At 48.7% G+C, this 141,922-nt stretch overlaps 3 protein-coding genes across 5 annotated transcripts; all 3 read left to right on the forward strand.

The window, feature by feature from the left end:
- Positions 1-5,151: 5,151 nt before the first annotated feature.
- On the forward strand, positions 5,152-14,076 carry LEPROTL1 (leptin receptor overlapping transcript like 1). Its single transcript, XM_030565561.1, has 4 exons — positions 5,152-5,259; positions 8,960-9,038; positions 10,598-10,784; positions 11,772-14,076. The coding sequence occupies exons 1-4, from the start codon at positions 5,244-5,246 to the stop codon at positions 11,886-11,888; spliced, it is 399 nt and encodes a 132-aa protein (XP_030421421.1). The 5' UTR covers positions 5,152-5,243; the 3' UTR covers positions 11,889-14,076.
- Positions 14,077-22,871: 8,795 nt separating this feature from the next.
- On the forward strand, positions 22,872-66,538 carry SRP72 (signal recognition particle 72). 2 transcript variants are annotated; one of them, XR_004000768.1, is made up of 20 exons: positions 22,872-22,997; positions 27,893-28,013; positions 33,830-33,953; positions 34,826-34,969; positions 35,425-35,536; positions 43,721-43,752; positions 44,404-44,528; positions 44,621-44,678; positions 50,351-50,482; positions 52,238-52,366; positions 53,303-53,375; positions 54,827-54,891; positions 55,480-55,575; positions 56,753-56,856; positions 57,735-57,812; positions 58,596-58,733; positions 59,377-59,414; positions 60,265-60,424; positions 64,429-64,682; positions 66,490-66,538. XR_004000768.1 is itself a non-coding variant. In XM_030565563.1 (19 exons), the coding sequence occupies exons 1-19, from the start codon at positions 22,889-22,891 to the stop codon at positions 64,607-64,609; spliced, it is 2,019 nt and encodes a 672-aa protein (XP_030421423.1). In that variant the 5' UTR covers positions 22,872-22,888; the 3' UTR covers positions 64,610-64,705. The 2 variants fall into 2 exon arrangements, 1 of the variants encoding a protein (XP_030421423.1); XM_030565563.1 differs by lacking the exon at positions 66,490-66,538 and having other exon boundaries at positions 64,429-64,705.
- A 7,686-nt stretch (positions 66,539-74,224) lies between these two features.
- Positions 74,225-111,988, forward strand: ARL9 (ADP ribosylation factor like GTPase 9). 2 transcript variants are annotated; one of them, XM_030565565.1, is made up of 4 exons: positions 74,225-74,264; positions 100,514-100,682; positions 109,306-109,481; positions 110,548-111,988. In XM_030565565.1, the coding sequence occupies exons 2-4, from the start codon at positions 100,667-100,669 to the stop codon at positions 110,725-110,727; spliced, it is 372 nt and encodes a 123-aa protein (XP_030421425.1). In that variant the 5' UTR covers positions 74,225-74,264; positions 100,514-100,666; the 3' UTR covers positions 110,728-111,988. The 2 variants fall into 2 exon arrangements, with proteins under 2 accessions (XP_030421425.1, XP_030421424.1); XM_030565564.1 differs by lacking the exon at positions 74,225-74,264 and having other exon boundaries at positions 100,493-100,682.
- The last annotated feature ends 29,934 nt before the right edge of the window (positions 111,989-141,922 follow it).

A 141,922-nucleotide genomic window follows, 5' to 3' on the forward strand; every position in this document is an offset into this window, starting at 1 on the left:
AAAAGTCATGGACAGGTCACAGCAATAGCCAAAAAGTCAGGGCCCCGACCTGCCCATGACGTGTCCTATATACCCCTGGCTAAAACTGAGGTGCTGACGGAGGCTGGGGCAGGACTCCAGCAGACGCTGCTGCTTTGGGGGGATGATCCAGGGCCTGCAGATGTTACTGCGGGAAGTGGCATGGGGCCCCGGCACTGCTGCTCTGGGCAGCCCAGGGCATCATCACTGCTGTTCCTGGACCGCTGCTCCGGGGTACCGCAAGTAGAGGCTGGTGCAGCTGGCCCCTCGTGCCCTGGGGTCAACCACACCAGCTGTTGCAAAAGTCCCAGCAGTCCGAGAAAGTCATGGAATCCATGACTTCTGTGACCTCTGTGAAAGACTCATAGCTGTAGCAATGTCTAATAGGTGCACATATTATTTCTATAGTGCAGCTGTTTCCCATATTCCCTCACTGTTCAGCACCACCCAATGTGAGTGCCTCTCAGGCTGGGCCTCTGCTCTGCCACAGCGCTGGAGCTGCGGGCCAATGCAGGCAGAGTTAAGGGTGTCTGGAAGCGATTTTGTGTCCTCAGGTTGTTTTGTTAGGAAAGAGTGACACTGGGTGCAGGTGGGGCTGAAGGAGCGGAAGATTATTACACCCCATACAGGGTGGCCTTGCCTGGGGCTGATCCACTCCCCGAAGCTCCGGGGGCCCTCTCAGAGCAGGAGCCCCCTCCACAGCACATGGGCCTCTGACTCCAGCCCCACTGATCAGAATACATGCTCCCTCCTGGACCCGTTTTAATGTAAAAAGCAACTAGGAGTCCTGTAGCACCTTATAGACTAACGGATGTATTGGAGCATGAGCTTTTGTGGGTGAATACGAAATACGAGAGCCCAGCCTGCATCCCTTTGGCCAGGCCTCCTAGGGATAGTCTTGACTTAGTCACAGACTCAGCTGGTTACACGGTGTGGGTTAAAACCTGGGTTACTTACAACAGCAGGAAGATAAGGGCTAACAGCTCAAGGCCAAGCCTGCCATGTAGCCTTGGTTGAACGCGAGCTGCTAACCCAAGTTAAATGCCGAATAGTTGTGTCTTCTCTGCTGTTTTAATCCAATTTTGCTATCCTGAGTTAAGAGCACACTTTGCAGCCTAGACATACCTAAATGGTGATGCTCTTGTTCAATCAAAAGTTATTGGGCTTGCTGCAGGACACACTGGTTGAAATTTTGTGGCTTGTGTTATGCACTAGATCAGAGGTCAGTTTAGATAAACATAGTGGTCCCTTCTGGCCTTAACAACTGAATCTATAGACCCAATTTATGCATTATAGCTCTCATTTGTGTTAATACACTTTTTTAATATTGTAAACTTTCTGTGGGTAATATAGTGCCTAATGTATTAAGCCAGAGGTTCTCCACCTTTTTCTTTCTGAACCCTGCCCCCCCCCATGCTGTAAAAACTCCTTTGCCCACCTGTGCCACTATAACAGTTTTTCTGCATAGAAAAGCCCAGGCTGGCATTGAGGGGTAGCAAGCAACCAAGCAGGGCAAGTTACTGGGGCCCCACACCACAGGGTACCCTGTAAAGCTAAGTTGCTCAGGCTTTGGCTTCACCCCCCCGTGGCGGGGCTCAGGATCAGGTTTGGGCTTTTTGCCCTGGCCCCATAGAGTCCAATGTCAGCCAGCCCTGCCTGGCAGACTCCCTGAAATCTGCTTGCAGCCCTCCATGGGGCTCTTGACCCCCAGCTGAGAACTGCTGCGTTAAACTTAAATGTAGACCACACCCAATCCTCCTCTTAAAAGACTGAGCCTTACATTTTTTTGGCAAAATGTAGCAAATTGGTTGTGCTTATTGAGGACTTGAGCTAGATACAGATGTGCAAAAAGCATGTGGGTCATGGAGGGCCTTTTTCGCTTTGTACTATCGTTTATTTTTAAACATTTTCTAATAAACTTTTAAATCTGTTCCCTCCAAGTTCCTTTGCTCTGCATTCAGTGTGCAGTTACATAGTTTATGTGTGGCTCTTTTGAAAGGGATGAGCAATTATTTTATACATCCAACAACATCTGAAATTGTTCAGGTGGGAGGGAGGAGCAGCAATCTGTAAGCTGCAGAATTGCCAACCTCAAGCATTCAAAAATCATGACTCAGACCCAAATTAAATTTGCCTAAAAAATAACAAAACAACAACAGTGGGGATGTTTTGATTTGTCTTCAGCATCCTGGTCTGACTGGCTCACAGTGTCAGCCAACCACAAGGGCTAGAAATGAACTTGTTTTACAGAGGAACGTCTCCCATAATGAAAGCATCAAATGTTGTGCGACTAATGATAATATCAGGGGGGTTGCAATATTTCTGAGATAAAAGCTAAGGCACTGCTGGCATCTGCACCCAGCAGAGAGTGATCCAGGGCCGGGCTGAAGGGGGTATGACTTGAACGGTTCATCCAGGGCCCCCAGAGGGGAGGGACAAGTGGGGCAATTTGCCCTGGGCCCCACAGGGGCCCCAACGACAATGTCTGAGACTCCCCCACCGGACCTGACCCCGCCTTTCCCCAGCGCCTCAGCGCGCTGCGTCCAGGAGCAGCCCTGGACAGAGCTAAAGCGGTGTAGCTTGGGCAGGGCCTGAGCTCCTCCCGCTCCGAGCTGCTTGGTAAGGGGCAGGGCTGCTAGCTGTGGCCAAGCGGTGGGAGCTCAGGTCTTGTGAAGTTACGCCGCTGCAGTGCTATCCAGGGACGCTCCTCAGCTTGGTGCACTGAGGATCCAGGACAGGCGGGGGTAAGCAGCATGGTAAGGGAGCCAGGGGGATTGGATAAGGGGTAGGGAGTCCTGAGGACAGTCAAGGGACACCTCTGCAGCTGAGAGCCCCGGGTTGATTTAAAGCCCCTGGATCTCCCAGCCACAGCCCATGCCCCATGGCCTTTAAATTTTGAGGGCACGCCTCTTCTGGTTGAGGCCCCCCCCCCCACTCAGGACTCCTGCAGTACTAGTAAATCCTGTAAGTTACTTTCACCCCTGGGCGGGAGTAAGTGGCATGGTAAGGGGGCCAGAGCCAGGGGGGTTGGATAAGGGGTAAGGGGTCCTGGGGACAGTGGTTCTGGGGGTATGGTCAGGGAATGGGGAATGGGAGGTTGGATTGTGGGTGTTCTGGAGATCTGTCAGGACTTTGGGGAGGGGCGTGGATAGGGATCGGGGCAGTCAGTGGACAGGGAGTGGGGGGGGTCCCAGAGTGGTGGTTGGGGGGCACCTCGAGGGGGCGGTGAGGAGACAAGGAGCAGGATGGATTGGGGATTCTGAGGCAGCAGTCGGGGAGTAGGAAGTGGGCGGGGGTTGGATAGGGGGCAGGGCCAGGCTGTTTGGGGAGGCACAGCCTTCCCTATCCTAAAGCTCATTCAGCAGGTTGAGGCTTGCAGACAGCTATTTAACATAAAGAGACAAGCTGTTATCTTTTCCCTTACGGCTACCATCCCTTTCACTTCTCAAATGCCAAATTATAGTCTACATTTAATTTCAGTGCCATAGGGAGATTCATTTCAGGGGAGGGCAGCTTCATTAAAATTAGCCACTTTAAATTAACAGTGATAGAGCCAAGAGAGCCATGGGGGAGGGAATCACATGAGAAGAGCAATATCCTACACCACCTACCTCCTTCCCAATCCTACTAAGGGAGACTCCGTTCCCCTGCATTCCCCAAGGCTCCAGAGGGGTTAATTCAGTGGTTCTCAAACTTTTGTACTGGTGACCCCTTTCACACAGCAAATCTCTGAGTGCGACCCCCCCCCAAATTAAAAACACTTTTTTATATATTTAACACGATTATAAATGCTGGAGGCAAAGCAGGGTTTGAGGGGGAGGCTGACAGCTCGCAACCCCCAGTAATAATGTCGTGACCCCATGAGGTGTCCTGAACCCCAGTTTGAGAACCCCTGGGTTAATTTAATTTTAGCACCCTGTGTCCATTCACATGCATGTGCTATTTTGAACATATCAGTTTTCACAACATAGGCTCATCCCAGATTCTGGAACAAGCTCAAATGCTCAGTTTGTGGAGTTTGTACATAAACTATACTAAAGACAAACCCACAGTAACCATCTCCAGTTTGTGAGGGACCCCAAGGAGCCAGTCTCTAGGAAACAGATAAATTCATGGAGGTTAAGTCCATTAATGGCTACTAGCCGAGATGGGTAAGGAATGGTGTCCCTAGATGGATGGCAGGACAGCTATCACTTGATCATTACCTGTTAGGTTCACTCCCTCTGGGGCACTTGGCATTGGACCTTTGGTCTGACCCAGTATGGCCGTTCTTATGTTCTAAGCTAAATGAATCCAAAGTTATGGAGACAGATATGAGTCAAGGAAGCCAGCAGAGTATCAGAAACCTGGAAAAATCTGAGTGGATGGGCTCAGGTGTTTGGTCACAAGCTGAGGTGGTTCAAAAGTTTTGGATTTTTGTAATCAGAATTTTTGTATTGTTTCTTTAAACAATCAAACACAGCAAGCAGCAAATATTTGGCCACACACTTCTGAAACCCCAAACCATGTTCAGGTTTTGGCAGACTAATTTCAGCTTTTCAATTAAAAAAACCACAACAAATTTTGAAGGAAGGCAGACATTATCCGTGATTGTTTCTGCTTTTTGAAAACCCCTAGTTTTGATGGAAAAATCTTTGTCCAACCCTTTTAATGAGCTTTAGTGCCTTTTAGCACTAGTTGATGCTGAGACCCAGTGATACCTTGTAAAGGTGACTTAAAAAAGAAGTTTTTTCAAAACTGGGTTTGTGTTGAGATGCAGAAGGTTTTTAAATGTTTATTTTTCGCAGGGCCGCCGGGGGGGGGGCAAGTGAGGCAATTGGCCCTGGGCCCTACAGGGTCCCCCCCAAGAATATAGTATTCTATAGTATTGCACCTTTTTTTATGGAAGGGCCCCCGAAATTGCCCCAGGCCCCATGAAACCCTGAATCTAGGCAGCCTTGGCTTCACCTTGCTGGTCTGGGGAGGCTGAGTAATATGCAGTCTCTGGCCCTTTAAGGATTCCCCGCTGCAGTACTGGCCCTTTAAGCAGCCACCTTCCTTCCCCGACACCCCACCCCCAGCGCAGGGTTTCACAGTGCCCGAGTCACATGACGGAGGAGCGCGCTCTTGCCTTGGCGGCTGCGCAGTTCTCACCGGAAGTGTTGCTTCGTCCCGCCCCCCTACGCACTTCCGGGGGTTGAGTCGGGGGCTTCTGGCTGTGCGGTGAGGGGAACGGTGGCGACGCCATGGCCGGGATCAAAGGTGCTGGGGGCGGGAGCGGTTGTCGGCGGGGAGCGAACGGGCGCCCCGAGACCCAAGGTCCCAGCTACCCCCCGTGCCCCGAGGGGGGGCAGAGCCTTCGCTCCCTGCTGCGGGGCCCGTCTCCCTCCCGCAGCCTGCGCCTGGCAGGGAGCAGTGCCTGGGCCGCGGGGTGCACGGAAACGGCTGTCGGAGCTGCCTGGCCGCCCCGGCGACGGAGCGCGGCGCTGAGCGGTTCCCGGCGCTCTCTGGTGTGGGGGCCCGAGAGGTCTGATCCTCCGTGTGGCTGATCCAGGGCAGCCCCCATTGCTCTGCTCGTGTAGCTGGTGGAGGCAGACCGTACCCGGACTTTGTCCCCGCTTGGGTTTGACAGCGAGGTAGCTGCTTCCACGTGAAAACAAAGCCTCAGGCTTGTGGCACGTGGTTGGTTTAGCCTTGGCTCGCGTTCGTGCGGGGGGCAGGAGGTCAAATTTTAAACACCCACAGAGAGTAAATTCTGCAATAGGTATTACTTGTGCCTTCCCTCGGTCCGCCAGTGAAAGTCATCTTCTGGCTATTGGCAACCTGACTCATCAAATTCTAGCTTTACTCTAATCTTCATTTGTATCCTATCTGTACAACTTCCAAATCTCCAGTAAGATTTTTCATAAATCAAATCCTAACTTTAAATGGACTGATCCATACAAAGGAACAAAAGCTTTCTGAAATCTCTTGGGAATACCCTATGTTTCTGTGCAGTTAAATAACTCTAATTTCAGGATGTTATTTAAAGAAAGAGTTACAATAAAGCCAGCAGGCTGGTTAAGAATCGGTAAGCCTTCAGCTTCTTGAAAATCTGTCATTTGCCTCAAAATGTTTTTGGATAAAAACAAACATATGGAACCAAAAGCGCCGTATCTTAATGGGGAACAGGTTTAAAATGAAATCTAAAATATTCCTCTATTAATAATTTCTTTGTTTAACATTTTAAATGAGCTAGAAGTAGCCTCAGGTACTAGCTCAGCTTCTGAGATCTCTTGCTGATTTTTGCTGTATAATTATATTTTCTTTTAAAATAACCCACATAAATAGAGGAAACTGACTGAAACTATGTATGGGTTAAACAGTACAATGTACTATGGGTAAAATGCTGTCAACTTAATATAGGGCCTGATTCAGAGTTCTCTGAGGTAAGAGTTTTTGTTAGCTCCATTGGGCTTTGGACGCCGTACGCAAACTGAATGATCGATTTTGAAAAATTTGAAAGAAAATGTACAGTTCCAAAAACTCTGTTCACTTCAGTTTTATTGTCTGAATCTATACTGGGATATTGGTGTGTATATATTACACGGCTTCATGAGAAAGCTCTATTCATTCTCATTGCTAGCTAAATTATACTGCCAAAGTTAAATCATGTTTTCTTCACAATAGGATTAATAAGTGAAGTAACCCCATGAGGTTACAGTTAGGGACTTATAACCTTTCTTGTGCTTCAGAAAGTCCCAGGGTGGATATGATGGTCCCACTTGCATCATCTTTGTTCTTTAAGTATTAACAGGTGAAAACATGTAGAGCCTGATTTTAAATTACATTCAAAACTTCATCTAACATAGACTTTGTTTTAAAGCTTAATATAAATGTTCATGTAACCAAGTTACATTTGTGTGTAGTATTATATACAAATGTACAGAACCTTTTAATACCAATAAACATCTCCTTTAAATTAGATATGAAACAAACAAATAAAATGCTCTGATGGCTTGGAATCTGGAAAAAATCTGGGAACTTGAGTTTCAGTAGATTTGAATGAATCCTACTTAATACACAAGTGCTCACACTTCAAAAGATTTAATTCTGAAAAGCATAGTAGCTGTAACATTTAATTTGGCTGTATATAAAGTTAAATTTTCATCGGTAAATAACCGAGCAGTTTTAAGAGGACATCATTTGATAGGATGATAAATGAAGATTTAAAACAATTACACTTTCACATCAGTCAGTGGGACTATTCCTTCTGTTTTCTGTCTTCTATTTTCTGATTTAAAAAAAAAACTGATTTCTAGTGGATGCAATTGCCATACTTTATTTTTTATATAAACTTGGACATCTGAGAGTGTGAAATAAAATTGAGTTATATGTTGCATGTGACTTGACACTCATTTAGTCAGATATAACTTCAGAATAACATTTAAAAAAGAAATCACCTAAGAGAAAAGTTTTCAGAACATAGCCTTGTGAACAGTTATCTGTATCTGACCTATGATACTAAACAATGAATAAGCATAAGGCAGTGAGTTTATCCAAAGGAGGCTGGGCTTCTTTGCTAAAATCTTATTGTGCTAAGCGAATATAAGTCCTTTGGAAATATGTCCAGTTGTATTTTTTGCAAGCTTGATTATGGGGTATTCCATTCAATAAGCATGATTTGTGGCTCATTTCGAAGTTCAGCCCATTTGCATTTTTAGTGTGACATTTTTAGTGTCTCACAATTCAGGTAGTTGAATAGATTTCCTCCAAACATGGAAAAAACATTTAATATTCTGTCTAGCCCCATGGAGTTTTTGAGCAAGTGAAAAACAGAATTATTATTGAATCTGTTTTGCAACCTTAATTACAGCATATTCTGTCAAGCAAATGCTGGGGAAGGGTGAGGAATGAGATCAGCTCACCCCAATCTACTGCAATAGCATCCATTGATCTGTTTTAAGTGTTTGTAAAAGTAAAATTGACTTGGATATTATAAAAAGCAGTACTTGTGGCACCTTAGAGACTAACACATTTATTTGAGCATAAGCTTTCGTGGGCTGCAGCCTACTTCATCTGATGCATAGAATGGAACATACAGTAAGAAGATATATATACATACAGAGAACATGAAAAGGTAGAAGTTGCCGTACCAACTCTAAGAGGCTAATTAATTAAGATGAGCTGTTATCAGTAGGAGAAATTGTTTTTTGTAGTGATAATCAAGATGGCCCATTTCAGACAGTTGACAAGAGGTGTGAGGATACTTAACATGGGGAAATAGATTCAATTTGTGTAATGACCCAGCCACTCCTAGTCTCTATTCAAGTCCAAGTTAATGGTATCTAGTTTGCAAATTAATTCTAAGTTCAGCAGTTTCTCGTTGGAGTCTGTTTTTGAAGCTTTTCTGTTGCAAAATTGCCACCTTTAAGTCTGTTATTGAGTGACCAGAGAGGTTGAAGTGATGTTCTACTGGCTTTTGAATGTTATGATTCCTGATGTCAGATTTGTGTCCATTTATTCTTTTGTGTAGAGACTGTCCGGTTTGGCCAATGTACATGTACTATATGTTCCATTCTATGCATCCGATGAAGTGGGCTGTAGCCCACAAAAGCTTATGCTCAAATAAATGTGTTGGTCTCTAAGGTGCCACACATACTCCTGTTCTTTTTGCGGATACAGACTAACATGGCTGCTACTCTGAAACCTGTTGGATATTATAGGATACTCTGTGTAAGCTCAAAAGCTTGTCTCTCTCCCCAACAGAAGTTGGTCCAATAAAAGATATTACCTCCTCCACCTTAACTTTGAAAGTCTGTTAATGCAGCAGGAGGAGGCTGTTATTGCAATGACACCCTTGACTTGTGTAGATATTGGTTAGCTTTGCCAATAGCCAAAAAAATAGTTAATGCTTTCAGATTGTGTTCTGTGTGGTCCAACAAACTGACAATTCTGTTCTTGATTTGTGTTTTCCTTACAGCTTTGATTAGTCTGTCCTTTGGGGGAGCAATTGGACTAATGTTCCTAATGCTTGGGTGTGCTCTTCCACAGTACAATAGGTAATGTATACAGTTTTAATACACTTTGACCTCATGGCCCTTTCACTACTGAATAGTCTGTCCTCCAGAGCCAGCGTAGTGAAATTCCTTTTGCTGCACACTGGCCAGTTCCTATAGGCAATTTTTTGATTATGGATTGAAAATGTTGGAGAAAAAACAAAAAAGGTCACCTGTGAACTAGTTTTCAGCTATCTGGTCAGAAAAGGGAAATCAACTAATATTTATAGCATAGTCTTAAATACATACCATTAAGGAAAGCATCAGAAAAATGTTTCTCAAATACTCCTTTTATCCTATAACCTCTGTGTCTTTGCGATTGACAAGGGTTTTAGCATGTATTGAAATGGGTAATGAAGTGTATTGCCACTGTGATTGCCACTTTGTCCAACAAACTCTATTGGATAGTTGACAGATTCACTGATAAGTGCAGTGTTGTAGCTGAGTTGGTCCCAGAATATTCAAGAGATGATGAGGGCAAAGTAATATCTTTTATTGGACCAACTTCTTGGTCTCTCTCAGCAACAGAAGTTGGTCCAATAAAAGATATTACCTCACCTACCTTGTCTCTCTAGATTCACTGATAGACAAGCTTGTAGACCATCTAGCCAAAGCGCAGGCCCTTCTAGTTTCTTCCGTATACCAGGTCTGTTTGATAAATTGTCCTGCCCTTCCAACTGATGGTAGAATGAAAAAATTATACTACACACCTCTTGCTAGGTAGTATGACATCCTGTGCTGCTGTTGTGGGATAAGTTGTCCTCATGGATCTGTATTTTGGTCTGTAGCATCCTTTTTCCTGCTTTCTGTGTTGAATGTCAGGTGTAGTGCTAAATATAATTTGTGACCCCTTCTTATTGAGTGAACCCTAAACTTAAAATATCTGCCAAAGTATTAATTTTCCAAGTTCTTAAAAATATTATGGAGGCATTAATTCCATTGCTATGCTTTTTTTGCCTTTTCTTTTTAAATGTCTGTGGAGAACAATTGTCTCCTTCTATCGATAATTTTTTATGGTCAGCTTTGAAACCCTGTAAAGCTTGGCTTGGTTGCTAAACTATTCAGAGTGGAGTTGATCATATCTGGTTCTTTTAAATGATGCAATGAGGCTCCCAGAAAAACATGGATGAGAACTCCCTCTCAACCTGTTTTCCTCCACTGTCATTGAGGTCAGCTGAAACAGCCCTGGGCTTGAACATCCGAGGCTACTGCCAGAATATTTTCATTGGTGGCCCCACCTTAGGTATGGAATTCACTTCCCACATGGATGAACTGGAGCCAATATGTCTGTCAGTTCATGTTGGAATGCCCCATTTTTAAAGTTTTGCCTGAAGAGGAAAGGTATTAAAAGGGGGTTATAACTTCGCAGTGGGGCAAGAAACTGTAGTTGTTAATATGCTTTGTACAGCAATCATTGTGGTGTAGGGGCTTCTTAAATGTTCCTGTTTCCTGGATGGGAGGATAAAAGTATACTCTTAAGGGTGTATATCAGGAAAAGTGACGACAAACTAGTTACTTTGAAGAAATGGGAATATTAACTCTTCTTTTTTTCTTTTCCCCAGCCAATACTGGCCACTGTTTGTTCTGTTTTTTTACATCCTTTCTCCTATTCCATACTGCATAGCAAGAAGATTAGTAGATGAAACAGATGCTACAAGTAATGCTTGCAAGGAACTAGCAATATTTCTTACAACAGGCATTGTTGTCTCAGCATTTGGACTACCTATCGTATTTGCCAGAGCACAACTGGTTAGTAATATTTCCATATGGGATCATGTTCTTTGCTAAATGATTTTATGTTGTGTAATACTTTCTCTGAGCTTAACGTTTTGCTGATACACTTTAAACATCTTAGTTTAAAAGTTGTATCCAAATGTATCTGAGTAGATGAAAATGTATATAACACTGCAAACATTCAAGAAGGAAAACATAACAGCAATATAAAATCTTACCCACAGAAACAAAGCTAGAAATGTTCCAAATAATGCGGAAACCATTTCTGTAATAGTTAGAAAGGACAGTTCCTTAGTGGTCAGCTATTTCTCTTTCTTCTTTTTGTTAGGCTCCATAAATACAAATATAGGATGTCAGAGAATTATGAAAAAATGAGTGGACCTCATTCTAATCAATGTATAATTCTCTTCAGCCCCTCCAACCACTCTGTACTGCTTTTTATTCTTTCACTTACACCTTTTAAAAGAATATTTAGTGTGCATTAATTCCATTGAGAAAATCAGAAAATAAAGATTTTTTTTTTAAAGTTCTTTCCTAGAGGGAAACTTCCCACTAGAATGTGGCTTTCAAAAGTGCCTGAGAGAGTCAGGTGCCCAACTTCTATTGACTTTTAATGGATTCTGAGTATTTAATTCCTTTTAGATGGATTTTGAAAATAACTTTTTCTAGAGGGCTGCATCTATAATTCTACGTTTAGGCAAGTCTAGCACTGGGGCCAGCAACCAAAGGAGCACCAGGGTAGATTGAGAGCAGACATGTTTATTATTGTTATCTAACCCTGCTTGGAGCAGGTCTAGATGATACGGTGGTAAAAAACAGCTGTACCTGAACTCTAGCAATGAAGGGAAGCTGCTCGGGTTCTGGACCAACTTGTCCTTGCATCAGTGAATTGTTACACTTCAGACCACATTCAGTAACTTTGCATTCTATTCTTTTTGTCTCATTTGGTTGCTTCTGCTGTCTAGTTCTCTACATATGTAACTAAATTTCCCTTGTCCACAGATTTTGTGGGGAGCATGTGCACTTGTCCTCACAGGGAATACTGTCATCTTTGCTACTATCCTAGGATTTTTCTTGGTCTTTGGCAGCAATGACGACTTCAGCTGGCAGCAGTGGTGAAAGGAGCTTCATACAGAACTATCGTAGACATCTTATCATTCAGCGGCCATCCATACAAATGAGAGAATGGGCAATAAGGAGAAATAGCATAGCAAGCCTTTGGTGTATTTTAGATACTCCTTTTCACCTTTGTTTATTGTTAAGTATCTATCTTCACTGACTTGTTGATGGATTTCAAGGTTTCTATTGTTTGGAAAGACACTTTGTTTTCACTTCTTTTTATTTAAATATGTTTAGTATCTCACTTCATTAAAAATTGTAACTGTTGGTTCTATTCTGTTTTTGTATTTATGCTACATATAAATGCTAGAACAAGAATTTTTAAATAGTTTCCTTGAGAGAGTTTTTAAAGATACATTTTATCTGTTTTTTTTCTTTTGAACATGGTGACTAAAATATGATGTACAAAGGCGACAAAGTAAGCTGTTGTGCTGCCAAAATGCAACATTGTCAATAAGCAGATGTGTAGATTGTCAGTGTGTTTTGGTGGGGGGTATGCGTACTGGATGAGAGTACTAGTTGTAGACTGTTCTGCTCATACTTCTATGACTGAAGGGTTGACACCACTAGCTTGGGGATGGGGCAGCTGTTCTGCCAATAAGCAGGTAATTATTTTCTGGAATCTGATTCCTATGTTTTTAACACCCTTAAAGGAGTACTTCCCCTTTTTTATTCTCAACTCTTCTGTGGGTGTGACATACAAATCTCTTATGTAAGTTTATTGATGCTATAAAATGCAATATTTAAATTGCATTGGTGAGAAAAGAAAACTGACATTTAATTCCATTTTCAAAAAATCAGTGTTGAAATGTTTCTATTTATAAATATTGTATGTTTTTGTTCTTATGTCCCCTTTTCACACTTTACCAAAGGGGAGGTAAAATGTTCATTTATGGAGCTACTGATGTATGTTTGCAGCATATACAAAATATTTTTCCTGCTTCCCTTTTTTAATTTATTTTTTACATAGTATATATTGAGTAAAATGGCTTTTCAAATGTAGACTAACACTTAAATCATAGGTATTTAACTTGCGTAAGAAAATGAATTGCTATATTAATATACAGTACAGTCAAAGCATGACTTTTTTGCAGGTCTTTGACTGAAATGATTTCCTAGTGACTTTGTCAGTCTTTCAGTTCATGCATTATTTAACAGTAATGTTATCTGTAATAATTGTAGTTCTTGTTCCATAAGGGTATGTCACCCGTAATTTACAGTATTTAAGTTTTCTGCATACCTCTCAATTGTCTGTTTTTAATTGATGCAAATCCTATTTATTAGTTGTGATACACAGTAGATTAATGCAGATTAGCCAGGCTTGATTATATTAGATGCATCAATAAAGCTGACCAAAAATACTTCTAAAATCTATTTTTAGTCAACTTTTTTTTAAAAAACGAAGATTAGAAAGCTAACTGTGCAGGTATGATAAAAATTGATTACTTAGGTCATAATTACTCTGTGCTTTTTTATACTGAAGCACTGGTAAGTGGATCTTGGCTTATCTTGTTTGAAAGGGGATTCTTTTATTTACACGGATGTAAAAGAACTATAAAACTATTTCAAGTCTGATAATCATGATAGTTACATATGTGATATTGAGTATTCAAGATATTTAGTATAGCGCTTCAGCCACCTGTAAAGACATGCAGCAGAAGAATCTGAGTAAGGTGGACATTTTCAAAAGTGCCTAAGTGAGTTAGAAGCATGTCTCATTGACTTTCAGTGGGACCTGTTCACCTAAATACCTTGCATGCTTTTGAAAATCTTCTAAACCAGTGGCTAATGATAGTACTTGCCTTCACACAAAAGGTAGCACTTGTGACTTTGACAACTCCTCCCAGATTCTTGAATTTTTTTTATGACTTGACCCAGTCAATTGCCCAGGAAATGAGTTCTGTTTTTCCCATGCCCACATTGCTTTCCCAGTTGTCAATGTAATACCCTGCTACTCTTCCACTTGTCCACAGAATTTTTTATATTTAATAGCTGTGTATTTTTCTGTTCATTGCATTGACAGCATTGTGTTCTTGACCTTGCGCACTAATTAGACATAGTGCTGTCTCTGGTTTCTAGGCTAGACACTTGAGAGGTATGATTTTTCCATATAATATGCACTGAAATAGCATTGCCATCCTTCTATAGAGAACTTTTAATGATGAAACAATAAACATCTTAAATATCAGCTTGAGTTCTGGGTATTTAATGAAAATTTACTGTTAACGTTAATGATCTGATGTGTTTAAAACATGGATTGCTTTCCCCAACTTGTTTTCATAGGGTTGTCCTTGCTGTTGGAAAAATGTGCTTGTTTTCAATAATTACTTGAGGCAGCTCTGTGAGCCAGTTCTTCATTAATCCAAGGCTTATCATAGAGGTTTAACATTATATATTCATCAGTATATGATGATGTCCCAATGAACTCCAATAAAGCCATAAAAGATAATATTTAAAATGTTTAGACACTTTTCCAAGTCTTTTTTCCATTTTCTTGAATTTCATTTGTAAGATGTGTAATATCAGATGCTACCTCTCTAACTTCATTGTATATGGCTCCAGACTTACATTGCCAATAGATATCACAATATGGGGATTTCTGAAATTCTTAAATTATATATAACAGTATGCTAAACCATACAGTATTCTTTTTGGGCAAATCCACTGGTTACAACTAAGTTAGCACAATTTAAACTTAAATATACCACAGTAATATGTTGTCAGTCAAAACTTTGATATGTTGCGTTTCTGCTACATTTATTGCCTCAGTACACACAAGGTGTAAGAATACTGATTTATAAAGAGTGGTGTGAAATACATCCATCAGCAAACTTCTGACAATTGAGAAGTTGATAACACATAGGGCCTGTTTCTAACAAAGAAATCAATGAAAATTGTGGATAAGCCCTTTCCTTTTTTTTAAGGGGAAAAACGAATAACTTTATGGGGTCAAATCATTTTCTGAAAGCAAAAAAAATGTGTATTTCTAATATGTGAAATCTGAGGAAAATTATAATAGATGGCTTCTGATGGTTGAAACTCTACTTTTCTAACCGTCACTCATATGTGAGGAAAACCAGTGAGTCAGAGTCCTGTAACAGGTGAGGGAAGAACTTATGACAGTAACAACAAAGAGCTGTTTTTCTGAGGTAAATGAGATCTCTTGGGACCAGTAGTGCGAGAAGTGTTAATGTAGTTTGTTTATTGGAGGCAACTGAGTTGAGACTATTAGCAAATAAGGATTACAGATTAGGTCTAAACATAGCAGTGGAGATTAATTAGCAAAATGGCAAATGGAATTTGACTAGGATAAGTAACTCTTGACTAAAAACTAAAATGCTCATGAACTCTGAACGTGCACTCTCCTGAGTGGAAAAGGCTGAAAAGTCATTGTGAACAGGTAATTTAAAGAATAAGGCTGCTGTCAGGGTTCCCTCCCCACTCTGAACTCTGGGGTACAGATGTGGGGTCCCGCATGAAAGACCCCCCTAAGCTTATTTCTACCAGCTTAGGTTAAAAATTTCCCCAAGGCACAAATTCTTCCTTGTCGTTGGACGGTATTGCTGTCACCACCAAGTGAGTTAGACAAAGATTCAGATTTGTCTGAAACCCAAAATATCTCCCATAGCCCCTTCACCTCCTTTCCTGGGGAGGCTTGAGGATACTGTACCAACCAAATAGGTAACCAAGGTGAGCACAGACCAAACAGTTGGGTTTTTAGGACACTAAAAACCAATCAGGTTCTTAAAAGCAGAATTTTATTATAAAGAAAAAAGTAAATGCAGCACCTCTGTGAAATCAGGATAGAAGGTAATTTTACAGGGTAATAGGATTTAAAACAGAGGATTTGCCCTCTGGGCAAAACTTTAAAGTTACAAAAAACAGGAATAAACCTCCCTCTTAGCATAGGGAAAATTCACAAGCTAAAACAAAAGATAATCTAATGCATTTCCTTTATTTACTTTTTTTGTAATCTGAGGGTATGTCTACATCTACAATTTTGCAGCGCTGGTTGTTACAGCTGTATTAGTACAGCTGTATAGGGCCAGCGCTGCAGAGTGGCCACACTTACAGCAACCAGCGCTGCAAGTGGTGTTAGATGTGGCCACACTGCAGCGCTGTTGGGCGGCTTCAAGGGGGGTTCGGGGAACGCGAGAGCAAACCGGGGAAGGAGACCAGCTTCGCCGCGGTTTGCTCTCGTGTTCCCCGAACCCCCCTGCAAACCGCAGGGAAGGAGACCTGCTTGCATGGAGGTTCGGGGAACGCGAGAGCAAACCGGGGAAGGAGACCAGCTTCGCCGCGGTTTGCTCTCGCGTTCCCCGAACCCCCCTGCAAACCACAGGGAAGGAGACCTGCTTGCTCGGGGATTCGGGGAACGCGAGAGCAAACCGCAGGGAAGGAGACCTGCTTGCACGGGGGTTCGGGGAACGCGAGAGCAAACCGGGGAAGGAGACCAGCTTCGCCGCGGTTTGCTCTCTCGGTCCCGGAGCCAGCCAGCAAACCGCAGGGAAGGAGACCTGCTTGCTCGGGGGTTCGGGGAACGCAAGAGCAAACCGGGGAAGGAGACCAGCTTCGCCGCGGTTTGCTCTCGCGTTCCCCGAACCGCCCTGCGAGCCGCAGGGAAGGAGACCTGCTTGCATGGGGGTTCGGGGAACGCGAGAGCAAACCGGGGAAGGAGACCAGCTTGATTACCAGAGGCTTCCTCAGGTATGCTGGGATACCTGCTTATTCCACGGAGGTCAAGAAAAGCGCTGGTAAGTGTCTACATTTGATTACCAGCGCTGGATCACCAGCGCTGGATCCTCTACACCCGAGACAAAACGGGAGTACGGCCAGCGCTGCAAACACGGAGTTGCAGTGCTGGTGATGCCCTGCAGATGTGTACACCTCCTAAGTTGCAGCGCTGTAACCCCCTCACCAGCGCTGCAACTTTGTGATGTAGACAAGCCCTGAGATGCTTATTTCAGGTAGGGTTTTAGGAGAGTGTTTTTTCCTGCTTGGTCCCTTTCTGTCTCAAGAGAGAACACACACACAAGAGCACAAACAAAGCCTTCCTCCTCACCCACCCACATTTGAAAGTATCTTCTTTCCCCATTGGTCCTTCTGGTCACGTGCCAACTAGGTTAATTGAACCGATAACCCCTTACAGGTAAGTGATTCTGTACCAAGAGGGGTTTAATATTACTGCATTACATAAAGGTTGTTACCCTTCCCTTTATATTTGACAGCTGCCTATTGTAAAGGGGAAAAAAAAGGATTTTAGGTTGCATTTGCAAAAGGATGGAGAGTACAGACTTGTACCTTATGCAATTGCCTTGCCTCAAGAAACCACTGAGTTGTTTATACAAAAATAGTGGTACAGTGGGTTTACATACCAGAGATTGGAAAGAAAGTGAAGTGTTAACAATGTCAACATAAAGTCAAGCTTCTGAATCTGCCTATTGCAAGTTACTCCTTCAATTAGTATAGTTTTTCTATACTTTTTAGTTATAGTAACAATGTTCAGCATATAGTTCCCTCAAATTTGTCTACTGTGTACAACAAATGATTGAGCAAGTCTAAAACCTCTAAATGTAGTCTCTCCCATATTGTCTGTTTGTTTAAAAAATAAGTCAGTGGCAACATTATCTACCAATTTACTATGGAAGTGTTACATATACCTGTATTGTTATGATTTTAGTGTTCATGGGTAATAATCTTGTATCCAGGCATTGCTGCTGAGCTGCAAGTTAAACAAAGGCTGTTTGTGCCAAAGATATTGTCAAAATGAAGTCCTGTAACAACAGCAAACTGTATGTCATGGTCAATGTGTAGTTTGTCTATTCTTGTCAGAGGAGTGATGTTCTGGAAAACATTCCAAGAGGAGCAGTGGGAGCAAAAACCGAACCTAAAACCGATTCAAGACTGAGCTTATGTTTATGCAGGGGATGGTATGACGTTGCCTATGATGGCATATGGCCCATATGTGACTGTTATTAGCAAATCTCTTCAGAGGCCAGAGATGGGACACGAGAAGGGAAAATCTCTGAGTTACCAGAGAATTTTTTCCCAGGTATCTGGCTGGTGGGTCTTGCCCACATGCTCAGGGTCTAACAGACTGCTATAATTAGGGTTGGGAAAGAATTTCTTCCAGGTCAGGTTGGCAAAGACCCTGAGCTTTTCTTCCTTCCTCTGCAGTGTGCGGCATGGGTCACTTGCTTGTTTGAACTAGAGTAAATGGTGGATTCTCTGTAACTTTTAAGTTTTAAATCAAGATTTGAGGACTTTAATAACTCAGCCAGAGATTATAAGCCTATTACAGGAATGGGTGAATGAGGTTCTGTGGCCCATGATATGCAGGAGGTCAGACTAAATAATCATAATAGGCCCTTCAGGCCTTAAAATCTGAGTCTAAGATGTGGGAACCTAAACTGAAGCTGGAATAAGAGCTGCCTCAAGATGATCCCAAATGTGTAAAATCCTGCAGAAGTTTGCTGAGGAAATTTATGGCACAGATGAAAAATCAAGAACAGACAAGGAATAGAGAAGAAATTGTCATGGGGTCGGTGGAAAGCTGCATGGGGAAGATTGTCAAAAGTTATTAGAATTTTTTAGAATATACCATATATACTCGTTCATTAGCCTATTCATTTATAAGATGACCCCCCCGCCCCCCAAGATGGTTAGGTAAAAATAGTAAAAACTGTCTGGCCCTTTCATAAGCCAACCCTGTATTTCAGGGATTGGCAAACTTTGGCTCCTGGCCCATTAGGGTAAGGTGCTAGTGGGCCTGGACGTTTTGTTTACCTGGAACATTCACAGGCACAGAGCCCCTCAGCTCCCATTGGCTGGGAATGGCAAACTGCGGACACTAGAAGCTGAGGGCTCCATGCCTGCAGATGCTCCAAGTAAACAAAATGTCCCAACCTGCCAGCGGCTTTCCCTAATGGGGCGGGAGCCAAAGTTTTCTGACCCCTGCTATATTTTAAAAGCTGGCATCACAAGAAACACTCAAAAGTTTTGCTAGAATTATCTTAATGTAATCTAATGAAAAACCTGTTATAACTACTGAACAAATATGCATTCACCTTCAAAATTAGTCAATATTTAAAATTAGTAAATGGATATTTAAAACAAGTAACTTTAGAACAATATGGGACTTTAAAAAATCTTAAAATCCTTCAAAGTCTGAATCAGTCTTTGATTCACCAACCAGTTCGTTAAACTCTGCTTCAGTCACAGCTGTACCTGCATTGTCATCATAGATGTTGGCAGTGTCATCGTCAAACTCAGATTCCTTCTCATCATCAGCCTCTGTTGTGTCATCATCAAACATGACATCATCTTCTGACTCGTCGAGTGAATTGCTGATATAGCATTTCCTAAATGATTTTTCTATCATTTCCGAGGGAATGGACACCCATGCATCCTTGACCTACTGGGCGACCAGATTCATTTCGGGCTTCATAAGATTCCCGCCTTTTGTCAACTTCGCCATGCCTAAGCACGTCCGTTCATACCACCTTTTGCATAGCCTGTCTTTAAAGGGTTTGTTCTTCCAGATATCAAGTGGTTGTAGAACTGAAGTTAAGCCTCCAGGTATTACAAAGTAGTTTTCATATTTTTGGCCACACTTTTATAATTAGGTTGTTGAATGTCGACAAAATGGGTACATTGTCACTAGAATTGGAATTCGGCTGCATGCTCTGCAAATGTCGAAAGACGACAAATGCAAGTCAGTAAAGCCATCAGTTTGTTGCATCAGTGGATTGGTGTACTCGTTTCATGAACCGTCATAGTTTCTTTCTTCGTCAGTGAACAAAGATTTTTCATGTCCCAAATGAGCATAGCAGGTTTCTTACTCCACACTTTTTCCAGACATTCAATAATCCCACGTTCATCCATCCATCCCTTTTTGTGTAGACATACGACACTAGCAGGAAATTTCATGTTTTTAGGCAAGGTTTTTCTTTTAAAAATAACAGGAGGGAGCTTTGATCCATTTGCCAAACACGATAAAACCACCGTAAAATGGATTCTTTTCATGGCCAGTGGTTTTAATTAAAATGTTTTTTGTCAACACTGGTTACTGATCTGTTGCTTGGAAGATCGAATGTCATTGGTGTTTCGTCCATATTGCCTATTTGTGACAGTTCAAATGCATATTCCTTTCAATATTTTATAATAAACCTTTGGGGAAGATTCGATTTTTTTTTTCCTTCTAGTTCTCTCGGCAGCTTTTGTGCTATCTTTGTTTGCTGACAAAGACAGAGACCATGATGGGTCCTGAAACGAGTACACCAACCCGCTGATGCGACAAACATTGATGGCTTTACTGACTTGCATTTGTCGTCTTTTGACATTTGCAGAGTATGCAGATGAATTTCAGTTCTAGTGACAATGTACCCATTTTGTTGACATTCAACAACCTAATTATTGAGATCTTTCTCTAGCTCAGGAAATTAAGCGTATCTCATTGGATACTTTTTTCTTGCTTCTTGGCATGTCTTTTAGTGTTTTATTTTCTCGCCATTCTCTTACTTTCTTCTCATTGATACAGAATTTACGAACACCAGTGCAATTATTGTTTGCTTCTGCATATTAAACAACTTTAAGTTTGAACGCTGCATGATAAGGAGACCTTTTGATTTCTCTGTTCATTTTAAATACTAGTATGAAAATTATTATTGTAGTTCTAGATTTTGTAGGACTTTATATAGGAATGTCACCTGCTTTATCACAGTCAAATTATTATTGCTCTCTGTTTATTTCAAAGCAGCCCTGTAGCTTGGCAAGTCTGTGGAGATAACAGCTATTTCAATTTTATTAGCGATTCCATCAATTCTGCAGGTTATATTTTCATATTTGCTTGAGACTTATGAGGTCCATTGGTAGAAATGCATGAAGAGATCACATTACACAGTAGTGGACTGACACCAGTGCTATAGTACTATCATTCATTGTATTTTTCTGATTGGCTTGTGAATTTTGTGAAATGCATGGGTCAAATATCATGCAGATCTGCAGCACTGCTCTTCTAGTATTCCCTTCAAGCTAATGTAGTCCACTGAACAAAGCCTTTGCAATTTTAAAAGGCTGCAGTATTGACATCAATAAATGGGTTGGCAAACTTTGGCTTAGGCCAAAGGGTAAGCCGCTGGCAGGACGTTTTGTTTACTTGAAGCCTCTGCAGGCACGGAGCCCCTCAGTTCCCTGTGGCTGTGGTTTGCCGTTCCCAGCCAATGGGAGCGGCAAACCATGGCCACAGGAAGCCGAGAGGCTCCATGCCTGCAGATGCTTCAGGTAAACAAAAAGACAATGTATTAGATATTCAATTAAATGATTTCATAGAGTTTAAAACCATCAAATTTTGGTGTAGACTCGTTTATAAGTCAAAGTCTATAGGATATTAACTTCCCATTTCAGGGAGAGGCATGATCTGAACACAGGGTAGGGACCTCTACTGAGTTCCCATCCTGGTTCTGTCTATGTCCATATTCTTATTTATATTGCTTTAGTGCCTAAGGTCTCATTAGGCTAGACACTGTACAAATATATAATGAGTCCCTACCCTGAAGAGCTTACAAGTGAAAGACAAATCAGACAAAGGGTAGAATGGGAAACAGAGGCACAGTGAGGTGAAATGATGTGTCCAAGTAGCAAGACAATGGCAGATTTAGGATTAGCTCCCAGGTCTTCTGCTTCCCAGTCCACTAACCCGTCCACTGGACCATGCTACAACTTCAAGCAATGCATACAGAGCCAGGAAGCAGGTACTATCTGCTTTTCAGTGGGAAAAGAGAGAGATTTAGTGATTATATTGATTGGCTTTGTGATTGTATAAGTCTCCCTGCCTCAATTTCCCCTCTGTAAAATGCAGCTAACAATATCTAGCTTATGGTTTTGTAAGTATTTTTCTTCTCTTGTAACATTGATACAGTACTTTCACAAAAGTTGTCTCCTTTTAATCAGTTTTGCAAGCGTGCTTAATAGATATAAATGAAATTTTGCCAAATTTCAAGAGAAATATTGCCACAAGAGTAGCTAGTCTAACTAAAAAGTGATGCAGTGCAAACGTTGAAAGCAAATGCATCTTAGATTTTTACAATATCTTCTCTCAAGTTATAGATTTTACAGTCAGAAGGGGCCAATGCATACAGAGAATAGCTGGGAAAGGCACTTCTAAAAAACGCTACAGAAAGACTAAAGCAGACAGCCGTAATAACCAATTAGAGAGGGGGTGGAGCTTTCAGCGGGAGTCAAGATGGAATCAAATTCCAGTGTTCCCGAACCTTCAGGAGGGATTCAGCAGCTGCTCTGGAGTTTTATTCAACCCATTGGAAACAGGGCAGAACGAAAACTTCTGAGCCAGATCTAAAGTTTCCCTAAGTACCTTGTTTGAAGCCAAGAGACGGGCTGGCGGCCCACTACCCCAGGTAACTGAGCTGCCTCTAGACATTAGAGGCTGGAAAATATTGTGTGACTAAGCCCTAGAGGTAAGAAGGTCTGTTGTCCAGCACCGGTCAAATGCCTGTAGCTCTCCCTTGCTGCAAGTCTTGTTCGGAACATTTTACAGTCCCTGTGTCAGGCGCTGCCTGAAGGAGTCCGGCACCGCGCGAGCCACAGGCAGGCGGGTCTGGCAGCAGAAGGCGGAGGACATGAGCGTTGCCCAGCGCAGAGCCTGTGACACGATTCCCCGGTACACGAGCTCTGGCCTGCGCCGGGGTCCCGGCGAGCTGCTTCCCGCGAAGGCGCGTGTCACGATGCCCCAGGGCGAGGCGCCAGCCGGCGCAGCTGCTGGGTAGGCCGGAGGGGGGCGCGCTTTCCCAGGCAGCGCTGGCCCGAGGTGGGGCTCGAGCCAGCCTCGCCCCCGAACCGAGCGTGTACAGCGCCGGGGCTGGAGGCCCTCCCCCGCCGCCGGCGCTGACGGCGACATTCGCCCCGGCCCGCCCCCCTGCGGGCACGCGTCAGCTTCCGGGGGAAAGGGGACGCGCCGCCTCCCGTCTCCTCCCGTTCACAAGATGGCGGCGGCGGCGGGCGGCGCGGGGGCGGCGCCCGCGCTTTGGAGCGAGGTGAATCGGAGCGGCCAGAACGGAGACTTCGGCCGCGCGCTCAAGTCCGTCAACAAGCGTGAGTCCCGCGCGCGCCCCGCGGTGGGCCGGTCCGAGCCGCGCGCAGGGCGGCGCGTGGGGGTGCCGCGGCACGTGCCTTGGGCGGGTCGAGCCCCCCGTCCGTCGCCCGGCTGATACCGGCTGTGCGTTGCCGGGACCTGCCCCGCGCGCGGTGCTGGGCAGCCCTGCCCGGCCCCAGGCCTGTCCTCCCCCCGGCCCGGTGCAGGGCTCCTTGCAGCCCGCTGCCATATGCCTACGTGCACCAGACACGCTGCGCTCCGGCTGGCCCGGGGGCACCGCCCCGCACCGCCTTCAGCTGGATGGGCCGGAGCAGGGCGCTCAGCCCGTGCACACTGTGCCCCTGTCAGCAGGCCCATGGGTCTTACGGACCCCCCACGTTTCACCTCACTTCTCAACTGCTAACTGGCAGAGTCAGACACAAGGGTGGAGACCTTACTGGAATACTGTGGACTTCCTCACGACACTGTAGCTTGTACTGACTTTGCTGGTGCTGTAGTTTTACAGCAGGCTACATATCTAGCGCTGTTGATTTACTCCCCTCCCCCTAAAGATCTCTGCCTACCCCTCTGATTGCGAACAACTGGCCTTGAGCACTCAGCTGCATGCCTAGGCCTCTTGTTTGTTAAAAGGCAGCACAACCATAACAAAGGCAGGGAGAGCCTGTTACCCTCCATACCTGGTGCTTGAGACCTCCAGCCTGATATTTGACATGACTGAACAAAGGATAAGAGAGCCTGTTTTCCCAATAACTTATAGAAAATTCCAGCTATATAAGCATGTGTCACCATTAGCAGGGAAGTCTCCTAAGATGTGGCTCTGTGCTAGATAGTATAATCTAGCTAAGCAGTTTTCAAACTTTTTGAGCTGAGCCCCCCTTTTGAGTTAAAATTTTCAGTTGTGCTCCCCCCCATCCTTAACAAAAAAGGGTGAGGTGAAGGTGGCATGCCCTCTCCCAGTCATAGAATCACAGAATATCAGGGTTGGAAGGGACCTCAGGAGGTATCTAGTCCAACCCCCTGCTCAAGGCAGGACCAATCCCCAACTAAATCATCCCACCCAGGACTTTGTCAAGCCTGACCTTAAAAACCTCTGAGAAAGGAGATTCCACCACCTCCCTAGGTAACCCATTCCAGTGCTTCACCACCCTACTAGTGAAATATTTTTTCCTAACATCCAGCCTAGACCTCCCCCCATTGCAACTTGAAACCATTACTCCTTGTTCTGTCATCTGCCACAACTGAGGACAGTCTAGATCCATGCTCTTTGGAACCCCCCTTCAGGTTGTTGAAAGTAGCAATCAAATCCCGTCTCATTCTTCTCTTGTGCACACTAAATAATCCCAGTTCCCTCAGCCTCTCCCCATAAGTCATGTGCTCCAGCCCCCTAATCATTTTTGTTACCCTCCACTGGACTCTTTCCAAATTTTCCACATCCTTCTTGTAGTGTGGGGCCCAAAACTGGACACAGTGTTCCAGATGAGGCCTCACCAGTGTCGAATAGAGGAGAATGATCACTTCCCTCAATCTGCTGGCAATGCTCCTACTTATACAGCCTAAAATGCTGTTAGCCTTCTTGGCAGCAAGGGCACACTGTTGACTCCTATCCAGCTTCTCGTTCACTGTAATCCCTAGATCCTTTTCTGCAGAACTGCTGCCTAGCCATTTGCTCCGTAGTCTGTTGCGTTGCATGGGATTCTTCTGTCCTAAGTGCAGGACTCTGCACTTGTCCTTGTTGAACCTCATATTTCTTTTGGCCCAATCCTCTAATTTGTCTAGGTCCCTCTGTGTCGTATCCCTACTCTCCAGCGTATCTACCACTCCTCCCAGTTTAGTGTCATCTGCAAACTTGCTGAGGGTGCAGTCCACGCCATCCTCCGGATCATTAATAAAGATGTTGAACAAAACCGGCCCCAGGACTGACCCTTGGGGCACTCCTCTTGATACCGACTGCCATCTAGACATGGAGCCGTTGATCACTACCCATTGAGTCAGACGATCTAGCCAGCTTTCTATCCTCCTTATAGTCTGTTCATCCAGGCCATACTTCTTTAACTTGCCGGCAAGAATACTGTAGAAGATTGTATCAAAAGCTTTGCTAAAGTTGAGGAATAACACATCCACTGCTTTCCCCTCATCCATAGACCCAGTTATCTCATTGAAGGCAATTAGATTAGTCAGGCATGTCTTGCCCTTGGTGAATCCATGCTGACTGTTCTTGATCACTTTCCTCTCCTCTAAGTGCTTCAGAATTGATTCCTTGAGGACCTGCTCCATGATTTTTCCAGGGACTGAGGTCAGACTGACTGGCCTGTAGTTCCCCAGATCCTCTTTCTTCCCTTTTTTAAAGATAAACACTACATTAGCCTTTTTCCAGTCATCCAGGACCTCCCCTGATCGCCAGAAGTTTTCATAGATAATGGCTAATGTCTCTGCAATCACATCCGCCAACTCCTTTAGCACTCTTGGATGCAGCGCATCCGGCCCCATGGATTAGTGCTTATCCAGCTTTTCTAAATAGTCCCGAACCAGTTCTTTCTCCACAGATGACTGATCACCTCCTCCCCATGCTGGGCTGTCTGGTGCAGCAGTCTGGGAGCTGACCTTGTTTGTGAAGACAGAGGCAAAAAAGCATTGAGTACATTAGCTTTTTCCACATCCTCTGTTGCCTCCCTCATTCAGTAAGGGGCCCACACTTTCTTTGACTTTCTTGTTGCTAACATACCTGAAGAAACCCTTCTTGTTACTCTTAATATCTCTTGCTAGCTGCACCTCCAAGTGTGATTTGGCCTTCCTGATTTCACTCCTGCATGCCTGAGCAATATTTTTATACTCCTCCCTGGTCATTTGTCCAATCTTCCACCTCTTGCAAGCTTCTTTTTTGTGTTTAAGATCAGCAAGGATTTCACTGTTAAGCCAAGCTGGTCACCTGCCATAATACTATTCTTTCTACACATCGGGATGGTTTGTTCCTGCAACCTCAATAAGGATTCTTTAAAATACAGCCGGCTGAAGCCCAAGCTGCCTGACGTCACCGCCCACCCACCCAAATGTTCCTCCAGGCCCCCCCACAGTTTGAAAACCATCTCAAGTGACTTTCATTACATCGCATCTTACTGTATTGAGATCCTCTCCATCTACAGATATTTGTGTTTGTCCTTGGCTCCCAGGATCCTGATTCTGCAATTGGGTCTATGTCTCAGTTAGGCATTGCATGTTCTTAGAAGCCTGCCTGCATGGATCTGATCTTAGGATCAGGGCCCCAGTGTCATGTAGGTCCTGTGAGGGTAATGCTGGTGGTCAGGCAGCCGGTTTTCTGTGACCACTGCTTTTCATGCTGACTTCTTTAGTTTTATTCTTTCCTAGTGCTCCCTTCATCTTTTCATTTATCCACTTGTTTGTAACTTTACATTTAGATTGTAAGGTCTTCCAGGCAGGGATTGTCTCTATTGTGTTTCAACAGTGCCCAGCACAATGGGGCCCTGGGTTATAGGCTCTACAGTAATACAAATAATAAAGAAAAGCATCTACAGTACAGTAGAAAGTTGCAGACTATATTTTATTGAGTAGTAATATTATGTGAACAGTTCCATTGCTAAAGTATGATGTGGCTTCATAAATCTATTGGTTTGCAATCAGGCTAACCTTGGTAAGAGAGAGAAAAAGGGGGAAAACTGATGGAAGGAGAAGCAAAAGATGAAGGATGCATATTTAAGCCCTAGTCCTGCATCAGAGGCTGTAGTTTGATTGTGTTTAGGATGTAGTTTGGTTAAGTTTAGCTATGTGGCCTAGATAAGATTCCCGAAGAGCCTGATGTTTTTTAGGTGTTAAATTCATCTTGTTCTGACTCCTTAATTGTATTAGAATTCGGATTCCTGTAAGTTTGGTAGGCTTTCCCATAAGCTTTGTCAAATCAGAGTTTGGGATTGCTGAGTGGCACCCAGCGAGCTTCAGCCCTGCGAGATTTCGGTCTGGCGGAAGGAGCCTTGGTCTGTGTGTGCAGGTTTGGAAGCAGCTGACCTATGGCTAACTGGAGTTTGGACAATCAGGGTTGAAGGGTGTTCTCATATGACTGTTAGACTACACCACTTTAGATACCAAACTGAGGGTGGTATAGGGAAAGAGCATGTACTTTTCTCTTTCACATGTTTTGGGGAGAAGGAGTGGAACTGTTTTCCCTCCCACACCAGCCCCCCCCCCCCCCCGTCAAACTGTCAACAATTAATGTTGTATGACAAAAATACAAACTATGTTCTAAATTTTTCCCTGCTGTCTTTCCCTGGTAGCAAATCTCTGAGTCCTGAAATTAATCCTCTTGTCAGTCTGGACTTGCTCTGTTTTTTCCTCAGTGCGCTTGCCCTTTTGTTCCTGAGTAGGGATAGCAGAATTGATGATGCCCAGGTCTTGAGAACCTGCTAGTCAGGTTTTGACCTCTGGTCTGCAGAGTGACGTGTGAGTGCAGTAACCCTGGTCCTTTCTAGCCCTCGGACACTTTCACACTTATCTGACATCAAGGCTTGGTCTACGCTAAAAAAAATTCTACCAGTATAACTGGCAATTAATTGTATAATTTATGTATTTATTCTTACCTGTAATACTGGTATAAACCCTACTGTGGAGGCAGTTTTACCAGTATTAAGATATTTTATACTGATATAGCCTTTGTTCCCTAAACCAGAATGAGCGATACCAGTATAAGTACTTTTATACCACTATACTTGCATCCACTCCAGGGGTTTTTGGCCACTTCTATTTCACTGGGACTGTTAAAGCTGGTCAGCTTTCTAGTCTAGACAAGGTCTGAGACATTGTCTAGATTTTAATTTGATGGACTCCATTTTTAATGGGAAGTGGGAATGGAGTTAGAGATTGTGATAACTCTCTTTGCTTCACCAAGTGTTGCAGATCGACAAGGATGATGTGACTGCCCTTCACTGCAAAGTGGTCTGTCTCATTCAGAATGGAAGCTTCAAGGAAGCCCTAAGTGTAATCCACACCCACACCAAAGTGTTAACCAGGTGAGTGGTAGCCCCAGAGGCTCCTGCAAAGGAAAAAAGCACAAGCCCCAGGAAGCTGCTAGTCTAGGTAGGAGGGTGGTACTGGTGGGCAATGGCTGTTGCTGAAGTTTTCAGTGCTTGACATGTTTAACTTTAGGCTTGGCCTACACTACACAGGTCGACGTAAGGGAGCTTATGTCAACCTAACTATGTCAGTGTACAAACCACAGCCTTGCTCCCGCCAATGTAAGTGCCTTACTACACCGACACAACTCCACCACCATTAAAGGTGTAGGCTTTATAATGATGTAGTTATGGCTGCGTAGCATCTGTGTAGACACTGCATTCCTTATATCTGCTGTTGGCTGTCATCCAGTGGAGCTTTGAAATTGACAAGGAAGCTGGCTCCTGGCTCCCTTACTGGGCTGCTGGCCGGTCTCTGCTCCAAGCCGGGCTGCCACCTGAGCTCCCTGTTCCCCTCTGGGAGCCCTACTGCCCCCCAGGATCCCAGCTCCCCACTGGCAGGTGACCGAATTCTGGGTGCGATCTACTTGCCAGAGGTGAGAAGCCTTGGATGACTTTCCCCCCACTCCTGACTGGGAGCATGGAGGCAAGAAGCCTTGGGCGGCAGCTGGGTTTCCAGTGTGGAGCTGTGTGGAGAACTGAAAGCCCAGCTGTGCTCCACACTGCCCCTCTCCAGTCAATGGAAGCACTCCTGGTGAGGATGTGCACCACTGACAGAAAATAATGTGAACATCAGCCACCACAGTAATTATTGTGGTGTCTGTAAGTCAGCCTAACACAGCTCGACGTAAGATGGTAGTGTAGACATGCCCTTACTCTCATAAGCGCTCCTGTTGAAGACAGTGGAACTGTTCAGATGAATAAAGTTCAGAATGTGCGTAAGTGTTCCCAAGACTGTGGCCCATACCTCTCCTTATCTCCATTTTCCCTTCTGTGAAATGGCAGTGATAAATGTTACCTTCCTGCCTCACAGGGCTGTTTGCAGCCTAGTGTCTGTGCAGTGGCTTAAGATGAAAACTGCTATATAAGAACTCTCTATTAGCAAAACTAATGTATATACTGTCAGAGTCACTTCCGTGTGGGAAAGAAAGAAGTATGCATGGAGGGAAAGGCTGTAGAACTGATTATTGTTGTAATACCAGCGTAGACACTAAAAGTATGTTGTCATATTCCTTATTTATAACCACTAATGTGAATGTAAAGAAATCAATCTAGATTTTAGCCTTAATTCCTTGCCTCTTTGAACACTCATAGCTCAAATAACAAAGCAACTTTCATTCCATTTGTGTAAAAATATATAATATATATACACACACACTTGGGAGGACTAGGGGAACCTCATGGGAAATTACCTGTCAGGTGTGTGATTGTAGTGGATCGCATGAGACATGTAAATAGCCTTATAGATATGCTGGGATGGAGTTGGTGGTTGTGGTTCATGTAGGTACCAAAGACATAGGGAAAAGAAGCCAAATGTAGGCTGCTAGGTAAGAGATTAAAGTCCAGGGTCTCCATGGTAGCATCCTCTGAAATGCTTCTAGTTTCACGTGCCAGGCCAAGCAAACAAGCAGAATTACAAGGTCTCAATGTGCAGATGAGACAAAGGTGTAGGAAGGATGGGTTTAGGTTTATTAGAAACTGGGGAACCTTTTGTGAAGGAGTGGCCTATACAGGAAGAATGGTCTCCACCTACACCAAAATGGAACCAGACTGCTGGCATATAAATTTAAAAAAGGGTAGTAGAGGATTTTTTAAACTAAGGGCTAAGAGAAAGCCAACAGGTGCAGAGGAGCACACAGTTTGGGCAGAGTCATACCTTAGGAATGAAGAGGGAGATATCTATATCCTAGTAAAGAGGATAGGTAAGAAATTGGGAAAGTACAGGCAGGAACTAGTGAGAAACAGTCCAATTAAATGGAATCCCCTTTAAAAATAACACATGAAGACAAAACGTATAAGTGCTTATATGCAAATGCAAGGAGTTTAAATACTAAGATCAGTGAGCTAGAATGCGTGTCAATAGATGAGGATATTGAAATAACAGACACAATGGAAACTTGGTGTAATGACGACAATGGGACCGGGTAACACCAGGCTACAAAAAATATAGGAATGCAGACTGGTTGTGCTGGTGGACGGGTGGCACTGTATGTGGAAAAAAGTCTAGAGCCAAGTACAGCAAAAATCTTTTTTCTTTTTTTTTTTCTTTTTTCAAATCTCTGTGAATAGAATCTCTGTGGATAGAAATTCCATGTTTGAATAAAAAGCGTCTAGCACAAGGGTGGGCAAACTTTTTGGCCCGAGGGCCACATCGGGGTTGCGCAACTGTATGGAGGGCTGGGTAGGGAAGGCTGCGCCTCTCCAAACAGCCTGGCCCCCGGCCCCATCCATCCCTTTCCACTTCCTGCCCCCTGACTGCCCCCCGCAGAACCCCTTACCCATCCAGCCCTCCTGCTCCTTGTTCCTTGTCTGTCCCGACCCCTATTCACACCCCTGCCCCCGATAGCCCCCCCAGGACTCCCACCCCCTACCCAACCATCCTCTGCTCCTTGTTCCCTGGCCACCCCCTCCCGGGGTCCCCCGCCCCTAACTGCCCCCCTGGATCCAACCCCCCCTCACTTCCTGTCCCCTGACTGCCCTCCTGACCCCTGTCTACATCCCCACCCCCTGATAGCCCCCACTCCGGGACTCCTGCTCCCAACCCTCCCTGTTCCCCATCCCCTGACTTCCCCCCCTGAACCTCTGTCCCCACTCCCTTACCCAGCCTCCCGGCCCCCTTACTAGCAGCGGGAGCTCGCAGCCGCAACACCCAGCCAGAGCCAGCTGCACTCCCCATGCTGCCCAGCGGAGTAGCAGGCCAGAGCATGACACGTGCAGTGCGGCGGCATGGCTGCAGGGGAGGGGTGGATTGCGGGGGAGGGGCTGAGGACTAGGCTCCCTGGCTCGGGTCTCAGGAGCCGGGCAGGACAGTCCCGTAGGCTGGATGTGGCTTGCGGGCTGTAGTTTGCCCACGTCTGGTCTAGCAGTAGGAATATACTTCTGATCACCTGACAGTGATCATGAAATGCTGAGGAAGTCAGAGAGACTTCAAAAGCAGAAGGCGCAATAATAATAAAGGGTGATTTCAACTATCCTCATATTGACAGAGTAAATGTTACCTCATGATGCAGAGACATAATTTCTGGACTCCATAAACAGCTGCTTCTTGGAGCAGCTAGTCCTGGAACCCAGAAACACAGTGTCAGTTCTTGATTTAGTCCTACAGTGAGCACATCAGAACTGTTCTTTTTGGGCAACAAATCTGAAGTTCTGTCCTGCATTCATGTGTCAGTAGAAGAAGTTTTAGAACAAATTGATAAATTAAATGGTAATAAGTCACCGAGACCAGATAGTATTCATTCAAGAGTTCTGAAGGAACTCAAATGTGAAATTGCACAACTACTAACTGTAGTATATAATCTATTGCTGAAACAAACCTCTGTATGAGATGATTGAATGGTAGCTAATGTAACACTGATTTGACAAGTTCCCTTACCAAAGGCTCTTAAGCAAAGTAAGTAGTCATGGGATAAGAGCGAAGGTTGTCCTCACGAAACAAAGGGTAGGACTAAATGGTCAGTCTTCACTGTGGGGAGGGATGAACAGCAGGGTTCTCCAAGGAACTGTACTGGGACATGTGCTGTTCAATATATTCATTAATGAGCTGGAAAAAAGGGTGAACAGTGAGGTGGCAAAGTTTGCGGATGATACAAAATGATTCAAAATAGTTAAATCCCAAGAAGACTGTGAAGAATTACAAAGGGATCTCACAAAACTGGGTGACTGGGCAACAAAATGGCAGATGAAATTCACTGATAAGTGCAAGTAATGCACATTAGAAAAAATAATCCCAAGAACACACAATGAGTGGATCTAAATTAACTGTTCCCACTCAAAAAAGAGCTCTTGGAATCAACAGTGATGAAAAAGACTAGCAGTATATTAGGAATTATTATAAAAGGGATAGAAAATAAGACACAGAATATCATAATCCCACTATATAAATCTATGGTGCTCCCACACCTTGAATACTGTGTTCAGTTTTGGGTGCCCCATCTCAAAAAGGATATAGTGGAGCTGGAAAAGGTTCAAAGAAAGGCAACAAAGATGATCCAGGATATGGAACAGCTTCTATATGAGGAGAGGCTAAAAAGATTATTTCTGTTCATCTTAGAAAAGAGATGACCAAGTGAGGATATGCTAGTAATGTATAAAATCATGAATGGTGTGGAAAAAGTGAATAAAGAAGTGTCATTTACCGTTACCCACAATATAAAACCAGGGGGTTGCCCAATGAAATTAATAGGCAGCAGGTTGAAAACAAACAAAAGGAAATACTTCTTCACACAGTGCACAACTAACCTGTGGAACTCATAGCAATGGGATGCTATGATGGCCAAAAGCATAACTGGATTCAAAAATAGAGAAGTTCATGGAGGGTGGGTCTATCAGTGGCCATTAGCCAAGATGGTTAGGGATGCAGCCCCATCCTCAGGGTGACCCTGAACTTCTGACTGCCAGAAGCCAGGAGTAGTGGTCAGAGGGTTATAGATGGCAAGGCCGCTGGGGCTGATGTTTTGTTTCTTGCATTTACTCAGGAAATAGATGTTGCTATTAAGTTTTGCTTCCTTGTTCTTCATGTTGAGGTGTTTCTGTTTCAGGCAGCTAACTTCAATATCTTCCAGTGTTGTATGCAGTATAGTTATAGCTGTGTCAGTTCCAGGATATTTGACATCTAATATCCTGGGACTAACACTGCTACAACGACGCTGCATAGAAGTCAGGAGTGGAAGACAGTTGTATTTCTCCCAATTTCCCTGTTCTGTATGCTCCCGTTGAAGCTCTGATCGCTGTTGAAGACAGGATATGAGCTAGATGGACCATGGGTCTGACCCAGTATGGCCGTTCTTATGAAACTGAAGCTTTTTGCTCAACCACTGAATTGTCTTTGCTCTGGAGAATACAAAGTTCTTTATCACAATTGATACGTCCGTTCTGATTAATTCATTGGGGCTATCGTGACCAGGATCATATTTTAATCTTTTTATTACTATTCCATCCTTGTATTCCCCCCCCCAAAATGTTTGAGTGCAGAAAACATTTAAATAAAACATGCACATGGATAAACCTCTCTCACAGCATCTGTGCTAAAGTCGCAGTTAGTCCCTTCTTTTTGTTTTCACTCAACCTGATCAGTAATTTTTGGGGAAATTTATACTGGACTCCTTTTAAATAAAAACTACCCGGTCAGTGTATATTAAGGCTTGCTGGTGTCAACAGTGCACTTTTAGGTCTGATTCAACCTTACAGTTTTGCCATGGGTTCTGCCTTGTAATTGTGATATTTCTCGACAGCTTTCATTGCTTAGCATCAGATTTGGGGTTTATAGTTTAGGAGAGATTGTGTCATCACATTTGCTCTGTCTGCAAGAACTGAATATCTGTATCTTTGGGTTGTAGTGATACACCTTTCTGCACGCAGCAGCGACCAATCCTCTTTTCCTTCATTGGTTATTCAGTGAATCTTTTCATTTTTCGACCTTAGAAAAGTGTGCTGTACAAAAAATAAACAGGCATAAGAAAACATGTTTTAGGTACTGTCACTGCTCAATATCTGGTGCCAACACATGCTATTCTGCCTCTAACAACATGGTAGTCTTACAAGAGTAATTATGGAGGCTTAAATAAGGGTTCATGGCTCTCCGGGGAGGCAAATGTTGTAGAATGAGTGCTGTGGTGATGCACCTGCCGTCACTCTCTGCCTTGTTTTCGCAGTGACTCTATCACCTTTGAGAAGGCGTACTGTGAGTACAGGCTGAACAGAATTGAAAATGCCCTGAAGACCATTCAGAGTGCCAGCCAGCAGACAGACAAACTGAAGGAGCTTCATGGACAAGTGGTAATTACTGCTTTGGAAACTCGGTGTCTATCATTCAAGAGCCCTCTGCTTTGTGAGGGTGGAAGAAAATCAGAGAGAAACTTTTCTCCCCCTCAGCTGTGACTTAATAAACGGTTATGTTCTGAGTGACAAAACTCCCAGTGACTTCACTGGGGCCTAGGATTTCACCCTCTCTTCTAGTTAGCCAGGGTGTCCCAAAGTGTCAGTGTGGGCAGATAGCGCCATCCTTTCACTTGTTGGCTCATTAATCTTCCCCCACTTCCATCCATTTCCGCTTCTAATGAATCGCATTCCTCTGTTCTGGAAAGTGGGGTAGTTTGCTGGAAGCCACTGAACCAAAATGTGCCTGTGCAGCCATACAGTTGGCCACCTTCCTTCTCCCCAGGGCTAGAATGAAGTGATTTGCTTGATTTCCATCAGCCAGGGAAGTGGGCAGTCCTGAGGAGAGTGCTTTACTTTCTGCTCTGTGAGCCAGGTCAGCTCTTGGTGTAGGATCTAGTTCTGCACGTGCTTCATGCCTATAGCTCTATGACATCAGGAGCAGCTGTGTGTGAAACAACACAAGGATGGGCTTCCTTGGAGCATCAGGGTTGAAAAGAGGAAGAGAAAAGGCTTTTCCTCCTCCTTTTGTTTCCACAGTTGATTAGAATGATCCCAACTTATGGAAGAAACAGTTGTTTGCTGTAAACAATGCTTGAAAGGTGGTCATTTAATTTGCTCCGTGGAGAGGTGCTAAAGACAGCCATGAAGAGGCTGGCAGAGACTATAATCAACTCTATTTTCCCAAGTAAATTCTGCATTAGACTTTACAGCCCTTGTTCAGCTGTCTCTGGTTGTGGATGCCAATGTGCAGGGCAATGTCTCTTTTTCAGTTATATAGGTTGGAGCGCTATGACGACTGCTTAGCCGTGTATCGAGATCTCATCCGGAACTCCCAAGATGACTATGAAGAAGAAAGGAAAACCAACCTTTCTGCAGTGGTTGCAGCGCAGAGCACATGGGAGAAAGTGGAGCCAGTGAGTGTGTGTGCATGTGCACACACGGAGAGATTGTTCCCCCTTCCACCCTGCCAATTTTCTGTCTGCTTAAACAGCCTGGACAGCTCCCCTTAGGTCTAATCTGATTCTCTCCAATTCCTGAGAACAGGACTGCTCTACAGTTAGGAGTTGGATAGCTCCATTGCAGATTCCCCTTTGGCTTTGTCCTGCAGCGTAAGGGAAAGACCACTCATGTCGTGGCTTTTTAGACAGCATATGTCCTCTCAAGATCACTTTCATGTGTGAATTTCATAATGAATCTTCTGTTGTATATTAATCTAAGAAGTTGGCATGTTTGCTAAAAGCTATGATTTGTGTCAGTAGTAATCCTATAAAAATGGCTTTAAACAAATGTGTTTAGATTCTGATCCAAAATTAGGCTATATTTAATTTGTCTTTCAAGCATTTAACCCAATCATTTCACTCCATGTCAGGAAGATCTGGGCCTCCAAGAAGCTACCTATGAGCTGTGTTATAATGCTGCATGTGCATTGATTGGGCAAGGCAGGCTGAATGAGGCAATGGAAAACCTACAGAAAGCAGAAGGTAAAAACATGGGGGGGTTATAGATATCTCTGTCACTCATTCTTTGTAAACACATTTAGAGAGAGAACAAGAATTTGATTCTGGATTGAAAGTGGGATTGGACAACTGTAGGGGTCTTCTATTACAGTTTCCATAGTGTGTTTGCCAAGAATGGTTGAGACTTGGTAGCACTTAACATTCCTTAAATAACTTTTATTATATCAGTAACTTTTAGCTATTGTAGATCAAACTGTTTTCTTATCTGCAATTCCCATGTGGTACATAGGTTTTCAATCTGTAGCTCTCTGCTTGCTTTCCAGATATGTATAGTTTATTGTTTTGCCATCATTTTACAGTAGCAAACTGTATATAACATCTCAATCTTCCCTCCCAACTGGTATTTAATTCCTGAGTGCAATTTGGTATGTGCGTATAATTTTGACAGTGCAATCTCTTCACATTGGCAGAAGTTTTAAAAGTCCTAGATAGTCGTTGTTTTATGAGTATACTGAAGACTGTAGAGTGCAGTAATGTTCTGAGTTGGAGATTGCCCTATCTACTGTACTAACTTTCATTTTTCACATTCAGAAAGACCGGTTTTATTATTATTATTATATTTCAGTCTGTTCAATAGTATGTGTAGGAAGGAGAATAAATGTTTAAAGTAGAAGTCGAAAGTAGCGAAGAGGAACCAAGTTACAGGCCTTCGGTTTAACATCAACAGCTGGAAAACTGAAAAGCTTTGAACTCCCTTATGTTCTCTTATTAAGCTGACTAAATGTTATAGGTGCAGCCAGCAATACCATCAATACTTTAAGCTACCCAACACTTGTCATTGTAAGGCCCTGTTTTCAGTTGCTTATAATTTTGCCGGACTATAGTCATTCAGAAGTTTTCCAGGCCAGGTGCTTGCCTCAGGCCTGGCATTTTTGGAAAACCTCAGTATAGAAAACCTCAGTATAAACAGTTCAGCCATTTACAAGAAGGAGTGTTAGAAACAATACCTTCTTCTTCGAGTGATTGCTCATATCAATTCCAGTTAGGTGTGTGCGCGCCGCATGTACGGAAGTCGGAAACTTTTTCCCTAGCAGTTACCCATCAGGCCGGCTGGGGAGTCCCCTGGAGTGGCGACATATGGCATTCTATATAAGACCCTGCCGGCCCAACCCCCTTTCAGTTCCTTCTTACTGCCTGTCGGTTGTTGGAAGAGTGGTCTCTTGGTTTCTCAAGTGCTCCACTAATCTCTATCTTATCTTAATTGTTGTTAGTTAATTGTTAACTGTTAGTGTTAAGTGTTTTTCTCTGTAGCGTTAAGTGTAGCTTAGTAGTTGAGGGCAGTTTAGCACTAATCAACTGCCCTGCAAGGTGACCCCCACTACTCCTGCCTTAGGTGTCTGGGGGTGGGCCATCAGGTTGACAAGTGTGAAATCTGTAAGTCTTTCAAGCCACTGGCAAGAAAAGAGAGGGAAATTCGACTCAAGCAACTCCTCGTGGAGTCTGCATTGCGGCCTCTCAAGATGTGGGCCCGAACGCCTCGGTGCGCAGTGCTTCCCCAATGGTGCTGATTATGGCGCCACAGAAGATCCCGTGCCTACCTCAGGACCGATGATCTCCCGGGCCCCAGAAACGCCCACCTTGGCACTGTTCCCATTCCCCGTTTGCCAGAAAGAAGCAGGCCTTGGGAGGACCCTTCGTTAGGGTCAAAGCAGTTGTTCTGGCCCTGACCGAGCAATATACCAGTCCAGCACAGGGTGTCATTCAAGTGGAGGAGATTACATTGCCTTCCACTCCGGATACCTTTGAGGCCGCTAGAGGGCTCATTGAAATGACAGCACTGGTACCTCCGGCCCCGGCACGAGTTCTGGTACCATCCAAGGGCACGCCGGCGATGTTCAGACTGTCAGTCCCTAGACCAGCATCTCCATGCCGCTCGGAGTCCCGGCGTCATTCCGAGTCTAACTCATGTCACTGATTAGACTCCCAGCACTGGTCTTGCAGCCCCAATCCTCGGAGCTGTTCCTGCCCAAGGTCGCAGTCGACTCTGGAATGTGGTCCCACTCAAGGTCTGGGTCTTGCTCAGCGACTTCTCGGCACCGTTTGGACCGTCGCCGCACAGAACATCAATCCCCGAGTCGATTGTCTCCATGGCACCAGTCCACGACCCACTACTGCTCTTCCTCGCAGCACCGCTTTTCATCGTGGCACTGCTCTTGATGGTGATCAGCCTCCTGGTGCCGATCGCCGCATGACCCTTGGCTACCAAGGGGCTCGGTGCCCCTTTTACTCCACTCACCCCCCCCCTTGGCTGTCGTGGTCCCAATCCCCCTGTGGCAGGTCGGGGAGAGCTTCAGGGCCTTCGGACATTCCCCAGTCGGGCCTGGGAAGCCTCGGACAAGACCCCCCCCAGTGCCCAATTGGCAGCCTCAGTGGCAATTCTGGACCCCCTGGGCATATCATCTGGCCCAAAATGCCCCCCGGGGCCTGGATGTTGTCATGCTCAGACATCCGTCCTCCCGAGGCAACCCTCAGCTGCCCTCCTCCAGACTTGGACCAACCCGTGGAGTCAGCACCCATGGTAGGGGCTACCCTGGGGGCCCAAGAGGAGATAGCTGTGGCTGACCAAGAGGCTGTCTCCGCCCCGGCTCTCCCAGTGGAGTTTTCTTCGTCCTCCTCTGATGAGGCTGTGGCTGGCACGTCCATGTCTGGTCCACCTCCGGTGGACTTTGGGGTCCTCCATGAACTGCTTCGGCGCGTGGCCCTTAATATGAACCTCCAAGTTGAGGAGGAGGAGTACCCTGTGGTGGACATTTTAGGCCCGGGAGGACCTTCCAGGATGGCCTTCCCCATGAATTAGACTATTCAAAGTAATGCCAAGTCTCTCTGGCAAACCCCTGCCTCTGTCCCTCCCACAGCCAAGGGGATAGAAAGGAAATATTTTGCTCCCACCAGGGGTTATGAGTTCCTTTTCACTCACCCCACTCCATGCTTGCTTGTGGTGGATGTGGTGAACACCAGAGAAAGGCAGGGCCTGTGCCCAAATCAAAGGGGGGAGGGATAGCTCAGTGGTTTGAGCATCAGCCTGCTAAACCCAGGGTTGTGAGTTCAATCCTTGAGGGGGCCATTTAGGGATTTGGGGCAAAAATCTGTCTGGGGATTGGTCCTGCTTTGAGCAGGGGTTGGACTAGATGATCTCAAGGTCCCTTCCAATCCTGATATTTTATTACTCTATCAGGACGCTAAACGCCTGGACCTTTTTGTGAGAAAGGTTTATTCTACTGGGGGTCTCTCGCTTAGGATCGCTAACCAGTTGGCGATCCTCAGTAGATATAACTTTAACTCTTCAGTCCTTGAATTCCAAGATCTTCTCCCAGTGGAGGCCGGTACGGAACTCAGGGCCATTGCTGAGGAAGGTAAATTGGTGGCCCGGACCTCCCTCCAGAGTTCCATCGATGCTGCAGACACGGCTGCGCGCACTCTGGCTTCTAGCATTGCCATGCAACACAATGCCTGGCTGCAATCCTCAGGTCTCCAGCTGGAGGTCCAAAGCGCCATCCAAGATCTCCCCTTTGATGGTCAGGGCTTGTTTGTGGAGCAAATCGATTCCCGCTTGCATACCTTTAAAGGACACAAGAAACACTATCAAATCTTTAGGTATGTATACCCCGGCTAACCAATGAAAGCCATTTAAACCCCAGAACACCCAGCAGCGCGCCTTCCCGCCTAGACCGAGGCAGGACTTTCCTCGTCAGAGAAACAGATACTCCCAATATAGACCGTCTCGCCCCTCCCCCACCGGAGAGGGTCAAGGACAGTCTAAGCCTCTCCTGGGCCCTAAGCACCCGTTTTGAAGGTGTGCCCGAGGACGGACTACCAGCTCTCACCCCGTTTCTGAACCATCTATCCCATTTCTACCATGTCTGGTCCCATATTACCTCAGACCGTTGGGTCCTCCGCATGGTGTGGACGGGATATTCTATCCATTTCCGCTCCATCCCACCCTCCTTCCCCATCCCTCTTCAGGGACCCTTCTCACGAGCAGCTCTTCGTCCAGGAGGTACAATCCCTCCTTGCCCTAAGGACTGTGGAAGAAGTGCCTCAGGGGCAAGGGTTTCTAGTCCCGTTATTTCCTTGTACCCAAGGCAAAGGGAGGCCTACGGCCCATTCTGGACCTCAGGGAGCTCAACAAGCACATCATCAACCTGAAGTTTCGTATGGTCTCCTTAGCCACTATCATTCCCTCTCTGGATCCGGTAGACTGGTATGCCGCCCTCGAAATGAAAGACGCGTACTTTCACATTTCGATTATTCCACCTCACAGACGTTTCCTCCACTTCAGGATGAGCAACATGCAATATCAGTTCATGGCCTTTCCGTTCGGCCTGTGCACAGGCCCTCATGTCTTTACCAAGTGCGTGGCGGTTGTGGCAGCCTTCCTTCGCCATCACTGCATGCACGTCTTCCCATACCTTGATGATTGGCTTATACGGGGTCGGTCTCATCAACATGTCCAGTCTCAGATACAATTGGCCATGGACACGTTCACTCACCTGGGCTTCATGCTGAACGTCAGCAAATCTGTCCTCTCTCCTACTCAAACAATGGTGTTTGTAGATGCAAACCAGGCGAGAGTTTTTCTTCCAGAGGCATGGCATTTGGCTGTGGCAAGCCATAATTACCAGCCTCCGCAAATTTCCCATCACCACAGCAAGACAGTGCCTCAGGTTGCTGGGTCACATGGCATCCTATACCTACGTGGTACAACACAACAGGCTGAGGCTCAGGCCTCTACAGACATGGTTGGTGTCTGCCTATCGACCGGGATGCGACAGCGTGGAAATGGTCCTCATGGTCCCGGAGTGCACAGTCGGCTCCCTCCGATGATGGCTCGATCCTCGGGTGGTGGGTGCCAGGGTCCCGTTCCATCCCCCTCAGCCCACCTTGACCCTAGTCACAGACGCGTCTGCCCTGGGATGGGGGGTCCACCTTGGGAGCCTGACAACACAGGGCTTATAGCACTAAAGCGAGCTGTCGTTGCACATCAATATCAAAGAGCTCAGGGCGATTCACCTTGCGTGCCAAGCCTTCCTTCCTCACTTACAAGGGCCCTGCGTAGCAGTCCTAACGGACAACACCACGGCCACGTTCTACCTGAACAAGCAAGGCAGAGCCCCGGTCATCGCTGCTGTGCCAAGAAGTCCCCCTTCTGTGGGACTTCTGCTTAGCCCACTTCACGCTTCAGGCCTCGTACCTGCCGGGTGTCCAGAACATACTGGCAGACAGCTTGAGCAGGCATTTTCTCACACACAAGTGGTTGATATGCCCAGACGTCATTTACTCTGTTTTCCGCATTTGGGGGTTTCCCCAAGTCGACTTTTTCGCTTCACAGACCAATAGGAAGTGCCCAACCTTCTGCTCTTTTTGGTGTCACAGCCCGGGCTCAATAGCAGACACCTTTCAGATCACGTGGTCCAGCCATTTGCTTTATGCCTTCCCCCCCCATTCCCACTCATTCACAAGGTGCTCCTCAAAGTCCGCTGGGACAGGGCAGATGTCATAGCCCCCGCCTGGCTGTGCCAGTGTTGGTACCCAATCCTGCTGGACTTGTCAGTTCGAGCTCCCATATGCCTTCCTCTCAACCCCGACCTCATCTCCCAGAACCACGATCGTCGTCTCCTGCACCCGGACCTTCCTCCAACAAAGCTGCCTGTGCCTGCTTGGGACCTTAATCTGGTCCTCTCCTGCCTGATGGGCCCTTCCTTTTGAGCCGCTGGCCACCTGTTCACTTCTCTCTCTCTCTCTCCTGGAAGGTCGCCTTCCTAGTGGCCATCACTTCTGCACACCGGGTGTCCGAACTACAGGCTCTCGCCTGTGATCCACCCTATACCATTTTTCATAAAGATACAGTTCAACTAAAGCCTCACCCTGCCTTTCTGCCAAAAGTGGTGTCCCGCTTCCATGTATCCCAAACCGTATCTTGACCTTCGGGAACAGCATCTCCATTTCCTGGATGTTAGAAGGTCATTTGCTTTCCATATAGACCGAACAAAGCCCTTCCATAAAACAACCTAGTTATTTGTCGCCATCGCGGAGTGGATGAAAGGCGCTCTTGTTTCCTCTCAGCGAATATTTTTGTGGATCATTGGTTGTATTCATGTTTGCTACAACTTGGCAAATGTTCCTCTGCCTGCTGTCACGGCTCACTCCACAAGGGCTCAGGTGTCATCAGCTGCTTTTCTGGCGCACATTCTGCTCCAGGAAATCTGCAGAGCCACCACGTGGGCCTCCGTTCGCACCTTCATGTCCCACTATGCCATCGTTCAGCACACTCGGGACGATGCGGCCTTTGGCAGAGCGATCATGCGATCCATAGTTCCTTGACTCCGACACCACTTCTGAGGTAAGGCTTGGGAGTCACCTAACTGGAATTGATGTAAGCAATCACTTGAAGAAGAAAAAACGGTTACTTGCCTTTCTGTAGTTGTTCTTCGAGATGATGTGTTGCTCATATCTATTCCATTTCCCTCCCCCCCCCCTTCCCCTCTGTCAGAGTAGCTGGCAAGAAGGAACTGAAAGGGGGTCGGGCCAGCAGGTTCTTATATGGATCGCCATATTGGCGCCACTCCAGAGGGCTCCCTAGCTGGCCCAACGGGTAGCTGCTAGGGAAGAAGTTTCCCACTTCTGTGCACATGGCGCGTGCACACACCTAACTGGAATAGATATGAACAACACATATCGAAGAACAACAGTTACAGAAAGGTAAGTAACCATTTTTCAGTTTGCCCATGTTAAAAAATAAACAAACAATGCTTACAGCAGTTTCACTGAGAATTTCTAGCATGTCCCAGCAACAGAGCAAGGATTCAGTACTTGGCAAAGGGGTTGCCCTGGTGTCATGGATGTGCCTTATGTCATCCCAAGCTATACATCGCTGAAAATCTCAATTCTCACAGGCTTACTAGAGGTTTGTTAGTTTTACAGCAAAATTTATTGAAGATTCTGTCTGTGCCCAACCAATTGAGGAAGGGGGCTGAGTTAAGCTTGCACAGGCAACCTTAATTCTGGCCTTTCATGACTTTGGAGTGCTTGACTTTGCAACTTTCATGTACTTCTAACGTAATTTTTTGGTTCAATATCTGATCTATAATGTTACTGTGGAATCAGGAGTGCTAGTTGTGTACATTCCTATTTAGTCATTTTGCTTTTTTATGATCAAATTGTGGAACATAATGGGAACCCTTCAGATGTGTTTGCTGTTGGATACCATGGTAACAAATAACACAGTTGAGTCTTGACCTTAGGCCTGGTGTACAATGTGGGGGGTGGGAGCGAGGTAAGTCAGTCTAAGTTACTCGACTTCAGCTACAAAAATAGCGTAGCTGAGATCGATGTACTTCACTGTGGTAAATCGACTGCTGACGCCACCCCACCCCACCCCCCGTCGACTCCGCCTACGCTTCTTGCTCCGGTGGAGTACCTGAGTTGATGGGAGAGCACTCGGCGTTTGATTTATTGTGTATTCACTAGACGCGATAAATTGACCCCCATTGGATCAATCACCCCGGAGGTAAGTGTAGACATGCCCTTAGTTACAGTTGTGTGGAACTAGGCAAACTGCAGGCTCTTCTTAGTTAATCCAGGCGCTGAGACTGTAATCTTTAGGAAAACACAGAGCTTCACTGCTTTTATCGCAGTACAAAACTGCTTACTAAGCAGTAGGTGAGAGAGAAGAGTAGATTCGGAATGAAAGTGGGGATGAAAACCGAGGCATCACTGCACAAAGGAGAGGGACAAAATCTACATCAGTCTTTTAAGTCTGGGTAAGGTCATATGAGTGGCAAGTAGTTATGGTGCAGAGAGCTATTTCATGAATGATCATAAACTAGTTTTAAAGAAAATGAACAGGGGAAGGAGAGAAACAAGTAAAAACCTGAGTACTCAAAAAGAGTTCTAGAGGAGCAATGTCTCCTGCATTCTTGACTTATTTAAAAATTTCACTGAAGATCTTATCTCTCTCCCACATGTGCACCCAGTCATTTCCTTACTTTCTTGCATTAAAAAGTACCTGTGAAACTTTGTAAAAGCCTCACTTAGTATCAACAATGGCACATGATATAAACAAACATTCCTGCCATTGTCCTGTTCTGTGCTTTCCTGTAGGTAAGAATTAACTCTTTCTAAATTTGTCTTTCAAATTATTTTCTCTAGATCTGTGTCGCCAGTCACTTTCAGAAGACTCTGTAAGTTGTTGCTGTTACTCTGAATAATGTGCATTTTACACTGAAGTATTTCAGAGCAGTGCCCCAGGGATTAGCCATGTGATCACTTGTTAAATTGCTATGCAATATCTTACCCAGCAAGAGTGACCACTCTGCCTAAATTCACGTTCCCAATACCGCTTCTGAGGTGTGAGCTGTCCTTCTGCCTATTGCTGAAACGTAAATTCTTGGGGACGGACTATCTCCTGCCTTGCCCCTTCTGCAGTCTCTTTTACACCAGTGCAATGTGAGTGTACTCCTACCACATCAGAGGGGTGGGTGGTTCGCCTACTGCAGAGGTGCTGAGGCTGTGGTGAATCAGGCCCACCATTTTTGTTTCATATCCAGCACACTTCGGTGTGTCTGTAGGGTGGAAGCAGACTGCACATACATGGGTTGGGAGGGTAATTTCTGTTGTTAAAGGTAGCGCTGCCTTTTGCCCCTATTTTTTGGTTTAAGGTGTGAATGTGTGTAATCGTGTCTTTTGAAGATTTGCTCTTCTAATGGGGGGATTGTGACCGATGGTTTTGCCCAAGATCTACGGAAAAAGGAACAGGTCCTCTGCCAAACACTGAAGCCAGGGAGCACAGGAGGGGGTAAGATTCACTTTGTTTTGTCTGAATTTTCCTTCAGGATGTAACTGAGGAAGACATTGAAGCTGAATTGGCCATTATTCACGGTCAGATGGCCTATATCATGCAATTACAGGGGCGTACAGAGGATGCTCTCCAGCTTTACAATCAAATCATCAAATTAAAGTAAGTGCTTCATTCAAACAAGCTCTTATCATTCCACATGTGACAAGGCTGCTGTCTAATAGCTGTGCCTTTCATTCTCATTTGTTCTGCAGGCCGACAGATGTGGGATTGATTGCTGTAATTGCAAATAACATCATCACTATTAACAAGGTATAGAATTGCCCATCCTCTTTCTAAAGCATTTTTGCAAGGAAATGAGAATGAACTCAGAACTCACCATATGCACAAGCTCCCATTGGCCTTGAGGGGGGGGTTCTGTGTGCAGAAGGAGTGCAGAGTTGCATCTCTCTTTGAAATAAGTACTTGCTTTCAAGTGGAAGAAGCACTCTAGCATGAAAGTTCTATTTATAGTGTTAATGTTTGTGCTGTTACACTGGTATTTCCATTATATTTTTATCCTTATAGGCCCCAGTCCTGCAAACACAGATTGAATGTATCTATGTGCAGGATCATTTTTGTAATCAAATGGGTCCCACTGAAGCCAGTCACACTGCTTGCATGACTTGAGTTACATATGTGCCTAGGAATTTGCAGGATCCAGGTTTTAGAAGACAGGAGCTTCCAGACTAAGGGGGTGTGTATATGTGAGAGAGAATTTTTTTCTGGTACAGAATTGAGGGAGTTGGGGAAATGGGAAGATACTGGATTTAGGTGTGTGGTGCTTGTGCTTCATTAACTTCTAAAGTGCATTGTGCAAGCTATTAGTGCACATTGCGGACATGAGCCTTTTGTGCTGTCTTCAAAACCTGATGGATGACTACAGTGAAATTTTACAGCAAGTGCCCAGCCACAACAGTATTTTTACATGTGTAAAAACTATACAAATAGCATAATGGAGGAGACATTTCTTATCCAGTCTCACTCTTCCTCTGCAAGCATTGGACTCAAGATCCTGAAATATTTGCAGAGCCACAAGAAGAGCTGAATGAATAGGGAGCATGATGGTTTCATGGAGGACAGATTGCTGTGGGACACACAAAGGAGCAATTCAAGGTTGGTGGTGGTGGCTTCAGATGGGGGGGCGCCGATTCCAGGACCAAGAAACTGGTGGTATCGCATTGTAATACATGTTTGGGATGAAGAGTAGTGGCTGCAGAACTTTCAGATGCACAAGGCCAAATTTCTGGATCTGTGCCCTGAGCTCACCCCGGCTCTCCACCGCAGGGACACCCAAATGAAAGCTGCAATGACAGTGGAGAAGCGAGTAGTGATTGCACTGTGGAAACTTGCAATGCCGGATCGCTACTGGTCAGTCGGGAATGATTTGGATCCAGGAAATGCACCCTGAGGGCCGTTGTGATGCAAGCTTGCAGATCCATTATTCACCTCCTGCTACACAGGACTGTGACTCTAGGCAATGCACAGGACATGGTTGATGGATGTGCAACAGTGAGGATCCTGAATTGTGGTGGGGCAATAGAGAACACGCGTATACCCATTTTGGCACTAGCCCACCTTGCCACTGAGTACATCAATAGAAAGGGCTACTTTTCTGTGGTTATAGAAGCATTGGTTGATCACTGGGGATGCTTCACTGAATCAATGTTGGCTGATCAGGGAAGGTGCAGAACACTTGCATCTTTAAGAACACAGAACTGTTCAGAAAACTACAAGCAGGGACTTTTTTCCTGGTAGGTGGAATACCACAGGGAATGTTGAAATATCACTAATGATCCTGGGCGACCCAGCCTCCCCCTGACTCCCCTGGCCAATGAAGCTGTGCACTGGCCACCTTGACAGCACCAAGGAACAGTTCAACTCCCTGCTGAGCAGGTGCAGAATGACAGTTGAATGACAGAATGATTGATTGAAGGGCTGCTCGCGTTGTGTACTCACAAGACTGGATCTCAGTAGAAGGACTATCCCAACGATTATAGCTGCCTGCTATGTCCTGCATGATATATGTGAAGCAAAGAGGGAAAAGTTTTTGCTAGGGTGGATGGTGGAGGTGAAGTGGTTGTCTGCTGAGTTTGAACAGCTGGCTACAAGGGCTATTAGTTGAGCTCGATGTGGAGCTATGTGGTTCATGAGCTTTTGAAAGACCATTTTAATAGTGAACCAGAGTAGTGGGGGGAGGAAGGGTGTACTCTTGTGGCCTAGTAGGAATCCTGTGGTGATTGTTGTAATGTTGCTAATGTACCTATGAATTTTAATTGGGACTGAATCTATGAGTTGTGTGACATTATGCAGTAACAGGAAATTGGTGGGTGTAGCGGGGGGGGGAGCGATAGTTCAGTGTTTTGAGCATTGGCCTGCTAAACCCAGGGTTGTGAGTTCAATCCTTGAGGGGGCCACTTAGGGATCTGGGGCAAAAATCAGTACTTGGTCCTGCTAGTGGAGGCAGGGGGCTGGACTCAATGACCTTTCAGGGTCCCTTCCAGTTCTAGGAGATAGGTATGTCTCCTATTATTATTATTATTATTTTTAAATTGCTGAGCATGCGGTTGTATGTGTTGTGAAATAATTATGTTCAAAATAATTTTATTCTGTAACAGAATTCAGTGCAAAAATCCCCCGTGCAATTTTAAAACAAATACATTAAAAACCTAATAAAAACTTTAAAAAAATAAGAGAACAGAACTTATGAGGGGAAAAGAACATTCACATCCATTTCAGCTACACGTACACCTACCGTGGCTTTTCACAGGTTTGTGTCTGTGAAGCTGTGATTGTCTTCAGTGTCCCCCCAGGTGGAGTGGTAGGGGTAGTACAGCGACCCCGATGCCACGTGGAATGTTGAAGGGAGGTTAATGAGCAGGTCCCGCTATTGAGTTTGCAATGGGCTGCAGAGGGAGGCGAGCTCAGGCTTGTTGAACCTGCAGGTCCAGTAGAGTGTAGCATCTGTGTTTGCTGTCTGAGAAGCTCCATTATGTCCTGGTGCCTCTCCCTCTTCTTTTCCTTCTGGGACTCCTGGGCCTGTCTCCTCTCCACTCTTCCCTTCTCCAGGCTGTTCGCAATGTTCATCCTCCAGGCCTTGTGCTTGTGGTCCAATGCAGTGCTGGCTTGCAGGGTCACATTGAACATGTTATCCTGAGTCCTATTCTTTCTTCTCCTCATCTGGCTTAGGTGTCCTGTGGGTGTGGGGGGGAGACCCTGAAGGCCACAGTGGCAGTAGCTGAAGATACAACACACAGCGGTTCATTATCAGCACATTCACTACAGAGAGTGAAACTACTGCTGCTGAATTCACTCCCCTTGCTCCCCTAGCATTGTAAACTCTATATTCTTGCTTGGGATTGGGATTGCTTGTGCACGGCCCCACTCACCACACCAGCCTGGTGAGTATGACCCACTGGGGTTGGGGAAATGCAGAAGGAATTGCTCGCTGGCAGCAAGGGAGGTTTAGGTTGGACATTAGGAAAAAGTTCCTAACTGTCAGGGTAGTTAAACACTGGAATAGATTGCCTAGGGAGGTAGTGGAGTCTCCATCTCTGGAGATATTTAAGAGTAGGTCAGATAAATGTCTATCTGGGATGGTCTAGACAGTATTCGGTCCTGCCATGAGGGCAGGGGACTGGACTTCATGACCTCTTGAGGTCACTTCCGGACCTAGAATCTATGATTCTAGTAGCACCGAGCACTGGCACCGTTTCCCACAGGCAGGGATGATTTTAGCTGATCTCTCACTCCTCAGGGTAACAAAGGCAGAGAGAGCAAAGCTGCTGCTAGCATCCCAAAGCCACCAGGGTCTGTGTGCTGCTAACCTGCGCGTTTCAATGGTGCCCGCTGAAGTTGTCACTGACTGGCATGGGAAAGTGTCCCACCGCGGTGGAAGAAATAAGGCTGCCTTCTCTAGAAACCTTGGGCAAGGGTTGCAGACACCTCCATGAAAGTTTCATCGAGATCTCGCTGGAGGATTCACAAGGCATCCCAGCGCATATAAACAGGCGGCTCCACTTGGCCTGTCTCTTGAGGGGAATGAAAAGCAGATAACAACTCTACCTCTCTTGGTTGTACCACTCCCTCTTCTAGCATGAGTAAAGTAATGAAAAGTCAACAGCTGTGTCCTGCCATTTTGGGGGTGCCATCCCTGTAATGGAAAAGTTATCTACATACCTACCCAAGGTTCCTTCCCTGCATCAGGCTCACCAGTGTGCCACTGGTGGGACTGGCTGGACGGCAGTGAAGTCAAAAGCAGGTCCTGGCTTGCTGTGCAGGTGGATCCCACCGGTCGCATGACCTCATACTCCTCCTCTTCTTCCTCACCCACCACCTCCTTATCCTCGCCGTTCAGAGGATGGCATGTAGCTCTTCGTAAAAGTGACACGTCTGCGGCTCAGCCCTGCACTGACTGTTGGCCTCACTGGCCTGCTTTCACCTGGTGCTGCTGCTGTCCCTTTCGTACCCCTTCTGCATCCCGTGAGCAATCGGCTCATAGAGATCCATGTTTCTATGGCTGGATTGGAGCTGTGTCTGCGCAGCCTCTTCTCCCTACCAGCCCAGGAGATTCAATATCTCCTGTCTGCTCCAGGCTGGAGTGTGTAGTCGGCATGATCAGCTGGGCAGCTCCATTCAACAGTGGAGAGCTGCTAAGTGGGCTTACCAAGCCAGGCAATCAGAAAAAGGAATTTCAAAAATTTTCCAGGCTTTCAAGGGGAGGGGCTTCTGGTCTCCGTGACCTCTGTGCAGTGGATTTCACAATGGTAACCAGCACGGTCAGTGTGGAGTACTGAGACAGATGCTGGAGGACAGTTAGGATCAATGTAACTAACACAGAGTCTACATTTGTATTGTGTCGACTTAAGCACATCGATTGTGGGTCTCCCCTGCTCAGGCTGAGGTGTTACTATGTTGGCATAACGGGGTAATTGCATTGGTGGGAGACCAATTTTGAGTGTAGACGCATGCACAACTAGGTCAGTGTAGATCAGGCCTTAGTTATGTGTCACAGCTCCAGTTTACACTTGTTTCACATTTGGGAAGTGTTCTTCACAGCCATAAGTGCTAGAGGCCTGATTTCTTGTTAAATGAAAACTCTGGAACATGAGAGAGTCTCCAGGGGAAACTATTGGCTCTCATAATGCTCTTTTGTGTATATATCTCACGGGAAGTCACATAAATACCTAAATAATGTAACATTCCCAAAGGGTTGCGACTGGTTAAGTTGTGTTTTGATTGTCAAGCAAGTGAACTCTTCTTGTAATAAGAAACCAGTGAGAACTACAAAGTCGGTCTTGCAAGTGAACAAACAAGCATAAAGATTGATTTCTGTCAGCAGTTATCAAGGTCTTGTTTCTTTCTCAGGAGGTCTAGCAAGGCTTTGCTCTAGGAAGCAAATACTATTTCTATAAGTCAGGATTTGGCTAGTTATATACTTTTACTATGTTTTTATGGTGGAAAATAGTGAGGGGAGACTCAGACTATGTGGCCCAGAGGGAAAGGTGCTGACTTAAGAGACCCAGGTTCTGTCCCTGCTCTACCACAAACTCTTTTTGTGACCTTAGGCAAATGTGTGCCTCAGTTCCCCATCTGTTCAATGGGGATGAGAACATGGTCCTACCTCACAGGGATGTTGAGAATAAAGACAGTAAAGGTTGTGAGGTGCTCAGATAGCACCACAATGGAGGCTATATAGATGTTTAACCACACTGTGCTCTCCTATCTTATTCCCCTCCCAGTCACCGTGCCTCACTGGCTCCTTTCTTGTGTTCTTTATGCTGCCCAGTGCTGGCAAATAAGGCAGAAACACATGCCTGTAGGTGTTCCTTGCCCGTTCTGCATGTGGTGTGGGGAAGGATGAAGTCAGTTTGGGGGCCCAGCTAGAGATCACCATTTAATGAAGGTAGTGGAACTTGGCTTGATCTCAGTTTTGTTTCCTACAGGACCAAAATGTCTTTGACTCAAAGAAAAAAGTGAAATTGACCAATGCAGACGGCGTGGAGCACAAACTCTCCAAGAAACAGCTCCAGGCCATTGAATTCAACAAAGCTTTACTGGCTATGTACACCAATCAGGTAGAGAACTGTCCTTTGTCTGCTAGGTACAGATTTACAACCAGTCACGGGAGTTTGAGCAGAAATGTAAATCCAGTTGATCTAGTCAGATCTCCATAGACTGTTCTTTCCCCCTCAAAGTAGTCAGGATGTTGTCCAGAGATGGAGTGAATTTTAAATGCTAGATTTTTTTCAAAAGTGCTCAGCACCCAGTAGCTCCTATTGAGAATAATCTTTTTGCTGAGGCCTTCTGATAATCTGGCCAATTCATTTAGGTGCCTAAATTGGAGATGAACATTTAAAAAATAAAAATCTGGCCCATAATGTTTAATAGCTATCAGAAAAACTTCGTGACTATCCTGGTAAATGTATTGTTTATTAAAATAGTATTAACTGGGTATGTGCAGATTGAGAAGAAATTGTGCATTGCTCTATATGAGGAAATGTGCATATTGCTGTTCTTGTTAACAAGGACCAATAATGTCCATTGCCAGAACAAAAACACAGGAATTTGGTACTAATATCGGGGTCCAGGAGCTCAGTGGTTTGGATGGGTGAGCTTTATAGAAGTCTAAATAACTAACAAAAATACTGTCTGGTTTCTAGACCACAGAGAGCTACCTGTGCAGGCACTTCATGGGGTTACACACTGGCTGCTGATGGCAGCTTTCAGTGTGGCCTTGTAAAGAGGGAGATTGAGGCCCTCTAGCAAGAAATAAAAGCCTGAAGCTGTGTGTGTGCAGAATCTGAGATTTATCCGTTGTCTGTTACAGAATCTGGCAGAAGGGGTGCTCTGGGCATTTTCACCTAGTTCCCCTTCCATTTCCAGAGCTCTTAGTTAAATCAGACTCCACCCCCCTATGTGTGTCTAGTTCCTCCCTGTCCCACACAGACATTGTAGTGCGAAAAAAAGGGAGAACCTTTGAGAAAAATTCATCTGATGGTGGCTCACACAGCACCTTGCTTGGAGAGTCTCTTCCCAGATAATGTGTTTTACTGTAGTAGCAACGACAGGCTCTGATGCTGATTTGAGCTAGGCACTGGATGCACATAACCGACTGTCTCTGCCCCCAGACCCTAAGGCCTGGTCTACACTGGGGGGATCAATCTGACTTATGCAACTTTAACTACATGAATAACGTAGCTGAAGTCGATGTACTTAGATCTATTCACCGCGGTATCTTCACTGCGGTGAGTTGACTGCTGACGCTCCCCCATCGACTCCGCCTGCGTCTCTCGCTGTGGTGGAGTACTGGAGTCGATGGGACAGCGCTCGGGGGTCAATTTATCACATCTAGACTAGACGCGATAAATCGACCCCCCCGCTGGATTGATTGCTGCCCGCTGATCCTGCAGGTAACGTAGACAAGCCCTAAGTGTCTAGACAGATGTAAGAAGCTGGCAGGAGGAGCACAAGGGGGCACTGAAGAGGCTGTGGCCAGTGTAGTAACCAGCTGCCTGCGCACAGAGATGTAGAGGAGTGCAGTGATGGCTGTGGTTATCACCCAAAGGCCCTGCCATGTGGGAGTTGTGGGTCAGTATCTCCTTGGGCTGTGACTTCCCCTGTTTGCACAGCCTCTACCGCCACCATGTCCCATTCCCGGTTAGGGCAGTATAGTCTGGTCCTCAGTGGGCGGTGCAGTGTCTCTTGGAATCAGCTGATGGCAGGCAATGTCTGGCCCCACTAGCCCCCTCGCCCTCTTCTCTCTGTGGGGTTTGCACAGTCACACTGACTGGTCACTAATACTGAGGAAACCGTTCCCTTGTGTCCTTTAGGCAGATCAGTGCCGCAAGCTGTCAGCAAGTTTACAGTCTCAGAACCCTGAGCACCTGCTGCCTGTGCTAATCCAGGCTGCCCAGCTCTGTCGAGAGAAGCAGCATGCAAAGGCAATAGAGCTCCTACAGGTGGGTGACTGAGCTCCTCCTGCTGGTCTGGAGAGTGGAGGGCTGTTCCTGCACTGCAACCTGACAGATGGAGTTGGTACAAGGGGCAATTAATAGTCCTGAAACACTGGACACTGCAGAAATGGATGTTAGCTCAACCACCTGCAATGGTCATTGCGTTGTATAACGAGTGTGGCTTACGCAGGGCTTAGCGGTGCTTGGGAGAGACACGTACACGCCCATGCTCTGATCGTGAAGGATGTGTTCTTTCTATAATGGGAGAGCCCCGCTTGGCAGATGTCCTCCTTCACTATGGTGGTGGAACTAGGGCTGCTTTTCCTTCCCGTGGGGACCTGGTGGGTGCTGGTGCCTGGGGCTGTGCTCCTCTGGAAGGCAGGACTTCACTTTTCCTGGCCTCTCATCCCAAAGGGTGGTGTCCACAGCCCTTCTCTGGCCTTGTCTACATGCACAGGTTGCACTGGTTTACTTAAAATTGGGGTTTAAGCCGGTGCTAAAGACTCTGTGGATACTTCTGTTTCAGAGTGCCCTGTTCCTAATTGACTTGTGCTAAATTGAAATAAGCTGGTTTTAAACTGAAGTCGTGTTCGCATGGCACTTTAACTGGTTTACTTAAATGGGTGCAGCTTCCTCATGTAAACAAGGCCTCTATCCTGGTGTCGAGTGTCACCTGGCATGCTGCACTTGCCAGCTGCCTGCCTAGAGGGAGCAGCTGCTGTGTGCGGTAAGGGCATGGCAGCGCTGTGGGAGGAGTGACAGAACATGGAAGCAATTCAGGACTCTGTGTGGAGTGGTTCCACTCAAACTGGCTCCCTGCCTGGCTTCAAATGACACACTCGAGCTTTTCTTTCTGAAGTTGATTTTAAAACGGGCCCGGGCCAAGGCTGATGCGCTGTGTTCATGAACATGCTCGTGTGCCCTTTCATCTCTCGCCCTCAGGACTTTGCGGAGCAGAGCCCTGCCGACTCGGCACAGATAAAACTGACGATGGCACAGCTGAAAATCGCTCAAGGTACCAGTGCCCTTTTTTGCTGGGAAATGCTTGTTTAATGCTAGGTAAAAATACCCAATCCTTTGTCACTGGTCTTAGTGTCTGGAGAGCCAGGACCAAGAGTGGCCCCTTGCTGCTTTGAGCCCCAGCAAGGCAGCTCCACCAGGATGGAGTTCGCGAACACTGCACTTCACAGCCCTGCAGGAGGGCTCGGAGAGCGTCTCCACTCCTCACAGTGAGCAGCATTAAAGCAAGCTGTCCTAGGCATTTGGCCAGAACCATTTTTTCTCTTGATCAGTTCTTGGACAGGGCTGCCCCATCCCTCTGGTGTCTGTGAGAGGAGTTACCAGGGGAAGGGGTTGTAATTAGGGGATGGTACCTCTTGCCGAGGGAGTGCCCTATGGAAATCAGTGCTCCTGCCTGAGCCTGGCATTGTCCATGCAATGTGTGGGTTGTGTGCCCCAGGGGGCAGGGCCTGTGGAACAAGTGGAGGGCAGCCCTGGGCACTGTGCTGATAGCTGGCATTCAACGCATTACAGTGGGCTGATGTGTGTGCTTCAGCCTGACCTGAGAGGGGGAGCAGGACAGCTGGGCACTGAGGGTCAGCGCGGGCAGGGAGAGGGGGATTTGTATTAATGTGGTTGGTGCGGGATCGACCCTTTCCTGAGTGGCCGCAGAAGTACATACAGGAAAGGCTGGGGATCTGCGTATTGAAATGTTTGGCTGCCGCTGACTGCATGTCACGCAAGTTGTAAAGTTCCCCTCGAGCTACCTCAAATATGCACTACCCAACATCCAGTACTTGGCATGGGCCGTGCTCCATTGTCGCCTGGCAGCAGTGCCCGCAATCAGTGGGACTATTGAGGAGAAATAAGGGGCAGGATCTGGCCCTGCAGTGCTTGATGGGGGGAGAGTGGGGAAGGGGGATCAAAGCACTTCCTGTTGGCCCAGCTTTGCTCCCATTGGAGCTTGTGATAAAACTTGCACTGGCATCAGTCGGAGCAGGCAGGCCAGAGCTGACTGAGATTTGTTCTGAAATACACCCAGCTGATAGTGCTCCATTCCCTCCCGTAGGGAAGTAAAGCATTGCTCTTGATCCACTGCTTCTAGCAGTGGAGCTGGGGATGAGCCCTTTGCATGTGGTAGCAGTCTTGGGCATGCTGCAGACCTAGGTGGGGAGCCCAGTAGGTGCTGGGGTTGCTGCAGAGGCTGTTTAGTCTGAGGATGAGAAGAGCACTGTTGGGGCTGACGTTTCTTCTCCGTGAACGGCCAGCGATTATATTGTCTTAACAATAATAGTGGAGAAAACCTCTTCAGCAGTTGGTCCTGCAGGCAGAGGAGTATGGTGGCCAGTTGGCGTGTGCTGACTTCCCTAGGGACACTGAGGGTAGGGGGATCCAGGATGGAGAACAGGGGCAAGGAAAGCATTGCTGTGTAGTTTAAAGTGCATTATTCTCCCTTCTTTCTCTAAGGCAGCGTCACCAAAGCATGCATCATTCTGAGGAGCATAGAAGAGCTGAAGCATAAACCAGGCATGGTGAGTGGCAGTTAACAGGCACCATCCCAGAATACCATTTTCATGCTCCTTCCCTGTTCCTGTTTCCCTGTCTCCTGAGCTACTCCTGGACTGAGATTCAGATCTGGGTGCCCAGTGTTGGTCTCAGTCTGTTGGTCTGCTTGCACAGTGCGGCTTAGTTGCTGAGATTTTTGATACACAGCGTTATGCCTCAGAGTAGATGTTAGACCTTTAGATAACTCACTTATTGTGGTGAAAGCCAGCCAGACAAAGGGTAATAACTTGCATCAGAGTCCCCCAACAGTGTGGGAGCCTTGGCTTTCCCAGTTCAGTGATTCTCTCATCCTTTATCCTTCATTGATTGGAAACCTTTTAAACAACAGTTCTCCTGGGCTATTTCGACCATTGCAGTAACGTCCTGCCTGTACTGGGGAGGATAATCCCAGCGGGCAGCTGCTGCTTCAAATTGCCATTTTTGCAGTTTGTTCCGTTCCCTTTTTCCTCAGCAATTCTTTTAATAACATGTTTACATGAAAAGTATCTTAAAATGATCACTTACAAGTAGTGCCCGCCCCTTGACTGCACACTGACTGTTGTTGGGGTTTGCAGGTGTCTGCGTTAGTGACGATGTACAGTCATGAAGAAGACATTGACAGTGCTATTGAGGTCTTCACACAAGCTATCCAGTGGTACCAGGAATACCAGGCAAGTAGATCCAGGCAGACAATACATTTGAGAGTAGAAGCTGCTTTTTATCCCTTACTAACTTGCTGGAGACCAGCTGTTCCTGACCAGCTCCTACCTGTACATCGACTGGAGAGGAACATGGCAATAAGCCGTCTCCTTGCTGACGGCTCGCTACGGCTGTTGAGATCCTGGGGGGCCGGGGAACATTCTACTCCATGTCCCCCTCTCTCTCTCGGACATGCTGCTTGCACCAGGTTTGTCATTCGGACCAATGACAAGTTTGCAGTGTGGGGAAAATGGCAGACTCTCTTTACCAGCTCTTCCAGTGCCTGTCAGGTTACAGATTCTGCAGGCTAGCAGAGGGCACCGCAGTGTTGCCCCTCTTCCCGTGTTGACACTGGAGGAGCAGCAGTCAGTTGGCTTTGTGCACTTACTTGAGCCAGGAGAGCTTCAGAGAGGGACACTGATTCCAGGCTGGCAGCCTGCTGGCTGTACTCGGTTAATCGGAACGCTGGGCCGCTGAAAGGAGCCACTTGGAGTCTGTCGGATGAGCAGAATGATGGTTCCATTGGGGGCTCAGTAATTAGTTCCTGGAACCTGGTTATTTTGAGGATGTAGCAGTTTATTTCAGCAAAAAATGAATTGCCAGAAGAAGCATGTGCCCCATGGGAAGTATTCTCTTAAAGCTGCCTTGGCATGGGCTGTTTCCCATGTTTCTCTCTTCCCTGGTTTTCTGTCAGCAAGAACGCTTGGCTTTTCAAAATGCATCTGCCTGCGTTGTTCCCCACCTTATGATCTGATGCCTTGGCTGGTCACTGGGGAAATGGCTGATGTCCTAAACCAGGTTGTGACTTCAGGTTGCAAGTAAACAGCAGCAGCAGATGACTGTTAGTTTTCTGTAATTGTCAGACTCTGGCTAAAATGCCTGTCCCCTTCCCATTTTCACCCCTTCCTCCCAATTCTGTTGATCATGGGCTGCTGGTAGCAGGCGGGGTTAGGGTTAATGCCACAGACTGCCAAGCCTTTTCCTCAAGGAATGGGGAAGAAATTCCTGCAACTCAGTTCTCCTTCCAGATCACTTGGGTGAGGAGTTTACGTTGGTTTGAAACAGTCTCTAGTAAAGTCAGGAAGCAAAGCAGCCACATCACTGACTTGCTAAATGCTGTCAAACATTTGAAAACCTTGTGACTTGCAGCCAAAGTCTCCTGTTCATTTGTCGCTGATAAGGGAAGCAGCCAACTTTAAGCTGAAGTACGGGAGGAAGAAGGAAGCGATCAGCGACCTGGAAGAGCTGTGGAAGTGAGTTCAGGGAGGGGAGAAGGGTGTCTTGTTTTCCTTCTGGACCTGAGCTGTGGTCCTGCTGTTTTGGGCACTGAAATATGGGCAGTGTCTGGTCCCTGCGAGGACTGCTCAGGGGTTCTGGAGCCAGATAACGTGTGAGGCAGTAGTTCCTCCTTTTTAGACATTGTAAAGGGGCTTCTGGTCAAAGCTGTGCCCCCTGCCCCACCCCTTGGATGAAGTAACTGCTACAGAAGGCCTAGCCCCACGATCTGTAGTAACAGCTCTCTATCTCTGTTGTGAGTGCTTGTGCATTACATCCTGATAGAAGCTGTGTCTTTCACGTTGGATGCCATGTCGTCTGTCCCCAGCCAGCACCCATTCTCTGTGGGAGGAGTTCCCCAGTCCGTATCTGAAATTCATATGAGGCCCCTGGCCCTTCTTGATGCTGGCACATTCTGAGGACTGATCTGCAGCTCTCTCTCCTGTGTTAAGAAAAAACAAATCAGCCTGTCTGTGCAGTCTGAGCTAATTGTGGAGAGAAGCAGAGGCAGTGGGGTTTTTTTAAATACGGATAGAAGATTTTCGTAGGAGTGACCTTAAAAAAAAAAAAAATACACCAATTAAAAAAATTCAGGGTAAGAAAAATGACAACAGGCCCTAGATTTCTAGGGTTGTTGGCTGCGACAACAGCCCAGGGAGAGGCTAGTCAAAGTGCTTGGCAGTGAACACCCTGCATTGTACACTAACGGCAGCTGCTATTGCACACACAGAAAGCATCTGCCTGGGGCTAGCCAGCGTTGGGCTGTGTGGTTAGCTATAGTGCATACTCTGGGCATGGCTTGTGTTTGTAGAGTGTTCAGTGAACTTCACAATGTTCCTTTCTTCTTCTCTTCGAGGCAAAACCCAAAAGATATTCATACTCTGGCCCAGCTCATCTCCGCATACTCTCTCGTAGACCCCGAGAAGGCAAAGGTGTATCCTTTGTGGTGGTGACTGGGCTTGTAGAGGGGAAGAGGTTTGCTGTTCCCAGAATGTTTTCCTAATGATGTCATGAGTGTCAGGAATTTTTGAGCTGCTTCAGGACTCTTCCAACAGGAACATCAGGGAACCTCTGACCCTGGGGAGAGCAGGAAGGTCATAGTGCAACTCCACGTTAAGGGTGGAATTTTCAAAAGCATCTAAGTGAGTTGGGTGCCTAGCTGCTATTTAGTTCTAGTAGGATTTGGGTGTCTAAATTCCCTTAGGGCTTTTAAATCTCCCCTTGGCCCCCCAAAAGCAATGAGAACTTCAGTCAGTTAATGATGAGCGAACAAATCAGTATGATCCAACTTTTTGCTGTGGCACTTTTGTCCTATAGTGGTAACATGTTGTTGTACTTTCCCACCGAATCGTTTGGTGTAACTCTTATTGTAATAACCGATTCATACCTCAGTTCCCGTCAGCAGCTCTCAAAGCGCGTTACAAAGGAGGTCCGGGTCATCACTCCCCTTGTACAGTTGGGGAAACAGGCACCTAGAAGGGAAGTGACTTGTCCAAGGTCAACCAGCAGGCCAGTGGCAAAGCCAGGAACAAAACCCAGATCTCCTGGGTCCCTGTCTGTTGCCCTCTCCACTGATTCACTCTGTGTGTATGGATTGGAGCTGCTGGTTAATCTCCCTGGGACAAAGATGGGGTTTGAGTTGCTGCGGGTGCCTCCATCCCAGCTTTCTCTGCTGAATGCATTCCTGTTTCCATTCCTGAGCTCTGCCCCTCAACAGCCTTAGCAAACACTTGCCCTCGTCGGACACGATGTCTTTGAAAGTAGACGTGGATGCTCTTGAAAATTCCCCCGGGGCCACGTATGTTCGGAAGAAAGGCGGAAAGCTCACGGGAGAGAACCAGCAGAAAGAGCAAGGGTAAACAGCGTCTCTCATGCTCATCATTCCCTTCCGTGGGCTTGGGGTTAGAAAGCACTTGCTGTGTGGATCATCTCAGAGCTTCAGGCCTGTTCCTCCAGCCACCCTGCAAATGGTCTGACCAGTCAAAAAGCAGGCTGTCCCTTAGAGTGTCTGTAGGTAACTCCAGGAGGTCCAGAGAGGGACAGCAGTGGTCCCAATCAGTGATGCAAAGGAAATGTCCCTATCAGCAATGCAGAGGTGGGCAGCAAGGCCCTTGTGAAGCCAGAGCTGTGCACACCACTAGCGTGAGGCCAAGCATGGTCTGGGGAACATTCCCTCACACTGGGGTTCTCGTGCATTGGCTTGTGGAGCGTTTGCTGGCAGGCTGCAGAATGAAACACTGAGCCGGGGAAATGGGGGTGTTCTGGGAGCAGGAGTCAAGGTCTCTTACAGACTGGTCTGCAGGGGGAGTAACTGGAGATCCACTGCTCTAGAGGATTAGAACCGTTTCTCTGAGACTAGTGTCCTTTCCTCCTCATGTCCTCACTTCTTTGAAAAAAGAGACATTCGTCTCGTCCCAGCCCTGGCTCCGTGCTTCTCAGTGCGTTCCAGGGAATCCACTGCAGCACTGTGATCTTGTTTCTCCTCCTCCCTCTTTCAGGCAAGGAGATGTAAAGAAAAAGAGGAGGAAAAAGAAGGGTGAGTTGTGTGTGTTTGCAGTACGCCTTTGCTGTCCTGCTAGCGATCAGTTTGGAGCCTCAGCCACACCTTGTCATCTGTGCACTGCCCCCTGCCCTGGTAACATTCTTTAAACTCCCGTCCAGCAGGATCAGAAGATTGTGTTTTGAGGGTGGGGGATACCTACAGGAGTTAGGTGCCCAAGTCCCATAGATGCTGAGTGCCTCATTCCCTTGGTGTGTTTGTGTGTGTGTGTGTGGGGGGCGGTTTGGAAATCCCACCTATGGAGTTTAAACCACCTCTTTTAAAGAGTGACAGGTGGCTGCTACATGCCTGTCCTCCCTCCCACCAGGTCACTGTGCCTCCTGCCTAGTACTGTCTCTTCAACCTCAGCTGCTGGGTTCAACATAAAATGTGAAGTGGCCAGGCCTAAGCACCCCTCTATTCCCATTGGCTTCAGTAGAAGTTGAAGGCACTTTGCATTACACAGGATTGGGTCCTAAACAAACCAGAACCCCTCTGATTTCCAAGCCGTTGTTTCCTGACAGTATTTCCCATGTCCCCTTTAGAGGGGAAAGTAGCCCGTCAGATCTAACGCACGCAGCTGTGCCAACAAGAGGAGCTTCATTCAACTCTGCATACCTTGTGGGCTTAAGCTTTGTAGAGTCACAGATTCCAAGGCCGGAAGGGACTAGCCACTCTTTTCCTCCCCCCCCTCCCCCGAACTGCCCTGGAATAAGTCCTTGAGCAGCTCTTATAGCACAACAGCCCAGATGGAAGGAAGATTACTCAAGCTTCATATCAATGTGTGGGGCTTTTCCTCACCGTGTCACATGATCTCCACTTTTTTCTCCTGCTGACGGCTGTGCAGGAAAATTGCCTAAGAACTACGATCCCAAGGTGACCCCAGACCCTGAGCGGTGGCTGCCGATGCGAGAGCGCTCCTACTATCGTGGCAGGAAGAAGGGCAAAAAGAAGGATCAGATTGGAAAGGGAACCCAGGGAGCAACGACAGCTGGCACATCTGAGCTGTGAGTAGGGGTTGCAGAGAAGAGTGCTTTGTAATTACACAGTGCCTCAGGCAGCAAACACTCCTCAACTGCTTCTCAAACATGGCCTCCAGATCCCACTGAGACCAGTGAGGCTCATCCTCTGGTTCTCAGTGCACTGAGCCTGATTCGTTTGCCAGCTCCCCAGGGCAGGGACTGTATCTGTAGCTGTCTTAAACTGAGCACATCGTCCATGCGTGGCATGAGTCTGGTGTACGCCAGGGGTGGGACCGGACCATAATGTACAAAGAATACACTAGTAGAGCTTCATCAGTCATTAAACACAGTAGTTCAACAGCTCATGGCTGAATTAGGCAGCATTTTGGAACAGGAAGTGAAACATCCTTATTCAATTGCAAGTGTGGGAAAACTTAGGTAGAAAGAATTATGAGAGTATTAGAACGGCCATACTGGATCATCCAGCCCAGTATCCTGTCTTCTGACAGTGGCCAATGCCAGGTGCCCCAGAGGGAATGAACAGAACAGGGAATCCATCTCGTCGCCCATTCCCAGCTTCTAGCAGACAGTGGCTAAGGACACCATCCCTTCCCATCCTGGCTAACAGCCATTAATGGACCTATCCTCTGTGAATTTACCTAGTCCTATTCTTTTTTGAACCCTGCCTTAGACTTAGCTTAATGGTAGAGCTGCTGCAACTTTTTCAGTAACCTTTCCTTTGTGGTGCCTCTGGGGTGGAATGAATTCTGTCTCTCTCATCACATTCGTGTGTATAATATGTGCCTAGTGTGAAATGGGCAACTTACGGCTAAATCACTTCTTAGTGTAGCTGATTGCTTTAGAAAGGATTGAAACTATTAAGCTACTAATAGCAGGTAAAAGCAAACGGGAGTTGTAGTTCCTCTTAACCCATATGGTACTGGAGTCACTTGTGAACAAGTTGGCTGTGGCTCTGATTGCAATCTGGTGAGTTGGGACTCACAGCTAAGTGCAGCAGTTATGCAGCTGTCACCACCTGCAAATCACTGGCTCAGAATTTGTACGCAGGATGGAGGCTTACCGGAAGTCAATGGTTATTTTTTGTTGTTGTGACGTACGTACATCAATTCTTACTGTTAAACATTTTGAAATGTATCAAGTTTAATTTTTTCAGTGATGTGAACTGAAGGGTTTCACCTTTTTTTTTATTATCAGCGGGGTAGCCGTGTTAGTCTGGATCTGTAAAAGCAAAAAGAGTTCCGTGGCACCTTATAGACTAACAAACATACTGGAGTCAAGTATCAGAGGGATAGCTGCGTTAGTCTGGATCTGTAAAAGCAGCAGAGAGTCCTGTGGCACCTTATAGACTAACAGACGTTTTGGGGCATGAGTTTTCATGGATGAATACCCACTTCGTCGAATGCATGTAGTGGAAATTTCCAGGGGCAGGTATAAATATGCAAGCAAGAATCAGGCTAGAGATAACAAGGTTAGTTCAATCAGGGAGGATGAGGCCCTCTTCTAGCAGATGAGGTGTGAAAACCAAGGGAGGAGAAACTGGTTTTGTAGTTGGCAAGCCATTCACAGTCTTTGTTTAATCCTGAGCTGATGGTGTCAAATTTGCAGATGACCTGAAGCTCAGCATTTTCTCTTTGAAGTCTGGTCCTGAAGTTTTTTTGCTGCAGGATGGCCACCTTTAAATCTGCTATTGTGTGTCCAGGGAGATTGTGTGATGGTGTCGCTGGTGTAGATATGTGGGCAGAGTTGGCATCGAGGTTTGTTGCATGTCCACATATCTACACCAGCGACACCATCACAGGACCTAACCAGATCAACCACACCATCACCGGTTCATTCACCTGCATGTCCACCAATGTAACATACGCCATCATGTGCCAGCAATGCCCCTCTGCTATGTACATCAGCCAAACTGGACAGTTCCTACATAAACGGATAAATGGACACAAATCAGATATTAGGAATGGCAATATACAAAAACCTGTAGGAGAACACTTCGTATTCACCCACGAAAGCTCATGCTCCAATACGTTTGTTATCTATAAGGTGCACAGAACTCTTTTCCGCTTGTTTTTATTATTATTTTTCTATTTGAATTTTCACAGTCACAGAAAATTAAGGTGTCGGACAATAACTGTGTAGTGACCTCGATCCCAGCAGGGGAAAGATGTGGGGAAGGCTGAGTTCCTGGCAGGGCAGGGCAGACAGAGAGCAGGAGGATGAGCCGGTGGCTGTGAGGCAGGCCACTTTGCTGTCTCCAGCTCCAGGGCAGTGCAGAGAGCCTCCTGCAAGCCCAATTTTTACAGCCCTGCTCACTCACTCACTCTCTGGGAGTGTGGGAGCCATCCCCGGGCAAAAACCATTCAGCAGCAGGGTGGCTTCCCTCGCAGCCAGGGGTTCGTCATTGTCCTTGTAGACCTGGCTGGGGGTTGCTGTTTTACCCCATCAGAACCCCAGTCTTCCTCACATCTTGGGCCTGCAGGGATGGGATACCCAATGGTACGTGTCATCCGGTTGATGCTCCAGAGGAGAGGTATGTTGGGGGTTTCAGAAGTGCCTAATGGAGGTAAGTACCCCGTGACTTTCACCTGATTCCCTTGCACCCTTTCACGACCCCAGCCCAGACAGAATGAGGGACCCGGTGCTTTGTTCTTAGTGAACAAACAGGTTATTTATGCTACCTGAGGTTTGGGTGAAAAGGTCTCTTCAGCCCAGAATTTGTCTTCTGCAAACTTGTTCTGTTCTTCTGATATTAAATATTCTGATTTGGAACCAAAGCGTATGCTGGTTGCGGTTTTCTGGAGCTAGAGCTAGGATGCAAATCACACTTCCTAAAAAGTTTCCTGGCTCCTGTCGTCTTCCCTTCCTGCTTTTCAGGTGTACCACGTTACGTGCATGATAAACTAGAAAAGAGACTGTGCACACTCTTCTGTTTAGTTTTAAGATAAGTGAGCTCAGCTGCTACAGACTCTTCAAAGCTTACCTGAGCATGATTCTGGGCTAAAGTGAGGTTCTGTTTGCACTGAACTCAGTAAGAATCATAGAATATCAGGGTTGGAAGGGACCTCAGGAGGTCATCTAGTCCAACCCCCTGCTCAAAGCAGGACCAATCCCCAACTAAATCATCCCAGCCAGAGCTTTGTCAAGCCTGACCTTAAAAACCTCTAAGGAAGGAGATTCCACCACCTCCCTTGGTAACCCATTCCAGTGCTTCACCACCTTCCTAGTGAAAAAGTTTTTCCTAATATCCAACCTAAACCTCCCCCACTGCAACTTGAGACCATTACTCCTTGTTCTGTCATCTGCTCCCACTGAGAACAGTCTAGATCCATCCTCTTTGGAACCCCCTTTCAGGTAGTTGAAAGCAGCTATCAAATCCCCCCCTCATTCTTCTCTTCTGCCGACTAATTGTGCACTGGGTGGGAGCTCCATGCTGCTACTTGCAGGGCCAAGCAGGGAGGGGCTGGGTTGTGGCAGGGGGAGCCCTAGTGCAAACAAACCTCCTCCTAACAGTGCAGGCAAGAGAACAGCAACAGCCTGGCTTCTGTTGGGCTTGTACTGCTCGTCTGTCTGGGGAGTCTCATGTACCCCCAAAATGCGTCCTCTGTAATAAGCTTAAAGCATGAACCTGCAAGGCTGGGAGCTAAGACTGAAACTGCTCCTCTTAGAAAACAAACCTCCCCATAACAGTGCAGGCAAGAGAACAGCAACAGCCTGGCTTCTGTTGGGTTCGTACTGCTCGTCTGCATTTCCTGGAGCTTGAGCTTTTTACTTTGTCTGAATAATTTATTCATAACCTAGACAGCGTGGTCACTTCAGTTGTTGGGCTGTAATTCCACAGCTTTAAAAGCAAATCCCATGGGCATAAGGCCAATTGCTTTTTTATCTGTTTTGGAGCCTAAATTAGTTTCCCTTTGATTTCTGTTCTGGGCAAGGAAAGGGAAAATGTTCCTCTCTCTAGCAGTGATGTTTGAAGTCCCCCGGCTCTGGGAGGCACTCCTAACCCAGTGGTGTTACCTGTCTCCCTGCAGGGATGCCAGTAAGACAGCAAGCAGCCCGCCTACCTCCCCACGGCCTGGCAGCTCCACAGCCATGTCCTCTGCAACCACGAGTAACATGATCCCCCCCCGGCACCAGAAACCTGCTGGCGCTGCAGCAACCAAGAAGAAGCAGCAGCAGAAGAAGAAGAAAGGAGGCAAGGGAGGCTGGTGACAAGAGGGGTTGCCAAGCTGGCCATGTGAGGGACTGGAGCTCTCTGCTGTAAAGTGTTGAGAACAGAATAAAGGTCAGAGTAAGAAGCTTCCTTCACACTGTCTAGAAAAGGTTCCTCCTGGGCTTCGTTTCCTCTGCAGTAGGAAGGGAAGGGGAAGCTTTTCCTCCGCTCATCCCCACTCCCTTTCCTAATTCGCTGCCTGATGCTTCCCTCGGTTATTTGGGGGGAGGGGGAGGAGGCTCAGGGTTAATTTGCTTATGGAGTCAGACTGTTGTCCCTCCCGGTGCGCTCATGGCCCCCTGCAGCAGTTACACTAACACACACTATTTCCCCAGTCCTGCTTACATCAGAGAATCAGCTGGAGTGATGAGTCTTGACAAACATGCCACATTACTGGCCTCCCCACGGGCCCTTGCTGTCTCTGGGCTGCCTGGCAAAGCCGTCACCTAGGTGACAGGAGGGCAGACACTGGACCTGTGGGCTGCTGTCTGGAGGTGGCTGTACATGGCAGAAGGGACAGTTCACTCTCACTTCATTTTGTGGCTTGAGTTCTGGAGAGCCACATTCTTAAACGTGTCAAGAATCTGAGGTTGCGTGGAGCTTCCTAGGGCAAGGTTCAAGTGACCTGTGGTGCCTTGGCACTGTCTGTAGGCTTTGATTTCCTCTAGCCAAACAGAGTGTGTGAGAATGCTGCTTTGTTAGCGGGTAACACTGGCCTTCGGCAGCGCCGTGTGTGAGAGCAGCCCACGCTCTGCGTTCCGGGTTCCATGAGGAACAAACCTTTCTGGAATGAGGTGGGGCATTAGAAATGGCGCACTTCTCCTCTGGGGTCTGAGTGCTGAGCTCTCTGAGCATCTACCCTATGGTATCTGGCATTGGAATACTTTGTTTTCAGGGTCTGGCCATGTCCAAGGGACACAGTCCAGATTTCAGTATGACCTGTTTGGGTGCAATCTTCGGGGGTTTAGAAATATGCAGCAAGATGATGTAGACAGTGCCTCATGGCCTGTTTCTCCTGCTGTCTTACCGATGCACACTCCGGTGCCAGCCTAAAGCCCCTGAATTGTAAGTTGGTGTCTGGCGTTTTATTCCGATATATGTAGAGATAGCCACTAAGGGGGTGCCAGTCGCACTCAGCTCCTTGCAAAGAAATGAGCATAGGAGTTGGCTCTTATGGGGGGCCCTGGGCTGGTTAGGCTTTCTCTGAACTGCTGTTATGGTACCTCTTTAAGGATGGGACTCTTGCTTCCTCCACACTTGTGGTAGCCGTTAATTCTACGTGGTTGAAATAACAAAGCCTGCCAACCGCAGACTGCCTTACAGACAGCACACTGTACATAGACTGGTGCACAAGTGTCACTGGGTCTGCGGGCTGCAGTTCAGATAGCCAGGCCCGCTAAGCTGGGATGGATTCATTGCATGGCACAGGAACAGTATTTCTTACTGTAGCAGAAATTCCTGGAGGCCGTCAGACAAAAACCATAAGCAAAGGAACATCCATACTTGCATTTCCAGCTACCAGCTTGTCAGACACACTGCTTTTCAGTCTGTCAACTGTTGCACCATCTTATCTTAGCACTGTAGGGGAGCACAGCTTCTGTGTTAACCAGCTACAGTCTAAGTAGCAGAAACGTTCGGAGGACAGTTGCTTGGCAATTGCTAGCAGATAGCAATGATCATAGTAGAAAAGGAAGCATGTGTGGACTGGAAGGAATTCTCTAGCAGCAGCTGGCTCCAAGACCAAGTTACAGTGAGTATTGTGCTTTGGATGGCAGGCAGATTGGGCACAAAAACACATTTTTGTGCTACTGTTTTGTATAGCACAATAGAATGCGCTGAGAACAGAGGTAACTGAACAAAACACAATTATTTTTTACAGAAAGAACCCGAATGCAGTGTTAGAAATCACTGTCACGTGTATGGTCTCTAACTAGAACTGTGAAGACTAAATCATAACACACTAAGCGACTTTCACTCTGGCCACAACAACTGTGAATTCAACTTTCGAGTGTATTTATTTAGATGTTTGCAGTCTAGTTTGGAGAACTCTACATTCTTAATAATCATGGCCAAAACAGTCAAATGTGAAGACTGGAAGTTCAGACACCACAATAAAACTGCATTGACTTTTGCTGAGCAATCCCAGAGCCTGTCGACTCCAACTATAGAGGCATGGCCAGTGTTTTCATCTTCCTAATACACTCTTGGACAGTATGTACTGATTTGGTTGGTGCTAGGATCTGTAGTGGCTATATACAGAATATGATGGCTGCTGGGGGGTGGGGGGCGAGCTGTTTTCTCTCCTCTTCCAATCACAGTTGTTCTCCTTTAACTGTAAAGCCTTTCAGAAAATGCTGGTGTTCATACAGTGCAGGAGTGAGGCAATCCGAACTTGATGTAAATTGCACTAGCAGAGGGTAGGTGGACAAAGTTTGGCACAAACTACAGGCTTTGTGAAATCAGTCTTTAAGGGTATGGCTACACTTGAAATTTTGTGAGTGTGGTCGGTGCGCCAGCGCTGGGAGAGAGCTCTCCCAGCGCTGCACGTAAACCACATCCCTTATGGGTGTAGCTTGCAGCGCTGGGAGCCGTGCTTCCAGTGCTGCGGCACTGATTATACTGAAGCTTTACTGACGCTATACTGAGCACGAAAGCTGCAGCGCTGTAAAATGCCAGTGTAGCCAAGGCCTTAGAAAAATCTAAGACTAAACGCCCTACTGCCAATGGAAACAAACATTGCTCTGCAGCATCTGCTTCCCAGACTTTATAGCAGTGGTTCTCAACCTGTGGGCCACTTGTGGCCCAGTCAGCACACAGCTTTGGCCCATTTGACATCCTCAGAGCCATACAGGTAGTATAATGTGTGGCTGCGGCCTGCATAACACAGAGAAATCTGCAGATGTGGCCCACGATGGTAAATAGGTTGAGAACCACTGCTTTATGCACTATCTGGCAGGAGAACTTGAAACTGACTAAACACACTAGTCTGTTTCATCATCCCAGTGACCATAAATGTGAAAAGTAAACAGCATAACTCAAGAAAATTAAATTTGATTTTAAAAAATCTTTGTTTTAATCCTCTTCCACTAACTTTAGATAATACACAAGATCATGGGTTGAAAAACTGTTTGTGTTCCTTTTAAATTCCAGCACATAGTGCACCTAAAATACCCCCAGGCTCTAAACTTCATCAGCCTAACTTTTTAGAAAAGCTATTTAACATTCAGGGCCAGATTTTCCAAAGTGCTTAGCACCCAGCAACTCTCATTGTCCTCATGGCTGCAGAGTTCTCCATTGTTCTCAGTGAGTGCTGAGTGCTTATAGGGACTTTCAGAAGATGGACTCCAAAACGGCCATCTCGTTGGGCACAATGAACTTAAACCACCCACTGAAAAAATGAATTATTCTGTGCTTGAACTAATCCTGTTGGAGTCAGTGAGTGTTTATCATGTCATAACGATGACGACATCTGTGCCAATCCTCACCCCTGGAAAGACCTGGTTGGTGGGGGTGAGGGTGGGGGGCTGTGTGCGGAAGTGGGCTGCTTTTCAAATACCAATTTACCAGAGTTAATCAGAAAACAGCTTTTCCATCCTGTGGGAAATTGTGATATTTTGATACTGAGATGAGATGCTGAAATCTTCATATATTTATTGAAATGAAATGTTCTGACTCAGAGATTATCAAAACAGGAGGTTTTCATTGGAACCAGGAAATCCAAGAGTGGCCATTTTGAATTCAGGTTTCAGCGAAGCAGGGTGGAAGGGCGGAGATAGGAGGACCAACACGTGCAAAAAAAATAATTCCCAAGAGGGCCTAGGATGCAGGAAGGGGCAGATACTCCCCCTCATTTGGTCAGGAGGTGGTGCTGCAGGATTTGAGAGCATTTTTCAGGGGTGTAGGGTAGCAAGTAAGGGACTGCCTGCCAGGACTGTGGAGAAGGGAGCTCCCCTGTGGGCAGGGGAAGGGAATCTGAGACAGTGACCTATGGTGCCACCTCTGCAGGAGGGCACCAAGGGGACCCATCCCAGCGCTGGCAGCAACCTACTATCCACTGTAGCATTGGGCTGGCTCTCCAGCCCTGTACCTCCTGATGCAGCCCCTACTTGCAGTGGGCCTGGCACACACCATTGGTGCCATGTGGCTCCCTATAGTCTGTCTGGGTCTCCTTGCTGCTCCCTGAAGCTGTGTATTGCTGATGCTGTCTCCACACTGCACCTAGCATCACTTGCATGTGTTATGTTGCTCACATCCACAGTGCAGCAGCTGTGCTTCACTTAGCATCTCCTGCTTTTGGGGTTCATGGTGCTCACTGTGGTCATCACTAAGACTAAGATTATGGCTTGGAGGTCATGGATTCTGAGACTTCCAGAGCCCTTTGGGAATTCTCTGCTTCAGCCCTGGAGTGGCAGGGCTGGAGCTGGCAGGGGCCCCTGCACCTCCCAGCTGCTGACCCTGGTGCTCTGAGCCACTGGGGGAGGGGTGCTGGGGCTGGAGCTCTGAGACGCCACAGATGGCAAGGGGACCCTGCAACTGCCAGGCACCCAATGCTGGACAGCCCCTGCAATCAGGGCTCGGGCTCTCATCCACCCATCAGCCCCATTTTGTCATGCTTATTTTTAGTAAAAGTCAGGGACTTTGTTTGTTGCCCATGACTCGTCTCTGACTGTTACTAAAAATAACCATGACAAAAACGTAACCTTCCTCATCGCTCTTTTGTTAGCCTTCTAAAGACAACCTGAAGAATTCTACAGTCAATTCCTCATTTGAAACTGATGTGTTTTATTTCTAACTTTTCTAAAACAACTGGGAGCTGCTATCTATAACTTCTTGTGCTTTGGGGGGTAGGTTACAGTAATAGCACAGGTGAGCTCGCATCTTCCCAAGGCTCCCGATTAGGTTCCATGCACACACGATTCTGCTGCCTCCTGTGCCCCATGGTAATCTGATTCGCTTCCTGGGGTTCGTGATGCAGAGCTTCCACAACAGCTCCTCCACTCAGCAAAGCCCAGCCTCAGAAGCTGGTTTTTTCTTCTTCTCACCTTAAAACACTGCCTAATCTGTTTCATCATCCCACTGTCCGTGTCTGCTTTGGCCTAGCAGTTTTCTGAGGGTACGTCTTCACTACCTGCCGTATCGGCAGGTAGCAATCGATTGCTCGGGGATCGATATATCACGTCTCATTTAGACGTGATATATCGATTCCCCGAACGCGCTTATATCGATTTCGTAACTCCACCAACCCGAACGGAGTTGTGGAATCGACAGGGGGAGCCGCGGACATCAATCCCGCGCCGTGAGGACGGTGAGTAATTCGATCTTAGATACTTGGACTTCAGCTGCGTTATTCACGTAGCTGAAGTTGCGTATCTAAGATCGATTTTTCCCCCGTAGTGTAGACCAGCCCTGAGGGGGAGCAGCCTCTGAAAACGATCTTTTAGTTGTCTGGGCATCAGACACATGCTGAGCATCCCCTCCCCTCCTTCCATTTCCTCTCTCTGGGCAGGGGCTGAGGGGAAATCCGTGAATAGGCCCTGCTCCCCAGCAGTCATGGGACTGAGAGAGAGACAGGCCCTGGCTTTCCCTGTTCCCTGTGGCCACAGAGGAACCTTGCCCCCACATACAGAACATAGAGTCTAACAGAGAGCATGCCACGTGCACTGAGACTTCATGTGGCTGCCCTGAACCAATGTGAAAGAAGTGCCCTAGCCTGGTGCTACAACACACAGTGTGACCAGGCTATTCAGTTGACCAGCCCTACTGATTGTAGGCAGATTTATGTACTAAATGCCACCTCATGGCTGAACTAGGGCATTTCAACATGAGGAACTGACCAGGAAACTGCAAATCCTGTAACATACACCATTTTACGTGTCCCCCAATCAACTGTAGGATTGATATATTAAAACATGCTATAGTTCGCCCTTCTTTTCCCCAGCTGTACGTAACAAATTTATGGAAATAAGCTAGAGTGCTCTAAGATACCTTAATACCAGTTTATCTGCTACCACACTAAGAGTTGCAACACTGAACTAGTTTCAAAGAAACAGATTAAAATCTTTGTGCAGTACCACACCTCACAGTAGACCTAGATCAGAAAGAAAGAAGGCTAAAGGCTTGATCCTGTAGACACTTTGGTGCATGCTTAGTTACTTACCAGAGCAAAGCTGCTGAAATCAATGGAATTACCCATATGAGTAAAGTTACAATATGTTTATATGTGTTAACATAAAGACTGGGCCATCATTTTGGGCTAACCACCTGCATTTTTTAAATGTGAAATGAAAAAATAACAGCCGTCTTAGTTATATGCAGATACATAGGATATAAATGGAGACTGGGCCAAAAATATAAATGTAATAACATGTAATATTAGAAATGTTTTACTATTTTAACTAGGATAGCTTTGTATGTGCTATTAGCTTGAGCAGTGCAGTGATTTGCTAATGAATGAGAGGCCGAAAGAGAAACTGACTAATTTCTTTTCACTGTGTCCAAGCCAAAATAAAATGGGAAAACAATAATAAATGTCTAATCTATTAAAGTTTAAAATTCTCTGTGTGTATGATCAATGATGGCATTAATAACTTGAGAAAGGAAATGATAATTTTTAAAATGGCATTTAATTTGATAGACGACATCTGTTATATCTCTAGTACCAGACATTCAAAAGAACTCAGCTCTAGAATCACAGAATCTTAGGACTGGAAGGGACCTCGAGAGGTCATCTAGTCCAGTCCCCTGCCTCATGGCAGGAATAAGTATTATCTAGCACATCCCTGACAGGTTTTGTCCAATCTGCTCTTAAAAATCCCCAGTGATGGAGATTCCACAACCTCTCTAGGCAATTTATTCCAGTGCATAACCACCCTGACAGTTAGGAAGTTTTTCCCAAGGACCAAACCAACTTAAATCGTCCTTGCTGCAATTCAAGCCCATTGCTTGTCCTTGCCTCAGAAGTTAAAGAGAACAATTTTTCTCCCTCCTCCTTGTAACAACCTATGTACTTGAAAACAGTTATGTTCCCCCTTCATTCTTCTCCAGACAAAACAAACCCAATTTTTTACTTTTCCCTCATAGGTCACGTTTTCTAGACCAGTGGCTCTCAACCTTTCCACACTACTGTACCCGTTTCAAGAGTCTGTTTTGTCTTGCACACCCCCAAATTTCACCTCCCCTAAAAACTTGCTTACAAAATCAGACAAAAATAAGAGTCAGCACAGTACTGAAAAGTTGCTTACATTCTCATTTTTATCAGATAATTATAACAAATGAATTGGAATATAACTTTTGTACTTCTATTTTAGCATATGGTATGTAGAGCAGTATAAACAAGTCATATGAAATTTTAATTTGTACTGACTTTGCTAGTGGTGCCTTTTATGTAGCCTGATGTAAAACTAGGCAAATATCTAGATGAGTTTATGGAATACCCTTGTGTACCCCCTGGGGTATGTGTACCCCTGGTTGAGAACCACTGCTCTAGACTTTTAATCATTGTTGCTCTTCTCTTGACATCCTCCAGTATGTCCACATCTTTCCTGACATGTGCCCAGAATGAGACACACTACTCCAGCTGAGGCCTCATCAGCATGGAGTAGAGTGGAAGAATTGTCTCATGTCTTGCTTACAACACTCCTGCTAATATATCCCAGAATTATGTTTGCTTTTTTGCAACAGTGTTACACTGTTAACTCATATTTAGCTTGTGATTCACTATGACCCCCAGATCCCTTTTCACAGTACTCCTTCCTAGGCAGTCATTTCCCATTTTTTGTGTGTGCAGAGGTGGTCAGATTTTTTTTGGTGATAATAGTTTGACTAAAAATGCCATTTTTGTCAGGTGAAATGTTTTGGAAAAATGGTGTCTGATGAAATTTCATTTAAGGGGTAAAAAAATAAAGTGTTTTAATGTTCATAGAATATCAGGGTTGGAAGGACCTCAGGAGGTCATCTAGTCAGCCCCCTGCTCAAAGCAGGGCTAATCCTCAGACAGATTTTTGCCCCAGATCCCTAAATGGCCCCTTCAAGGATTGAACTCAGAACTGTGGGTTTAGCAAGCTAATGCTCAATCCACTGAGCTATCCCCCCCCCCCAACATTTTTGTTTTGAAATTACTTTTTGAAAGAAAATTATGTATAAAAATATTTTTAAAAAGTTTAAAAGGATGAAATTGTAACAATGTTTCAAGTAACCCAACATAATTTTTTTTTTGGGGGGGGGCGAGGGAGATTTTGAATTTTGGTTTCATTCCTCAAAATGATTTTTTTAATTGTGGAATTTGAAAATCCAGGCCCTGGCCCTATCCCTATCTCTACCTCCACTGCTCCCATGTAGGCACCTGACAATTTGACCAATTCATTTAAGTGCCTACAGGAGAGCAGCTGTTGAAAATCAGGCCCACAATGTTCTTATTACAGTATCAGCCATGTTTGATTCTGTCTGCCAGGTTACATTGCTGTCCATGGTCATAGGCAGGGCCAGATGAATTCTTCTGTGAGCCCGGCCCTATTATTTTCCTGGGAGGGAGTTTGGTGCAGAGGGGGAGCAAGGTGCAGGCTCTGGCTGGGAGGCACTTACCACAGCCCGCTCCCAGGCAGGCTGCCTGCCATAACCCCACGGTGCTCCCAGAAGCAGCCAGATGCTAGCACATCTCTGAGGCTGCAAGCGCTGCCCCTGTAGCTCCCGCCAATGGGAGCTGCGGGGATGGTGCTGGGGGGAGCATGCGGAGCCACTCCCCCCCACCAGGTGCCCCAGAGACATTGTAGCAGTGGGCTGATTCTGGGAGCAGTGTGGTGCTATGGCAGGCAGGCACCCTGAGTGCCCCGCTGTGCCATGACACTTTTAACAGTCCGGAGGTGGAGATTGCTGCCTGCGATTTAGGTTTGAGGGGCCCCGTTGAGCTGGGGTCCTGGGCTGCAGCCCCTAAAGCCCCTGCCTTGATCCAGGCCTGGTCATAGGCTCTGGGACTAGGGGTGCTGGGGATGCAGCAGCACCCCTGGCTTGAGGTGGTGTCCATCACACACAGGGTTTAGTTTGGCTCAGCGGCTCTCAGCCCCCCCCACATTGTTCCAGCCCCCCGGCCATGCTGACACGAGCGCACAGTTCACGCCGGGGATGGGGGCCGGGGAGGGGTTCCAGGGCAATGTGGAGCTGGCGGAAAGCTGCTCGGGGGCTGGCCAGGATGGAGAGAGAAGAAAACACCCCCCCGGGGGGGGGAGTCTGTAAAATACAAAACAGAACAAGCCTCCAAATGCGGGTTTTTGCAGCGCCCCTCGCAGCTGGGAGCTCGGGGCCGGGTGGCCAGAGGAGGAAGGCGAAGGGCGCGGCGCTGGCGGGGACCCGCTGCCGGAGCCAGGAGCCGGCTGATCGCCGCAGCGGAGGCGGTGCTAAGGCGGGGCGGGCCCGGCGGAGGTACAGCCCCCTCCCGCCTGGCTCCGGGGATCGCGCAGCCGGGCCCCAGGCCCAGGCGCTCGGCGGGGCAGAGCCGCGATGGGCAGCAGCCTGCGGCGGGCAGGGCTGGCAGGCGCGGCGCTGGTGCTCGGCGCGGGCGGGGCCTACGCCGCCTGGCGCTACCTGGCCCGGGACCCCGGGGGCCGAGCGCTGCCGCCGGAGCCGCGGGCGGGCGGAGCCTGCGGAGCGGCCGGGGAGCAGGTACGGGCGGGGGAGCCGGGAGCGGGGCTCTGGCGGGGGGCCGGGCAGGTCCGTACGGCCGCGCTGGGAGATCACCGGCCGGGGCGCGGGACCCGCCCTGCTGCCCGGCCCCAGGGATTCAGCCCGCTCTCGGGCCCGGCCGCCCTGCACTCCCGGGCACAAGGAGCCGAGCCAGCCCGGGCAGGCGCTCTGCCGGCCCCCGCGCTATGGAGGCTAAGGCTGGATTAGCCTGAACGGCCTTGGGGGAAATCTCCTTAGTGCCGAGCGGAAGGGGCTGATCGGAATAGAAACTGCCTGGAGCGCCCCTCCCAGCTCCGGCGCGGGGGCTGCCCGGGGCCAGGCGCGGCAGGCACCGCACAGCAGTGTCCTGCACGTGGTCACTTTAGCGGACTCCACGTTCCTTGTCTTGTCTCTTGCTGGGGCAGCTAGTGGGTGCCTGTGCCCCTGGATTGGGGCGCTGCCCTGCTGTAATGAACTTGCAACCTAGTAAAGGTTTATTTTAGTAACTAAGCCACAGGGGCTTTATCTGTCTAAGACTCACCGTGCACAGCTTCAGAATTAGTCAGATACAAATCCTGCCATGCCAGGTGGCTGCAGCCTCACTCTTAGGCTCCTGCTAAAACCATAGACACTCCTCTTACACTCTTGATTTGACACTCCTCTTACACTCTTGATTTCTGGTACAAGAGCAAACTCTTCACACTGAAATGCAGACCAGAAGTGTGAGAGAGGCCTATGAGATTTAGGCATATAATTCTTATTGGTCACTGAGGACAGCTGTGTGCCCGACTCCCTGGGTGCTTTTGAAAATCTCCCCCATAAGCAATGTGCTGTCTCCATCCTGTATCTACTTATTTCTTCCAGGGTAACCCAGCTTTGCCTGTCTAGGAAGAGGCAGGGCTGACTTTCACAGAGAGCTGAAGAGCATTCTTAAGAGGTGAAGGATTAGCATGGTTTGAGTCTGACTAGGTGATCTCCGGCTCTTATTCCCACTTGCCCACAGTGGTGCTTGAAAAGCCTTGAAAAAAATAAATTGGTCCCAATAACCTTCTTCATCGCTGGCATAAAATCGCACCACCCTGCTGAAGTCACTGGAGTTGAAGTTTGCTTTCCCCAACCATGGTTGGGGGGCTAGGAAGTGGAAAAGCCCATCGTTGTCAAGTTCTTTCTTTTCTGAAAGCTCCCCCCTCGCCCCTTTGATCAAATCCCGCACTGAGCAAACACTAGAGTAATTTGGGACAGCGGGATCTGTAAGTGCAGACCCATGTGGTTGTGTAAAGCCAGGAAAGGCCTGATCCAAGGCCACTGGGAAGACTCTGTGGGTTTATGTCAATGGAGCCCCTGGTGGTCTCAGGGTAGAGACAGCTCTTGAGTTAACTGGCCACTGTGAGTTTTCAGTTGGACTTGTAAATGTGACTTACATGTAGAAAAAGCCCTGGGCTCTGCTCTTCATTGGTGCACTAGGATTTCATAATCCTTCTTCAAGAGCTGTCCCTGGGAGTGCTCCACTCCAGGTCAAGGTGCATCCCAATGCCTTCAATAGGCGATTTCTACAACAGTTCCCTACTGGCCGCATGCACTGTGCCTGCCTCTCGAGGTGTCAGTGTTTGAACAGCGCGTGCACGCCCCAGGCGCCTCAGTTCCTTCTCTACCCCCCGGCTAGAGACAGAGTGCAGCAGTGTTCTCAGATGTACTCAGAGAGAGTTCTGTGTCTCTGTTTAATTTAGATAGTTTAGTTATAGATTTACTATTTAAGAAAAATAGTTTAGTTTTTAGTTATTTAAAAAACATAAACCTCGGCTATGGACATGCCTGGCTTCAAGAGATGTGCCTCCTGCAATGAGACCATCCCTATCTTGGATGCTCATTCACAGTGTGTACGCTGTTTGGGGGAGTCTCATGTACCCCAAAAATGCATCCTCTGTAATAAGCTTAAAGCACGAACCCGCAAGGACAGGGAGCTAAGACTGAAACTGCTCCTCCTAGAAAACTGCCTCAGACCCACATCTGACTGTGGCCAGCAAAGCTCTTTAAAACCCTCAAGGGAGAAATGGCCGGCCAGCATCCTTCCCCATCAGGAGCCACTCCTCAGCAAAGTAGTCTCAAATGACTTCCCCCTCGCTAGTGCCCGCCGTTCCATGGCTCAGCACTTTTATCTCTGCAAGCACCGACTGTCAGTCGACTGCTCAGCATCCTGGTGCCGAGGCTCAGGGCTTTCAGCTGCCCGCCTCCTACAGGTCTCCCTCGGCAGCCTTTGACAGCACAGTGCCAAGAGCTGTCACGGTGCTGAGAGCACAAGCAGAGATCCCAGCACCGCCCTTCGATCTTGTGGCACCGCTTCCTCACCCGACGCTCCCGGCACCGAGCTACCTCATGTCACCTGCCTGCCCGACAGTGCCCATGTCTGGGGCACCTACTCCTGTGGCACAATATGCATCCCCAGTGCAGCAGATGCCTCTGCAGACTCTGCCTGCACCAACAGCAGCGGCACCAGCTCCACTTCCGTTAACGCTCATGCCTCTCCTGCCTTATCATTCGGCACCTGGAGTCACTGCCCCACCTCAGTTTTTACATCCAGGGGCCTTAAGAGTGTCCCATACCCCCAGTCTTCACTACTCAGCACTGATCTATCACCGGGGTGTTCAGCTCCCGATCTGCAGTACTCCCCTACTGCTCCAAGCCTCTCAAGCAGAGAAAGGACAATGATCATGTTTTTCTCACAATATTCCTCTCAGGTTCACTTACCTACAAGTGGGAGACGCTCCTCCAATCCTAGCAGCTACCCACACTGGCAACTCCTGGATGGGACCACCTGCCCCCTTCCCTGGGCAATGGCCACACTGGGTCCATGGAACTACGCCATGGCACAATTGAGCGTTCACCATGCCACTCGCAGAAAAGCTGTCAGGCGCTCCCCAATGCTTTCTTACATGGATAGGCAGATACGACCTGAAGTAGCCACTCTGCCTGCACAGGATATCACTCCCCATCCTATAGTGATACCACCACAGGAGGCCATGGTGCTCCCACTGCTGTTGTGCTCATCCACTTTCAGGAATTATTTAAAAGGGTAGCCGATGAACTCAAGATTACCCTGAAGGAGGTACTGGAAACCCACCATGAACTTACCGACATATGACAGGCTACCACCTCATCCAAAATAGCCCTACCAATTAATGGGGCCATCATGGAACCAGCTAAAATTTTAAATTATCTGGCAGACTCTGGCCATGATATCCCCCATTAGCAAGAGACTGGACTGCAAATATTTTGTCCCATCGAAGGGTTCGGAGTTAGTTAGCTAGTGGTCAAGGCGGCCAACCAGAAAAATAAGCACCAGCCTTTCCGATTTACCCTATCTGACAAGGAGAACGAGACTGGACTCCTTTGGGCACAAAGTGCATTCATCTTCCACTTTGCAATTTTGAGTAACAAATTACACGGCGCTCTTAGCAAAATATGACCACGAGAATTATGCTAAAGTAGTGCAATTTATTGGTTATGTGTCAGAAGACAAACGATAACAATTTAAAGCGGTAGTGTCTGAGGGGCAGTTGATCTCCTGCACAGCTCTTCAGGCCACCCTTGATGCTGCAGATGCAGCCACCACAGCCACAGCCATCAGCATGTGGCATGCCTCATGATTTATTTCTTCCTTCTTTCCCAAGGAGATCATAGAATATCAGGGTCAGGGCCGGATTAACTTTTTGTGGGCCCAGCTCCAAACATATTTGTGGCCCCCCCGGGAAATGATTGTAAAAGGGGCTGGGGGAAAAAGCACAGTGGGGCAGGAGCTAGGGTTGGTCCCTGGAGCAAGGGACGGGCCAGGGGTAAACTGCAAACACAGCAGGGCTGAGGAGGGAGTAAACAGGATCTCCCCTGCCCCTGCCCACATAGAGCAGGTACCTACCTTCTCCCTGGTTCTAGCCCATTCTCTTCATCTCTCTCTGCACTGAGGTGCCCTTCCTCCAGTGTGACAAAGTGGGAATGTTCTTAGTTTTCTCTGGATACTCTGTGGGTGCCATTTCCCCTATATATTTCTTAAGTATCTAGGTGGTGGGATAAGTCATGTGTGATTGTTGCAGAGCCCTAGAGGGCAGGTGTGATGCTGTCTGTACAGAGAATGGCTGACACCCTGTCTCCTGGCAGCTGATGGCCTGGGCCCCTCCCCTGCAAGGTCCTAACTGAAGGTGTTGGAGAACAAAGAGATCAGGTGACCTCCTGTCCCTGGGAAAAGAGAGACAGGCCAGAGGAGGGGCTGGAGGGGGTTGCAGTTTGGAGCTGGCTGGGGAAATGGAGGGAGGCTGAGCATTGGTGTCTGGGCTCCCTACCCCACAAGATGGACCTGGCTGAGGGGCCCTGTTTTCCATACCTACAAGCTCTGTTTTAGACTGTGTTCCTGTTGTCTAATAAACCTTCTGTTTTACTGGCTGGCTGAGAATCACGGTGAATCGCAGGAAGTGGCGGGTGCAGGACCCAGACTCCCCCACACTCAGACATCCAGCAGCAGGACAGGTTCTCTTCCAGCCCCCTGGGGTGCGTGTTGGGAGTGAGAGGAGCGGAGGATAATGTGGTTACTCCTATAACCGGACTTCTGGTTTCCAGTCAGCACTGCTAACCGGACATCTAGGTCCCATTTTCTATTGAAGTTTCCAGTCTAAAACTGGATACCTGGCAACAGGGCTGCCAGAAAAGCCTGAGTGGGGGGAGAGGCAAGCAATCATTTTTAAAAGTGAGAGGGCTAAGCTTTAAGCTGTTGGAAGCAAGGGGTGGATGGGCTAGGGAGTGAGAGGAGCTAGTGGGCAGGGTCATGTCTGCTGTACTGCCTAGGTAGGTTGGAGACTGCGGGGATCAACTGACACAGTATCCCCAGCCCAGGTGACGTGATGGCCAGTGGTGGATTTAGAGTTAGTGGGACCCCCCGGCCCTGTGCTTAGCTTCATTTTTGGGGCCCCTCCTTGGGACCCAGCCAAGAAAAAGAACATTCTCTCTTATCTCCCCTACCCCTGTTTTTTCATTCTTTTTTTCTTCATCCTCCTCCTATAAATAATAGCAAGTAAATGAAAATAAAGTGAGGTACCTTGATTGTTCTTGTAGTCTAACTTAGTTTTACACAGATCACTTGAAAATCACGGAGGGTCTTGACAGACCACTTAATGATCTTTCCAAATATTGTAAAAACAAAAACATTGGGGTGCAGGATCTGGCCAGGAGCTAGGGTGAGGGAGGGGGCTCAGGGTTGGGGCAGGAGGTTGGGGTGTGGTGCGCTTACCTGGGGCAGCTCCTGTTTGGTGTGAGGGGGTGCATGCGGGGGGGCGCAGGGGCTCACTTTTGGTGCTCAGGATGGGGATGGAGATGTGCGGGGGGGGTCAGGAGTCAGGGCAGGGGGCTGTGGATTTGTGAGGGGGAGAAGCATGGCTGCCCGCAGAGCCTGTCCTGCTGCAGCAGGAGCTCCAGAAGCCAGCAGCACTAAGAGGCCCCTTTGGATCGTGGGCCAGGCACCATGGCGCCATGGTAAATCCAGTACTGATCAGAGTTGGAAGGAACCTCAGCAGGTATCTGGTCCAACCCCCTGCTCAGAGCAGGACCAACACCAACTACATCATCCCAGCCAGGGCTTTGTCAGGCCTGACCATTGATCACTATGTGTTGAGCCCGACGATCTAGCCAGCTTTCTATCCACCTTATAGTCCATTCATCCAGCCCATACTTCTTTAACTTGCCAGCAAGAATACTGTGGGAGACCATATGAAAAGCTTTGCTAAAGTCAAGGAATAACACGTCCACTGCTTTCCCCTCATCCACAGAGACAGTTATCTCCTCATAGAAGGCAATTAGTAACCCTTGGTGAATCCATGCTGACTGTTCCTGATCACTTTCCTCTCCTCCAAGTGCTTCAGAATTGATTCCTTGAGGACCTGCTCCGTGATTTTTCCAGGGACTGAGGTGAGGCTGACTGGCCTGTAGTTCCCCGGATCCTCCTCCTTCCCTTTTTTAAAGATGGGCACTATATTAGCCTTTTTCCACTCATCCAGGTCCTCCCCCGATTGCTTTGAGTTTTCAAAGATAATGGCCAATGGCTCTGCAGTCACATCCGCCAACTCCTTTAGCACCTTCGGATGCAGCACATCCGGCCCCATGGACTTGTGCTCGTCCAGTTTTTCTAAATAGTCCCAGACCACTTCTTTCTCCACAGAGGGCTGGTCACTTCCTCCCCATACTGTGCTGCCCAGTGCAGCAGTCTGGGAGCTGACCTTGTCTGTGAAGACAGAGGCAAAAAAAGCACTGAGTCTATTAGCTTTTTTCACATCCTCTGTCACTAGGCTGCCTGCCTCGTTCAGTAAGGGGCTCACACTTTCCTTGACCACCTTTTTGTTACTAACATACCTGAAGAAACCCTTCTCGTTACTCTTAACATCTCTTGCTAGCTGCAACTCCAAGTGTGATTTGGCCTTCCTGATTTCACTCCTGCATGCCTGAGCAATATTTTTATACTCCTCCCTGGTCATTTGTCCAATCTTCCCCTTCTTGTAAGCTTTTTTGTTTAAGATCAGCAAGGATTTCACTGTTAAGCCAAGCTGGTCACCTGCCATATTTACTATTCTTTCTACACATCAGGATGGTTTGTTCCTGCAACCTCAGTAAGAATTCTTTAAAATACAGCCAGCTCTCCTGGACTCCTTTCCCCCTTATTTTAGTCTCCCAGGGGATCCGGCCCATCAGTTCCCTGAGGGAGTCAAAGTCTGCTTTTCTGAAGTCCAGGGTCCGTATTCTGATGCTCTCCTTTCTTCCTTGTGTCAGCATCCTGAACTTGACCATCTCATGGTCACTGCTTCCCAGGTTCCCATCCACTTTTGCTTCCCCTACTAATTCTTCCCTGTTTGTGAGCAGCAGGTCAACAACAGCTTTGCCCCTAGTTTGTTCCTCCAGCACTTGCACAAGGAAGTTGTCCCCCTACACTTTCCAAAAACTTCCTGGATTGTTTGTGCACTGCTGTATTGCTCTCCCAGCAGATATAGGGGAGATTGAAGTCTCCCATGAGAACCAGGGCGTGTGATCCAGTAACTTCTGTTAGTTGCTGGAAGAAAGCCTTGTCCACCTCTTCCCTCTGGTCTGGCGGTCTATAGCAGACTCCCACCACGACATCGCCTTCTAAACTTAATCCAGAGACTCTCAGGTTTTTCTGCAGTTTCATACCGGAGCTCTGAGCAGTCATACTGCTCTCTTACATATAATGCAACTCCCCCACCTTTTCTGCCCTACCTGTCCTTCCTGAACAGTTTATATCCGTCCGTGACTGTACTCCAGTCATGTGATTTATCCCTCCAAGTCTCTGTTATTCCAGTCACATCATAATTCCTTGACTGTGCCAGGACTTCCAGTTCTCCCTGCTTGTTTCCCAGGCTTCTTGCATTTGTGTTTAGGCACTTAAGATAACATGCTGATTGTCCTGCTTTCTCAGTCTGAGACAGGAGTCCTCCCCTCTTGCACTCTCCTGTTCATGCTTCCTCCTGGTATCCCATTTTCCCACTTACCTCAGGGCTTCAGTCTTCTTCCCCTGGTGAACCTAGTTTAAAGCCCTCCTCACTAGGTTAGCCAGCCTGTTTGCGAAGATGCTCTTCCCTCTCTTCATTAGGTGGAGCCCGTCTCTGCCTAACACTCCCCCTTCTTGGAATACCATCCCATGGTCAAAGAATCCAAAGCCTTCTCTCCGACACCACCTGCGTAGCCACTCATTGACTTCCATGATTCAACAGTCTCTACCTGGGCCTTTTCCTTCCACAAGGGTGGATGAGAACGCCACTTGCATCTCAAACTCCTTTATCCTGCTTCCAAGAGCCACGTAGTCTGCAGTGATCCTCTTAAGGCAGTATCATTGGTGCTCACATGGAGAAGCAGGAAGGGGTAGCGATCCGAGGGCTTGATGAGTCTCGGCAGTCTCTCCATCACATTGTGAATCCTAGCTCCTGGCAAGCAGCACACTTCTCGGTTTTCCCAGTCGGGACAGCAGATAGATGACTCATTCCCCTCAGGAGAGAGTCCCCAGCCACCACCATCCACCTGTCGAAGATCTTCCCTTCGATGAGCACAAGCTCTTCATCTCTGCAACCAATGGAGGTCCTCCATTCCATGAAAGAATCACATGCTCCGCTCAAGATCTTTAGGCATCCAGCCACTTGCAACAAAAAAGAGGCAGTACAGATATCAGCCATACCAGTGGCCACGCTACCATGCTTTTGCACAAAATCAACATTTCAGACAATATGATATGCAGCAACAACAACGCCGTAGACCCAGGACCCAACGATGTCACCCTCCATAAACAGTGGTGACCCACCCTCCTGCCTCAAACAAACAAATCTGAAGCCTTGGTCAAGGGTATAGAAAACCTTCCACCCTCTTCAGCATCGATTTCAACCATCCATTTCTTTGGACACCGTCTGCACCCATTCCTTGCCAATTGGGAAGCTATCGCTATGGACAGATGGGTCCTGGAAATTATCAGATTGAGCTGTGCCATCCCCTTCCTCTCCATATTCCCCACCCACCCTGTCCCTCTTCAGGGACCCCTCTCACGAACAGTTGCTCCGTCAAGAGGTACAACACCTCATACAGCTAGGAATGATAGAGCGGGTACCAGCTCAACACAGAGCGAAGGGGTTTTACTCTCACTATTTCTTGACAGAAAAGAAAGGGTACGTCTACACTACGGGATTATTCTGATTTTATGTAAACCGGTTTTATAAAACAGATTGTATAAAGTCGAGTGCACGTGGCCACACTAAGCACATTAATTCGGCGGTGTGCGTCCATGGTCCGAGGCTAGCGTCGATTTCCGGAGCGTTGCACTGTGGGTAGCTATTCCATAGCTATCCCATAGTTCCCACAGTCTCCCCCGCCCCTTAGAATTCTGGGTTGAAAGCCCAGTGGCTGATGGGGCAAAAACCATTGTGGCGGGTAAATGTCGTCAGTCATTCCTTCCTCGGGGAAAGCAACGGCAGACAATCATTTCGCGCCCTTTTTCCCTGGATTGTCCTGGCAGACGCCATAGCATGGCAACCATGGAGCCCATTCAGCTTTTTTTTTTTTTTTTCAGTCACCGTATGTGTACTGGATGCCGCGGACAGAGGCGATACTCCAGCGCTACACAGCAGCATTCATTTGCTTTTGCATGATAGCAGAGATGGTTACCAGTTGTTCTGTACCGTCTGCTGCGTGTGTAATTTGGCAATGAGATGATGGTTATCTGTCCTTCTGTGCTGTCTGCTGCGATCATGGGTGCCCCTGGCTGAGATCAGCTGGGGGCGCAAAAGCAAAACTGGGAATGCCTCTCCGAGTCAATCCCTCCTTTATGGTTTCTAAAAATAGAGTCAGTCCTGCCTAGAATATGGGGCAAATGTACTAGAGAAGCAGTGTATTAGAGAGTACAGCTGCTCTGTGTCAGATCCCGCAGAAATGATGAGCTACATGCCATTCACAGGGGGTGCCCCTGCAACAACCCCACCCATTGCTTCCCTCCTCCCCCAACCTTCCTGGGCTACCATGGCAGTGTCCCCCCCATTTGTGTCATGAAGTTATAAAGAATGCAGGAATAAGAAACACTGAGTTTTTAGTGACATAAAATGAGGGGGAGGAAGCCTCCCGGTGCTATGATAGTCCAGGCAGGACATTAAGCAGTGTGGGGGAGAGGAGCCCAGCATCCCGCTGCTATGATGGGATAGAAGGGTATCATCAGGAGGAGGGAGAAAACTTGTTCACCTTAGCCTCCAATGATAGAACAAGAAGCAAGGGGCTTAAACTGCAGCAAGGGAGATTTAGGTTGGACATTAGGAAAAAGTTCCTAACTGTCAGGGTAGTTAAACACTGGAATAGATTGCCTAGGGAAGTTGTGGAATCTCCATCGCTGGAGATATTTAAGAGTAGGTTAGATAAATGTCTATTAGGGATGGTCTAGACAGTATTTGGTCCTGCCATGAGGGCAGGGGATTGGACTTGATGACCTCTCGAGGTCCCTTCCAGTCCTAGAGTCTATGAGTCTATGATAGTCCAGGCAGTACAGAATCTTTTCTTTTCACATGAAAGGGAGGGGGCTGATTGAAGCTCAGCCTCCAGTTCCTATGATGAAGATGGTTACCAGCCGTTCTGTACCATCTACTGGGAATGACTGGGAGTCATTCCTATTTTCACCCAGGCGCCCCCAGCCAGCCTCACCTGAAGCTAGCCAGGAGCACTCACGGGTTCATAAGAAGGACGGTTACAAGTCCTACTGCACCATCTGCCACCAGGGAGGGGAGAGGAGCGGATACTGCTCTTCACTGCTGCAGCATCATATCTACCAGCAGCATTCAGTAGACATAGGGTGACATTGAAAGAAGTCAAGAAACAATTTCTTTCCCTTTTCTTTCACGTGGGGTGGGGTGGGAGTAAATTGACAAGCTGTTCCCTGAACCACGCCAGACAATGTGTTTGACCCTACAGGCATTGGGAGCTCAGCCAAGAATGCAAATACTTTTCGGAGACTGCTGTGGACTGTGGGATAGCTGGAGTCCTCAGTGCCCCCTCCCTCCTTCCATGAGCGTCCGTTTGAGTCTCTGGCTTCCCGTTACGCTTGTCACGCAGCACTGTGTAGGCTGTAGATTTTTTTTTCAAACGCTTTGGCATTTCGTTTTCTGTAACGGAGCTCTGATAGAACAGATTTGTCTCCCCATACACCGGTCAGATCCAGTATCTCCCGTACGGTCCATGCTGGAGCTCTTTTTGGATTTGGGACTGCATTGCCACCCGTGCTGATCAGAGCTCCACGCTGGGCAAACAGGAAATGAAAATCAAAATTTCTTGGGGCTTTTCCTGTTTACCTGGCCACTGCATCCGAGCTGAGACCGCTGTCCAGAGCGGTCACAGTGGTGCACTGTGGGATACCACCCGGAGGCCAATACCGTCGATTTGCGGCCACAGTAACCCTAATCCGATATGGTAATACCGATTTTAGCGCTACTCCTCTCTTCAAGGAGGAGTACAGAAACCGATTTAAAGAGCCCTTTATATCGATATAAAGGGCCTCGTAGTGTGGACGAGTACAGCGTTAAATCGGTTTAACGCTGCTAAAATCGGTTTAAACGCGTAGTGCAGACCAGGCCAAAAACGGCAGATGGCGCCCTATCCTCGACCTTTGACATCTAAACAAGTTCGTCAAGAAACAGAAATTCTAGATGGTTACTCTACCAACGATAATTCCGATGCTGGAGCAGGGAGATTGTTTGTTTTTCAACCCTTGACCTCCAAGATGCATATTTCCATGTCACAGTCCACCCTGCCCATTGATGTTTTCTCAGATTTGCAGTGGGAATGGAACAGCACGGGTCTCATTATAGGTCCCTGGGGGACCCCTCTGTTTAACTTTCTCCACTGTGAAAACTGACCATTTATTCCTGCCTTCAGTTTCGTATCTTTTAACCAGTTACTGAGCCATGTCGGAAGATTAGGCTAAACAAGCCTAGCTCTTTGAGTCTCCTTTCATAAGATAGTTTTCCATTCCTCGGATCATCCTAGTAGCCCTTCTCTGTACCTGTTCCAGTTTGAATTCATCCTTCTTAAACATGGGAGACCAGAACTGCACACAGTATTCCAGATGAGGTCTCACCAGTTCCTTGTATAATAGCACTAACGCCTCCTTATCTTTGCTGGAAATACCTCACCTGATGCATCCTAAAACCGCATTAGCTTTTTTAAGGGTCATATCACATTGGTGGCTCATAGTCATCCTGTGATCAACCAGTACTCCAATGTCCTTCTCCTCTTCTGTTACTTTCAACTGATGTGTCTCCATCCCGTATCCTCCTGGGGCTCATATTTGGTGTTGTCTCCATTGACTCTTCCCATAGGACTAGCTGCTCTTCTCTTCTTCCTTGCCCTCTCACCTTCAGCGACCACCTGCTGTGCCCCTTCTTCATTTTCCAACTCTGCAAACCTGTTCCTGAGTTCTATTTCTCCTTCACTGGCCCGTCTTTTCCTCTGCCTGGTTCTCTTAGTCACATGCTGCCACTGTCTACTTTCCTCACCCATCAGTCTCCCCTCAGAGTTCTTTGATCCTGTTTCCATCTGCAAGTCTGAGCTTTTCCCTTCATCCTCCTCATGTCTTTGCTCCATCATCTGCTCCGACCCCCTTCTAAACTCTACCAGAGTTTCCACCTGCATCTCCAGTCCTCAGATCTTTTCTTCCATCAGCTCTATCAGGTGGCACTTCATGCAGACAAAACTCTTTTCAGGTGCCCCCTCCAGGTTCATGTACATGCCGCAGCTTCCACATCCAGTCATCCTCATTGTGTCTTTTACTGCTGCCTCTGTATCAGTCATAGCCTTCCCACCTAAAACCTGGTAGTCCAGGAAACACAAACCAAAACAAACCCCCAAGAGGCACCAGACCACCGGCAGAACATCACCCACTCCCTTCACTGGCCTGTCAATTCCTCTGCCTAGGTCTCTAAGGCTACGTCTACACTACAGGATAAATTCAAATTAGCTTAAACTGATTTTATAAAACAGATATTATAAAGTCAATTGTGCGCATCCACACTAGGCACATTAATTCGGTGGTATGCGTCCATGGTCCGAGGCTAGCGTCGATTTCTGGAGTGGTGCACTGTGGGTAACTACTGTAAAATAATGAGGCCAATGTCGATTTGCGTCCACACTAACCCTAATTTGATATAGTAATATCGATTTTAGCGTTACTCCTCTCGTTTTGTAGGAGTACAGAAATCGATTTAAAGAGCCCTTTAAATCGATATAAAGAGCAGTGTAGTGTGGACGGGTGGAGCGTTAAATCGATTTAATGCTGTTAAAATCAGTTTAACAGCGTAGTGTAGACCAGGCCTAAGTCTCCCCCGCAAACTCCCCCTGAAACTCCCCTGCTTACAGCTGTTTGCTGGCTCCTGTGCCTCTGCAGCCATCTGTGCCGCTGCCTGACTGGCTGGCTCCCTTTATAGGACCCCTAAGCAGAGAAGCCCCATCCCCTAAGCAGGGCTCAGCTTCTCTCCAAGCACACTGCCCCTACCAGCCTCCACACATGCAAACTACAAAATCCAATACACACAATACAAAAACCTGCTCCTCCAACAGAACTCCCACTGAAACTCCTCTGTTTACAGCTCTGTTTGCTGGCTACTGTGCTGCTGCAGCTGTCTATGGACTGGGCTGTGTAACTGAGTCACCATCAATTTTAATATGAGGCTGGAGAGCAATTAAATGGCTAGTGTACAGTATATCTCTATATCACAAGCAATTAACTTTTCTAAATTAGGGAACCACAACTTATACCCGCATAGGCCCTAATTCTGAAAATACATAGTTATCATAACCTTAGTCCCAGATTTGGACCTTAGCGTCCAAAATATGGGGGTTAGCATGAAAACCCCCAAGCTTAGTTACCAGCTTGGACCTGGTACTTGCTGCCACCACCCAAAAAATTAGAGTGTTTTGGGGCACTCTGGTCCCCCTGAAAAACCTTCCCTGGGGACCCCAAGACCCAAATCCCTTGAGTCTCACAACAAAGGGAAATAATCCTTTTTCCCTTCCCCCCTCCAGGTGCTCCTGGAGAGATACACAGACACAAGCTCTGTGAATCCAAACAGAGTGACTCCCCCTCTCCGTTCCCAGTCCTGGAAACAAAAAGGACTTTCCTATTCCCCCAGAGGGAATGCAAAATCAGGCTAGCCAATTCAACACACACCGATCTCCCCTGATTTCTTCCTCCCACCAATTCCCTGGTGAGTACAGACTCAATTTCCCTGAAGTAAAGAAAAACTCCAACAGGTCTTAAAAGAAAGAGAAAAAATACAAATGGTCTCTCTGTATTAAGATGACGAATACAGGGTCAATTGCTTAAAAGAATATTGAATAAACAGCCTTATTCAAAAAGAATACAAATCAAAGCGCTCCAGCACTTATATTCATGCAAATACCAAAGAAAAGAAACCATATAACTTACTATCTGATCTCTTTGTCCTTACACCTAGAAACAGAAGATTAGAAAACAGAACTACTTCTCCAAAGCTCAGAGAAAGCAGGCAGACAGAAAACAAAGACCTCAGACACCAAATTCCCTCCACCCAAAGTTGAAAAAATCCGGTTTCCTGATTGGTCCTCTGGTCAGGTGCTCCAGGTGAAAGAGACATTAACCCTTAGGTATCTGTTTATGACACGCCCCCCAAATTGCAGACAGTGGGGAAGCTCACTGGCGGCGATTTCCTTCTAGAACTTGAAAATAAACAGATTAATACAACACATGCACCTTTACATATACTCCTAAGTATGTAACTAACAGATTTCTACATTTTAAGAACACTTTTTAACTACTGAATTCTGGGAAACTCTCACGGGAGAGAGCATCAGCAACTTTGTTAGAAGCTCCTGTGATGTGTTGAATTTCAAAATCAAAATCTTGGAGAGCTAAACTCCAACAAAGAAGTTTCTTGTTGTTTCCCTTGGCAGTATGAAGCCACTTTAGTGCAGCATGGTCAGTTTGTAGTTTGAACCGCCGTCCCCAAACATATGGGCGTAGCTTTTCCAGGGCGTACACAATGGCATAGCATTCCTTTTCACTGACTGACCAGTGACTTTCCCTCTCAGACAGTTTCTTGCTGAGAAACACGACAGGATGGAAGTTGTGATCTGTTGCTTCCTGCATGAGCACTGCTCCTATACCACGCTCAGATGCATCCGTGGTTACTAGGAAAGGCTTGTCAAAGTCCGGGGCCCTGAGCACAGGGTCAGACATGAGCGTTGCCTTAAGTTGGGTAAAGGCTTTTTGACACTCATCAGTCCACTTAACGGCATTTGGCTGGGTCTTTTTGGTTAGGTCAGTCAATGGGGCAGCGATTTGGCTGTAGTGTGGTACAAATCGCCTGTAGTATCCGGCCAAGCCTAAGAAGGATTGGACCTGTTTTTTTGACCTTGGGACAGGCCACTTTTGGATAGCATCCACCTTGGCCTGTAGGGGGTTTATGGTTCCTCTACCCACCTGGTGCCCCAGGTAAGTCACTCTGTTTTGGCCTATTTGACACTTTTTGGCCTTAACAGTTAGTCCTGCCTGCCTGATGCGCTCAAAGACCTTTTCCAGGTGGAGTAGGTGTTCGGGCCAGGAGTCTGAAAAAATGGCCACATCATCGAGGTAGGCAACTGCAAATTCTCCCAGTCCAGCTAGTAGACCATCTACCAGCCTCTGGAAGGTGGCGGGTGCATTTCGAAGGCCGAAAGGAAGGACATAGAATTCATACACCCCCGCATGGGTGACGAATGCTGACCTCTCCTTGGCAGGTTCATCTAGCGGTACTTGCCAGTACCCCTTGGTTAAGTCTATTGTAGAGATGAACTGGGCACGTCCCAACTTCTCCAATAGCTCATCAGTGCGTGGCATTGGATAGTTGTCCGGACGAGTTACAGCATTTAACTTACGGTAGTCCACGCAAAAGCGTATTTCCCCATCTGGTTTGGGTACCAGAACCACTGGAGATGCCCATGCACTGGTAGATGAGCGGATTATACCCATCTGTAGCATGCTCTGGATCTCCCGTTCTGTAGCAGCTTGGGCATGAGGAGACACCCGGTAGGGTGGGGTTCTGATTGGGTGAGCATTACCTGTATCAATGGAGTGGTATGCCCGTTCAGTCCATCCTGGGGTGGCTGAGAACAATGGGGCGAAGCTAGAGCACAGCTCCTTGATTTGTCGCCGCTGCAGACGTTCCAGGGTGGTTGAGAGGTTCACCTCTTCCACGCCACCGTCTTTTTTCCCGTCGTAGTAGACACCGTCAGGCCACTCAGCATCATCTCCCTGGACTGTAAACTGACAAACCTGTAAGTCTCTGGAATAGAAAGGCTTGAGAGAATTAACATGGTACACTTTAGGCTTTAGTGAGGAATTGGGAAATGCTATGAGGTAGTTTACAGCTCCCAGGCGCTCTTGGACCGTGAATGGCCCTTCCCATGATGCTTCCATCTTATGGGCCTGTTGCGCCTTCAAGACCATAACCTGGTCTCCTACCCTGAAAGAACGTTCTCTGGCATGTCTGTCATACCAGGCCTTTTGCTCTTTCTGAGCATCCTTTAGGTTCTCTCTAGCAAGGGCTAAAGAGTGTCGGAGGGTGCTTTGTAGGTTGCTTACAAAGTCCAGAATGTTAGTTCCTGGAGAAGGCGTAAACCCCTCCCATTGCTGCTTCACCAACTGTAATGGCCCCTTAACCTCGTGACCATACACAAGTTCAAATGGTGAAAACCCTAAACTGGGATGTGGTACAGCCCTGTAGGCAAACAGCAACTGCTGCAACACTAGGTCCCAATTATTGGAGAATTCGTTGATGAATTTTCGTATCCTGGCCCCCAAAGTTCCACTGAACCTTTCCACCAGGCCATTGGTTTGATGGTGGTACGGGGTGGCAACCAAGTGATTCACCCCCTGAGTTTCCCACAGTTTTTCCATGGTCCCTGCCAGGAAATTAGACCCTGAATCTGTAAGGATGTCAGAGGGCCAACCTACCCTGGCAAAGATGTCTGTTAGGGCCAGGCACACAGTGTTAGCCCTGGTGTTGCCTAGAGCTACTGCTTCTGGCCATCGGGTAGCAAAGTCCACTAAAGTCAGTACGTACTGCTTTCCTCTGGGCGTCTTTTTTGGGAAAGGGCCCAGAATATCCACAGCTACTCGCTGAAATGGGACCTCAATTATGGGGAGTGGCTGGAGAGGGGCCTTGACCTGGTCTTGAGGCTTTCCCACTCTTTGGCATACCTCACAAGACCGGACATACTTGGCAACATCCTTGCCCATCCCCTCCCAGTGGAAGGACTTCCCCAACCGGTCCTTGGTTCTGTTCACCCCAGCATGGCCACTGGGATGATCATGGGCTAAGCTTAAGAGCTTCCCCCGGTACTTAGTTGGAACCACCAACTGTTTTTGCGGCTGCCATTCTTCCCGGTGTCCACCAGAAAGAATTTCCTTGTATAAAAGTCCTTGGTCTATAACAAACCGGGATCGATTAGAAGAGCTGAGAGGCGGTGGGGTGCTCCGTGCCGCCGCCCACGCTTTCTGAAGGCTGTCATCTGCTTCCTGCTCAGCCTGGAACTGTTCCCTTGAGGCTGGGGTCACCAGTTCTTCCTCAGACTGTGGACTTGGGCTTGGTCCCTCTGGAAGCGATGTAGGTGATGGGGTTGTTTCCGTTGCTGGTGAACCGCTCTCCGCTGGTGCACCTGAGGGTATTTCAGGCTCTGGCTGAGCCTTTTGGGTATGGCTGTCTTTTGCTTCTGCCAGTTTTGGCTCGCTGGCCCCCCCTGGCGTTGAGGTTGAAGATGTGGTTGCACTTGCTGGTGCTGGTTGCTGTTCCAGTTCCGGGCCTGGGACTGGAGATGCTGTGGCTGTTTCAGTGGTAGGCATGGAATCCGGGTCCACTACCTCTGTCTGGGTCTCTGGTAACACAGACGGGGCCTCTGTGGACGGCTCAGGAACAGGAATGGGTCTGGAAGCTTGCCTGGTTTGGCTACGGGTAACCATTCCCACTCTCTTGGCCCGCCTCACCTGGTTGGCCAAGTCTTCCCCCAGTAGCATGGGGATAGGATAATTGTCATAGAAGGCAAAAGTCCACATTCCTGACCAGCCTTTGTACTGGACAGGCAGTTCAGCTGTAGGCAAGTCTACAGCTTGTGACATGAAGGGGTAAATTGTAACTTTGGCCTTTGGGTTGATGAATTTGGGGTCTACGAAGGATTGGTGGATAGCTGACACTTGTGCCCCTGTGTCTCTCCACGCAGTAACCTTCTTTTCGCCCACTCTCAAATTTTCCCTTCGCTCCAAGGGTATTTGAGAGGCATCTGGGCCTGGGGATCTTTGGTGTGATGGAGGTGTAATGAATTGCACTCGCATGGTGTTTTTGGGACAGTTGGCCTTGATATGTCCCAGTTCATTACACTTAAAGCATCTTCCATCTGATGGGTCACTGGGTCGAGGTGAGTTACTGGAGACTGATGAGGTGGAAGGGTAGGGTGTCTGTGGCTTTACTTGGGTGGTATGTGGGGTCTTTGGCTGTCCTCGGTTGTAGGGTTTATGGTCTGTGTGCCCCCTGGGGTAATCGTTCCCCTTGACAGTAGCTTTCTTGCTTTCTGCCAGTTCCATCCATTTGGCTCCAATCTCCCCCGCCTCAGCGAGATCTTTGGGTTTTCCACCTTGTATGTACCGTGTGATGTCTTCAGGAACACCATCCAAGAACTGCTCCATTTGTATGAGGAGGTTCAGTTCTTCCAAGGTTTGAATGTTGTTTCCTGTTATCCAGGCCTCATAGTTTTTTGCAATGTAGTAGGCGTGTTTGGGAAATGACACCTCTGGTTTCCACTTTTGGGTTCTGAAGCGCCGACGGGCATGATCTGGGGTTATCCCCATTCTGTATCTGGCCTTGGTTTGAAAAAGTTTATAGTCATTCATTTGCTGCTTAGGCATTTCAGCTGCCACCTCTGCTAAAGGTCCACTGAGTTGTGGCCTTAATTCTACCATGTACTGGTCTTTGGGGATGCTGTACCCAAGACAGGCTCTTTCAAAATTTTCCAAGAAGGCTTTGGTGTCATCACCTGCCTTGTAGGTGGGAAATTTCCTGTGCTGTGGAGCAATAATTGGCGCCGGGTTGTTAGGGTTGGCTGGCACATGCAGCCCAGCTTTTGCCAAGTCCAGTTCATGTTTTCTCTGTTTTTCCTTCTCTTCATTTTCTTTTTGTTGTTTTTCCATGTCTCGGCTGTGGGCCACCTCTTCTTCTTCTTGCTTCTTTCTGTGGGCCAACTCTTCTTCTGCTTGTTTCCTTCGGTAGGCCACCTCTTCTTCTTCTTCTAGTTTTCTTTTGTGTGCTGCCTCTTGGGCTGCCTGTTCTCTTTGGTAGGCTGCCAGTTTGATGCTTTCTTCCTTTTCTTTTAGCTCCAGTTGTCGCCTATGTTCAGCTTCTTTGAATTGGACTTCGGCCTCAATTTTTGCCTTAGTAGACATGGTTCCTGTTTTCTTGTGTTGGGGTGCCCTCCGGTGTTTATCTTCCGAACTGCAGGTTCTCTGTTGCCTCCTGAAGTCTGCCTAGCAACAGTGCCTTTAGCTAATCTTCAATGTTAAGTAAACCTGAAAAACCACTTTATTTGCATTTATATAGTGCTGGTATGACTCTCAATGGGAGTGCTATTGTGTGACAAAAGACCCTTAACAGTCTGGTAATGGCTTCTTGCTTAACATGCAAGCCACAAACTGCCAGAGAGAGCAGAGAAAAAAAAATTCTCTCTGGTTCCCTTTTAAAACCAACTGTTTCTCTCTGCTAAAAAGCCCTTAGCAGAGAAAAGAAAAATATAATGTTCCTACTGGCTTCTGGATTCTGTCTATCCCACCACTGCACACCATATCATAACCTTAGTCCCAGATTTGGACCTTAGTGTCCAAAATATGGGGGTTAGCATGAAAACCCCCAAGCTTAGTTACCAGCTTGGACCTGGTACTTGCTGCCACCACCCAAAAAATTAGAGTGTTTTGGGGCACTCTGGTCCCCCTGAAAAACCTTCCCTGGGGACCCCAAGACCCAAATCCCTTGAGTCTCACAACAAAGGGAAATAATCCTTTTTCCCTTCCCCCCTCCAGGTGCTCCTGGAGAGATACACAGACACAAGCTCTGTGAATCCAAACAGAGTGACTCCCCCTCTCCGTTCCCGGTCCTGGAAACAAAAAGGACTTTCCTATTCCCCCAGAGGGAATGCAAAATCAGGCTAGCCAATTCAACACACACCGATCTCCCCTGATTTCTTCCTCCCACCAATTCCCTGGTGAGTACAGACTCAATTTCCCTGAAGTAACGAAAAACTCCAACAGGTCTTAAAAGAAAGCTTTATATAAAAAAGAAAGAAAAAATACAAATGGTCTCTCTGTATTAAGATGACGAATACAGGGTCAATTGCTTAAAAGAATATTGAATAAACAGCCTTATTCAAAAAGAATACAAATCAAAGCACTCCAGCACTTATATTCATGCAAATACCAAAGAAAAGAAACCATATAACTTACTATCTGATCTCTTTGTCCTTACACCTAGAAACAGAAGATTAGAAAATAGAACTACTTCTCCAAAGCTCAGAGAAAGCAGGCAGACAGAAAACAAAGACCTCAGACACCAAATTCCCTCCACCCAAAGTTGAAAAAATCCGGTTTCCTGATTGGTCCTCTGGTCAGGTGCTTCAGGTGAAAGAGACATTAACCCTTAGCTATCTGTTTATGACAATAGTGCTGGGTAGTAAACACTCCGCTGTGTAGTAAGCAGCTGTGAGATCAAACTCTTACCACTTTCCTGTATGTTGTGGGTTGTGGCAGCAAAATATACAAACAAATCTCCAGGATAGCTGATGACTTCAGCTGCTGGCTGGGGGATGATTCATATGCAATTAGTGTGCAGTTCTTTATTTCAGTGGCCCGAGTATGCTTTTTCTGAATTATATGGATGGCTAATGCCACTGGCTGGCAGAGGTTCTCATCTGATACACGCATTTGTAAGGCCCTTGTCACACTGGGAATCTAGAAGGCAGTTTACATGGCTTGAATTGTTCTGTGTGTTCATCGAGGGTAAGACAAGAAGTACTCAGCTTAGTTTGTCGTGAGGCAGATTTAGGTTAGACACAAGGAAAAACATTCTCACTCTAAGGATGGTTAAGCACTGGAACAGGAGTCGGCATAGGCCGACCACCTAGCAAGTGTAAAAATCAGGATGTGGGATCTCTGCACTGGACGCTGTTATGAAGAGGTTAGACAAACGCCTGTCCAGGAATACTCACTCCTGCCTCAGTGTGGGGAGAAGAACTAGATGCCCTCTTGAGCTCCCTTCCAAGCCTTTGTTTATATGACAGGAGCAAAATACCAGGCTGATCTTTCCAGCTCCCAACTCCCTTATTAGGCCATGATCCTTTTAAATTCAGATTTCCCAAAATGGCTTTCTGTGTCATGTAGCAGTTAAATAGATAAATCAGGTGTTTAGCACTTACTGCAGTAACCAGTCATCCAGGCAATCGGTGCCTCTGCTGGCAGCAATGAACTCAAGGCTGATGTGCTGGTGGAATCAAAGAGCAGGGTAGCGTCAGGGTCTGTTATTTACTCCCATGCATATAACGCTCTGAAGGCTACGAGTCGCATTGGCACTGGATAAGTGGGCTCAGCTCCCACTGAAATAAATAGGAGCTGTGGCTGTCTCCATTAGAGCTGATACAGTCCTATATTTTCAATGTTTTCATCAATGTTATTAAGTATTCTACTATTTACAAGGTGGGAAAGCAGCACGGTATAGTGGGCATAGGCCGACCACCTAGCAAGTGTAAAAATCGGGGTGGTGGTGGTAATGGGCTCCTATATAAGATGAAGCCCCGAATATCCGGAGGTCCTGATAATATTGAGATATCTGGTCACCCTAAACGGGCAGGGCAGCGAACCGGGAGTCAGGAGACCTGGCTTCTAGACTCAGCTTTGCCAGACCAACTGTGTTACCATATGAATCATTCATTTCTCTTGTCTGTACAGAACAGGGATAAGGATATGTCCCTTCCTTTGAGAGGTGTGAATGAAAAGAGCTAAGATCCGGATAAATGATAAAGCAATGGGAGTTAGGTGTCTAATACCTTTGAGGATCTGGGTCTAAGTGTCATTGTTATGTGCTTGTGCTTTGGGATAGCTGGTACGAATTTTCTATTCTCTTCTGTGTTATTTGCTATGGGATATACAGAGAGTTCTATGGGTACCCAAAAGCCAACTGTGGGTGCAAAACATCTGCATTAGCAACAAAACAGTGCTAGCGATCATTGGTTTAAATAGTGATGGAAGATCTAGTGACAGAAATTCAGGTGGTAAAGACAAGTCTTGCTACACAAGGACGATTTTAGAGCTAAAAGCTGTGTTAGTGGCACAGAGAGCTCCGAAAGCTGACACCAGAACAGATTTCATTGGGCTACAATCTAGCATTGAGCCCATCTGCAGAAAAACAAATTACACCCAGATAGAGTCCAAGGCCCTTAAGAAACTATATAAATAGGACCCACTTCTGCAGAGGAGGTCTGCAACCCACTGTTGTGCAGGCAGCATGCTGAGAGCAGTGCAGGAAGGTACTGTTGTGGCCAAGAACAGTGGCTCAAACCCCCACTTTGACCAAAATCACCAGGGGATCTTTAACCCTTCATGCCGTAGAGATCCGTCATTTCAGAACGAAGCTAGCCAGCTGCTGCAGCACCAGAGAGTGAGCATGGCGGGATGTACAGCACGCTGGGCTTTGCAGTGCTAGCCGTAATACACAACCGTGTGCCTACACCTCTGCGATGGTGTGACTCCCACATCCAGCGCTGCCCAGCATTGCTCATCCCAGGTGATGCTCATGCACCTAGTGGCCCCTCATCCCTGCTCGACAGGCCCCGGGCGGTGGGGTGGCACGGAGCCTCCTGCAGCTGCTCCTCCGGGCCAGCAAGGGTTGTGCTGCAGAGGAACGGTGGGTGACCAAGCTGCCTCTCTAGTTCAACCCTCTATCCCCTGGCCCCAGCTGGGAACAGGCCGCATGGCGCAGCTGGGGGGAGGTGGCTGGGTGCCCGGTGCCCTGCCAGCACAGGAGGTGAGAGGGGTCATGGGGAGCAGCTGGGGGCTGGAACCAGGAAGCTCATGGAGATCAAACCATCCTGGGTAGCCTCCACCATCCTGTCCTAGCCCCCTCAACCAGAGACAAAGGCCCTCTCCTGTCAGCCCACCTTCCCCCACATGCCGGGATGGGGGGACGGCTCTGTCTGCTCTCACCATGTGCTGGGCGGATCTCATGTGTTTTCTCATCAGTGAGAAATGAGCCGTGTGGGGCTGCATGAAACCTGGTGTGGCTGGCCCCCAGAATCCTGGGCAGTGGTCCTTGCTCTTGCCGAGCCTCATGGGAGCTGCTGGGGGAGGCATCGATTTATTTGGGGATCCTAGTCTGAGGACCAGCTGAGCAAATACACCAGCGGGAGAGCAGAAGGGGGAATGGGTCTGGCCTCCCCTTCTAAAAATAACCCTGTAGCAATAGCCCTAAGCAGTGCATAGGGCTCTTGTCCATGCCTGTGTGTGCCATCCTTGCCATCTAGCATAAGGATCAGAATCATATGTCCCTCCACCTCATCCCATCAGTGGTGGTGACCCCCTTGGGATAACACACACCAGGGGCTCACAGCATGTACACAGTTTGTGAGGCTGTCACTTGCATTGCAGTGGAAGAGAAATGCTGATGTCCTTTTTTAAAAAAAAAAATGGGGAGGGGGAAGTATCTAGCTAAAGCCCTGTCCAGTTCTGAACAGCTGGTAAAAACTAAGTGCCAAGTCAGATTATCAGATCCTACAAGAACATAATGTACCTTTGTTCTTTCTGCAGCAACAAACAATATTCAAGTAGCTGTGCTAACTGATAATGCTAGTCTACAAACAAAGGCTTGGCTTGATGATATTAAATGTGCATTGAAGGTCATAGAATACCAGATACAGAAGGGACCTCAGGAGGTCATCTAATCTAACCCAATCCCTTGCTCAAAGCAGGGCCAATCCCCAGACAGATATTTGCCTAGATCCCTAAAGTGGCCCCCTCAAGGGCTGAACTCACAACCTTGGGTTTTGCAGGTAAATGCTCAAACCACGGAGCCATCCCTACTTAAACAGATGTGAATATATTAATCCAGATACATTCAAAGCTCGGAAGACACAGGCATTTGCCAAGGAGAATACATTGATATTGGTAGAGAAACACTTATTTTCAAGCTCCTAAAAGGGTGCCTTTAAACAAAGGAGACTAAGGTGTTTTGTTTCGAAAGCCATGGCAGTATTCTGTTAATGCGGGCTGAGAAACCTGTAGGAGCACCAATGTGTCTGACTCACCGTGCAGGCAGGGAGCGGTCTCTTTTACAGAATGACTGGGATGTTGGAAAATGAAAAGAGTTCCAAACAAACTGATGATGTCTCTATAAGGTCCTTGCAACAAGCTAACTTCACACACTTTGAGTAGTCCCACTGAAGGCAGTGGAGTTACTCAGTGTATAAAGAAAACGTATGTGTAGCTATTTGCAGGATCAGGTCTAATTTGATACATTTCTGCAGGGCCGATTTAGGATTTATGGGGCCCTATGCAGTATTGTTAAACTTGTACCCTATGGCTGACGGCAGCCCAGGCTCTCAGCCTAGGGGGCGGGGAGAGACAAGGCAGCAAAGGATACCGAGCCGCCCAGCCTGCCTCACGGCAGCGGAGAGTCACAGTTCCCCGTAGAGACCCCCGTACCCTCTCCCTCATGGAGAATGTGCGGTGCTGGCGCATTCGGCTCTGTAAATATGGCCCCTGCCTAAGGAGACTGCAGGGTGTCCTGAGTGTGCAGGAGCCAACCCACTCTTACCTGCTGTCATGGGCAGTGGGTGAAGCAGCCACTTGGGGAAGCTAGCTCCCCAGCTCACCTCTTCTGCCTGTGGCCCCGTGCATACTCCACCCCTGCTCTGCCCCAGGCACTGCCCCACTCTACCCAGGCCCCACCCTCTCCCCACGGTCGCCCTCTTCTCTTCCCTCCCCCTCCCTGATCACCCCCTTCCAGCCAAATCCTTGAACTCAACTGAAGCAAATGACATTTGAAAAAAAATTCTTCTGCAATTTCTTTCTAAAGAAAATGGAGCATGTTTTCCACAGCATGCCAGAAGCTGAAGACTGGACATGCAGAAGATACCTAATTAAAAGCACTACACTTGGGAATAAAATATGTCAGTAATGGGTTTTTTGATGTACCCTGAAGTTTGTCAGAGATTTATTTGCAAAGACTTTGTAGTAAGGGCAAGTCAGCTGTCCTGCTGAATACAACATTAAATATTATGGAATACATGATGCAGCTCTTCTCTGTTTTACATTTTCTTAATCAGTATTTCTAGAACTGATTTTATATTTTAAATGTACTCTTAAATCTTCATAAAGTACTCATTCCAGATTACTACATATTTAACTCACTGAAAAAAAGACATTTTAAATTAATCAGTCACAGAGGTTTAGTGTGTTCATAACAATGTTCACTGCTTTTAGGAAAAGGGAGCACTAATTTACTGTGTAATCTCCATAACAACAGACGTGTTTATGAAATTTCACCAACTTTAGAAAAATTGTTTTCAAAGATTTTAGGCATAACAAAGGATTTTATCTCTTACTAAGGTGCTGATTTTGCTAGTGGGTTCTCTTAAAACTAGTTCATCAGATAGAAGTAAAGAAAGGGAAACTTGTTTGTCCAGCTATCTGGCAGGATAGGGGTGTTATCTCTTTTAGGGCTCTCTTCAACAGGGGGTGAGGGGAGAAAGGGGTGGACAGGAAGGAGAGGGAGACTTTGGAAGCAAGTTTTTTCTACTATAGTAATTACAATTAAAATGTGTATTTTAGATCAGGAGGGTCTTTTGAAGGATTTATTTAAAAAAAGCTATGTCTGAAGATCCAAGCATTTAATGCTAAAGATGAATACTCAGATTGTGCATCTACAAATCTCTGCAAGGATTTTTTAGAGATGTGATTTTAAAATCTTCAGCAGCACACTAATGACATATTTTTAAAGCAAATTTTAAACTACGGTCCTGTAGACTGACCTGTTCTGAGTAAATATGACAGTGATGCACAACTGGTTTTGTCAGTAAATTCAGAAACTGACAGTATATACTGGGGATTGGCAAATGCCTGTTAAATGGCTTCATTACTACTTGAATGGCTCTTTAACAGTTTCAGTGTTGTGCTAATAGGTCTGGCAGGCTGGAGGCTTTTTCACGTTTAAGTTACTAGATCCTCTCCAGAGGAAGACTCACCAGGCTGCAGCAACTGGCTGTGGGAGCCTGCAGGAAGGGTCAGAAGAGGGATAAGAAGAGGCGGGAGGATGGACACCAAGACCCAGGGAGTGCCCCAAATTTTCAGGTGCCCTATGCAGCCATGTGTGCTGCATATGCCGAAGGATGGCCCTGCATTTCTGAGCCTTTCTATTCCTAGTGCTGGCATAGGCCCCTACCGCATTCATCTTGCTAGTGTTTGACTAATATTTGGGGGTTTTCTCTTACAGCCGCACACAGACAGATTAGTTCTCTTGGTTCCTTGTATGCTAGCCCTACAAAACGTTTAGTGCTTCATAGGGTGATTCTCTGCAGACATGTACGCTGAACAGCCTACTCACCCTCTTCCTGCTGCGCTAGTGAACATGCTCCTTCTTATTTCACAGGGAAAACCCCAAAGCAAACAGATATTAGTACTGGGCCTGGATGGAGCGGGGAAAACCAGTGTTCTCCACTCACTGGCCACAAGTCATGTGAAGCGAAGTACAGCTCCCACAGAGGGTATCAACGCGATCTGCATCAACACCGAAGAAGCCAAGATGGAATTCTTAGAAAGTAAGTGTGTGCATTTTAATAAGTAACATAAGGAAAACTCTCATTATATTTAATGAGAACTTTGCTTTAGGAAGAACTCTTAGACCCTTCGTTTTTCTAATGATTTATTTAGGAAGTTTTAACAAGTTTACAGATCCTTGCCGCATAAGTATCAGAAAGAAAATCATTACGGCAGCAAGTTTTTTGTCTAAAGAGACGTTATACAGGAATATAGTCATCAGATCTTTCTGTTTAACAGGGTGAGTGAGCGTCATTACAACACCTACAACATGTCGTTTCTAGTGATTTTATTAAACTGAGTGAAATCTCTAGACATCTATTTAACAGACCAGGCATGTCTATCAAATGGTACTATTCAAAAAAATGGACAGGGGTGCTGGGTTTTTTGCAGTAGTTTTTCCGAGTATAACATAAAAGGTAACCAAGTATCTGTCTGTCCTCTTTCTATCTTGCTGGGTACATAGTTGGTGTATTTTCTTTTTCATAACCACAACCTCCCCTTTTTCTAACCATCCCTCTATAAACCCTCCATTTTTAATCCTTTCAATTTCAGAGATGTGCTATCAGACTGTCCTCCGGGACACTGTGAAGACGCTACAGCTACAGTGCTTATTAACGGATTACATCTTTCTACATTGTTCCTTGCTTAAGAAAATACGTTGGCATCAAAGTGCATGTATGTGTGCACATACACTAAATGGAAATATGGAGCCAAATTCATTTCTGGCATAGCTCCAGTGAAGTTACATTAGGGATGACTTTGGCTGAGTGTGAGAGAATGCTAATGTGACTCCAGACAATGACACTGTTGAAGAAAGTTTGTTTTACAGCTGTGAATTAGTGTTTTTCACTAGAGAACGTGTCTAGGTAAATACAGTGTTGGGACGAGGGCTAGGCAATCACTCTAAGGCTAGGCAGAATAAGGAATCTCTGATGTTTGTAAAGTTTAAAAACCATAGGAACTCTAACTGTTCTAATTCTTAATTACCGTTGTGATGGAGCTCCTTTGAACTCTGGCTAATCCTTTCCTTCTGGACTCTGCATGCAGACTGAGTCATAGACTCATAGACTCATAGGTCAGAAGGGACCAATCTGATCATCTAGTCTGAGTCTACAAACAAAAAACTGCTGTGACCACTTTGGAGGTTTTAAAAACTTAATTTTCACTGGGAAAAATGTACAATAGTTCAGTGTATGAAACTAGTCAAGCAACTTTGTTTCTGGCTATAGTACATTCAGGTTATTTATAATATCCAACTGAAACTGTTTCTTAATAGGGCTCTGATCCTCAAAGCATCCACTGAGAGGTATTTAGCACATGCACCTTCCATTGACTTGGAAGGAAGTGGAGGATGCTCTGGCTGAGCCCAAAGCATGCATTATATTAATATCCGAAGCAGTTCTGTAGAGTGGAACTGCTTGGTTCAGGTGACTTGCAATACTTGACAGAACCCTTCATTTCAGAGGTGCCCTTTCCTGTCCAGGCCCGGCTGGTAGTAACTGAAGTTTGTTGCTAACTGGTGGTGGCTCTTTAGTGACCTCTGTGAAATGAGATGTCTTCGTTCAGTTTCTGTCAGTCAGATCTGTACCTCTCTATCTAATCTATTTACTTATGTGGTCTGTGGTATTTTCTATGTTATGCACACATGCTGAACCAGGAGAATGTTGGCAAATGTTAAAACCGCATTACCAAATCCAGCACACATGTTCCAAGCACATTTTAAAAGTACTTATAACTTTAACAGATCATAATCACCAAAAGGCAGGCCCAGCTGTAACCACAGGATTATCTCTACCCCAAATGTCTAGTTCTTACTATGGACAGTGGATGTGCTAGAGCTGTTAGAGAAAGTTTACGCTTTCTTTTCTTGATAATTGAAAAGATGTATTTTTTTCCGTGTTCTTTATTCTGGAAACTACTGATCTGTTTTGACTAAAATTTAAGCAGAACAGTGTCACTCCCAGATGAAGAACAACCCTGCCTATATTCAGCCAGAACAGAAAAGATTAACAAATTGTAAGCAACAGAATGGAAACCCTTACGTAACTTTGCTCATGCTCCACCTATAATAATAACTGAATGTACATAGAGACAGGGTTCTGTTCTCTAGAACGGGTGGGGCGTGTTGGCAAGGCAGTGTATAGGTTATGATATTACCTGTTTACCTCGTTGGTGGATAAATAGAAATTTCCTAGTCTGTCAGGCCAGCATCTTTTATGAGAACTAAAAGGAACCAAGCAAACAGAAATCCAGTATTTAGAAAATATAGGCCTAGATTTTTAAAGGTACTCAGTTGCCTAGTGCGATTTTCAAAAGTGTCTGTGCAAGGTCGGTTGATTTTTAAATCAGTGATTTAAATCAGCAAGCAGGAAGCTTTGATTTAAATAATCAATTTTAATTTTGTTTTGTATTTGTACTTTTTAGTTATATTCCTAAAGAAAGGCTGAAGTATATTTTGGTACTACTTTTTTGCTAACCAGGAGAATATACCATAGCTATACATAGTTATTTAAGCAATTATATAGCTTTGCTTACATTTACTCAGATTCTTAATTTTTACTTCTTTTTATTATGTTAGAAAGTATGGACACATTTCTCCTTTACTAGATTATAATTATTTGTTTACTTGTGGTCTATGTCAGTCTGCATTTGGATGGAAAGTGGAATTTAATTAAATACAAAAAATCAGCATTTTAAAATTTTCTGTTAGCTAAATAAAACTACCTTGCTAGATTCATGAGAGGAAAAAATTAAGTTGATCAAAACATGTTTTGTTTCTAAAACTGATTTAATAAACAAAGAAAGAATGATCTGTAGCTAGTGCATTGAACTGATTGATTCTGGTCACCATGTCCTTCAAGATTTTAGAACTAGCAGATCTCAACCTCTCATGCGTCAGTTTTATTCATAGATAGGTAAACAAACTTTCCTCCTTTTTTCAGCTCCTAGTTGTTTTTTTTAACTTTGAATGAGCTAGTCATTTAACTGAACTAACTGAATAAACTGAAATAAAGAAAATATTCTCTCTGCACCTGCAGAAGAGGCTACTGCTGTCTCGCACTACTGCTGTTTAGCACTTCAGCAAACTCTGCTTAGCCAGAGACTTACACCGGTTCAGTGGTCTGACTTTCTTTAAAACTTGGCAGCAAACAGGTATTGCTTGAATATTTTTTTTTTATGTAATGAAAATAATTTAAATAGTGTATAGTAAAGTTTAGGCCTTAACCGAAATTGTCATTATATGAGATTTGTTTGAACAGATATACTTTGTTTCTTTTTTAAAAATTACTTTCAATAAAAAAATTGCTATTTTTTAAAAATCTCGTTATCCAGCTGGCTTTTTAGGCATTTAAGTACTTTCAAAAATACCACTAGGAGCTTAAATACTTTTAAAATCTGTGTGCCACTGTGTCACTATCTCCATAGCAATTAATGATGTGTCTGTGGGAGAGGCCACTGTAACAGTTCCAGACTGGGAGCACCTGACTCCTGGTGGTAGAGTAGGATTTAAAGGATGCAGCAATCCTTAGCATTCATGAGGAAGAAGAGATTTAGAGAGAGGAAGGATGGCCCAGTGGCTAGGGCAAGCCTAGGACTTCAGTGATCTGGGTAAATTCCTTGCTCTGATACAGACTCTGTGTGACTTTGGGCAGACCACTTAGGCTGTGTGTGTGTAACACTTAGGCTCCCCATCTGTAAAATGGGAATTATCTGGGGAAAGTTCTCTGGCCTGTGTTATACATGAGGTCAGACTAGATGATCACAGTGGACCCTTCTGGCCTTGCAGCCTATAAAAAGTTGTACCAATAGCACTTCCTTACCTGATGGAGGGGAGAGGTGCTCAGATACTGTGCTAATTGGGACCCGGTAAGTACCATAAATTGGAAAAAATGGAACTTCCCTTGTAATAATTTTGCTTTCCCATGCATAATAATACGTCTGCATCCTCTCGGTCCAGAAGTACATTATCGGACTCTCAGATAACAGCTTCATAACTGATAACATATCCTGTATAAGACGCATCATTTTTTGTGCAAAAGAATAAACGGACACAAATCTGATATCAGGAAACATAACATTCAAAAACCAGTAGGAGAACACTTCAACCTCTCTAATCACTCAGTGACAAATGTTAAGGTGACAATTTTGCAACAGAAAAGCTTCAAAAACAGACTTCAGCGAGAAGCTGCTGAACTTGAATTAATATGCAAACTAGATACCTGTCATAGGTCTCACCCCCACTCTGAACTTTAGGTACAGATGTGGGGACCTGCATGAACACCTCTAAGCTTAACTACCAGCTTAACTACCAGCTTAGATCCCTCCTACCTTTTGAAACATCTTGTTCCCCCATTGATTCCTCTGGTCAGGTGTCAGCTAGGCTAGGTGAACTTCTTTACCCTTAACCATCTGTTTATGACAATATCCTTAATTTCAGTTTGAACAGAGACTGGGAATGGCTCTGTGATTACACTAATAGAATTTTTTTCCTTCATGTTAAAGTATCCTCACACCTTCCTGTCAACTGTCCGAAATGGGCCATCTTGATTATCACTTCTAAAGTTTTTCTCCCCTGCTGACAATAGCTTCTCTTAATTAATTAGCCTCTTACAGTTGGTATGGGTACTTCCACCTTTTCATGTTCTCTGTATGTATATATATCTTCTTACCTTATGTTCCATTTTATGCATCTGATGAAGTAGGCTGCAGCCCACGAAAGCTTATGCTCAAATACATTTGTTAGTCTCTAAGGTGCCACAAGTACTCCTGTTCTTTTTGCAGTTACAGACTAACACAGCTGCTACTCTGAAACCTGTCATTTTTAGTGGCACAATTAGAATAAATCTTTTAAGCTTTCCCTTTGGAGCTCTGAAAATGGCTAGGGAGACTCTCCTTCTGAGGTCTCTGTTCTCAGAAGAGGCTGCTGGGAACTAAAAAGAGCTTCTAGCTGCAAAAACCTTGGAGCATGTGCAATGGTTCTCCTAGTGGAAATAAACCTATTAAGATCAAGGGCCTGGTTTGCCACTCTAGTCTGGTGGAACTCCAGGGAGGAATTTGGGGGTTGTGTGATTTCTGGGCTGGGGAGCAAAGGATCTCTGTCCCCTCCTTAAAACAAGGAAGTCTCCTCCTTGGGGCAAAAAGTCTCCACTGCTTCCTGGGTGCCCCAATCCGAGCTGTATTTCTGCAGTTCCCAAACCTTCCAGCCTCCCTCCACAACTTCTCTGGCCAGGTCTGTGTTTTCAGAAGAAAATTCCAGGGCTTGCTGAAAATCTAGAAGCTGCATAAAACAGACTGCCTTTCAAATCAGTATAAATCAAAGATATCATCATGGCTGGTGTTTGTGTTTAATTCAAGGAATCCTCCTTTATCGAATGTACCTGAAGCTGCTCCAAAATTTCTAGTCTGCACTGGACCCTGGCCCTTGCTGCAGATTTCAGATCCAGCTTGGTGCCCAGTAAATAGACAGGGCCCTGTATTTAAGCCTTCCTCCCCCCAAACAAGCAGCCAGCTGGTGAAGAATTCCACACCCCTTTGACCAATATGAAGCATTATGCAAAGGATTTGAAGTCAGTTGTATGCTGACATCACAGGCCTGGTCTGCACTGGAGGTTTTTCTACCTTGAGTTAATTAATTGCCAGTTAACTCAAGATTGTGAACATCTTGGCCTGGTCTTCAGTAGGAGAATTGGTGTGTTCTTAACTTGAATAAGCTAACTTTTGGTCTGTCTTCACTGCACAGTTAACCTGGGCTCTTACGTGGGTGTTAGCCCAAATCCCTACCAGCCACAGAGAAAAGCAGCTGAGTTGGGTCTGGAGCCTGGGCAAGAACCCAGGCTCCAGTTTATGCTGGAGTAGCATTTGTGTTCGTTCTCTGAACCAGGGGCATAGTTGTGGCATGGGGAAAAAGCTGAGCTACCACCATCTGTCATTGCCCGTCCACCCAACAGTCAGGGCCCGCCCAAATTTCCACTCCTAGCCATGCCACTGCTCTGAACTGGCATAAGCTATACCAGTAGAAGCACTTTTACACCGATATAGCTGTGCCCACAGCAGAAGGTGCGTTAAACTGGCAGAACCTGTAAGTGTAGCCCAGGCCTGAGCTCACTTGAGTTAAGAACACACCTTTTGTCCTAGTGAAGGCACCTCTTTTGAAAGGCTCGTTTGTTCTAGGCTACAAACGATTGTCATTTGTCCCAGGAAAATTGCTCTGCCAAACTACAAACATTCAGTGTGTTAAAGTATCTTGAGTTAATGGACAGTCAGTTAATTTGAGGTACAAAGGTCTGGTGAAGACATCTAAAAATTCCAGGCCACAGTTACTCCACAGTAGTACCCAAGATGGCTGATCTCGTGTGTAAGGGGGACCAAGCCTTGTTCCACAATTGTGTGAATTCCCTGTGAGTTCAGATATACAAGTACAATGCAGGAAAACCACTGCCGAGGTGCAAGGGGCATCCCACAATCCACATGCTCCACACACATGCAGTTAGAAGCCGGTTGGGTGACTGTGTGTTTAGCCATATAGTCCAGGCTTACCTGTGTAGTAATACAGTATGTATAATAGCCTAACCCTGTATCCCAGTTGAAGTCTATGGGAATCTGGATGCACAGTAGGTGCAGGAGTGTGCTTCCTCAGTGCATATACTGCTGTGCCCTGCCATGCGGGAGAACCCAGATCTTATTCCTAGCTCTGTCACTACCCTGCGGAGCAGATACAGGAGGGACTTTGGAAGCCATGTGTCCAGACCTAGGACTTGTCTACACTACCACTTAAGTTGATGTAATTTGTGTCGCTCAGGGGTGTGAAAAAGCCACCCAGAGTGATGCAAGTTACGTTGACTTAAAGCGGTGTCCACACCGTTGTGGTGGAATAATTATGCCGACATGAAAGCGCTCTCCTGTCAGCATAGCACATCTTCAGGCGTTCTACAGCGGTGCAGTTGTGCTGATATAGTGTGGTAGTGTAGATTATCCCTGAAGCAGTGCCTCTTGCCATTCAGCTGGGCTCCCCCAGGAGAACAGCTTCTCTGAGCTAAGAAGCGCTGGTGCTGCAACAGGCACCTGGGGCTGGGAAGTGTCAAGCAGAGTGGAAAAGGTTGGGTGTGAACACAGGACAGGGAGGAGGGATAGCTCAGTGGTTTGAGCATTAGCCTGCTAAACCCACGGTTGTGAGCCCAATTCTTGAGGGGGCCACCTAGGGATCTGGGGCAAAAAATCAGTACTTGGTCCTGCTAGTAAAAGGTCCTTTCTGGTTCCAGGAGATAGGAGTATCTCCTTTTTCTTTTTCTTTTTTTTTTTTAAATAAACAACTATTGCTGGCTCTGACACTGACTCTTTCCCCTTTATGGCTCTGAAAAACCCTCTTCCCCTCTGTGCGTCAGTCTCCCTATCTGTGTATTACCTCTGAGTGTGATTGTGAGGATCGGTCAGGCCTACGTTTGCAAATGTGCATGCTCACTTTAGGTAGCCACCATGACGCACCAAGGGGCCTGATTTCCAGAGGTGCAGAGCACCCACAGCCTACATTCTAATCAGTTAGAGTTTTGCACCTCTGAAAATCAAGCCCCAGATGTCTTATGTTGAAAGGACAGGGGCACAACTCAGTGACCATTTGTGAAATATTTGGCCCCCATGTTTGCAAAGCATGCTATAAATGCAACATATTTGTAGTTGTAATAGTCCACAGAGGTGTTCTGTTTTTCAGCACTCTGTTAGTAATTAGCTGAAATTCTATGGCTTGTGTTAAACAGGAGATCAGACTAGATCAGACTCCACTTGAGCCTTGCACTGACTTTGAAGTTTGCCTAAGAGGAAGCTTGTACATTCTGATCCTCTGGTCTCTTAAAAGAGTGGCTCAGGCAAGCTGCGCAGAGTAGCAGTGCATGGTCACACCTGTGACAGACCCCTTGTACTGGGGGACTGCTCCTACTGAAATCCACAGGCAATGCAAAAGTCCTCTTTGCAGACTGGAGCAGGCTGAGCTCAGTTATGTTGCTGGTGGGTAACTCAGCTGAGTAGTTGGGAGGTATAGCGTTGCAGCCCTTATACTGGAGACAGCTTAACTCAAGATCCAGAAGATATTAGGGTCAGTAGAATGTATCCGAAGCAATACAGGAATAGTTCTGTGAGTTCACTGGGATTTTCTTCTTAAGCACCTATGGCTGTGCATCTTGACTGTAGTAGGGAGAGCTCAGCATTTCTGAAAAAAACAGATCCGGGGTATCTCAAGTCAGATAGCCAAACCGAGAGACCCCCAGAACTAGAGGAAATGTTTGAAAATGTTAGGCCTTAATAAAGAGCAAGCACCTGGACATAGTCTTTTGTAGGAATGTTTTCAGGGAGAGAATCTGCTATTCTGTCTAGCTTCCCTTACTCCCTTTTCCCCAACAAACAGAGAGAGAGGGGGAGAGAGAGAGAGAGACTGAGGACAGCTTAACGTTTGAAAAATAAGAGGATGATATTTTGATTAGGTGCCTTTATATTTAGGAACTGTTAAGTGATAACAAAAGTACGTAAAATCAAATATTCTCTAATCTGAATATCTTGTGTTCACATTGCATATCTTGTAGCTGCATTGCTTGGGTTACTAACAGAGTGCTCTGCCATACTGTTCTCTTTCAGTTGGGGGCAGCGAATCTTTGCGTTCCTATTGGAAGATGTACCTTCCTAGGGTTCTGGTGCTGATATACGTTGTGGATTCAGCAGATCATGAGCGCTTCCCTTTGGCTAAACAGCTTCTTCATCAGTTGATCCAAAATGACTCCACTCTGCCCGTGGTAATCCTAGCCAATAAACAGGTAAAAGGGAAACTTAACCCTCTCCAAACACATTTGAATCTTTAAAGGCCAGGTATTTCAGAAGCTGGTCTTCAATTTTGTGCTTCCCAATTGCAGATGAAAACAATCTCAGGATTGGTTTTGCACTCACAGTTTAGGTCAGGTGCTTACATATCCATATGACCTAAGTGGGCGTGTAAATAATTTCACATGTGAAATTGTGTGTGCAATTTGCAGGTGCAAAAATGGAGAACTGGCTAACCCTGGTTGACAGTTTGGATCTGAAGGCTCAGCAATGTGTCTGTACAGTGTCATGGGAAAATATTATTTAATTTAGGGGCAGGAGGGCATTTATCTATATGTTTCACGTTACCTGCTAGAGTGCCTCTAGTGGATCCCAAATGATTTTTTATATTAGGCACTTTGTGTTTCATGAATGGGTGCATAGCTGAAGGAACATGGAAACTGCAATATGCTTTCTCTCAGGTAGACACATTTTCTCCTACTTAATGCACTAAAATACAGAAGATAACTTTGTATTCCTTGGCTACTCTGCGCCCTGAATTGAATCACACCCATATTATATCAATATGACAAAGAAAATGCCTGTTTTTTTCTTAAACAAGATACTCTTATCTTACTAAAACCCTGTTTGTTTCTTCTGCTTTGCCTCAGATTTTCTAACAACTTGAGTTTTACTTGGGCCATGCATCTGTCGGATGGGTGTGCACTTCCAGAAATCCATTGGGTCACGTTACCAGTTCGGGGATGGGCCTTGGTGTCAGAGACATTGGAACAGCATAAAACAGGATCATGCCCTTGGATTGTATGCTTTCATGCTACAGAAAAATTAGAATGGAGCTAGTCAGATTTTCAAAAGACCAAAGGGTTTTGGGAGCACAAATCACAGAGACAATAGGAATTTATGCTCTGAAATCCATTAGGCACTTTTGAAAATCTTCCCCTCAAATCACAGTATTCACTCTCAATTATCCAAATGTACTGGTCTTTGCCTCAGAGACTGAATGGCATAATTGGTGTTTATAAGGGATGCAAGTAACAGAGTTGTTTTGTCTTTGTTGGTCAGGATCTCAAAGGTGCCTGTTGCATCACAGACATTCATGATGCTCTGGCATTGTCTGAAATGGGAGATGAGAGAAAGATGTTCCTGATTGGAACCCATGTTGCAGAGGATGGCTCCGAGATCTCTTCCAGCATGAAGGATGCCAAGGAACTGATTGAGCAGCTGGTTTCAGAAACTCAGTGACAACTGTTCTCCTGGGAGCAGTAATGGGATACTGTATTATTGTATTGCCAGCTTGCAGCCACAATAGTTTCACTTTCAAATCAAATATGTGGCATTATTTTTCCTAATGCATGGAATTTATATGAAAATGATGTCAATTTGTTATGGACATCTATTTTATTTAGGGTTTGCAGTTTAAAATATCTTTGAAAAGCAGTGTTGTTTTTTTTTAATATTTGTAGGGTGGGGGAAGTTTCAATAAGACAGATTTAATGGGAGATGCAGTTTAGAAACACTGAGCCAGATCCTCAGCTGGTATAAATCAACCTTTTTCAATTAACTTCAATTACATGACACTGATTTATACCAGCTGAGGAGCTAAGCCTGAAATTGTTTGTTTTTATGTTTTACAAAATCCTAATAACATGATTTCTGCACTTAAAAATATGGAAACATTCCTCCACGGTGTTGGGAAGGTTAAGATTGATCAGAAGTGGCTAGCAGTTTTAGATTCCCCAATTTCTGAGTGTCCAGCTTGACACCTTTCGAGAAGGGCTGTTTTTCAGTGGGTGGCCATTAGTCACTTTCTGGAAATCGGGCCCTTTTAAGGTGTCTTGAGTTGGGCACCCAAAATCACTAATCCCCTTTGAAAATCTTGGCTTGCAGCCTTTTGTTAGTGTGTGAAAACCAGGAAGTGAAACTGAGAAGGTAGAAACCACTGTCTAAGGGTTTCTTTGCCTATAGAAGATAGTTTCAACAGTATAACTTATAGTGTGAATTTAAACCTGTTTAGTTAGTGGTGCAAACGGCTCTTACTTTAGTTTAAGAGTGGCTTATTTTGGTTTAGTTTAATTCAACTAGGAACCTGTTTAAGCTAAACTGAAATTAGCCATCCTTACACCAGATAAAGCTGTCCAGACACCCCTCTTGTGTTAGTTTAACTATATTGGTTTTAAAGACAATTAAAGTTATTTCAGGGCAAGTTGACAAGCCCTAAACTAAGTCAAATGCCAAAAGTAAACAGACAATATCAAAGATGAAAAATAAATCAAATTTTAAAAATTATTTTGGTTATTTACAGATAAGGAAAACAATTTGTTCATTATGTTCATCTTGCCATTGTCTCTTTAATTTAAAGAATGTACCTCCTTAATAAGTATATTTAGAAAATACTGTAAATACCAAAGGTTTTGTAACAGCAGATACTGTACAAAGGTTTTGTAGCAGCAGCCTTTCCATTTGTCCACTGAAACAGTTATATAAAGCAGAACATTTTATCGTAGTCACATGTCTGAGTTTCATTTTTCTGACCAGACTGCTCAGCTGATATTCCAGAACATCCCAATGGTCTGGTAGAGTTAGTTTTAAGTTGTATTGCACTCTGGTATTGTTAATGTCAAAATCCTGTCCCAGCCTTCCCACTCTCTTTCTCCAAAGACCTCTTTTCCTCTGCTTTGCACACATCTCCTGTTCTAGGCTGCTGCTTCATCTCCCACCTCCTGGACTCAGCTCAGGCAGCTAGCACTCTCCCCCTGGTTAAGTGACTGCCTGCAACCATTCCTTGGGCCACTCCTGTTAGTTGATTGGCTGGGGAAAGGAAGGGAGTTCAAACTCTCTCTAATGCTGCTTGTTGGGGAGGATGTGTTCATTTCAAACCTCAGTCTCTGTCCAGTTTCCAACCTCACCATTCCGTCTGTATAGCGCTGAACCCCTAGCTCCAGGAGCAGATCTGACCCAAAATATTGGTCTTTACTGACTTAAAGAACAGACCAACACTGATTTTTCTGCCAGATAGACTTCTGGAGCAGAACGTGAACCAAATTCGGTGACACCAGTACTGCTTTGTTTCCCTGCCCTTTGCCCTAAACTGAGCAAGAGGTGATGATAGCTCACAACAGAGGTTATGGACTTAATACAGAAATCACTGGGTAAAATTCTTTGGCCTGTGAGCTATGCAGAAGGTCAGATTGACTGATCATAATGGTATCTTCTGGCCTTAGAACAGAAGAACAGCCATACTGGATCAGACCAAAGGTCCATCTAGCCCAGTAGCCTGCCTTCTGACAGTGGCCAATGCCAGGTGCCCCAGAGCGAATGAACTGAACAGTTAATCATCAAGTGATCCATCCCATTGCCCATTCCCAGCTTTTGGCAAACAGAGGCTAAGGACACCATCCCTGCCCATCCTGGCTAATAGCCATTGATGGACCTATTCTCCATGAACATATCTAGTTTTTTTGAACCCTGGTATAGTCTTGGCATTCACAACATCCTCTGGCAAAGAGTTCCACAGGTTGACTGTGCATTGTGTGAAAAAATACTTCCTTTGGTTTCTTTTAAATCTTCTGCCTACTAACTTAGTTTGGTGACCCCTAGTTCTTGAGAAGGACTAAATAACACTTATTTACTTTCTCCACACCAGTCATCATTTTATAGACCTCTGTCATATCCTCCCTTAGTCATCTCCTTTCTAAGCTGAAAAGTCCCAGTTTTACTAATCTTTCCTCATAAGGAAGCTGTTCCATACCCCTCATCATTTTTGTCGCCCTTTTCTGAACCTTTTCCAATTCCAATATATCTTTTTTTTGAGATCACATCTGCATGCAGTATTCAAGATGTGGGCGTATTTTTCTATCTTATTATCTATCCCTTTCTTAATGATTCCCAACACTCTTGTTCGCTTTTTTGACTGCTGCTGCACATTGAGTCTATATTTTCAGAGAACTATCCACAGTGACTCCAAGATCTTTCTTGAGTGGTAACAGCTCATTTATACCCCATCATTTTATATGTATAGTTGGGATTATGTTTTCCAATGTGCATTACTTCGCATTTATCAACACTGAATTTCATCTGCCATTTTGTTGCCCAGTCACCCAGTTTTGAGAGATCCTTTTGTAGCTCTTCGCAGTCCGCCTGGGACTTAACTGTCTTGAGTAGTTTTATATCATCAGCAAATTTTGCCACCTCACTGTTTACCCCTTTTTCTAGATCATTTAAGAATATGTTAAATAAGACTGGGCTTAGTACAGACCTCTGGGGGACACCTCTTATTTACCTCTCTCCATTCTGAAAACTGACAATTTATTCCTAACATTTTTTTCCTATCTTTTAACCAGTTACCAGTCCATAAAAGGACCTTCCCTCTTATCCCATGGCAGCTTACTTTGCTTAGGAGCCTTTGGTGAGGAACCTTGTCGAATGCTTTCTGAAAATCTAAGTACACTATATCCACTGGATCCCCTTGTCCACATGCTTGTTGACCCCCTTAAAGAATTCTAGTAGATTGGTGAGGCATGATTTCCTTTACAAATACCATATTGACTCTTCCTCTACAAATTATGTTAATCTGTGTGCCTGACAAGTCTGTTTTTTACTATAGTTTCAATCAGCTAGCCCGGTACTGAAGTCAGGCTTACCAGCCTGTTATTGCTCGGATCATCTCTGGAGCCCTTTTTAAAAATTGGTGTCACATTAGCTATCATCCAGTCATTTGGTACAGAAGCTGATTCAAATGGTAGGTTACCGACTACAGTTAGTAGTTCTGCAATAATCTGGGACAGTTCTTCAGCTCTGTCACCTAAAAAGAATGGCTCGGGTTTGGGAATCTCCCTCACATCCTCAGCCATGACGACAAATGCAAATAATTCATTTAGTTTCTCCGCAATGGCCTTATCATCCTTGAGTGCTCCTTTAGCTTCTTGATCGTCCACTGGCTCCGCTGGTTGTTCAGCAGGCTTCCTGCTTCTGATGTACTTAAACATTTTTTTTGCTATTACTTTTTGAGTCTTTGGCTAGCTGTTCAAATTCTTTTTTGGCCTTCCTAATTATATTTTTACACTTAATTTGCCAGACTTTATGCTCCTTTCTATTTTCCTCACTAAGATTTAACTTCTACTTTTAAAGGATGCCTTTTTGCCTCTCACTACTTCTTTTATTTTGTTGTTTATCCACAGTGACACTTCTTTGGTTCTCTTACTATGTTTTTTTAATTTGGGGTATACATTTAAGTTGAGCCTCTATTATGGTGTCTTTAAAAAGTTTCCATGCAGCTTGCAGGGATTTCACTTTTTGCGCTGTACCTTTTAATTTCAGTTTAACTAACTTCTTCATTTTTATGTTATGTAATCCCCCTTTCTGAAATTAAGTGCTACCATATTGGGCTGCTGTGGTATTTTCCCCGTCACAGGGATTTTAAATTGCCAGGGCCCGTGCTTTGAGAGAAGTCTGTGTCCATGTCCTCATCACTATTGTGATCGCGCTGTCGTTGCCTCCTCGCCTGCTTTTGCAGGTTCTGGTTATACTACAGGATAACACACGAGGTGTTTACAATGCTCACAACAGCAGCAGTGAGCTGAGCGGGCTCCATGCTTGCCGTGGTATGGCGTCTTCAGGACAGCAGGAGAGCAGAGTTGCAGCAGAAGCGGTGGATGACGACGGATGCCACAAGAATAGATATTTATACCAATCGACGAGAGGACCTGTGAAGTGGATTCATGGCACCAGGAGAGCAGAGTTGCAGCAGAAGCAGTGGATGACGACGGATGCCACAAGAATAGATATTTATACCAATCGACGAGAGGACCTGTGAAATGGATTCATGGCACCAGGAGAGCAGAGTGCAGCGGAAGCGGTGGATGACAGAGGTCATTTACTCTACTGAGCTCAGTCATCATTTACTCAATTGAAACTGAGCTCATTTACAACAGCTGGAGAGCAGAGCTGCAGAGGAAGCGGTGGATGATGATGGTTTGCAGACCTACTGCATCGTCTGCTGCCAGCAGCACCCCAGTACACAACAGCAGCAGTGACGGTGAGCTGAGCTGAGTGGGCGCCATGCTTGCTGTGGTATGGCGTCTGCACGGAAAAAAGGCGCAAAACGATTGTCTGCCGTTGCTTTCATGGAAGGAGGGGCGACTGACGACATGTACCCAAAACCACCCACAACATTGTCTTTGCCCCATCAGGCATTGGGAGCTTAACCCAGAATTCCAATGGGTGGCGGAGACCGCGGGAACTGTGGGATAGCTACCCACAGTGCACCACTTCGTGAGTCGATGCTAGCCACGGTTGTGAGGATGCACTCCGCCGACCTACTGCGCTTAGTGGGGACATACACGATTGACTATAAAATCGCTTTCTAAAGATCGACTTCTATCAATTCGACCTAATTTCGTAGTGTAAACATACCCAGTCTATGAATCGGAGACTTCATTTTCTTCCAGCTAGGACAGGCACAAGGGACAGAAACAAGGGACAAACACTACAGCAGCCATAGCCATGACAAATTCATAGACAACTCCAAGAGAATTTTTTAAAATCTTTAAAAAAACATGCTTAAATTGGAAGCAGTTGAAAGAGAAGACCATGGGGATGCAATATTGTCAATCTCAAGCACTCAGAATTCATGAGTTAGGCCCCCAAGATTATGAGATTTTAAAAATAACTTTTGGGTTCCTTTTCTTTGCCTTCTGGTGTCATAGGCTTTAAGGGGCCACATTTTAAAGCCTTTCTTCATATCCACGAGGCCTAGAAACTTATTTTTAAAGTGAATGCTGAGATTCTCAAAGTAATCACAACTCCAGAAGCTGCGTTTTAAAAGAAAGTATTGAATATCATGAAACTCATGATGAAGTTGTGAGAGATGGCAACACTGGGACTGCAATACTGTTAGAAGAAAAAAATATACCATTCCTAATCAGGGCAGAGCCCTGATTCCATCCGCTAATTTAAAAGAATATTTTACATTATTTTAATATATGATCAGAGATGAGAGAGTAGGGAAAAAATGCCAGTGCGAAGAATTCCTTCTCTGTAAAACAGTTTATGATCTATAGCTGGGGTTCTCAAACTGGGGGTCAGGACCCCTTAGGGGGTTGTGAGGTTATTACATGGGGGGGTCCGAGCTGCCAGCCTCCACCCCAAACCCCGCTTCACCTCCAGCATTTATAATGATGTTAAATATATAAAAAGTGTTTTTAATTTATAAGGGGGGGTTGCACTCAGAGGCTTGCTATGTGAAGGGGGTCACCAGTACAAAAGATTGAGAACCGCTGATCTATGGACAGGATGCATAACTGATAGCAAGCTGATGCCATGCTTGATCTTAATTCATTGTCAGTAACGTGGTTTTAAAATTCTCTCCTTGTTAGTAGGGTAATAGACTAGACTTTTAAGGCCAGAAGGGACCATCACGATCATCTAGTCTGACCTCCTGCACACTGCAGTCCACAGAATCTCACCCCCCCGCCAATCCTGTAATAGGTCAATGCCTCTGGCTGAGTTACTAAGGTCCTCAAATCAGCATTTTAAGACTTTCAGCACTACAGGTGCTTTACCTTTCCTTAACAAATGATGTTGTAAGGGTGGAGAATCGGCTCAAAATGTTTAACAGCACAGAGCTGCACTTCCTGGACTCATTCACCCGTAGGCCCAGTCTACATAGTCAGGGAAACTGGGGGTCTGATTCTGTGAGGTGCTGAGTATCTTTGTTTCCTATGAGCTGAGCAGCACTCTGCAGGAGATGTTCAGTCCTTGGTAAGATCAGGCTCCATGTTAATGCTTCTCTAGCTATTCAGGTTTAAGTACAGTTTCCCTGGCCAGTGCAGACAAGACCGACCTGTGCTGCGGACTGGTTTAAACTGCTGGGGCAGTGCACCCAGCAGGATCCAGCAGCCTGCACTGGGCCTGGCTACAGGGAGCTGGAAAAAAAGTAAAAAGTGTTGGACAAATAAGTTGTTGCAACTGCCTTCCCCTCCGGTCATGGCCTCAGGCTATGGGCTTGCATTGTATGCGGGTGGGCACCTCGGAACTCTGCTGGATGTGCCACTCACACCCAAGGCCAGGGCCATCCTCAGGATTTATGGGCCCCTATGTATTATTATTAAACTTGTGCCCCTATGCCCGACGGCAGCCAGGGCTCTCAGCCTGGGGGAAGGGACAAGGCAGCGAAGGATACCGAGCCACCCAGCCTGCCTCATGGCAGCAGAGTCACAGTTCCCCGTAGAGACCCCCGTACCCTCTCCCTCATGGAGAATGTGCGGTGCTGGTGCATTCGGCTCTGTGAATATGGCCCCTGCCTAAGGAGACTGCAGCGTGCACTGGGTGTGCAGGAGCCAACCCACTCTTACCTGCTGTCATGGGCGGTAGGTGAAGCAGCCACTTGGGGAAGCTAGCTCCCCAGCTCACCTCTTCTGCCTGTGGCCCTGTACATACTCCACTCCTGCTCTGCCCCAGGCACTGCCCCACTCTACCCAGGCCCCACCCTCTCCCCACGGTCTCCCTCTTCTCTTCCCTCCCCCTCCCTGATCACTCCCTTCCAGCCAAATCCTTGAACTCAACTGAAGCAAATGACATTTGAAAAAAAATTCTTCTGCAATTTCTTTCTAAAGAAAATGGAGCATGTTTTCCACTGCATGCCAGAAGCTGAAGACTGGACATGCAGAAGATACCTAATTAAAAGCACTACACTTGGGAATAAAATATGTCAGTAATGGGTTTTTTGATGTACCCTGAAGTTTGTCAGAGATTTATTTGCAAAGACTTTGTAATAAGGGCAAGTCAGCTGTCCTGCTGAATACAACATTAAATATTATGGAATACATGATGCAGCTCTTCTCTGTTTTACATTTTCTTAATCAGTATTTCTAGAACTGATTTTATATTTTATATGTACTCTTAAGTCTTCATAAAGTACTCATTCCAGATTACTACATATTTAACTCACTGAAACAAAGACATTATTTTAAATTATTCAGTCACAGAGGTTTAGTGTGTTCATAACAGTGTTCATTGCTTTTAGGAAAAGGGAGCACTAATTTACTGTGTAATCTCCATAACAACAGACATGTTTATAAAATTTCACCAACTTTAGAAAATTTGTTTTCAAAGATTTTAGGCATAACAAAGGATTTTATCTCTTACTAAGGTGCTGATTTTGCTAGTGGGTTCTCTTAAAACTAGTTCATCAGATAGAAGTAAAGAAAGGGAAACTTGTTTGTCCAGCTATCTGGCAGGAAAGGGGTGTTGTCTCTTTAAGGGCTGTCTTCAACAGGGGACGTGAAGGGAGAAAGGGGTGGACAGGAAGGACAGGGAGACTTTGGAAGCAAGTTTTTTCTACTATAGTAATTACAATTAAAATGTGTATCTTAGATCGGGGGGTGGGGGGTTCTTTTGAAGGATTTATTTAAAAAAGCTATGTCTGAAGATCCAAGCATTTAAGGCTAAAGATGAATACTCAGATTGTGCATCTACAAATCTCTGCAAGGATTTTTTAGAGATGTGATTTAAAAATCTTCAGCAACACACTAATGACATATTTTTAAAGTAAATTTTAAACTATGGTCCTGTAGACTGACCTGTTCTGAGTAAATATGACAGTGATGCACAACTGGTTTTGTCAGTAAATTGAGAAACTGACCGTACATACCTGGGGATTGGCAAATGCCTGTTAAATGGCTTCATTACCCCTTGAATGGCTCTTTAACAGTTTCAGTGTTGTGCTAATAGGTCTGGCAGGCTGGAGGCTTTTCACGTTTCAGTTACTAGATCCTCTCCGGAGGAAGACTCACCAGACTGCAGCAGCTGGCTGTGGGAGCCTGCAGAACAGGGATAAGAAGAGGCGGGAGAGTGGACACCAAGACCCAGGGGGGTGCCCCAAATTTTCAAGTGCCCTACGCAGCCATGTATGCTGCATATGCCAAAGGATGGCCCTGCCCAGGGCAGTGTCACAGAAGCAGCTACCTCCACGCCTACAGGTGGTGAGCCTTCCTAGGAGCCCCTGTCCAGAGTCAGAGCCTCCATCGCAGCCCTGGCTGCAGGGGCCCTGGACTCAGCTGGTGTGACTGTCCCTAACCCCGGCTGTCGGGCTCTGGACCAGCTGCTGCCCCCGTCCTTGTCCCAGCCCTGGCCATGGGGCTCTGAACTGGGCCAGTGCCCCTGTCCCTGTCCCAGCCCTGGCTGCACGGCTCTGAACTGGGCCAGTGCCACTGTCCCTGTTCCAGCCCTGGCCATGGGGCTCTGAACTGGGCCAGTGACCCAGTCCCTGTCCCAGCCCTGGCCATGGGGCTCTGAACTGGGCTAGTGCCACTGTTGCAGCCCTGGTCATGGGGCTCTGGACCAGCTGCTTCCCCACTCCCTATCCCAGTCCTGGCCATGGGGCTCTGAATTGGGCCAGTCCCCCTGTCCCTGTCCCAGTCCTGGCTGCACGGCTCTAAACTGGACCAGTGCCCCCATCCCTACCCCTGGGGTCTCTGGACCCAGCTGCTGCCCCATCCCCAGCACTAGCCGCAAGGCTCTGAACCCAGCTAATGCCCCTGGCCCCAGCCCTGGCTACGGGGCTCTGAACCCAGCCGGTGCTCCTGACCCAAGCCCGGGCCACGGGGCTCTGAACCCACCTAATGCCCTTGGCCCCACCCCTGGCCGCAGGGCTCTGAATCCAGCATGCCCCTAGCTCCAGCCCTGGCTGCGGGGCTCTGAACCTGGCCGTTGTCCTTGGCCCCAGCCCTGGTTGCGGGGCCCTGAACCCGGCTGTGACCCTGGCCCCAGCCCTGGCCGCGGGGCTCTGAACCAGGCCGGTGCCCCTGGCCCCAGCCCTGGCCGCGGGGCTCTGAACCCAGCCGGTGCCCGTGGTCCCAGCCTCAGCCCCGGGGCTCTGAACCCAGCCATGCCCCTGGCCCCAGCCCCAGGGCTCTGAAACAGCCATGCCCCTGGCCCCAGCCCCGGCCGAGGGGCTCTGAACCCGGCCGGTGCCCCTGGTCCCAGCCCTGTCCCCAGAGCTCTGAACCCAGCCGTGCCCCTGGCCCCAGCCCTGGCCAGGGGGCTCTGAACCCAGCTAATGCCTCTAGCCCCAGCCCTGGCCGCGGGGCTCTGAACCCGGCCGTGACCCTGCCCCAGCCCTGGCCGTGGGGCTCTGAACCCAGCCGTGACCCTGGCCCCAGCCCTGGCCGCGGGACTCTGAACCCGGTCGGTGCCCCTGGTCCCAGCCCTGGCCGTGGGGTTCTGAACCCAGCCGTTCCCCTCACCCCAGCCCTGGCTGCGGGGCTCTGAACCCAGCTCATGCCCCTGGTCCCAGCACTGACCGCGGGGCTCTGAACCCGGCCGCGAACCTGGCCCCAGCCCTGGCCGCGGGGCTCTGAACCCGGCCGTGACCCTGGCCCCGGCCCTGGCCGCGGGGCTCTGAACCCGGCCCGTGCCCCTGGCCCCAGCCCTGGCCGCGGGGCTCTGAACCCGGCCGTGACCCTGGCCCCAGCCCTGGCCGCGGGGCTCTGAACCCGGCCGCGAACCTGGCCCCAGCCCTGGCCGCGGGGCTCTGAACCCGGCCGTGACCCTGGCCCCAGCCCTGGCCGTGGGGTTCTGAACCCAGCCGTCCCCCTCACCCCAGCCCTGGCTGCGGGGCTCTGAACCCGGCCATGCCCCTGGTCCCAGCACTGACCGCGGGGCTCTGAACCCGGCCGCGAACCTGGCCCCAGCCCTGGCCGCGGGGCTCTGAACCCGGCCGTGACCCTGGCCCCAGCCCTGGCCGCGGGGCTCTGAACCCGGCCCTGCCCCTGGCCCCAGCCCTGGCCGCGGGGCTCTGAACCCGGCCGTGACCCTGGCCCCAGCCCTGTCCCCGGGGCTCTGAACCAGGCCGGTGCCCCTGGCCCCAGCCCTGGCCGCGGGGCTCTGAACCCGGCCGTGACCCTGGCCCCAGCCCTGGCCGCGGGGCTCTGAACCCGGCCGTGACCCTGGCCCCAGCCCTGGCCGCGGGGCTCTGAACCCGGCCGTGACCCTGGCCCCAGCCCTGGCCGCGGGGCTCTGAACCCGGCCCTGCCCCTGGCCCCAGCCCTGGCCGCGGGGCTCTGAACCCGGCCCTGCCCCTGGCCCCAGCCCTGGCCGCGGGGCTCTGAACCCGGCCGTGCCCCTGGCCCCAGCCCTGGCCGCGGGGCTCTGAACCCGGCCGTGACCCTGGCCCCAGCCCTGGCCGCGGGGCTCTGAACCCGGCCGTGACCCTGGCCCCAGCCCTGGCCGCGGGGCTCTGAACCCGGCCCTGCCCCTGGCCCCAGCCCTGGCCGCGGGGCTCTGAACCCGGCCGTGACCCTGGCCCCAGCCCTGGCCGCGGGGCTCTGAACCCGGTCCTGCCCCTGGCCCCAGCCCTGGCCGCGGGGCCCTGAACCCGGCCGTGACCCTGGCCCCAGCCCTGGCCGCGGGGCCCTGAACCCGGCCCTGCCCCTGGCCCCAGCCCTGGCCGCGGGGCTCTGAACCCGGCCGTGACCCTGGCCCCAGCCCTGGCCGCGGGGCTCTGAACCCGGCCGTGATCCTGGCCCCAGCCCTGGCCGCGGGGCTCTGAACCCGGCCCTGCCCCTGGCCCCAGCCCTGGCCGCGGGGCTCTGAACCCGGCCGTGACCCTGGCCCCAGCCCTGGCCGCGGGGCCCTGAACCCGGCCGGTGACCCTGGCCCCAGCCTTGGCCGCGGGGCTCTGAACCCGGCCCTGCCCCTGGCCCCAGGGCTCTGAACCCGGCCCTGCCCCTGGCCCCAGCCCTGGCCGCGGGGCTCTGAACTCTGTCGTGCCCCTGGCCCCAGCCCTGGCCGCGGGGCTCTGAACCCGGCCGGTGACCCTGACCCCAGCCCTGGCCGCGGGGCTCTGAACCCGGCCGTGACCCTGGCCCCAGCCCTGGCCGCGGGGCTCTGAACCCGGCCCTGCCCCTGGCCCCAGCCCTGGCCGCGGGGCTCTGAACCCGGCCGTGCCCCTGGCCCCAGCCCTGGCCGCGGGGCTCTGAACCCGGCCCTGCCCCTGCCCCAGCCCTGGCCGCGGGGCTCTGAACCCGGCCGTGTCCCTAGCCCCAGCCCTGGCCGCGGGGCTCAGAACCCGGCCGTGACCCTGGCCCCAGCCCTGGCCGCGGGGCTCTGAACCCGGCCGTGACCCTGGCCCCAGCCCTGGCCGCGGGGCTCTGAACCCGGCCGTGACCCTGGTCCCAGCCCTGGCCGCGGGGCTCTGAACCCGGCCCTGCCCCTGGCCCCAGCCCCGGCCGCGGGGCTCTGAACCCGGCCCTGCCCCTGGCCCCAGCCCTGGCCGCGGGGCTCTGAACCCGGCCGTGACCCTGGCCCCAGCCCTGGCCGCGGGGCTCTGAACCCGGCCCTGCCCCTGGCCCCAGCCCTGGCCGTGGGGCTCTGAACTCTGTCGTGCCCCTGGCCCCAGCCCTGGCTGCGGGGATCTGAACCCGGCCCTGCCCCTGCCCCCAGCCCTGGCCGCGGGGCTCTGAACCCGGCCGTGTCCCTAGCCCCAGCCCTGGCCGCGGGGCTCAGAACCCGGCCGTGACCCTGGCCCCAGCCCTGGCCGCGGGGCTCTGAACCCGGCCGTGTCCCTTGCCCCAGCCCTGGCCGCGGGGCTCTGAACCCGGCCGTGACCCTGGCCCCGGCCCTGGCCGCGGGGCTCTGAACCCGGCCGTGACCCTGGCCCCGGCCCTGGCCGCGGGGCTCTGAACCAGGCCCTGCCCCTGGCCCCGGCCCTGGCCGCGGGGCTCTGAACCCGGCCGTGACCCTGGCCCCGGCCCTGGCCGCGGGGCTCTGAACCCGGCCGTGACCCTGGCCCCAGCCCTGGCCGCGGGGCTCTGAACCCGGCCCTGCCCCTGGCCCCAGCCCTGGCCGCGGGGCTCTGAACCCGGCCGTGACCCTGGCCCCAGCCCTGGCCGCGGGGCTCTGAACCCGGCCGTGACCCTGGCCCCAGCCCTGGCCGCGGGGCTCTGAACCCGGCCGTGACCCTGGCCCCAGCCCTGGCCGCGGGGATCTGAACCCGGCCGTGACCCTGGCCCCAGCCCTGGCCGCGGGGATCTGAACCCGGCCGTGACCCTGGCCCCAGCCCTGTCCCCGGGGCTCTGAACCCGGCCGTGCCCCTGGCCCCAGCCCTGGCCGCGGGGCTCTGAACCCGGCCGTGACCCTGGCCCCAGCCCTGGCCGCGGGGCTCTGAACCCGGCCCTGCCCCTGGCCCCAGGCCCTGGCCGCGGGGCTCTGAACTCGGCCGTGCCCCTGGCCCCAGCCCTGGCCGCGGGGCTCTGAACCCGGCCGGTGACCCTGGCCCCAGCCCTGGCCGCGGGGCCCCGAACCCGGCCGGTGACCCTGACCCCAGCGCTGGCCGCGGGGATCTGAACCCGGCCGTGACCCTGACCCCAGCCCTGGCCGCGGGGATCTGAACCCGGCCGTGACCCTGGCCCCAGCCCTGGCCGCGGGGCTCTGAACCCGCCCATGCCCCTGGCCCCAGCCCTGGCCGCGGGGCTCTGAACCCGGCCCTGCCCCTGGCCCCAGCCCTGGCCGCGGGGCTCTGAACCCGGCCAGTGCCCCTGGCCCCAGCCCTGCCGCGGGGATCTGAACCCGGCCCTGCCCCTGGCCCAGCCCTGGCCGCGTGGGCCTGAACCCGGCCCTGCCCCTGGCCCCACCCTGGCCGCGGGGATCTGAACCCGGCCGTGCCCCTGGCCCCAGCCCGGCCGCGGGGATCTGAACCCGGCCGTGACCCTGGCCCCAGCGCTGGCCGCGGGGCTCTGAACCCGGCCGTGACCCTGGCCCCAGCCCTGGCCGCGGGGCTCTGAACCCGGCCGTGACCCTGGCCCCAGCCCTGGCCGCGGGGCTCTGAACCCGGCCCTGCCCCTGGCCCCAGCCCTGGCCGCGGGGCTCAGAACCCGGCCGTGACCCTGGCCCCAGCCCTGGCCGCGGGGCTCTGAACCCGGCTCTGCCCCTGGCCCCAGCCCTGGCCGCGGGGCTCTGAACCCGGCCGTGACCCTGACCCCAGCCCTGGCCGCGGGGCTCTGAACCCGGCCCTGCCCCTGGCCCCAGCCCTGGCCGCGGGGCTCTGAACCCGGCCGTGACCCTGGCCCCAGCCCTGGCCGCGGGGCTCAGAACCCGGCCGTGACCCTGGCCCCAGCCCTGGCCGCGGGGCTCTGAACCCGGCCCTGCCCCTGGCCCCAGCCCTGGCCGCGGGGCTCAGAACCCGGCCGTGACCCTGGCCCCAGCCCTGGCCGCGGGGCTCTGAACCCGGCCCTGCCCCTGGCCCCAGCCCCGGCCGCGGGGCTCTGAACCCGGCCCTGTCCCTGGCCCCAGCCCTGGCCACGGGGCTCTGAACCCGGCCCTGCCCCTGGCCCCAGGGCTCTGAACCCGGCCGTGACCCTGGCCCCAGCCCTGGCCGCGGGGCTCTGAACCCGGCCCTGCCCCTGGCCCCAGCCCTGGCCGCGGGGCTCAGAACCCGGCCGTGACCCTGGCCCCAGCCCTGGCCGCGGGGCTCTGAACCCGGCTCTGCCCCTGGCCCCAGCCCTGGCCGCGGGGCTCTGAACCCGGCCGTGACCCTGACCCCAGCCCTGGCCGCGGGGCTCTGAACCCGGCCCTGCCCCTGGCCCCAGCCCTGGCCGCGGGGCTCTGAACCCGGCCGTGACCCTGGCCCCAGCCCTGGCCGCGGGGCTCTGAACCCGGCCGTGCCCCTGGCCCCAGCCCTGGCCGCGGGGCTCTGAACCCGGCCGTGTCCCTGGCCCCAGCCCTGGCCGCGGGGCTCTGAACCCGGCCGTGCCCCTGGCCCCAGCCCTGGCCGCGGGCTCTGAACCCGGCCGTGACCCTGGCCCCAGCCCTGGCCGCGGGGCTCTGAACCCGGCCGTGACCCTGGCCCCAGCCCTGGCCGCGGGGCTCTGAACCCGGCCGTGACCCTGGCCCCAGCCCTGGCCGCGGGGCTCTGAACCCGGCCGTGACCCTGGCCCCAGCCCTGGCCGCGGGGCTCTGAACCCGGCCCTGCCCCTGGCCCCAGCCCTGGCCGCGGGGCTCTGAACCCGGCCCTGCCCCTGGCCCCAGCCCTGGCCGCGGGGCTCTGAACCCGGCCCTGCCCCTGGCCCCAGCCCTGGCCGCGGGGCTCTGAACCCGGCCCTGCCCCTGGCCCCAGCCCTGGCCGCGGGGCTCTGAACCCGGCCGTGACCCTGACCCCAGCCCTGGCCGCGGGGCTCTGAACCCGGCCGTGACCCTGGCCCCAGCCCTGGCCGCGGGGCTCTGAACCCGGCCGTGACCCTGGCCCCAGCCCTGGCCGCGGGGCTCTGAACCCGGCCGTGACCCTGGCCCCAGCCCTGGCCGCGGGGCTCTGAACCCGGCCCTGCCCCTGGCCCCAGCCCTGGCCGCGGGGGCTCTGAACCCGGCCGTGACCCTGGCCCCAGCCCTGGCCGCGGGGCTCTGAACCCGGCCCTGCCCTGGCCCCGAGCCCTGGCCGCGGGGCTCTGAACCCGGCCGTGACCCTGGCCCCAGCCCTGGCCGCGGGGCTCTGAACCCGGCCCTGCCCCTGGCCCCAGCCCTGGCCGCGGGGCTCTGAACCCGGCCGTGCCCCTGGCCCCAGCCCTGGCCGCGGGGCTCTGAACCCGGCCCTGCCCCTGGCCCCAGCCCTGGCCGCGGGGCTCTGAACCCGGCCCTGCCCCTGGCCCCAGCCCTGGCCGCGGGGCTCTGAACCCGGCCCGGCCCTGGCCCCAGCCCTGGCCGCGGGGCTCTGAACCCGGCCCTGCCCCTGGCCCCAGCCCTGGCCGCGGGGCTCTGAACCCGGCCGTGCCCCTGCCCCAGCCCAGGCCCGCGGGGCTCTGAACCCGGCCGTGCCCCTGGCCCCAGCCCTGGCCGCGGGGCTCTGAACCCGGCCCTGCCCCTGGCCCCAGCCCTGGCCGCGGGGCTCTGAACCCGGCCCTGCCCCTGGCCCCAGCCCTGGCCGCGGGGCTCTGAACCCGGCCGTGCCCCTGGCCCCAGCCCTGGCCGCGGGGCTCTGAACCCGGCCCTGCCCCTGGCCCCAGCCCTGGCCGCGGGGCTCTGAACCCGGCCCTGCCCCTGGCCCCAGCCCTGGCCGCGGGGCTCTGAACCCGGCCGTGCCCCTGGCCCCAGCCCTGGCCGCGGGGCTCTGAACCCGGCCCTGCCCCTGGCCCCAGCCCTGGCCGCGGGGCTCTGAACCCGGCCGGTGCCCCTGGCCCCAGCCCTGGCCGCGGGGCTCTGAACCCGGCCGGTGCCCCTGGCCCCAGCCCTGGCCGCGGGGCTCTGAACCCGGCCGTGACCCTGGCCCCAGCCCTGGCCGCGGGGCTCTGAACCCGGCCGTGACCCTGGCCCCGGCCCTGGCCGCGGGGCTCTGAACCCGGCCGGTGACCCTGGCCCCAGCCCTGGCCGCGGGGCTCTGAACCCGGCCGTGACCCTGGCCCCAGGCCCTGGCCGCGGGGCTCTGAACCCGGCCGTGACCCTGGCCCCAGCCCTGGCCGCGGGGCTCTGAACCCGGCCCTGCCCCTGGCCCCGGCCCTGGCCGCGGGGCTCTGAACCCGGCCCTGCCCCTGGCCCCAGCCCTGGCCGCGGGGCTCTGAACCCGGCCCTGCCCCTGGCCCCAGCCCTGGCCGCGGGGCTCTGAACCCGGCCGTGACCCTGGCCCCAGCCCTGGCCGCGGGGCTCTGAACCCGGCCCTGCCCCTGGCCCCAGCCCTGGCCGCGGGGCTCTGAACCCGGCCCTGCCCCTGGCCCCAGCCCTGGCCGCGGGGCTCTGAACCCGGCCGTGACCCTGGCCCCAGCCCTGGCCGCGGGGCTCTGAACCCGGCCGTGACCCTGGCCCCAGCCCTGGCCGCGGGGATCTGAACCCGGCCCTGCCCCTGGCCCCAGCCCTGGCCGCGGGGCTCAGAACCCGGCCCGTGCCCTGGCCCCAGCCCTGGCCGCGGGGCTCTGAACCCGGCCCTGCCCCTGGCCCCAGCCCTGGCCGCGGGGCTCTGAACCCGGCCCTGCCCCTGGCCCCAGCCCTGGCCGCAGGGCTCTGAACCCGGCCCTGCCCCTGGCCCCAGCCCTGGCCGCGGGGCTCTGAACCCGGCCGTGACCCTGGCCCCAGCCCTGGCCGCGGGGCTCTGAACCCGGCCCTGCCCCTGGCCCCAGCCCTGGCCGCGGGGCTCTGAACCCGGCCGTGACCCTGGCCCCAGCCCTGGCCGCGGGGCTCTGAACCCGGCCCTGCCCCTGGCCCCAGCCCTGGCCGCGGGGCTCTGAACCCGGCCGTGACCCTGGCCCCAGCCCTGGCCGCGGGGCTCTGAACCCGGCCCTGCCCCTGGCCCCAGCCCTGGCCGCGGGGCTCTAGAACCGGCCGTGACCCTGGCCCCAGCCCTGGCCGCGGGGCTCAGAACCCGGCCGTGACCCTGGCCCCAGCCCTGGCCGCGGGGCTCTGAACCCGGCCGTGCCCCTGGCCCCAGCCCTGGCCGCGGGGCTCTGAACCCGGCCGTGCCCCTGGCCCCAGCCCTGGCCGCGGGGCTCTGAACCCGGCCGTGTCCCTGGCCCCAGCCCTGGCCGCGGGGCTCTGAACCCGGCCGTGCCCCTGGCCCCAGCCCTGGCCGCGGGCTCTGAACCCGGCCGTGACCCTGGCCCCAGCCCTGGCCGCGGGGCTCTGAACCCGGCCGTGACCCTGGCCCCAGCCCTGGCCGCAGGGCTCTGAACCCGGCCGTGACCCTGGCCCCAGCCCTGGCCGCGGGGCTCTGAACCCGGCCGTGACCCTGGCCCCAGCCCTGGCCGCGGGGCTCTGAACCCGGCCCTGCCCCTGGCCCCAGCCCTGGCCGCGGGGCTCTGAACCCGGCCCTGCCCCTGGCCCCGGCCCTGGCCGCGGGGCTCTGAACCCGGCCCTGCCCCTGGCCCCGGCCCTGGCCGCGGGGCTCTGAACCCGGCCGTGACCCTGACCCCGGCCCTGGCCGCGGGGCTCTGAACCCGGCCCTACCCCTGGCCCCGGCCCTGGCCGCGGGGATCTGAACCCGGCCGTGACCCTGGCCCCGGCCCTGGTCCCGGGGCTCTGAACCCGGCCGTGACCCTGGCCCCGGGGCTCTGAACCCGGCCGTGACCCTGGCCCCAGCCCTGTCCCCGGGGCTCTGAACCCGGCCCTGCCCCTGGCCCCAGCCCTGGCCGCGGGGCCCTGAACCCGGCCGTGACCCTGGCCCCAGCCCTGGCCGCGGGCTCTGAACCCGGCCCTGCCCCTGGCCCCGGCCCTGGCCGCGGGCTCTGAACCCGGCCGTGACCCTGGCCCCGGCCCTGGCCGCGGGGCTCTGAACCAGGCCCTGCCCCTGGCCCCGGCCCTGGCCGCGGGGCTCTGAACCAGGCCCTGCCCCTGGCCCCGGCCCTGGCCGCGGGGCTCTGAACCCGGCCCTGCCCCTGGCCCCGGCCCTGGCCGCGGGGCTCTGAACCCGGCCCTGCCCCTGGCCCCGGCCCTGGCCGCGGGGCTCTGAACCCGGCCGTGACCCTAGCCCCGGCCCTGGCCGCGGGGCTCTGAACCAGACCGTGCCCCTGGCCCCGGCCCTGGCCGCGGGGATCTGAACCCGGCCCTGCCCCTGGCCCCAGCCCTGGCCGCGGGGATCTGAACCCGGCCGTGACCCTGGCCCCAGCCCTGGCCGCGGGGATCTGAACCTGGCTCTGCCCCTGGCCCCGGCCCTGGCCGCGGGCTCTGAACCCGGCCGTGACCCTGGCCCCGGCCCTGTCCCCGGGGCTCTGAACCAGGCCCTGCCCCTGGCCCCAGCCCTGGCCGCGGGGCTCTGAACCAGGCCCTGCCCCTGGCCCCAGCCCTGGCCGCGGGGCTCTGAACCAGGCCCTGCCCCTGGCCCCAGCCTTGGCCGCGGGCTCTGATCCCGGCCCTGCCCCTGGCCCCGGCCCTGGCCGCGGGGCTCTGAACCCGGCCGTGACCCTGGCCCCAGCCCTGGCCCGCGGGGCTCTGAACCGGCCCTGCCCTGGCCCCAGCCCTGGCCGCGGGCTCTGAACCCGGCCGTGACCCTGGCCCCAGCCCTGGCCGCGGGGCTCTGAACCCGGCCGGTGACCCTGGCCCCAGCCCTGGCCGCGGGGCTCTGAACCCGGCCGTGACCCTGGCCCCAGCCCTGGCCGCGGGGCTCTGAACCCGGCCGTGCCCCTGGCCCCAGCCCTGGCCGCGGGGCTCTGAACCCGGCCCTGCCCCTGGCCCCAGCCCTGGCCGCGGGGCTCTGAACCCGGCCGTGACCCTGGCCCCAGCCCTGGCCGCGGGGCTCTGAACCCGGCCGGTGCCCCTGGCCCCAGCCCTGGCCGCGGGGCTCTGAACCCGGCCGTGACCCTGGCCCCAGCCCTGGCCGCTGGGCTCTGAACCCGGCCGTGACCCTGGCCCCGGCCCTGGCCGCGGGGCTCTGAACCCGGCCCTGCCCCTGGCCCCAGCCCTGGCCCCGGGGCTCTGAACCCGGCCGTGCCCCTGGCCCCAGCCCTGGCCGCGGGGCTCTGAACCCGGCCCTGCCCCTGGCCCCAGCCCTGGCCGCGGGGCTCTGAACCCGGCCCTGCCCCTGGCCCCAGCCCTGGCCGCGGGGCTCTGAACCCGGCCGTGACCCTGGCCCCAGCCCTGGCCGCGGGGCTCTGAACCAGGCCGGTGCCCCTGGCCCCAGCCCTGGCCGCGGGGCTCTGAACCCGGCCGTGACCCTGGCCCCAGCCCTGGCCGCTGGGATCTGAACCCGGCCGTGACCCTGGCCCCGGCCCTGGCCGCGGGGCTCTGAACCCGGCCGTGACCCTGGCCCCAGCCCTGGCCGCTGGGATCTGAACCCGGCCGTGACCCTGGCCCCAGCCCTGGCCGCGGGGCTCTGAACCCGGCCCTGCCCCTGGCCCCAGCCCTGGCCGCGGGGCTCTGAACCCGGCCGTGACCCTGGCCCCAGCCCTGGCCGCGGGGCTCTGAACCCGGCCGTGCCCCTGGCCCCAGCCCTGGCCGCGGGGCTCTGAACCCGGCCCTGCCCCTGGCCCCAGCCCTGGCCGCGGGGCGCTGCACGCTGCTTGCTAGCAGCACGGGGCGCTGCAGCGCGCGCGCGCCCGGAGTCCGGCTGCCCTCGCGCCACACGCCTACAGCGGCGCGCGCCCCTCGTTTGTGGCTCGGAACGCGGCGCGAGCCCCGGCGGTTGCCCTGGCGACCGGGCCAAACAGCGGCGCCAAGCGGAGCGCGCGGCGGTGGCGGTCGGGGCACGCGCCAGGGCACCCGGCGCTCAGCATGGCAGGGCGGCAGCCAGGTGCGTGCGCGGCTCTGCGCCGGGCGGTTCCGGGACCTGCAGCCTCCCTGCTGTGGAGCTGCCGCGCTGCTGCTCCGTGTGCAGCTGTGCGGAGAGCGCCCGCGTCTGGCCGTGCCCAGCCGGACCTCCCCCACCCCACCCCGCCCCGTCCGGGGCTGAGCCTGCTGAGCCCCAGGGCAGGGCTTGGCAGTCAGGGGCGGCTGCAGGCAGCCAGCCTGCCCTGCTTGGGGCGGCAATATGCCTAGAGCCGCCCGTTTGCGGTGCTCCCTTTACACACCATGAATGATTAGCAGGGCTGTCAAGCCATTACAAAAATTAAATTAATTGCAATTAATCAGGCTGTTCACTGTATATTTATTTTTGTTTACAAGTGTTTGCAATGTATGAAGACAAAAGAAATAGCATTTTTCAGTTCACCTAATACAGTAATGCACTCTCATGAAATTATGTACAAAAATACTGCATTAAAAAGAAACTGTGTCAAATTTTAGAGCTTGCAAGTCCACTAAGTCCTACTTCTTGTTCAGCCAATCACTCAGACAAACAAGGTTGTTTACATTTGCAGGAGATAACATTGCCCACTTCCTGTTTACAGTGTCACCTGAAAGTGAGAACAGGCATTGTCATGGCACTGTTGTAGTTAGATATTTACATGCCAGATGTGCATGCTTCAGCCACCATTCCAGGGGACGTGTCCATGCTGATGACAGGTTTTAGTCAAAAACCATCCAAAGCAGTGTGGACCACCGATGCATGTTCATTTTCATTATCTGAGTTAGATGCCACCAGCAGAAGGCTGATTTTCTTTTTTGGTAGTTCAGATTCTGTAGTTTCCACGTCAGAGTGGTGCTCTTTTAAGACTTCTGAAAGCATGCTCCACACCTCATCCCTCTCAGATTTTGGAAGGCACTTCAGATTCTTAAACCTTGGGTCAAGTGCTGTAGCTATCTTTACAAATCTCACATTGGTATCTTCTTTGCATTTGTGAAATCTGCAGTGAAAGTGTTCCTAAAACAAACAACAACATGTGCTGGGTCATCATCTGAGACTGCGGTAACATGAAATATATGGCAGAATGCGGGTAAAACAGAGCAGGAGATGTACAATTCTCCCCCAAGGAGTTCAGTCATAAATTTAATTAATGCGTTATATTTTAGCAAGCATCATCAACATGGAACATGTCCCCTGGAATGGTGGCCGAAGCATGAAGGGACATACGAATGTTTAGCATATCTGTTGTGCTGATATGTTTAGCTTATATCACATAAATACCTTGCAATGCTAGCTATAAAAGTGCCATGCAAATGCCTGTTCTCAGCTTCTGGTGACATTGTAAATAAGAAGAGGGCAGCATTATCTCCTGTAAATGTAAACAACCTTGTTTGTCTTAGCAATTAGCTGAACAAGAAGTAGGACTGAGTGGACTTGTAACCTCTGAAGTTTTACATTGTTTTGTTTTTGAGTGCAGTTATGTAATAAAAAAAAATCTATAGAATATCAAGGGTGGAAGGGACCTCAGGAGGTCATCTAGTCTAACCCCCTGCTCAAAGCAGGACCAATCCTCAACTAAATCATCCCAGCCAGGGCTTTGACAAGCCTGACCTTAAAAACCTCTAAGGAAGGAACTTTTACCAACCTCCCTAGGTAACCCATTCCAGTACTTCACCACTGTCCTAGTGAAAAAGTTTTTCCTAACATCCAACCTAAACCTCCCCCACTGCAACTTGAGACCATTACTCCTTGTTCTGTCGTCTGCTACCAATGAGAACAGTCTAGATCCATCTTCTTTGGAACCCCTTTTCAGGTAGTTGAAAGCAGCTATCAAATCCCCCCTCATTCTTCTCTTCTGCACACTAAATAATCCTAGTTCCCTCAACCTCTCCTCATAAGTCATATGCTCCAGCCCCCTAATCATTTTTGTTCCGCTCCACTGGACTCTTTCCAATTTTTCCACATCCTTCTTGTGTGAGGCCCAAAACTGGACACCAATGTCTAATAGAGGGGAATGATCATGTCCTTCGATCTGCTGGCAATGGTCCTACTTATACAGCCCAAAATGCCATTAGCCTTCTTGGCAACAAGGGCACACTGTTGACTCATATCCAGTTTCTCGTCAGCTGTAACCCTTAGGTCCTTTTCTGCAGAATTGCTGCCTAGTCACTCGGTCCCTAGTCTATAGCAGCGAATGGGATTCTTCCATCCTCAGTGCAGGACTCTGCACTTGTCCTTGTTCAACCTCATCAGATTTTTTTTGGCCCAGTCCTCTAATTTGTCTAGGTCTCTCTGTATCCTATCCCTACCCTCCAGAGTATCTACTACTCCTCCCAGTTTAGTGTCATCTGCAAACTTGCTTAGGGTGCAATCCATGCCATCCTCCAGATCATTAATCTACATTTATAAATTGCATTTTCAGGACAAAGCGATTGCACTACAGTACTTTATGAGGTGACGTGAAAAATACTATTTCTTCTATCATTTTTACAGTGCAAATATTTGTCATCAAAATATACATTTTGATTTCAGTTACAACACAGAATACAAGATATATATGAAAATGTAGAAAAATATCGAAAATATTTAATAAATTTCAATTGGTAGTCCCTTGTTTAACAGTGCAATTAAAACTGTGTTTAATCACAATTAATTTTTTTAATTGTGATTAATTTTTTTGAGTTAATCATGTGAGTTAACTGTGATTAATCGACAGTCCTATTAATAAGATCATCCAGCTACTTTCAAGACAGCATCTCACATGGCGGAGAGTTGTTCTTGACTATTGCTGTTAAGGTGTGTACGATTCTTTCCATGGAGGCTTACCATGTCTGTGCTCCAGTCTTTGGTCCCCTTTTGGATTTCCATGTTTGTAGTGCTAGTCTTTCAGCAATTATTAATGCTCTGCTTAGCCAGAGTTTTTCACTTTATTCAGCTCCCAATTAATATCCAGTGGGTTTTTAATTACCTGTTTAGCTTGTAACAAATTTTATTTCATCAGAAAAAATTAACTCTGCCATTCACTTCTTCCTAAAACCTACTGGTGTAGGAGCCTTCCCAAAGCCTATGGGTTAAATTAGCACCTACTGAATCACGGCACCAACCTTTGTCTGACTTAGTGGCTCCTGTTTCGATAAGTTGGAGAAGGATCCAATGCATCCTCCATATGATTTTCTGCTGGATTAATCTTAAATGGAGGTCTAAGAAGCAGTTTGGAGCACTGGCTAAAATTTGTTTCAGTTGGTTTCAATCCTAGTTTCTCCTCCCATTTCTTTTTGGGGGATTCATGTTTATTTCAAATTTTCTGGCTCAGTGTTCATATAGTGTTGACATAGATTTTGGCAGTCTGGATAATATTTGGAGAAATGAAAGCAGTTCAGGTGAGTCAGGGTAGCTCAGGCACGGGGCCAAACAGATGGGAAAGGGCATGTCTAACTTGGGACTATTGCCACTCCTACTTAGTTCTAGATTGGACCTCAATTTTAATATTGTAAAAGGGAGGAAAATGTCATGCTAACTAAATTGGCTGATGGTCAAAATTCCTTTCCTAAACCAATTTGGCCAAATGATGGGGTTGCCTACTTGTTACAGGGTGCACTCGCCACTGGTGGAGCTTTCTCCTGGCTGACCTGGGGATTTGCTTGGCTAGGTTTTGTGCCCTCCTCCAGCAGTGTCTGTACCAATCCTGTCTCACCCTGCAGCCCCCTCGCTCCAGGAGCCTCTTCTTCGTGACTAGTCCCTCTGGCCAGGTCACTATGCGGTTTCCCCTTCTGGGGGTTACCCAAAGTCCTTCTATGCAAACAGTGTCAGGCAGTCTTCTCTGGCCAGGCACGGATGGTACCACTTCCTCAGTGGCCAGTACGGGAACCTAAGCCTACCTACTACTCCAGGGATCCTACACCTGTGGCCTGCTTTCCCACAGCCCTTGTTGCTCCTTCCCTGGACTCACGCCTACAAATCCTAGTTCCCCTCCTTTGTCTAGGTGTACCAGCCCCAAACCCTCCTCTCTCTTACTATGGAGTGACCACAGCCTTTCCTTTTCTGCTGCCAATTTTCTGCCTTTATAGCCCCAACCCCACTCAGACTTCCTCATTCAATCAGGGGATTATTTGGCCGCCTGATTCCTCTCAGCCCTCCCTCTCGGGTTAATTGGATCCCTTCTTAGTCTTCATTGACCCTTTGAGGCAAGTGTGGAGTGAACACCTATCACTGCTATACAGAATTTTGAGTTACCCCCACGGAGAGGCCTTGCTATGTAGAAGGGGATGATTTTTAAAGTTAGTGAACACAGTACTTCAAATATTTCTGGCTGCCACAATAGTTGATAATCACGCTTTAGGGATCGGTAGTAATCTGAGTGCAGTGCTTTGGAAAGGGATAAAGGAGCAACCAATTCTGCTTCCAGCAGGAGCCAATCTGGGGCTCCATAGCACCAAGGAATGAGCCACTGTGCTGCTTGGCTAAGCATTATTGCTGAATGGAAAAGTGTAGAGTTGGGAAATCTAAATCCACCTGTTCTGCCAGGGAGCTGTAACCTGTGTATGGAGATTCTGAGTTTGTTACCTGCACGCCACAAGAAGGACTTGAACCTGGTGTCGAGTTTGGTAAAATAAAAGGGAGGAATATGACTAGGGAGGGAATTCAGAATAATAAGGATCCTGGGAGGGGCATTCATTGTAAAACGTTTATTGCTCCCCAAAGGCAGAGAAGTAGTGCCTCCCACCAATGGAAATGGTTTGCTAACTGCATGATTAATGGGGCTAGGCTAACTTGGACTATGTTTTTAATTGCTCTAGGGAGCAAGATGCCAAGATATCTGAGGCTGGTCTGTTGCCAGCTAAATGTCTCTGCAGGAGCCACTTCCAATTAAATCTAATGAGATCTTCATTGTTTCTGATTTATCCCAATTTATGTTATATAGCCAGAGAATTTGCCAATGTTATATATTGTTTGTAGGAGATTTGGAATAGACTGATCTGGATTTGTAATATCTAGGAGAATGTGATATGCATCTAGAAGGATTTTTGTCTATTGACTGCCTGATTGGATCCTTTGATGTCCCCTAATTACTATTGCAAGTGGTTCTAATGCCAAATTGAATAGGAGGGGGAGAGCACCTGAAATAATATTATTGAAAAAACAACTGACAGTCTCATACTAACACTGTGACGGTATACCCCATAAGACTTCATGGGAATAAGCTTATGAATGTATATATATGACATAACTGGAATATGTTTTATGCTACATATGCCATGTAACACATCTCTGCAAAGGTTATGATCTACTGAATCTGTTCCTCCTATCTGTATACATGTGTCATTTTCGTATTCGAAGTTATGAATATTGGCTGTGTACTTGCTTGATTTTAACTAGCCTAGTAGAGCATTTGGTCAGCTTCTTGAGAAAGCAAGGAATGTGCAAGTTAAGTGCCCAATCAAGAAGCACTTAACGGACAATGGATCTTGGAAGGCTCCAATCCACATAAGAAGTCTACCTGAGGACGTTCAAGGCAACATGTGAACCATGGCTGCTACCTGTAAGTTCTCAGTCATGCATGGACATGTGACTTGCCCATGTGACTCCAAAACTCCATCTTGGAGCTGAACTTTGCATAGGAGAAAGGAGGGGGTCTCCACCCACAAGAGACAGTCTATTCAAACCCCTGGGAGACCCCTCCATTTTGTCTTCAGCTGGTTAAAGAGAGAGCCTCTCCACCCCCAAGGATACCTGAAAGAGATTGGAACAAAGGACAGTAACTGCAGGGAGTGTGAGTGATTGCTGGACCCAGACTAGAAGGAGACTAGTCTGTAAAAGGAAGCTTACTGGAACTGGTGAGGGTTTATCTGTATTCAGTTTTCTTAGACATAGACTTGGGTGTTCTATTTTATTTTACTTGGTAATTCACTTTGTTCTGTCTGCTATTACTTGGAAGCACTTAAATCCTACTTTCTGCATTTAATAAAATCACTTTTTACTTATTAACTAACCAAGAGTATGTATTAATACCTGGGAGGGGGGCGAGGGGGAAGCAGCTGTGCATATCTCTATCAGTATTTATAAAGGGTGAACAATTTATGAGTTAAATGGTAAAATGGATTTATTTGGGTTTGGACCCCATTGGGATTGGGCATCTGAGTGTGAAAGACAAGAACACATCTGTAAGTTGCTTTCAGTTAAGTCTGCAGCTTTGGGTCACGTGGGTCAGACCCTGGGTCTCTTGGAGCAGACAAAACAGGGTGCTGGATTCCCAGGCTGGCAGGGAAAGCAGGGGCAGAAATAGTCTTGGCACATCAGTTGACAGTTCCCAAGGGGGTTTCTATGATCCAACCCATCACAAACACTTTCTCAGTAAGTTGGTGAATCATAACCAACAAAAATAATTATTCTTGGACAGGATTTTAGGAGATCAGTCAGGGAATTGAAAAGATTTGTCAAACTGAAATCTTCATTACATTGTTTAGATCTGGGATCTCTGATAAGTGTACTCTTAAGGCAAGTAGATCAAATAGTTTCTGATGTACTATAAACCCAGAATCTAGGAAAATTGATGGGGATAAAACAAAGTATAATCATCAGGCAGGAAGGGGAGGACTTAAAAAAAGGTGGGGAGGGCAGGAGAGAAGGGAGAAGTTATGAGGATGGAGAGTGTCTCAGACATGTGATTCCTCCCCCCGGCCCCCCGAAGTCCTTGCTAATCCATGGGAGTAAAGAGTCCCCAGGTCTGGTGAGGCAATTTGCTTGGAGTCAGGATCTTGGAGGTGGATGTGCTCCCAGTGCACTGAAGCCATGAGGGGTGGATGGGGGAGTCCCCCTAGTGACTCCCAGAAGTAATAATTTCTTGATATTTTTATTGACATTGTTTGCATTTGTTTTCATTTCTGATGTCAGTAAGTTAAATGATTGTAATGGGGTCAGCACCTGCCTCTCACAAGCCCCCCCTTTGCAGCATATCAGCCAGAAAATCAGAGTTTTTTTCACGGGGTCACACCCCCTCTCACGGGCGGCCCCCTTTAGTTGGTTGGGTGTGAGCCTGCCTTGATTTTAGTTCTTTCAACAAAGTGGCACCCACCTTACGCAAACACCCCTAGACAATTGGTTCTCTCAGCAGGTCTTCAGTGACTCAGCCCTCCAGCTGAGCTGCATATGCTGTCCTCTCTTCCGGGGTATACAGTCCTGAGTTCTTATCACAGCCCTGGTATTGGGCCATAGCTCTTATGTTTCTTCCCAGAGGCATTGCCTTCTTCAGACACCTAAGCAGGATCCATCTCAATACTCTTTTCAGCAGTCCTCCCTGGGGTCAGTTTGCAACCAGACCAGCAGGGCCCATCTCAGACCTCATCTGGTCTGGCCAGGTTCTGTGCTCAGCCCCCGGGCTCAGCCTGCCTGCACTGACCTTTCAATGATCCTGCTGCTCATTTTGCTAGCCAGGTACCCGGTCATTGGCAGCCTTCCCTGGGCTCAGTTCTGTCTGGTGAGCTCTCTGCAGTGAGCAGTCTGTGGTCCTGCTGTTTATCTAGCCAGCCAGGTACACAGTCCTCCCTCCTCAAGCTCCACACAGCAAAAGAAGGCTGCTTGCTTTTTATCTGGTCCTTTTGGCCCTTTATTGGTTGCTTCAACTGCCCCTCTGATTGGCCGCTCCTCCGCAGCCATTCTAGGCTGCCGGACTTCTTGCTGCTCTATTCTGGGGCAGAGTGACGCAGGGCCATAGGGCCTCCAGCTGGGGGGCTTCCAGACATAGTCCATCCTGCCATAATGGTATACACAGATTGTGCATGTGCCACTTTAATAGTACACGTTTAAAGGGCAGTCAACTCCTCCGCAACAAAGTGGTAGGCACTGTCACATATAACAAAAATAGTCCCTGTCCCAAATCAAAGTAGGATTTGTATGTATACATAGCTCTTCTATCCAATATACATATGTGCAGATAGTCACAAAACAGTTTCCATTACAATATGACCCCCTACTTCCAGATGCTCATAACTTTCTGAACAATTTTGCTTTGGGCTGAAATTTTCTGTGCTTGGTCTCAGTCCAAAGGTGACTAACTTTTGTTGTTGTTGTTGTTGTTGTTGTTGAAAAAAATGTAATTTAGCTCTTTTCAGGTTCAAGAGAGGTGAAAAAGAAAACATCCTAACAATTTTTTTTAGACTTGGGAGTAGCAAAAATGGCTGAAGTTTGAAGCTTTTCAGATAAATTGTCTTTCAACTTTGGTATAGAAGCCTTCCCCGGCCAAGATTGTGTTGAGCTGCTCAGATTGAGAATAATTTCCATTTCAAGGAGTAAATCCTCACAGAAGGCTGCCTGCTTTGCAGAACACTTGCTTGTATATGTAGGGAGCAGTTTCCATCAGTAGCACTCAACCAGCCAACATCTATACTGTCAAATTTATTTATTTTATTTAAATGCAGTGAATTTGGTGTGGATGCAGTATCTGACCTTGGTTCTATGACATTATTTCTGGACAGTCGGGAAGTGGAAAGATAGTTGAATACACATCCAGAGAAGGTTTGTTAGTCAGAATTGTCTTGGCCAGTGTGGAGCTAGCAGGATTAGTCCATCTCATCTTGTGTATTACCCTGGTTATCGCAAGAATTGGTGGGAAAGCTTACATGAGCCCTTGATTCCAAGGTATGAGGAATGTGTCATGCACAGCATCCTCTCCCCCTGTTATCTTTGGTGTCAAATAAATTTATTGTGGGATTTTGGTTTGATGATGGAGCTCTGCAGTCACCTCTTGTGGCTGGTCATGGATTGTCTGCTTAGGAAGTCTTCTAGATTGTTGCTGATTCCTGGAAGATGAAGAATGCTTGACAGTGACTGAATAGCTTCTTGACGTGCAGTGATGAGTGAGTGCCCCCTTGTTGTTTATGTAATACATTGCAGACGTTCTGTCTGGTAAGATATGCCCTGTGGAATTCTGTAGGGCAGGCTGGAATGCCATGCAAACTCATTTTATCGCTCTCAGCTCCAGGCTGTTTATGTGAAGGGTCGTGTTCTTTTGAGACCAGATTCCTTTATCTGGAGACATTCAGATGAGTGCCCAACCTGTTCTTGATGTGTCCATGATCAGTGTCATTGTCAGGGGAGGATAGAGAAGGCTACTCCCCTTTGAATGATTTTGAGATCTAGCCACCAGGCCAGTGCTGATGCGAATTGTAGCAGGACCATGACTCTCATGATCATTTAAAGCCTTGTAGGAGAACAGATTGACTGTAGCCAGATTTGTAACAAATGTAGGTGAAGTCTGAGAAGTGGCGTCACATAAATGCAGGCTGACATGTGGTCCATCAGTCTGAGACAGCTCTGCACTGTAGTTGACGGGTTCAGTCTGATGCCAGTGGTTATTGACTGTAGAGACTGAAAGCTCATAGACTCATAGACTCTAGGACTGGAAGGGACTTTGAGAGGTCATCGAGTCCAGTCCCCTGCCCTCATGGCAGGACCAAATACTGTCTAGACCATCCCTAATAGACATTTATCTAACCTACTCTTAAATATCTCCAGAGATGGAGATTCCACAACTTCCCTAGGCAATCTATTCCAGTGTTTAACTACCCTGACAGTTAGGAACTTTTTCCTAATGTCCAACCTAATTCTCCCTTGCTGCAGTTTAAGCCCATTGCTTCTTGTTCTATCATTGGAGGCTAAGGTGAACAGTTTTCTCCCTCCTCCTGATGACACCCTTTTAGATACCTGAAAACTGCTATCATGTCCCCTCTCAGTCTTCTCTTTTCCAGACTAAACAAACCCAATTGTTTCAGCCTTCTTTCATAGATCATGTTCTCAAGACCTTTAATCATTCTTGTTGCTCTTCTTTGGACCCTCTCCAATTTCTCCACATCTTTCTTGAAATGCAGTGCCCAGAACTGGACACAATACTCCAGTTGAGGCCTAACCAGCGCAGAGTAAAGTGGAAGAATGACTTCTCGTGTCTTGTTTACAACACACCTGTTAATGCATCCCAGAATCACGTTTGCTTTTTTTGCAACAGTATCACACTGTTGACTCATACTAAGCTTGTGGTCCACTATGACCCCTAGATCTCTTTCTACCATACTCCTTCCTAGACAGTCTCGTCCCATTCTGTATGTGTGAAACTGATTGTTCCTTCCTAAGTGGAGCACTTTGCATTTATCTTTATTGAACTTCATCCTATTTACCTCAGACCATTTCTCCAATTTGTCCAGATCATTTTGAATTTTGACCCTGTCTTCCAAAGCAGTTGCAATCCCTCCCAGTTTGGTATCGTCCGCAAACTTAATAAGTGTACTTTCTATGCCAACATCTAAATCGTTGATGAAGATATTGAACAGAGCCGGTCCCAAAACAGACCCCTGTGGAACCCCACTTGTTGTACCTTTCCAGCAGGATTGGGAGCCATTAATAACTACTCTCTGAGTACGGTTATCCAGCCAGTTATGCACCCACCTTATAGTAGCCCCATCTAAATTGTACTTTCCTAGTTTATCTATTAGAATATCATGCGAGACCGTAGCTGTCCTCAGGAAGATATGCATGCCTTTATTGATTTTGGAGTCGATCAAAGGCCCTATGAATTCTGTCTGTGATGGAACGAGGTGACTTTTTGTGGCTTACTAGAAGACCTAGCTTGTTGAACAGCTGGAGAACAGGGCTCAGGGCTGAGAAGACATCCTGATGAGATCTGTGTTTGATATCTAAGTATAGATGGAGGTTGATGTGCTGTCTCCTCTAGTCTGTCACCACCACCACTGCTAGGTATTTTGTAAAGACTCTCCGTGCTGTAGAGAGACCTAATGGTAAACCTTTGTACTGCTGGGGCCTCACTGTAGTTGCAGTTACTTCCTGCAGGATGCATCCTGCAAGCCACAAACAAGTCATGAGCCTGCAGGGAAGGGGTGATGTGATGTGATGTGTTACCATCCTGACTCAAAGACAGCAGATATATTTGTTCAGTCTTTGCAGGTCAAGGACAGGATGATGGTTCCCTTTTTTCTTAGGGAAATATCTGGAGTAGAAGCTCCTTCCCTTGTACTGCAGTGCTACCTCCTCTATGGGTCATAGATGAAGCAGAAACACCACATCTCCCTTCAGTTGGCTTTTATGAGAAGGCTCCCTGAAGAGGGACAGAGAAGCATCAGAGTAGGTGGGAAGGACTGAAACTGGATGTGGTAGCCATGGGTAACCTCTTCCAACCCCATTCTGTCCATTGCTAGGGCAGACCAATCTCAATGGTAAAAGGCCTGGCAACCTCTAAAGGTAGGG

The sequence above is a fragment of the Gopherus evgoodei genome, chromosome 5, assembly GCF_007399415.2.
Source record: "Gopherus evgoodei ecotype Sinaloan lineage chromosome 5, rGopEvg1_v1.p, whole genome shotgun sequence".
Lineage (NCBI taxonomy): Eukaryota > Metazoa > Chordata > Testudines > Testudinidae > Gopherus > Gopherus evgoodei.

Excerpts from the sequence above, each read along its gene's own strand:
- LEPROTL1 (XM_030565561.1), top strand. Across the intron at positions 9,039-10,597 it reads GCTCTTCCACAGTACAATAG|CCAATACTGGCCACTGTTTG; the intron begins GTAATGTATACA and ends TCTTTTCCCCAG. Across the intron at positions 10,785-11,771 it reads TATTTGCCAGAGCACAACTG|ATTTTGTGGGGAGCATGTGC; the intron begins GTTAGTAATATT and ends CCTTGTCCACAG.
- SRP72 (XM_030565563.1), top strand. The coding sequence starts at position 22,889 with ATGGCGGCGGCGGCGGGCGGCGCGGGGGCGGCGCCCGCGCTTTGGAGC. Across the intron at positions 52,367-53,302 it reads AGGCAATAGAGCTCCTACAG|GACTTTGCGGAGCAGAGCCC; the intron begins GTGGGTGACTGA and ends TCTCGCCCTCAG. Across the intron at positions 55,576-56,752 it reads AGTGGTACCAGGAATACCAG|CCAAAGTCTCCTGTTCATTT; the intron begins GCAAGTAGATCC and ends TGTGACTTGCAG.
- ARL9 (XM_030565564.1), top strand. The coding sequence starts at position 100,493 with ATGCTCCTTCTTATTTCACAGGGAAAACCCCAAAGCAAACAGATATTA. Across the intron at positions 100,683-109,305 it reads CAAGATGGAATTCTTAGAAA|TTGGGGGCAGCGAATCTTTG; the intron begins GTAAGTGTGTGC and ends GTTCTCTTTCAG. Across the intron at positions 109,482-110,547 it reads TAATCCTAGCCAATAAACAG|GATCTCAAAGGTGCCTGTTG; the intron begins GTAAAAGGGAAA and ends TTTGTTGGTCAG.